Source organism: Hemiscyllium ocellatum, chromosome 4 (assembly GCF_020745735.1).
Source record: "Hemiscyllium ocellatum isolate sHemOce1 chromosome 4, sHemOce1.pat.X.cur, whole genome shotgun sequence".
Lineage (NCBI taxonomy): Eukaryota > Metazoa > Chordata > Chondrichthyes > Orectolobiformes > Hemiscylliidae > Hemiscyllium > Hemiscyllium ocellatum.
This window is the reverse complement of record NC_083404.1, coordinates 52,310,285-52,454,463: the sequence shown is the minus strand read 5'-3', so window position 1 is coordinate 52,454,463 and position 144,179 is coordinate 52,310,285. Positions and strand designations below refer to the sequence as shown.

The window sequence follows — 144,179 nt, the reverse complement described above, 5'->3', positions numbered from 1 at the left end:
TTGCAGGTACAGAAGGTAATTACCGTATATACTCGTGTATAAGTGGAGTTTTAAAGACCATTTTTAGGCTGAAATTAGGGGGTCGACTTTTACACGAGGTATTGTTTTCGAGGAGATGAAATTCATGCTTGGCATGAATCACAAAGTGGGCAAACAAGAGCCAGATCGCTATGTAAAATAATAAATAATGAAAGGAAAAAGAATCATGACCATTATTAAATATTTATCTACAAAATAACTGTCTCCATTCTGCCTGCTAAGGTAGAATGGTACTGTCATACCATATTCCATTTACCAGTGCTGTCAGTGCATGTAGGTTTACACATATGTACAAACGTTAACACGCACACCAGCAGGTGGCCAGGCCATCTACTGGGGGAATTAGTACAATACACAATTCATGAAGTAAGGACAGAGGAGCAGTAAAAACAAAAAAAAATAGCATTTTACTCAAAGACTGCATGAAATTGTTCATAATATGATAAATACTTTACATCAAAAAACTGATATTCACAGCTGAAACTCTTCTCACCTTATATCACAAATAATATGGGATAGTTGCTTAAAACAAAAGTTACCGGCACATGCAAAAGTCCATTGGAATCCTTCAAATTCACTGTCCTCATCAGTAGCACCACTGAATATTCATTCCAGTCATCTGAGTCAAGCACATTACTGTATGGATCATCTTCATCCGCACTCTGAAGGGGATCATCAAGTGATTTGTCCTTACTTCCATCTGACCATAAACAGTCATCCTCTATACCATCTAAAGCATTAGAAATTCCACATTTTTTGAAGGCTTTCACAATAGTTTCAGTTTTCATCTCCTTCCAGGACTCAACAATCCACTCACATACAGTTGCAAGTAATGGAGCATGCATCCTCGACAAACACCACTGCATTCCTCTCCAGACTTCTTCTGCATAGGCACATTCCAGAAGGAGGTGTGTGACAGTCTCATCCCCCCCGCAGCCACTTCGAGGGCAGCGTGCGGTGAGGCTGAGAGTCCGGGTGTGCATAAAGGATCTCACAGGCAGAGCCCTTCTCACCACCAGCCAAGCCATGTCTTGGTGCTTGTTGGAAAGTTCTGGCGATGAAGCATTCTGCCAAATGGCTTTGATAGTCTGCTCGGGAACCGGTCGATAAGATCCATCCTCTCCTTTTCCCAAAGGGTCTCAAGGACACTACGTGCTGACCACTTCCTGATGGACTTGTGGTCAAAGGTGTTTTTCTTCATAAACTTTTCCACGAAGGACAGATGATACGGAATGGTCCAACTACTCGGAGCGTTCCGCGGCAGTGAGGCCAGGCCCATACTTTGCAACACCGGGGACAGGTAGAACCTCAGTACATAGTGACACTTGGTGTTTGCGTACCGGGGATCCACACACAGCTTGATGCAGCACACACAAAGGTAGCCATCAGGGCGAGAGTGGCATTGGGTGTATTTTTTTCCCCTGTTGTCTAGATCTTCATACATCGAGTCCCTTCAGACCCGGTACATCTTTGACCTCCATATAAATTGGAAGATGGCCCGGGTGACTGCAGCGGCACAGGTTCTGGGAATAGGCCAGACCTGTGCCACGTATAACAGCAATGACAGTGCCTCACACCTCATGACCAGGTTCTCTCCCGTGATGGAGAGCTACCGTAGCTTCTATCTGCACAGTTTCTGCCTCACTTTGCTGATACGCTCCTCCCATGACTTGGCACACACCCCAGCACCCCGAACCAAATACCCAGCACCTTCAGGTGGTCGGTCCTGACGGTGAAGGGGATCGAGGATTGGTCGGCCCAGTTCCCGAAGAGCATGGCCTCGCTCTTGCCTCCGTTTACCTTGGCTGCCGATGCCCCTTCAAACTGGTCACATATGCACATGAGTCTGTGCACGGACAACAGATCCGAGAAGAAAACAGTGACATCATCCATGTATAGGGAGGCCTTAACCTGCAGGCCTCCACTGCCAGGAATAGTCAACCCTCTCTGGCTCGCATCCTTCCTGATGGACTTGGCAAATAGCTCTATGCAGCACACAAGCAAGGCAGGAGAGAGAGGGAAGCCCTGCCTGACTCCAGATCTGACTGGGAAGCTATCTGATTCCCTCCCATTGATTGAGACTGCACTGACGATGTTGGTGTAGAGCAGTCTGATCCAATTGCAGATTCCCTCCCCAAAGCCCATTTTGGAGAGAACATCTCTCACATACCTGTGTGATATCCTGTCAAAGGCTTTCTCCTGGTCCAGGCTGATCAGGCACGTAGGCGATCATATGCCTGAGGAGTACGAGATGCTCAGCGATCTTCCTGCCCGATACAGCACAGGTTTGGTCACGGTGAATCTCCGACCCCAGAGCATACCTGACCCAGTTGGCAATTACCTTTGACAGAATTTTCTAATCTGCATTCAACAGTGAGATTGGTCTCCAATTTCTGAGTTCCTCCTTCTCCCCCTTCTGCTTGTAGATGAGGGTGATGATACCTTTCCTCATGGATTCACTCATGGTACCGGCCCGAAGCATACTGACATACACCTCCAGCAGGTCCTGGCCAATCAAATCCCACAGAGCGGAATAGAGCTTGACCGGTAAGCCGTCACTTCCAGGAGCTTTATTCTTTTCGAAGGACTCGAGAGCCTTGGTCAGCTCGTCCAGAGATAGCGGCTGGTCCAGCCTCTCCTGTGTTCTGTCGTCTAAGATCTCCGTGACAGAGGACAGGAATGACTGGGAGGCTGTCCTGTCGGTTGGCTTCGCGTCATACAGACTGGCATAGAAGGATTTACTGATCCTCATGACATCAGCCTGAGATGACGTTATCAAGTCATCTTCCTCCTTCAGGCTGCTGAGCACGGAGCTCTCTTTGTGCACCTTCTGGAAGAAGAAACGTGAGCATGTCTCGTCCTGCTCCACCGAGTGGACCCTGGACTGGAAGATTATCTTGGAGGCCTCCGAGGCAAAGAACGAGGCTTGCTGGCCCTTCACCTCCTGGAGGTCCTCCGTGACATCAACCCCATTGTCTGCAGCAGGAGCAGGTTCTGCACACTTTCCTGGAGCTGGGACAGTTTTTCCCGTCTCTCTCTCGCCTCCTGAACACCTTTGAGGATGAAGAACTTCTTGATGTTCCCTTTTATTGTTTCCCACCAGTCCGCTGGAGACTCAAAGAGGGGCTTCATGGTTCTCCAACCTGCATAATCCCTCTTGAGCTCCTCAATGTTTCCCGGGGTCAACAGCTTGGTGTTCAGCTTCCACGTTCCCTTACTAGCCCGCTGCTCGTCCTGTAGGTGACAGTCAGCCAGCAGGAGGCAGTGGTCAGAGAAGAACACAGGCTTGACGTTGGTGGATATGACCGAGAGCGTTCGGGGCACAAACAGGTAACCTATCCTTGAGCAGATAGACCTGTCTGCCTGTGACCAGGTGTATCTACGCTGCGCTCCATCTGCAGGGGTGCTGAAGACGTCGTGCAGCTTGGCATCTTTTACCGAGTCCATCAGGGCTCTGGACGTGGCGTCCAGTTTTACTGCCCCCCCCCGCCGGATCGTCCATCTGCATCAACGATTTTGTTGAAGTCTCTGGCCAGAATGACCAGCCTGGAAGCTGCTGCAGGACCGCCAACCATTCACTCTTACCCACTGGGGTGTACACATTAATCAGTCACAGGGGAGCAAACATGACTTCGGTGACGAGGAGGCGCCCGCCCACTACCTCCTTAACCTCAGAAATGGTGAAGTTGCCTCCTCACAACAGGATACCCAGGCCGGAGACACGGCTATCGTTGCCCCTAGCCAAACTGACGGCCCATGGGCCCACAAGCTCGACCATCTCCTGTAGCTGCTAAGGTGCGGTATCCCACACTCCTGCAGAAACAGGACATCGGCTTTAACGTTGGCCAGGAAGGCCATTGTAGAAACACATCGCGTAGCCGATTTGATACTACGCATATTGATGCTGGCAATTCTTATCCCCATTGTAACAGTTTACGAGGTTACCAGGGTCCATTTGCTGCTGGTCTTGCCTCTCTGGGGTAGCTGTGTGCATCTCCGTGGTGACGGCAAACTGCTGGACCCTCCCAGGGCTGAATTAGCTGTCCGGCTCCACGCTGGGGCCATTTCCCCGTTCTGGTGTCTTCAGGTCGGGCCCAGCGTCCGCACCATCCAGTTCTCCATCTGACAGCGGGGCTGTCACAGGACTGCTGCTCCCAGATACCTGGAGCTGTGGGTCGGTGGGTACCACTTTGTTCTCACCGGGTGGGGGAGGCCTTTACCCATCCCCTCAGAGGGATCATCTTTTCCTGTTTGGGCTGTGCTGCCCTCCTTTTTCCACGCGGCGCTCTGTCTCTTCCTCTGGTGACGACCCTCCTTGCGCCCATCCTCACTGTCGGAAGAGCTGCCTGTATCCTCGTCGTGTAGTTGTCGCTTACCCCTTTGCTGGGTGGCTTTGGGGGCCTTGAGAGGTTTCCTCTTCCTGCTTTTGACAGTAATCCAATCCTCTGCCTCCTTTATTCCCTCCTCTTCCATTTCCTCCACCTGTTTTGAAGGAGCTTGGATCGGCTGCTGCATCTCCCCGCTGTCTGCTGTCTGCTCCGCTACAGCCTGCCCTTCCTCCTGGGTGTCTCCAGACACCGTTCCCGTGCTGTTTTGTGGTCTGATGCTGTCCACGGCTCGTGTTGCCACCTCCGGCCATCTGTGCATTGGTGGCGGCCCCTCGTCTTGTGCAGGCCTTGTACATGTGGCCCACCTCTCCACACAGATTAAAGTTCTTGGCCTCCTTGGTCGGGTGGCCTTCCAGCTTACAGTTTCGGCAGACGGTCACCTTACAATCCGCCGCCATGTGGCCTGAACTCCCGCAGGTTCGGCACACTTTCGGATGCCCTGCGTATGTCAGGTAACCTCTGCTTCCACCGATGGCAAAGCTGGAGGGTGGGTGGAGGATGTTCCCACTGGCATCGACTCTCAGTGTTACCCTTAGCTATCATTTGCTGGTCCAGATCCCGAGGGGATCGACCACATCGGTACTCTGTCCCTCAACCTAGACATACCTTCTCAGGAAGGTCAGGACACCTGCTGCTGGGACGTGAGGATTGTACATATGGATTGTTACAACCCGACTCCTCTGCGCAGGAAGCACACACAACGGGACTGCCGATAAGATGGAGAACAGAGGTTCCCCTTCCTTCTCCTTGAAGACCTTCAGGGGATGCTTGCAATTCTTCACGCTCCTGAAGGTCATGTCAAAATCCTGCAGGCTATACACATCCACTACTACAAACACACAGCACTCCAGCAAAATCTTCTTGACAAACCCTGTCCGATTGACTGGTGTGTGCTCCTCCACCTTCTTCATAGTCACCCTGACTGTGTTGCGAATGCCCTGGCCTGGGCTGCAAGCGGCTGCTGAGCCTATAGCTCTCGGGTTGTCTGGTACCTGAATTGGCATTAGGCCAAAGCCTGCATGAAGGTACACCAAGAGCAGGTCAGCACAACCAAACGAACCTCCAACGTCCAATCATGATCCAGCAATGGTCTCCATCAGGTCCGACGACTCACAACACGACCCCTGTGGTATCTCCCCTGCAGCACTCGAGCAGAATCTCTTCCTCTGGTCTTCAGGAACTACACATATTCCGAGCCAAAAGGCCGAGAAGAACAGAAACTACACATATTCTTATTGATGCGAAAATCTAGTGGCTGCACCATGCTTGTAAGACCTCCAGGAATCATTGCAATATCAGTATTGTTAGCTCACATTTCAGTGATAACACTTTTCATTCTGTGTGATCTGAACATATCCCAAACCGAAGTTAAAAATCACACAACACTAGGTTATAGTCCAACAGGTTTAGATTAGATTAGACTACTTACAGTGTGGAAACAGGCCCTTCGGCCCAACAAGTCCGCACCAACCCGCCAAAGCGCAACCCACCCATACCCCTACATTTACCCCTTACCCAACACTACAAGCAATTTAGCATGGCCAATTTACCTGACCCGCACATCTTTGGACTATGGGAGGAAACCGGAGCACCCGGAGGAAATCCACACAGACACGGGGAGAACGTGCAAACTCCACACAGACAGTCGCCTGAGTCGGGAATTGAAACCGGGTCTCAGGCGCTGTGAGACAGCAGTGCTAACCACTGTGCCACCGTGCCGCCCACAAATCGGAAGCACACTAGCTTTCGGAGTGCTGCTCCTTCATCAAGTGGTTGTCAACCACCTGATGAAGGAGCGTCGCTCCAAAAGCTAGTGTGCTTCCAATTAAACCTGTTGGACTATAACCTAGTGTTGTGTGATTTTTAACTTTGTACACCCCAGTCCAACACCGGCATCTCCAAATCGTATCCCAAACCAGTAAGCTTTTTTCCTTCCTGGTCACCATATTCCAGACCTCCCTAATCCAAGTCTTGCAGTCACCTTTATCCATCCACCCTTTCTCATGGACGAAGACAACAATGCCTTTTGGGAATTTCTGTTTGAGCAGAGTTTTCCACTTAGAAAATCACCAAAGTTCCATCTGCCATACAACCAATTAACACAGTGAATCAACTCCTTTCATGGCTAATAGTCTTAACTAAAACTGTTTTTACACAATCTAGTCCACGTTTCTGTTCCTTGGCATTTCAAAGTTCATTGGGGTTTCGTCCATATTGCCGATGCATGAGAGCCTGTACCTGTTTTTCTTCCAACTTCTGATTACAAAGCGATGGAACCCTATTAACTTGTCATTAAATTCTACTAGTAGACGTTGAGCAATCTTGATTTTCTATCTAAGCACTAAACCATATCTTTTCATAAATCTACTGCACCATCCAGCACTGGCTTTGAAATCATTAAATCCATCTTTTTTTGCTTTGTTTTTGGTGCTTATTTTGATAAATTGTCGAATCACTATGTTTCCGTACTGACGACACTGAATTACGCAGACAGCAAACTTTTCTTCTAGTTGTGGCCATTTGTTCAGCTTTCCTCGGTTTGCATACTTCTGTTCTGGCATACCCCTTAACTGTGTGGCTTTTCCCCCAATTTCGGTCAAGTTTTTGAGAAACACAGAACTCCTTTGCAGCTACACTATTGTTCTTCTCTGCAACTTCAACAATGTTTAGTTTAAACTGTGCTGTATACTTGCTTTCTCATGATGCTGTTTTGTCAGAAACATTTGGGTGTGTTTTACAATAAGTTCAGAGGACAACTGTATGCGACGTCTACTTCTAAGAAACTGAGGCAACAGCAGGAAAACAAAGTCGAGGGCTACCATAAGGTACTGTAGATATTTGCATGCACAAGTCAAATATATGCATGCAAACATCACATAAATAAATATATACAGCATACATATAGTTATCAACATTTAATTTAACAATTTGAAAATCATGTTGCGCAATATATACTGCTGTTCATAACATGTGATGACGCAGGTATTGAATCAAAAATATGTATTTGAATCAAAAATATGCAAATCGTGCCCTTTAAGGCTGCTTATATGGTCAGGAAGAGACCCTTGAAAACTAGGTATATGCGGTATTGCTGCAGCAATATAGGGTGCTGGTAAGACCACACCTGGAGTATTGTGTACAGTTTTAGTTTCTTTACTTGAGAAAGAATGTTTTGCACTAGTAGGGGTGCAGAGGAGGTTCATTAGGGTAATTTCAGAGTTTAGAGGATTGGTTTATGAGATGAGATTGAGTAGCATGGGATCTTACTCTTGAAATTTAGAACAATGAGAGGGGATTTTACAGGAACATATAAAACTATGAAGGGAATAGATAAGATAGAAGCAGGGAGGCTGATTCTACTGGCAGTCGAACATAGACCCAGGGGATACACTCAAAATCAGGAGGAACAGATTTAGGACTGAGTTGAGGAGGATATTCTTCACCCAAAGGGTTGTGAATCTGTGGAATTTCCTGCCCAGTGAAGCAGTTGAGGCTTCCTTATTGAATGTTTTAAGACAATGATAGATAGATTGTTGAATAATAAAGGCGTTAAGGGTTATAGTGAGTGGGAGCGTAAGTAGAGTTAAGTCCACGAAAAGATCAGCTATGATCTTACTGAATGGCAAAGCAGGCTCGAGGGGACAGATGGGCTACTCCTGCTTCTATTTCTTAAGCTCTTATGTTGAAATCTTCCAGAGCAGGCTTTGCATTGAAAATGTTATGACAGTTCCCTTTACAATCGGAGACATTCCTCCTAATTTTAGGAAATTGGTACACAGAAGAACTTGGCATATAGCGCACTTGACAACATAATTTAAAATCTGAGGCGGAAAGCAAGCCGCAGCTTGTAAATTAAAGTGAAAGTGGGAATGGTCGAGAAACTTAATTGTTTCAGAATGGACAGGGAAGAATGATGTTATGCTGATGAACACACCAAAGGAGATATCCTAATTGGGATAATCCGCAGTAATTGCAAAGGATCAGGTTTCCACACATGCAGACTCAGTCCAAATTCCTACTTCATTCTGGGTAATGAAGAAGTGTCTTAACAGAGAATCATAGAATTGCTGCAGTCCCAAAGAATGCCATTTAACCCATTCTGTCCATGAGCTACTTGATTCATCTCACTTCCTTGTCTTCCGTCTGCAATTTTATTTTCTATTTTTCCCTTTAGGTGTTTATCCAGTACCTTATGAAAATCCCAATTGTATCTGTGTTTACCATACACCCAGGCAATACATTCCTGATTGTTAGATAAAAATGATTTCCTTCACGTTGTTGTTGGCTCTTTTACTATTTGCCTTGGTTTCGAGGATTCCTGGGCAGGTTCACAACAGGACTGCCCATCCAGAAATTTCCAGTACAGAACAAATCCAATGGGAAGTGGGTAATGTTTAATCTGATTGGGGATTGAAATTGGGGGCTAAATCCTACGATATTTTGACTAAGTGTCAATTTTCTGAAGTTTCATGGAAGATTGATCACCATTAAGTAAGTGAGCCATCTTGCACTATTTTCCCAAGACATCTCAGTAACTTCCTAACCTGTATTCATACTGCCCATTACACCTGATACTAGCCTGATTTTACTACGTGGCCACACAAGGAAGAATTTGTCACTATTAGAATAGACTAACATCTCTGGTGCTCATGCCTTTAACAGGCTATTGTTCACGCAGTGAAGGGATGTCAGGCAGGGATGTTGTCCTGCACAGTGTGTCACATTTGTTCCATAAGTAGCAGATGAGGAGAAATTCATACCTCGCTCTGCGGACAGGCACCTGGAAGTTCTGGTGTACAGCGTATATCCTCTTTCTAAAAACTTCCCATGGAGGCCATACAATCAGACCCTACCAGCCGGTCCAAATTTGCCATCTGGATCTTTATAGTCTCAGGCATCTTGAGGAATGTCCAGCCATGTAGGAAGAAGGTCAATGACTTGGCCAGGAAATGTGCCATCCTTACACATGCTCTATCTCTACTATTGCACCCACCAAGGCACCCTCACTATTATATACAACATCTCTCAAAAACAACCCACTCCAAAACCCCTCCTAACCCTAAATGGCCTCTGTGCTGCCTCCTGAGTTGCCCGGGACACCCCAACACCTTTTCTTCTCACCAGCACCAGCATAGCAATAATGACTGCCCCTAACTGACCAACTAACCACACCCACTCCTTTGTGATAACAAAGTCTGATCTTGACTTCCTGTGCCAGTATCCCCTGGCTGAAAGCTTCCTGCTTTGACTTGACTGAGGTCTTCTAGTTTTTAACACAGAGACTGGTTCGTATGCAGAATGAACTGCTAGGGAAAGTGGTAGATGCAGTACAGATACAACATTTACAAGACATTTGTACAGATATATGAATAGGAAAGGTTAACGGAGATATTGGCCAAAGGCAGGCAAGTGGGACTAGTTTAGTTTTGGGAAACATTTTGGCATGGATGAGTTGGATGAAAGGGTCTGTTCCTGTGCTATAGGACTCTATGATTATGTATCCTCTAAATCGTGGCCTTCTGGCAGTGAGAGCAGTCTATCACGATCAAGTGTGTCCAGATCGAGTTTATCAAAACATCTCTCTGTTTTCCATTCTCAAAGAAGGACAACCCAAACTTCTCCAATCTACCTATGTAGGTGAAAGCTCTCATCCCTGGAGTAATTCTTGTAAACCATTTCTGCCTCAGATCTAAAACTTTCTCAAGTCATTTCTAAGGTATTGTCTGAAGATAGTGACTCAGTCTAAATTGGAATACTTTGCCCAATTCGGAAACATTATACTTTAGGAAACATGATTGGAAACGGTACCATAAAGTGTTATCGAGACATAATTTTCATAGCACAGAAAGAGGCCCTTCTGCCCACTGTGTCCATCCTGGTCTTCAAACATCTATCTATTCTAATTCCATTTTCTCATACTTGACCTTGTATGATGTAGTGTTTCAAGTCTTCATCAAAATAGTTCTTGATAGATCCTGCCTCTACTGCCCTATTAGGTAGTGAATTTCAGCAGCCACAACCCTCTGGGTGAAGAAACATTTCCTCAAATTCCCTCGAAACCCCCCTGTTACTTACTTAAAACTGTAATCCCTGGCTATTGATGTAAGGGGCAACATTATTCCCTATCTACCTTGTCCAAGTGCCTCAGAACCTTGTACACCTCTATCAGATCCTTCCTCAGCCTTATCTGCTCTAAGGAAAACAACCAATCTAGTCCACCTTTATGGCTGATTGCACCAGCCCAGGCAACACTCTAGCGAATCTCTTCTGATCCTCTCCAATACAATCACATCCTTTCTAAGTGTAGTGACAATAACTGCATTCAATACTGCATCTGTGGCCTAACTAAAGTTAAATACAGCTCTGCCATAACCTTCTTGCTCTTGTATTGAATGCCCTGATTAATTAGGGCAAGTATCTCATATGCCTCCTCATATATACAGTCCTGCTGCCTTCAAGGATATTTGGACACAGACACCAAGATCCCTCTGATCTTGTGTACTGCCTAGGGTTGTACCATTCAACATGTACTCTGTTGCCTTGTTAGCTCTCCCTCACAGTTGCATCACCTCACAGTTTGGTTTCCAGGAACAGATTCTTGGAGCTACACTCATGCAGGCAAAACGTATCCCATCACATACCTGACCTGTGTCTTTTAAATGATGGTCAGGTTGTGGAGTGTCAGGAGGTGAGTTAATTCATCTTTGATTTCTCAGTGGACTGGTACTGCAGCTATACTGTGTATATGGCTGGTCCAGGTCAGTTTCTGGTTGATTGTAACTGCAGAATGTCTAAGAATATTGCAGAATGCTGCTAAAAATGTAGAAACATCGAAAATAGGAGCAGGGATGCCATTTAGTCCTTTGAGCCTGCTCATGGCTGATCATCCAACTCAATAGCTTGTTCCCAACTTTCCCCCATATCCTTTGATCTCTTCAACACCAAGTGTTTTATCCAACTCCTTCTTGAAATCATACTGCTTTCTGGTTTAGTGAATTTCTCAGACTCACCATTCTCTGGGTGAAGAATTTTTTCCTTATCTCAATGCCAAATGATCTACCCTATATCCTTTCTCATGTAAGGAGACCCAAACTGCGCACAATATTCCAGGTTTCACCAAGGCCATGTACAATTCAGTATGACACCCTGCTCCTGTATTCAACTCGTCTTGTTATGAAAACCAACATATATTTATCTTCTTCACCTCCTGCTACACCGGAATGGCAGGGGTCCATACACTGACCACTGCAGTACTCCACTAGTCACTGTTTATGCCAACTCTTTGTTTCCTATCTGCCAACCAGTTTCCTGTCCATTTTGATACACTATCCTCCATTGTATGTTCTTTAATATTATATCTTAATCTCTTATGTGGGACTACGTTGGATTCCTTCTTAAAATCAAAATATGTCACTTCCACAGGGCGTCTCTCTACAACTCTATATGCCACATTCTCGAAGAAATCCAGTAGTTGTTTCAAACATGATTTCCCTTTCCATAAACACATCCTGATTCTGTCTGATCCTGCCATTGTTTTTTAAGAGCTCAGCTATTAAATCTTATATAATTGGCTATAGCATTTTCGCTACTTATCATAACATTCCTTCTGGTTTATTAATGTCCTTCAGGGATGGAAATCCTTAACTGGTCTGTCCTACATGTGGCTCCAGATCCACAACAATGAGGTTGATTCTCTAGTTGCCCTCAGAAATGACCTATCAAGACAATCGGCTCAAGGCTAATTTAGGATGGGCAATGATTGTTGGCTGTACCAACAATGTCCGCACTCCTATACAAGAATAAAGGGGAAAAATATTAAATTGCATTACTGGTTAAAGACCTGGGTCTTTTGTTTGAAAGAAAACACCTTTAACTGAGCAAGGACACTGTTTTAAAATGGCATCAATCAGCAGACAGGCCAAGTTTCCAATCAACCCTTTTATGTGGATCAACAGTAAACATGTCTAGGTGATTCCCCTGCAGAATTTCATAATTGTTGTTGATCAAATTATTTATAAAAAAGCATAAAAAAAACAATGAGCAACAGCCACGTTGTCTGCAGAAACAGCAAGAGACTAAAGGAAGTCTATTAAAACCCATTAGGTTTTGTTGCATGACCTCAATTTCTTTTTCCCTCACCAGGGATCAATTGGCATATTCTTTGTCTCTGAATTGTCAGGTTCTGAGTTCATATCTGCTGTACAGCCTAAGTGGAAAAATTAAGGCTTTGGAGTGCTGTATTGTTGCAGGTACTGTCACATGGCTGAGATATTCACATGAGATTCTATTTGCCTTCATGGGTTACGTTAGCAGGGAGTGGTACCTTTGATGTTATCAAGCTTATACTTATACTGTTTGCCACTTATTCTATAATGTTCTGAACATTATACAACTCCTTAAATGCTGAATAGCGAATGAACTAGACAACATTCAGATTTGGTTGAAAATGTGTTGCTGGTTAAAGCACAGCAGGTTAGGCAGCATCCTAGGAATAGGAAATTCGACGTTTCGGGTATAAGACCTTCATCAGGAATGAGGAGAGTGTGGCAAGCAGGCTAAGATAAAAGGTAGGGAGGAGGGACTTGGGGGAGGGGCGATGGAGATGTGATAGGTGGAAGGAGGTCAAGGTGAGGGTGATAGGCCGGAGTGGGGTGGGGGCGGAGAGGTCAGGAAGAAGATTGCAGGTTAGGAGGGCGGTGCTGAGTTGAGGGAACCGACTGAGACAAGGTGGGGGGAGGGGAAATGAGGAAACTGGAGAAATCTGAGTTCATTCCTTGTGGTTGGAGGGTTCCCAGGCGGAAGATGAGGCGCTCCTCCTCCAGCCGTCGTGTTGTTATGTTCTGCCGGTGGAGGAGTCCAAGGACCTGCATGTCCTCGGTGGAGTGGGAGGGAGAGTTAAAGTGTTGAGCCACGGAGTGGTTGGGTTGGTTGGTCCGGGCGTCCCTGAGGTGTTCTCTGAAGCGTTCTGCAAGTAAGCGGCCCGTCTCCCCAATATAGAGGAGGCCACATCGGGTGCAGCGGATGCAATAGATGATGTGTGTGGAGGTACAGGTGAACTTGTGGCGGATATGGAAGGATCCCCTGGGGCCTTGGAGGGAAGTGAGGGAGGAGGTGTGGGCGCAAGTTTTACATTTCCTGTGGTTGCAGGGGAAGGTGCTGGGAGCGGAACGCTGATAGGGGAGGGGAGGGAAATATATCCCTGGTGATGGGGTCCGTTTGGAGGTGGCGGAAATGACGGCGGATGATACGTTGTATACGGAGGTTGGTGGGGTGGTAGGTGAGAACCAGTGGGGTTCTGTCTTGGTGGCGGTTGGAGGAGCGGGGCTCAAGGGCGGAGGAGCGGGAAGTGGAGGAGATGCGGTGGAGGGCATCGTCGATCACGTCTGGGGGGAATCTGCGGACCTTGAAGAAGGAGGCCATCTGGGCTGTGCGGTGTTGGAACTGGTCCTACTGGGAGCAGATGCGGCGGAGACGAAGGAATTGGGAATATGGGATGGAGTTTTTACAGGGGCAGGGTGGGAGGAGGTGTAGCCCAGATAGCTGTGGGAGTCAGTCGGTTTATAGTAGATGTCTGTGTTGAGTCGGTCACCCGAGATAGAAATGGAAAGGTCTAGGAAGGGGAGGGAGGAGTCTGAGACAGTCCAGGTGAATTTGAGGTCGGGATGGAAGGTGTTAGTAAAGTTGATGAACTGTTCAACCTCCTCATGGGAGCACGAGGCAGCGCCGATACAGCCATCGATGTAGCGGAGGAAAAGGTGGGGGGTGGTGCCAGTGTAGTTGCGGAAGATGGACTGTTCCACATATCCTATGAAGAGACAGGCATAGCTGGGGCCCATGCGGGTGCCCATGGCAACTCCTTTAGTTTGGAGGAAGTGGGAGGATTGAAAAGAGAAGTTATTCAGGGTGAGGACCAGTTCAGTCAGTCGAAGGAGGGTGTCAGTGGAAGGGTACTGGTTGGTGCGGCGGGAAAGGAAGAAGCGGAGGGCTTTGAGTCCTTCGTGATGGGGGATGGAGGTGTACAGGGACTGGATGTCCATCGTGAAAATAAGGCGTTGGGGACCGGGGAAGCGAAAATCCTGGAGGAGGTGGAGGGCGTGGGTGGTGTCCCGAACGTAGGTGGGGAGTTCTTGGACTAAAGGGGACAGAACCGTGTCAAGGTATGCGGAGATGAGTTCGGTGGGGCAGGAGCAGGCTGAGACAATGGGTCGGCCGGGGCATTCAGGTTTGTGAATTTTGGGCAGGAGGTAGAAACGGGCGGTGTAGGGTTGTGGGACTATGAGGTTGGAGGCGGTGGATGGGAGATCCCCTGAGGTGATGAGGTTATGGATGGTCTGGGAGATGATGGTTTGGTGGTGGGAGGTGGGGTCGTGGTCGAGGGGGCGATAAGAGGAGGCGTCTGCGAGCTGGCGTTTGGCCTCAGCGGTATAAAGGTCAGTGCGCCAAACTACTACCGCGCCTCCCTTGTCTGCCGGTTTGATGGTGAGGTTGGGATTGGAGCGGAGGGAGTGGAGGGCTGCACGTTCTGAGGGTGAGAGGTTGGAGTGGGTGAGAGGGGTGGACAGGTTGAGTCGGTTAATGTCGCGGCGGCAGTTGGCTACAAATAGATCGAGGGCGGGTAAGAGGCTATAAATTTTTTACCCGAACATTCAGATTTGGGCTGATAAGTGGCAAAAAGTGTGTACCATTCAAGTGACAGGTAATGACCATCCCCAACAAGAGAGAATCTAACCATCTCTCCTTGACATCTAATTGTTGAATCGCCCACTACAGATTGGAGAGTAGCCAACGTAATCCCTCTATTAAAAAAGGGAGGTAAAGATAAAAGTAGGAATTATAGATTTCACCCACTATCTTATAGTATCCCTCGGTGCGGAGGGATGTGAGGACCGAGGGATTTTATCCTTGTTGGGGGTGGGGGTTGGGTTTTGAGGGCAGATGTGGGAAATGGAGGAGATGCAGTTGAGGGCAGGGAAGGGAAAATTGCAGTCCATAAGTAAGAGGATATCTGGGATGCCCTGGAGTGGAACTGCTCATCCTGAGAGCAGATACAGTGGAGGTGGAGGAATTGGGAGTGGTGGGTGGAAGGAGGTGTAGTAAAGGTAGCAATGTGAGTCAGTGGGTTTGTAGTAGATGTCGGGTGGCGGAGATGGAGACATCCAAGAAGGGGAGGAAGGTGCCCACATGGGTCCTCAGTAAGACTGCCTCTTTGTAAGATACATGAAACAGTCTCTCTTCCACAGCCACACCTCCACCTTTTCCTCCGCTGCCTCGTGCTCCCATGAGGAGCTTAAATAGTTCATTCACCAGACCAAGACCTTCCACCCTGACCCCAAATTCACCTGATACATCTCCAACACCTATGCCCCCCCCCTTCCTAGACCTCTCCATCTCCATTGACCAACTCCACACCAACATCTAATACAAATCCACTGACTCGCACAGCTACCTTGATTACACGTCCTCCCACCCCCACTCCTCCTGATCCCCACTCCCAATTCCTCTACCTCCACTATATCTGCTCTCAGGATGAGTGATTCCACTCGAGGACATCCCAGATATCCTTCTATTTAAGGACCACAATTGTCCTTTCCAAGTGATCAAGGGTGCCCTCAACCATGCCTCAAATCCCAACCTCCCAACCCCAACAAGAATAGAATGCCCCACTCCTGTCATTCCATCCCACCAATCTCCAAATCCAGAGCATCATCCTCCGTCACTTTCGCCACCTACAGTCAGACCCCACCACCAAAATATATTTCCCTCCCCAACCCTACCTGCATTCTGTAGGGACCATTCCCTCTGCCTCTCCCCACTCCACACCTGGCACTTTCCACTGCTGCTGTAAGAAATGCAAAACATGCACCCATACCTCCACTTCACCTCTGGCCAAGGCCCCCAAAGGATCATTCCAAATCTAGCAGAGATTTACTTATATATCCTCCAATCTCATTTATTGCATCCGGTGTTCTCGATGTGGTCTTCTCTACATCAGACAGACTGAGTACAAACTCGCAGAACAGTTCAGGGAACATCTCTGATCCGTACGCACCAACCAATCCCACCTTTCTGTGGTCATCCACTTCAACCCCCCTCCCACTCTCCTGAGGACATATCCATTCTGGGCCTCCTCCATTGCCTACACAAGGCCACCCACAAACTGGAGGAGGAACACCTCATCTTCCGCCTCAGGAGCCTACAACCGCACAGCATGAACACTGAATTCATCAGTTTCCATATTTCCCCTCCCCCACCCCATCCCAGATCCAGGCCTCTGACTCAGACCCGCCCTCTTGATCTGACTTACCTGCCCACCTACCTTCCCACCAATCCACTTCCCACTTCCGACCTTTGCCCACATTTCACCATCTCACTTAACTTTCCCCAAGCCCCACCTCCCATTTATCTCTCAGCCCCTTTCCCCCTCCCCATTTCTGAAGGGTCCTGCCCAAAGCATTGACTCTCTTGTTCCTTGGATGCAGCCTGACCTGCTGTACTTTTGCTAGCCCCTTGCCTTATCAACTCTGGCTCTCAGCATCCGCAGCCCTCATATCTCCTAGTAACTGGGTAGTGCCTTTTAGTGTGTGAGTATGTCAGCCGGTACTTAAAGGTTATCAGTACTGCCATAATGACATGCTCTTTTATAAAACACACAGGCAGGCTGTTTGTTACTAGTTTTCTGTCCAGTCAGGGAACATGTTTCTGTAAGGCATAATTAGATATCAATCATGTTGGAAGGACAGTTAGAGTGGGATTGTTGACATGTCAAATAAATGACAACTGCAATTTTCAGTCTTTCTGTGATACAGTAATTTCTGCTACTTTGTGACTGACAGAAATATTTGGTACAGAAACCTGTTGCAGAAATCTACCAGTTAGCACAATGTTAATACATTTATTCAGCTCTCCTATTTTCTTCCTCATCGTGTAGCCAGGTTTTCGGGGTGCTGTGGATAACAACTATTCTATCAGCTTCTTCCTCCAAGGAGATGTTTGACTTGCATGTCAAAGATGGTCTATCTTTGTGTCTCAATACATGCTTCAATATTTGAGGACCACAATCTCTAAATATACCTCTGTCCCTTCTGAATAAGAAAATGATAAATCTTTTAATATCCTTTCTTCAGTCCATATGAAATGGGCCAATAATTCAGATCCAAACACAAAAGAAAATGGACACTGGAAAGCAAAAATGAAAACAAAATGATTGAAAAACCCAACAGGTCAGACAGGAACTCTAGTTACAGAAACTAAGCTGATGTTTCACATCAATTGCTTTTCATCAAAGGATTAATGCAAAAAAGTCACAGATTTGACTTTGGGACATTTACTTTCATTTAATCAATTTATGAAGAACAATTTTAAATAAGACTTCTGCTTGCTAAGTTGCTGTTACATTTTCAACATACTGTGGTTGTTTAATAAGAAAACTCATTGTTGCTTCTCTGTGCAAAAAGCAAACAAGTAATTTAAACAAATTGGCAAGATATAAATTCTAATAAAATAATATCACATTTCACAATGCTTGTGACTCTATCTGCGGGTAGCACTGTGGCTCACTGGCTAGCACTGCTGCCTCACAATGCCAGGGACTCAGGTTTGATTGCCCCTTCAGGCGATTGTCTGTGTGGAGTTTACACATTCTCCCCATGTCTGCTTGGGTTTCCTCTGGGGGATCCGGTTTCCTCCCACAGTCAAAAGGTGTGCAGGTTAGGTGAATTGGCCATACCAAATTGCTCATAGTGTCCAGGCTAGGCGAATTAGACATGGGGAAATGCAGGGATAGGGTAGGGAGGTAGGTCTGTGTGGGATGCTCTTCAGAGGGTTGGTGAGAACTCAATGGGCCAAATGGCTCCTTCCATGCTGTAGGGATTCTGTGGTTTGAGGATAACACAGGCAAACTGCGCATGTCTTTTCTTCATTTGAGCACTATTTATCCAACAAATTATATTATATACAGTGTGGAAACAGGCCCTTTGGCCCAACAAGTCCACACCGACCTGTCGAAGCGCACCCACCCAGACCCTTCCCCTACATTTACCCCTGCACCTAATACTACAGGCAATTTAGCATGGCCAATTCACCTAACTTGGACTGTGGGAGAAAACCGGAGCACCCGGAGGAAATCCATGCAGACACAGGTAGAATGTACAAACTCCACACAGTCTGAGGCAGGAATTGAACCCAGGTCTCTGGCACTGTGAGGCAGCAGTGCTAACCACCGTGCCGCCCACAAATATGTCTGCGTTAAAAACAAAATACTCTGATGTTGGAGATCAGAAATAAAAACAGAAAGTGTTGGAGGAACTCAGCAGCCCTGATAGCATCTGTTTCTTGAAAGAAACAGAGTTAACATTTTGAGTCCAATGACTTCTTCATAACATCTGTGGCCATGTCTACAATTTGTACTTTTAAGTCATAATCTTATCTGTCAGTGCAATACAGATGGGATAGAAAGTTATTGAGCCTCTAGCTACGGTTGCAGATTACAATTGTTTGAGAAGTGTGGACTCCTGGAAAATATTACTCTGTATGAGTATCTACTAGGCATTATAAATTGAGGCCAAATTAAGTGCAGCAAACAGAATTTTTTTAAATTAATGAGTGGAATATCAGCTTGGTTCCATTACAGACATCTTCTGATTGTCCTGTTAATAAAGACTTTCAAGTAACTTAAATTGAGCACTTTTGAAGTGCAGTCATTAGGGTGAACTACCTCAATCAGATAATGCTACAGGTCTGAAAACCAGACAGGGAATTCTGTCCATCAAAACAACAAACTTTCCAGAAAAGAACGAAAACTAATTTGTTAGAGTAGCAGTGAAGTGATTGAAGAAGGACCAACAGCTCTTAGGTTTACATACAATAGTGTATATGTTTGATTCTTACAGTGGTTCATATGTTTGGTTCTGTAGTGAGATTTTACATTTGATTTACTATCAACACTTTGAAAGCTATACAGTGTTGGTAACAGTGTTGATAAATATTAAAGATAGATAGGGATACATGTTCTATTGAAAATGCAATGACTCCATAGCAAGAATTTCCATATAAGCAGGCCTGATTTTGATTGAAAGCCAGTATAGCAGTTCACTTGTTCATTTTTAAAACTTTCACCACATATAACTTTTTAAACTGTTTCATAGTTAGCAAACTTACCTTGCAATTTAAGTAATCATAATTGTTTACTGAGGTTATCTTTTTAAAATTGCATCTTGAATTGTTTAAGATGTGTATTTTAGAACTCAATCATTAACTTATAACTTGCATGTGCTTTTGCCTCCTTGAGTTTTTTTCCCCTGCTTTGTACTGTTCTCTATCTATTGCAAATCTGCTCCCACACATCTGGCAATGCATCTTGTTTCCTGGCACTTGGAAGCGCAAGAGAATGTCGGATAGCTGAAGCTTCAAACTCATTTCTGTCTCTGTCAGGTTTATTTTCTGTCCTTCTCAATGACAGATCAACTGATTTGGGGGTTAATGGATTAAAAACCCTTCATCCTACTGTCATCTCTACCACCGGGCTATTCAGATTGACTGCTGATTTTTCCATTTTGCCATCCCATTCTGTGTTTATCCCAGGATGTACTTCTTCAAGTGTTTAGCTAATAAGTGTGAAATTACCCATGTAACTTTAAAAAAATCTAAAGCAGTGACACTGGCTAGTTTCTGGGAAAATTGAGGTTGGCAATTGCGAATCATATTAATACTTGTGCTTATTCAGTTGAAAACCTGGAATTGAATTTAAGACACATGGTTTCAATGCATACCCATATATTTGTACATTATGAATGTGCAAAAACCTTTTTGCAGTCAATCACAGCATTAGTGCCATGATTGACTTGAGTAGATTGCATTTATATAATTCTGTAGAGAGCCATCACTGTGATGCTGAAGAGCAAAAGAGGCAATGTCGGGCACTCTTGTCTGTACTGATGCCCCAAGTCAAGGACATTTATGAGGGCAGCATATAGGCATTGCACATAGACAAATAAAATTAAATATCAGTTGGCAAGGATAACCCAGGATGAAGCCACGTAAATTCCTGGTGTGAAAATTCCTTCTCCTCTAGCCACTGGAGCATCCAAATCCTCACCACATTTTGCAATGTCACCAAAAATAATATTAAGGTATTACATAAAATAAGCACAGGATGAGTAACATTATTATGGAGATCAGTTGCATGTTTTAAAAAAAACTATCTGTATATACTTAAAATTCTACACCTGCAGACTTTCACCTCAAATATTCCCAACCTTTTGCCTGAATGGCATACTTGATTGACACCCCAACAACACCCCTGCATGTGCTATTTTGTAGAAGCTGATTCAGTGTAAATAAATCTAACAGTTTATTCAATGTAAATTGACATGATTCACCCTTTGATGGCTGGAATCTCACAAATTACTTCACTAGTCAAAGCTGCTCCTGCTTTGTCACCATAACTTTGTGTAAATGGTGTTTCTGCTCCATTTCTAGTGAAGTTATATGACAAATCAAAAGTAGCTCTTGCTTATTTCCTGATTATCCCTGATAGATGCCTTTATGATGAATTGTGTTGTATCTAGGGTATTATAACTTCTGATATCCTGTAATTATTTGGCCCTACAATGAGCCATTACTTCCAAACAGAAACAAATGCAGAGTGCGTGGGGAAAGAAAATCAATAATCTACAGACATATCCAGATTGGTTGTCTTTCCAACATAACTTATCTCCAAAATAGTCACTGATCCTACTCTCCAATAAAATGAAGTTGTTGTTTGGAAATGTTGATCAGATAATAAGGTCAATGTTCCAGTATCAGCATTTTTTTTTGCCAGTGGAGTTTGTTCTGTTGGAAGTGATACTGAGGTGTTAAAGGGTTAAGTTGCTCTGCTGACCTTAAAACAATTAGATGTCCTGGGGGTAGGATGGTATGTTTCTCTGCCTTGCAGGTAAAATGTTAAAAAATTTCCATTGCCATCTCTTGTTATTCAGAGTAAATTTACATAGTCATCTCCTGCCATTTAGAATCAATAAGAACATTGCAGTTAAAATTCTGACCACACTTTGCAGTTCACAAAATGATTTACAACAGGTCTTGCCATTAAGGAATGATCCACATCACATTGTTTCCAGAAATAATCAAATCACTACATTGTGTCTTGAGTGGCATGTGACTATGGGGGCGTGGCTAAGGGAAGAACTGGTCCCTCTGTTCAGGGAGGTCTCTTGACGTGGCTGCACAAGCATTGTGAAAAGTGTTAAGGGTTCCTCCAAAAGCTTGTACTTGCTTAATAAATTTTGGCTGTTCACTGAAGTTGGCATATTGCAGTTGCTTCAAGTGTGTAAGAATTTCAAGAAAAAGAACTTAAGAATATCTCGGTTTGGTCCAATGGAATAAGTACTTATTAGTAAGATCAGCTGGCATTAGAATGGCTGACCATACAGCTTATCTGCAGTGGGGTTAGGTTTGTCTGGAGTCTGCTTGAGAGTAAGTTTGGAAGTGGGATGAAGGTAAATGCAGAGAGGTGAGCATAGGGACCTGGGGATGTGGATTGATTTATAGCTGATGCAAATTCAAAAAGACATCCATTTGAGAAACTTAGTCTGCATGAATGAATTGGACTGAAGAGTCTGTTTCTGTGCTGTATGACTCAGGTTCTATTACTTGAATACTTGGGGAAAGTAAATCAATAAATGTAGAGCTGGATTTGTAACAGTACATTTTCTGTAATTTTTTTTAAACACAAACAGCTCAAATCAGAATGCACAATTCTGTTACTGAGTCATAGAGTTATCCAGCACAGAAAAAGGCCCTTTGGTCCAACTCATCCATGCCAACCAGATATCTTAAACTGATCTAGTCCCATTAGACAGGAATTGGCTCATATTCCCCTAAACCCTTCCTATTGATGCCCCATCCAGATGCCTTTTAAATTTCGTAATTGTACTTGCCTCCACCACTTCTAGTAACAGCCCATTCCACACACGCACTACCCTCTGCGTGTTAAGCTTGCCCCTCAGGTCCCCTTTAAATCTTTTCCCTCTCACCTTAAGCCTAGGTCCTCTAATTTTGGACTCCCCTACCCTGGGAGAAAGATTTTAGCTATTCACCCTATCCATAAACTTTTATAAGGTCACCCCTCAGCCTCTGACACTCCAGAGAAACAAGCCCCAGCCTATTCAATCTCTCCCTATAACCCAAATCCTCCAAACCTAGTAACATCCTTGTAAATCTTTCCTGAACCCTTTCAAGTTTAACAACATATTTTCTTTAGCAGGGAGACCACAATTCTAAAACAGGCCTTACCAAAATTCTATTCAGCCACAATATGACTGCCCAACTCTTATACTCAATGCACTGACCAATAAAGACAAGCATACCAAATGCCTTTTTCACCACTCTGTCTACCTACAATTCCACTTGCAAAGAATTATGCATTTGCAACCCTAGGTCTCTTTGTTCAACAACACTACCCAGGACCTTTGCATTAACTGTATAAGTCCTGCCCTGATGTGCCTTACCAAAATGCACACCACCTCTCATTTATCCATTTGCCACTCCTCAGCCCATTGGCCCATCTGATCAAAATAAATTTCTTCACTCTCTACCACACCATCAATTTTGGTGCCATCTACAAACCAACCATACCCCCTAGATTCACATCCAAATCATTTACATATATAAATGACAAAAAAAGCATAGTCCCAGCACTGATCTTTGAAGTCACAGGCCTCCAGTCAGATAAACAAACCCCTACCACCATCCTTTGACACCTACCTTCAAGCCATGTTTATATCCAATCAGCTAGTTCCCCCTGGATTCTATGTGACCTAACTTTGCTCACCATGCGGAACCTTGTTGAATGCCTTGCTGAAGTTCATTTAGATAACATCTGCTTCTCTGCTTTCATCAATCTTTATCGTACAGAACTTATTCAAAACTCCTGTATCAATCTGAGCTCAGGAAAGAGTTGTGCTGAATCTTGATCAGAATATTTCTTCATGCACCAGGTAAATTGCTTTTGTTTCACTTTTCTTGGCTAGGATTTTCGTGCCATGCTAGTTGATGAAAAAAATTAAGGTTAGAGAGGAGGTTTGGTCTCATGAGAACAGAAAACCATGAAAGTGGAAGGAAAACAATTAGAAAGGAGACAAATGCAGACGCTTGAACATTTAACCATTAAAAATTTAAGAAACTAAATAGAATCAAGTGTTATATTCATGATGGGGATCAGGCCAAGTACACGAAATGTTATTGATTAGATTAGATTACCTACAGTGCGGAAACAGGCCCTACAGCCCGAACCGACCCTTTGAAGAGTAACCCACCCAGACTTGCTTCCTCTGACTAATGTGCATATCGCTATAGGCAGTTTAACATGGCCAATTCACCTAAGCGGCACATCTTTGGACTGTGGGAGGAAACTGGAGCAAACCCACGCAGACATAGGGAGATTGTGCAAACTCCACACACAGATAGTCACCTGAGGCTGGAACGAACCTGGGACCCTAGTGCTGTGAGGCTGAACCACCATGCCACCCCCAATTATAAAGGCACTTTTTTCTTTGTGCTCAATGTCCATAATTGCATTTTCATGCCCCTTCTCATAGGTCACCCATCATCATGCTTTGTTTCACAGCCATTTTGTTTGGGTTTTTTCACTCAGCTAAGCTGCTCTGTTAGGGTCTATAGCTCATATGAACATTGCTCATAATGGTCGACTGAAAACACAGGTCCAGAAATGCTCAAAAGAAGCATGACCTATGTTAACACAGGAGGTTCAGCTGAGACAGGACTGGAACTAGCAGATGGATGATGGGCAGACACTGCAGTCTTGATGGGGTGGTTTCCCTCCTGTGCTCCATTGGAGTTCTTGGTGTTTGCCCAAGCAGCAAATGCCAATCCTGCTGGAAGATCACCTGACAACCCTCCGCAATGATCCTTTCCCTGAACTCACCACAGCCTACCTTTGGTAAGCTTGCCTCTGTTTTGGGACCTCCATTTTAGCCTCTTGTAATTCTAGCAGGGGCCACCAGTCCTGCTCCTAACCAAATGCAACATAGTCCATCTGCTCATACCATGCATATAGGAAAAGTTGCAGTGGACCCCAATGGAAATTGACTGATGATCAAGCTGTAGTGGGGAGTATAAGCAATTATATTTGGTTTTGGAGATGATTAGCTGCATAAATACCCTCTGACATAGCACTGTGGGTCCCTTTTCTTCAGATTCACATAAATGATCTAGATTTATCATGCAATGTAACTGGATCCAATGTGCTGATGACATTAAACTGGAGGTTAGGAAAGAATAAAAGAATCTGCATTACAACTGATGAATTTCAGAAGATCCCCATCAATATTGGCAAATGGGCATTATTTCAACTTAAATCATAACTTCATGTGAAGAGGACATCACTCAAATTTGTAAATGATGAGTTCAGGACCGATGCCCAGTGTATTTTTTGCGTAATTGATGGAAGTAAAACTTTCAAGATTTGTTCTGAATATTATATTATTTGTCCTATAGAAAGATGAGATGAATGAGTTGAATATGTGCCTTCACCTGTTCTTCCCTTTGCTATCTCTGTGAATTTGACAAGACAACAAAAACAAAACAGCTTCAGGGGTTTCATTTCCTTTTAATGAAAACTATATTATACCATAGATAGATAAAATGCTTTGTTTCAGATATTCCTAGCCATAAAACATATAATGTCAAGATTATAGTTGATGAGCAAACATTTTGAACTGCTCACAGCAAAATTAATGTTGGGAATCAATGACCCCTGAATGAACAAGGAAATTTAAGAAGTCACATAAACATGGTTAAAGTTACCTTCTCTTTGACATGAGGGAGTTCTCCTAAATATGTACTTGTCTCACTTGGGATCTCCAGTAACAGAGCTGTGGGAATAGGTTTTCACATCTGGGTGCTCTGTACAGTTCTGGATTAGATTCTAAGCAAGTCAGTAGGATGCTGTCTTAATTATTGCTCAATAACAATCAGACTGTTTGGCCTCAGACACCACTGAGAAGGAATATGGCTTCTAATATGACAGGAAGGAAGACTTGACAAAAACTGAACTATCTCCATGTGTCTTAGAACCAGAGCTTTTTGCCATAGGCCCTGTTTTATTACTTATCTGACCAAAGGATCTGGAAATCGACATTATAAGATACGCATATGCATGTAGGTTGTCCAACATTAGGGCTGATATCAGGATTTAGCCTTCCCTACAAAAAGCATATTTTTATAACATTCCTATCCATGTTATGGTTTAAATTCAACAAGGTGAATCCTTGCAAAATATTGCCCTGCTGTTATCGTTAATCCCTACAGAGTTTTCCTTTCCAACATCAAATCTCCAGGAGAGCACCAAAGTAACTGCACTTAGAGGCAACAAGGCACCTTTTGAAAGCTTAAGCCATGGAAAGACAGCAGTTGGGAAGTTGATTATACAGGATCCAACCTCATATTATAGGCAGATTCCTCAAACCCGGGGTCTGTGTTGACACATGTCTTTGTTGTATAAGGCCACCAAAAGGGTTAACTTGGAAGCTTTGGAAAACTCCATCCACTAGTACACAAATGTCTGATTCTGAGAATATATTCTGTTATTCTAGCTTGGTGTTCGTTAATAAGAGTAGACCCTGTAAACTAATATTACAAGAAAAGTTGGTTTCTGCAAATCTACTCAAAGAAGATCCTAGTAAAACAAAATCCAGCTGCAGACATCTCTCACAAAAACCTTCTTATTTTCATCATAAATCCAGTCAATTGACCCAGCCTCCATTTTTGCTACCCATTATTAGGGATGGACATAGGACAGAGGAGTTGAGCAGAGGCCAATGGTCAGAGAGGACCACGATGCAAGGTCAATCTCCCTGCTTCTCTCTGATGCTTCAGTTGAGCTGCTGTTGGAGGCAGTGACAGAGTGGAGAAATTTTCTGTTCCTTGCCAGTACTGCTTAAGAGCCTGTAAGGCGAAACAAGGAGGTGTGGCTAGAGATAGCTCTTAAGTATAGCAACAGAGAAATAGTCCAGTTAGGAACAATGTCAAGACCTGCTTCAGTCTGGCTAACTGAGTTCAATCATAGACTCAGATGACTGGCCTTATGGTCAGCAGTCAGCATATTGCAAAAAGAAGGGTCAGCCTGAGGGTATATAGCGTCTTCTTAACTAGAGCAAAGAGCTGGGCATAACATTCTTGATGAACCATAGCAAGATTAATTACCTGATCAAGGAAGTCTGCAATATCTTATCTGAATTTGAATAGTGAAGGTGAGAAACATTGTCTTAAGAGCATCTTTCTTCACTTCACTGAACAAATGGGAGAATAATACTGGGTGGAATAAGAGGGAAACTTTAGGTGTTGGGAATTCCCACACATCTCACTGATATACTTTGAGGAGCTGGCCTTTGATCTAGTCACAGTGGTGCGCACTGAAGATAAGGAAATGAGAATCCACTGTTGACTGGGTGATGAAATCTCAACACGCTCGTTTTCAGGACACGCATGTCACATGCATGTCAATACCTCTGTGCAAAGAGTTGTCATCTCATTACCTTAACCAGCTGAAGTACCTGTTGAATTTGCCAAATTTTGTGATTGTTTTCTTATGTCTCCCATGAGGCTAGCTCCAGAACATGGCTCTGGCTGAGTCAGAGAAGCCTGGAACATTAAGCCCATCCCAGAGCCATGTTTCTATAATTGCTATGATATCCCAGTCCCATATTCCTAACCATACCCTAAGTTCATCTGCCTTCCCTGTTAGGCCCCTTGCATTGAAATAAATGCAGTTTAATTTATTAGTCCTACCTTGTCCGTGCCTGCCCTGAATGTTTGACTCACTTCTGCTCTCAACTGTACCAGTCTCAGATTGATCTCTTTCCTCACTATCTCCCTGGGTTCCACCACCACACTGTTTTTTGAGGTAGTAACAAAGAGGATTGATGAGGGCAGAGCGGTAGATGTGATCTATCTGGACTTCAGTAAGGCATTCGACAAGGTTCCCCTTGGGAGATTGATTAGCAAGGTTAGATGTCACAGAATACAGGGTGAACTTACCATTTGGTTACAGAACTGGCTCAAAGGTAGAAGACAGAGGGTGGTGGTGGAGGTTGTTTTTCAGACTGGAGGCCTGTGACCAGTGGAGTGCCGCAAGGATCGGTGCTGGGCCCTCTACCTTTTGTCATTTACATAAATGATTTGGATGCGAGCATAAGAGGTACAATTAATAAATTTGCAGATGACACCAAAATTCAAGGTGTAGTGGACAGCGAAGAGGGTTACCTCAGATTACAACAGGATCTTGACCAAATGGGCCAATGGGCTGAGAAATGGCAGATGAGTTTAATTCAGATAAATGCGAGGTGGTTTCAGTGAAAGCAAATCTTAGCAGGACTTATACACTTAATGGTAAGGTCCTAGGGAGTGTTGTTGAACAAAGAGACCTTGGAGTGCAGGTTCATAGCTCCTTGAAAGTGGAGTCGCAGTAGATAGGATAGTGAAGAAGGCATTTTGTATGCTTTCCTTTATTGGTATGAGCATTGAGTACAGGAGTTGGGAGGTCATATTGTGGCTGTACAGGATATTGGTTAGGCCACTGTTGGAATAATGGACTCCTTCCTATCGGAAAGATGTTGTGAAACTTGAAAGGGTTCAGAAAAGATTTACAAGGATGTTGCCAGGGTTGGAGGATTTGAGCTATAGGGAGAGGCTGAACAGGCTGAGGCTGTTTTCTCTGGAATGTCGGAGGCTGAGGGGTGACCTTATAGAGGTTTACAAAATGATGAGGGGCATGGATAGGGTAAATAGGCTGTGTTTTTCCTGGTGTCAGGGAGTCCAGAACTAGAGGGCATAGGTTTAGGGTGAGATGGGAAAGATATAAAAGAGACCTAAGGGGCAACGTTTTAACACAGAAAGTGGTACGTGTATGGAATGAGCTGCCAGAGGAAGTGGTGGAGTGTGGTACAATTGCAACATTTAAGAGGCATTTGGATGGGTATATGAATAGGAAGGGATTGGAGGGATACGGACCAGGTGCTGGTAGGTGGGACTAGATTGGGTTGGGATTTCTGGTTGGCATGGACGGGTTGGACCGAAGGGTCTGTTTCCATGCTGTACATCCCTATGACTCTATGACATGATGACAACTTGGAATTTACACCATCACATCCCTCATGTGTTACTTCCAGCAGAGCAGACAGCTGAACCTTGGCCAGTCCTCAGGCCTTACTTAACGTATGGCACAGGTGAACCATGAAGCACATCAGAGTGTGAGGGAAGGCAGGTTTGGCTTTTTTGTGATTTTCTGTCAGAGGTTGACCCAATGTGTTTCACAGTGTGTAACCCAACTCTACTTGGAGAATCAACATGCAATGTGTATCTGTGTCAATGGTTCTCTGCACAATTGTATAAGATGGGAGTGGAGGAGTCCATTGACCCAATGTGTTCCACAGTGTTTCAGTGTTTTCAGCGCATGTGTTCCTACAATGAGAGAGTGGCCAACCTCATGGTGAACACTACGTGACATCTCTCAGAGTGGTTTCTGAAAGAGTGCACCAATATGTACAGAATGCATGCTGTAGTCAGAAGAACTGACCATTCAGAGGTATAAATGGCACATCCAAGCATGAAGTGAACCCCAGGCTGGTGGTTTTTGTCAGCAGTCAAGAACACCATGAAAAGGCTGAAGTGCCTAACCCCTCGTGTATCCTCTGGAGAACCATGCATCCCAAGAATTACCTCCATGATACATATTGCCCTTGCAGTGACACTGTGCAGTCTTTCCAGCCTCCATGGCAAGGTTGGGCATTGTGGACATCTCAATCCCAGGTAGACACGAGCAAATACACTCCCTCCATTCATCCTCAGCCAACAGCAGAGAATAGCTATGAACACATGAAATCATGTCAATAATGACATTTTGTGGGTCATTTTGGTGTTTCTATTGGAGATGATATCAAACAATTCTACAACATTAGGCCTGTTGTTGAATTAAGACAGGCATATGTGTTACCATGAAAAAAAAATCAGAAGAATGGAAAATAAAGGTTGGCAAATGAGTTTGTTGGGGAAGAATGTGTCAGGTGATGACTCTGGAGCTTTGCAGTGTTTGTGCCATTGAAGGCTGTTGCCTTTTGTTGTTAACTAAAGCCTGCTTTGATTTCGAAGTCGTGAAGACAGAGTGTGGCTCACATGAGAAATATTTGGGTCTGAGTTGCTTTGGTGTATTTGCTCATTCTTATGAGCTGCTGCCTGTTGAGGTTACCCTGACAACATTGCTACAAAACCAGGGGGATCATTTCCGGTTCCCCTTCAATCCACTTGGTCCTCATCTTCATCTGTTTCTTTCTCACTCATTTACAAAGAGCTGTGTCTCTCCTGTGCTTCACCCTCTTCAAAGTTCATCCTGGAAGGTCAGAGTGCAGTACACTACAATGTACCCTGGAGGGAATGTACTGGTGTCACCTAAATGAAAGTATTCCTAATCCTATTCTCTCATTAGAAAGAGACGACTGGTGGTGGTTTAACCTGAGAGTCACCACACCTTAGGCAAGGGAAGTGGTTGAAAAGAACAGTCCTTTATGGTAACATCAGACAGTAAAGTAACTGTATCTTCAATGAACTAACAGCAAGACTAATAGAGCTTTAACTGAATATTTAATTATTTCAGGTGAGTTGTCTTTTCTGGCTGTCATATGAATTTTGAATGTTTCAGTCTTTTTTTATCTGGAGACTGGCATGCTCAGTGAACAGACAGGTTTAAGTAACCTCTAACCCAGTGAACTCCCTCTCATCTAAATAAATATCCTGCCTACAGGTTCCTAGCTTCTTGGGCTCTACTTCAGGGGTTCTCCAATGCTCTACTGACTCTCTTTTTTTAGCCCAGCTCTTAAACAGATCTATTTCCCCAAGTTGTCATGAATGCTTCAATTAAATACCCACATTTATTTTTATGGAGTTCGGGGAAGCTCTAATTCCACAAAAATATTGAAAAGTTCACACTGTTAGGATCTATTTAGCTCCACCTCCTATAGAACTGATTGAAATATGTACTTGATGCACATAATTAGATGGTTTCTACTGCTTGGGATAGTTGGGCATTGTGGGCAACAATGCAGCATGTCCTTTTCAAATTGTCAAATCCGAGCTATTGATTTTAACTTGTTGGTGAAGCTCCTGACCCAGTTTTGAAGTCAGAGTTTATGAAGTGCTATGGCGCTGAAGGAGGCCATTTTGTCCATCTTTAAATGAGCATCATTACCTGGTGCCAATCTTTTGCATTTCCTCATAGCTTGAACATTATTTTTAGCTAAGTAATCATCCAATTCACCTCTGAAATGCCTCATTGATCCTACCCACACCCCACAGTAACTGTTAATGATTTAATGAAATTGGATCCAAATAGCTTAAAATTGGGGTTTGGTGACATAGAGGAAAAGCCAGTAAAATTTGCAAAGGGTGCACACTGGTCGAACTTCTTTTGTGTATCTCAGAACAATGCTCCAGTATGACAATCGCATTCAATTCTGAGTCTGACTTTATTTTCCATGTCTGAATTTTCTTTGGCCTTCCCCAAAACTCTTGTTCCAATTTGGCATCTACTCCAGTGGCTGTTTTTTTTAAATGGCAACAGAGGCAACACTGTAAATGCAGCCAGGTAGAAAAATCACTATTTGAGAAAGGCATCTCAGTTGTCAAGATCCTCCCACCTCCAGGTAATACACAAGGCTGAGATCATGTAAAACAGTTATACTGCCTGTCTTGATTGATATGTCACACTGAGGGGAATTTCCCAGGTATCAGTAGCCACAGCAGTGACAGTGAAAGGATGCCTCCTGATGGGAGATCAGGAGTGGGGTGGGGGTGTGGGGGAGTAGGGCTTGGTTTTCTCCCTCTGTGTTAATGGTCTGGTAGCTGTGGCCTTTTTTTTATTTTCAAAACTTGTGAAAGTGTTGAGGGCACCTCCCCCTTGAGCACATTCTCTTTACTTGGTCTACATTGGCAAGTGACCACTCTCACTGCTGGAGGGCTCATGAAAGTCAGAAGCCGAACTGTTATTTTCAACTGGGGGCTGAGCATGCTTTTTTGTGTAGCATTCAACACAAGATCTTTATTGAAGAAAACTTAAAGTCTGCCTACTCTTTGTGTGAGTGTGTATCTCATGGTGGAGACCACACACAACTATAGCACACTTAGGAGGACATTTGAAATATGAAATCTGGTCATTCCTTGAAAAATCATGTCCAGAGCCCATATCTGAAACAGTGAAGGGTTGGGAACTATGTTTGATCCCATTGTGTGGATCCTGACCTAAATGCTAAAATCTTACCTCCCAACTCATGACAATGTGATTGAGGATCAACCATCCGTGAAAAAATGTTTCATTTTGTGTTAAACAGCTCTGGGAAGGTGATTTGTTTTATGGACAAGTTACTAGGATGCTACCTTGTTATAGGCGGGTATCTTGTGTGTGTGAAAAACTGTAAGAACAAGCTGAAGAATTACTCAGCATCAAACTTGAAAAAAAGTTAAAATTTAAGGAAATGAAATCTTCAGTTTATTTTAATAAAAGAGATTCTTCATCTAAAATTAGGCTTAACATTCTAACACATTAATAATTATTCCTTTACAATTATTGTTAATGAAGTTCTTCCCACAATCTTTGCTGGTGCATTTTTAAAACATTGACATTGGCTCTGGACACAGTGAAGTCTCAAGACACCAGGTCAAACATGGGAAAGGAAACCTCCTCTTATCACTATGTATAATCCTCCCTCTGTTAATGAATTAGCACTCCGCCATCTTGAGGATTCACCGAGGTTGGCAAGCGCACAGAAGGTATTCTGGGTTAGGGATTTCAATATCCTTCACCGAGAGTGGCTCAGCAGCAACATTACTGATCGAGCTGGTCGAGACCTATAGAACATTAATGCGAGACTCAGTCTGTGGAGAAACAAAGTGGTGAAGGAACAAGTCAGAAATAGATACTTGATCACATCCTCACTAATCTGCTTACCACGGATGAATCTATCAATGACAGTATCAATAGTCCTTGTAGAGACAAAGCCTTGTCTTTATATTAATACCTTACATTGTATGGTGTGGCACTGTCACTGTGTTGAATGAGACAGACTTTGAACATATCTTGCAACTCAAGACTGGACACCTGTGAAGTATTGGAGGCCTTCAAGAGCAGAAGTGTATTCCAGCACAATTTGCAATTTCAAGGCCTGGCATATCTCCCACTCTACCACCACTATCAAACCAAGGGGTCAACTCTAATTCAAAGAAAAATGCAGCATCAGCTATGCTGGAGTCAACCTGGCGAGGCAACAAAAGTAGGCTATCTGCAAAACAAAGAGCAAAAGCATCAAGCAATAGACAGAGCTAAGCAATTCCATGACCAACAGATCAGATTTAAGCTCTGCTGTCTTGCCACATCAAGTTGGGAATAACTTTGGACAGTTAAACACTCACTAGAGGAGGAGGCTCCACAAATATCCCCGTCCTCAATGATGGGAGAACCCAGCACACCAGTGCAAAAGTAAGTCTGAAGGACTTAAAACTACCTTCAACTGAAGTGCTGAGTGGATGAGTTTATCGTGGCTTCCTTCAGAGGTTCCCAGCATCATAGATGTCAGTTTTCAAACTTGGTCCACTCCCTGCGGTATCAAGGCATACATCGAGGTAAAGACTATGGACCACGACAACATTCCGGCATTATAACTGAAGACTTGAGCTCACCCCAATAAGCTCAAACACCAAGGAGATCTAGCAAAATTGGAATCAATGAGTGACAAGGGGTAAACTCTCCATTGGCTGGAATCGTACGTGGTGTGAAGGAAAGTCGGTATGGTTGGTGAAGGTCAGTCGTCTAGCTCCAGGACATTTATGCAGGAATTCCTCAGGACAGTGTCCTAGGCCCAACCATCTTCAACTATTTCAACAATAATCTTCCCTCCTTTCATAATGTCAGAGGTGGCGAGGTTTGCCAATGATTGCACAATGTTCAGCACCACTCACAACTCTTCAGATACTGAAGCACTCTATACTCAAATACAATAAGACCTGGCTAAGATCCAAGCTTGGGCTGAAAAATGACCATTAACAGTTGTGCAACGCAAATACCAGGAATTGACCATTTCCAAAAAGAGATAATCTAACCACTGCCCCTTGACATTCACTGATATTACCAACACAGAACTCCCCCATTATCAACATCCTGGGGTCTACTGTTTGCCAGAAACTGAACTGGACTAGCCATATAAATACATTGCCCACAAAAGGTCAGAGGCTATGAATCAGACTCACCTCCTGACTCTCTAAAACCTTTCTACTATTTACAAGGCTCAAATCGGCTCTGTGACAGAATACTTTCCTTTTGCCTGGATTGCTCGATCAACACTCAAGAAGTTTGACACCACCCAGAACAAAGCAACTTGCTCAACTGGCATCAATTTCACATACACCCACTCCTTCTACCACCAACATTCAGTAGCAATTGTGTATACTATCTACAAGATGCACTGCAGAAACCCACTGAAGGTCCTTAGGCAGCACATTCCAAACCCACAACTACTATAATCTGGAAGGACAAGGACAGCAGATATATGGAAATACTACCATCTGCAAGTTCTCCTTTAAGCCACTCACCATCCTGAATTGAACTGTACCTCTGTTCCTCAGTATCACTGGGTCAAAATCATGGAATTCCCTCCCTAAGGGCATTGTGAGTCCACCTATAGCACGTGGACTGCAGCAGTTCAAGAAGGCAGGTTACCACCTCCCTCCTCTCAGGCAACTAGGGATGGGCCAGCCAATGATGCCAATGTCCCATGACTGAAATAACCAGCTTTTCCATGCTCATTTGAAGATATTCAACCATTTCAACCTAAAATTATATCTTAAAAATCAATATTTCAAAATAAATTCAAGGCTGTGGTTACGATTTTCAATAATTTTGACAAAGTTCAGTTTTCAAAGCTCGAAACCTTTGCAATAAACATCTGTGAATAAGTGAATTGATTGTACAATTCTTACGAACCTAACTTTGGGGTTGAGGAGGAAGTTAAATCTCACTGTTTCTAAAGCAACTGGTACATTTAAGGTAAACGCATCCTTCCAGGGGCGGGAACATGAATGTGGCAAATAAGCTTGGTAACAGCTGGAGTAACAGTCAGTGCTCATTCCGCATCTGGCATCACCAAACTGCAGGTGGGTGGTTTTTCTTCAGACTTTTAAGCTGTGTAGTCTCTGGTACAGCTATCAAAATATTGAGAATGTAATCTGTTATATGTGCATGCTCGAGTACAGTAATAATGACATTATTTTAACAAGCTATATCCCTTGTAGGTATGATATTTTATTATCCCTTACTTGATTGAGGCAATTCTTTTTCTAACTTGATGATTTGCAATGCTTTATATTTGTCGCTCAATTTGAATGACTTGCTTGGAAAGTGTGCAGAATTATTTAGTTGAAAGAAAGATTCCCCAGATTTTAGATGCCTCCGATACACTCGTTTTGATTATGCTATTTCCCTATTTCAGTGAGAAGTGTGTAATGTCACTGAAGGGTCCAAACCAAGTCAAGCCACTAACGATTGAAAATGTATCCGCAATTTCCAACCAACCACAGGTAGTTTTTTATTTACTATTTTGTCTAAAGCTCCTTTATCTCCTTTTACATCTTGTACATTCCTGGGCTCATTGTCAAGCATAGTACCCTGACTGAGATTACCATCCTGTTCCTTAATTGTATCATAAAGTTCGGGATTGTGATGCCTGCAGCAACAGCAGTTTCCTCAGTATTACGCAGCTTGGGAGATCATTGAAGGAAAAGGTTTAGCACTGGTTGGGCCCTTCTGTTTCATCTAGTCTGCTAATTGCAGATGGTGTCCTAATCTGGGCAAGTCTGATCATGAAATATTTCTTTTGTTATTTACAAGTACTGTAGCATAATATTATTGATGTACCAAAAATACATTATACATATATACATAACAAACACCTACAGCCACGCATACATACACACAAACACCAGCAAGGAAGTAGCACGCTATTCTACAGAATAGAAGGAGGCCATTCAGCCCAGCGTGCTTCTGTTGGGTCTTGGAAAGAAATATCCAATTAATCCCTCTTTCATACTTATTCCTCATGGCCTGCATTATTTTCCCTTTTTATGTAATTTTCCAATTCACTTCTGGGTGTTATGCTTGAATTTAATTCCATGATTCTTTTTAGGCAATACCTTCCAAATCACAACAGCATATCACTAAGTTAAAGAAATTTATACTTCTTCCCTTTTCGACTTTGTCTGTAACCTTTGGGTATCAAGTCTCCTGTCAGGAGAAACCACTTCATTTTGTTCTCTTAATACCAGTCATAATCTTGAACACTGCTATCAAATTCCCCCTTAACCTTCTTGGTACCAAAGTTAACCATCCCAGCCATTTGAGTCTGTCTTACACAACTGAAGTAATCCACTCCTGAAGAAATTTAACAGATAAATTTCCTCCTACTTAATTACATTGCACCCATAAGTCATTCTTCACAATGAAAACGTGGCCAATATTAACCTTCACATGTCTGTATTTTTCACTGCTATGTAACAGTATTTTTCAGGTTCTTGTTTCTGCCATGAAAGGGATACCTAATATTTATTTATTTAGTCATGAGATGTAGTATAGCTGGCTAGGCCAACATTTATTGTCCATTCTTAATTGCCCTGAGAGCAGTTAATACTCAGCCACATTGCTGTAGATCTGGAGTCACGTTTGCCAGACCAGTTGGGAATGGCAGCTTTCCTTTCCTAAAGGACATTGGTGAGTGAGAAGGGAATTTACAATAGTCAACAGTAGTTACCAGTCTGCCTTTAGGCCAACAATTTTTATTGCAGATATTTATTGAATTCAAATTGCACCATCCACATTCCCATAACATTAGCCTGGATTTCTGGATTATTAATCAGTGACATTACCACTGTTCCTCCTGTGATAAAGCATATGATTCCATTAGCCACTTTAATCACTTGCTGCACCTGCATATTAAACTTATTGTGGGTCATTCATTTTGAATTCTGCAGTTGCTCATGATGAGAATCATGCTCTGCATTTTTATTCTTCTTGTCAAAGTGAACAACTTCACATTTTCTCACATTACACTCTTTATTTTTAACCAAGTGGGGAAGGATTCCCACAATATGCCTTTGGTCGAACAGAAGCTTGATCTGTTCAACAAAATACATTTATCATAGTGCTCAACAGTTATTTATGTTACAACTTAGTTACTTGCTGTGAAAAATAAAATTTCTTTTTCTCTTACTTCAGGCTACTTCAGGTGTCTTTGGGTTGCTGACCCCTCCCTTTGTGGGAAGTTTCTCCTTCTTTCCTCTCTCAGAACCCTTAACTTTTTTTGAACACCTCTGAATAAGTATTCCTGAATCCTTTCCATTTTGAGTTGAACAACCCTAATTTCTCTGGTCTCTGGTCTTTCATGCCCCTTGTAAATTTTCACTGCAACTTCTTAAAGATATCAATATTTGAACTAAGAGCAAGAGCAGGCCATTCAGCCCCTTGAGCATGTTCCACCATTTAATAAGATCATGTCTTACCTGCGTATGACCTCATACACATGTTTGTCCTGTATAAAACATGCCTACTTTATACTCCATTCCAGTGCAATAAATGACAACACCTTATTTGCTGTACTTGCATACTAATGTCTTGTGATTCATGTGCTAAGATATCTACATCCTTCTGTAATGCAGGGTTGTGCAAAATCCTGCCACTTTAATAATGCACTGTTTTCTACTGACATCCTTCCTAAAGTATGGTGTATTGAACTGAACACAGAATCCAACTATGATCATATAATTCATATGAGATTTATAAGTTAAGATCTCTTAACTTCATCTTTCTATAGATAGAATCATGGATTTTTTAAAATATTCACTTATGGGACATTGTCATCACTGGCTGGCCAGCATTTATTACTTTTCCCTAGATGGCCTCGAGAAGGTGGTCATGAGCTGCCTTCTGCAACTGCTGCAGTCCATATGGTAAAGATAAAGTCACTGTGCTGTTAAGGAGGGAATTTTAGGATTTTGATCCAGCTACGCTACAGGAATTGAAATATATTTCCAAGACAGATTGGTAACTGACTTGGAGGGGAACTTGCAGGTAGTGTGATGTTCCCATATATCTGTTGCCCTTATCTTTCTAGATGGAATTGGTTGTGAATGTAGAATGCACTGTTTAAGGATCTTTGGTGAGTTTCTGCAGTGCATCTTGTAAATGATGCACATTGCTGCTGTTGAGTGCCTGCAGTGCAGTGACTGAATGTTTGTGGATGTGGTGCCAATTAGAATATGGTCTCTTAAAAGCTTTCTCAACTTTTTCTGCTATCTTTAAAGATTTTTCGATGTTCACATTCCCCAAATCTCTTTCTTCAATCCATTTAGACTTTTCCAATTTGATTTATATTGTCTCTTTCTATTCTTCTTATTAAATGCATCACTTAACACTTCTTTGCATTTAACTGCATTTGCCAGATGTCTGCCCATGTACTCTTCCATGTTTTACTGAGAATCTTCTTTTCAGTGGTTTGTACATTGAAGAGTTCAGTCTCATTTGCAAATCTATTCTCTGTACATTCAATTTTAGGTCATTCATATTTATTGAAAGGAAAATTGAAATCAGGCTATTTTTAAAAGGGCCAACTGATATGCAAAGCAGCTTTCATGCAAGTCAAAATTTAACCCCAGGTCAGTAAAAAACCTGTTTTCACTTCCTTGGTACTCATAGCTAAAACAAAATAGCCCTGTAAACATTTATTTGAACATTTCAAGTATAGAGGGTGTAAGGGGCCACTTTCTCCATGATGTTAACGAAAACTTCCTTAAGTTCTTTCTCCGTCTCTGGTTCAAAATCCTGAATCTCCCTTCCTGACTGCAATGCGGGGCAGCTAAACCTTGAAAAATACAGCAGTTCAAGAAGGCAGCTCATTACTACCTTCTGAAGGGTAATTAGAGATGGGAAATAAATGTTTGCCTAGCCAGTGATGTCCACAGGTACAAACAATGACTGCAGATGCTAGAAACAAGATTCTGGATTAGTGGTGCTGGAAGAGCACAGCAGTTCAGGCAGCAACCAAAGTGCAGCGAAATCGACATTTCAGGCAAAAGCCCTTTATCAGGAATAGATGAAGGGCTTTTGCCCGAAACGTCGATTTCGCTGCACTTTGGACGCTGCCTGAATTGCTGTGCTCTTCCAGCACCACTAATCCAGTGATGTCCACATCCTATTAACGAATTAATGAAAAGTCAACTGACATTATAAATTTTTCCAGTTGAGGATAGCAATTCCTTTTCAATATTGGCAGCATGGTGGCACAGTGGTTAGCACTGCTGTCTCAAAGCACCAGAGACCCAGGTTCAATTCCCACCTCAGGCGACTCTCTGTGTAGAGTTTGCACATTCTCCCCGTGTCTGCTTGGGTTTCCTCCGGGTGCTCTGGTTTCCTCCCACAGTCCAAAAATGTACAGGTTAGGTGAATTGGCCAGGCTAAATTGCCCATAGTGTTAGGTGAAGGGGTAAATGTAGGGGAATGGGTTTGGGGAGTTGCAGGTCGGTGTGGACTTGTTGGGCTGAAGGGTCTGTTTCCACACTGTAAGTAATCTAATCTAAATGTACGATAGAATTTAAAAAGAGATGCAAATCATGCCACTTAACATCATGGCATGCAAATGGAAAGTCTGCGTAATCATGAATTTAAATGTCTACTCCCAAATAGTGACAGTATTACTCTGAAATTGAAATGTCTTAACCAGTTATCACAAGTGTACATTTCCCCTTCCATTAGCTTTTCCTTCAGTGTTTGAACTCTTTCCCATGAGCACAGCATAATGTCACAGCATTAAACTAAATTACATCCCGTTAATGAATCAGCATTGTCAAGGACATGGAACATCTGGATTTCTCTGTAATTATTTTGAAATTGAAATGTCATTTGAAGTATCATTGAGTAGATAAAGAAAGGATTCACATTTGTTACTCATAGGTTTAAGGAATATACTTGTCCGCTACTGGAAAGTTTGCAGTGGGCATTGAGTGTGTAATTATCTGAGTGTGCAGAACAAGTGGCTTGATGCATATCTGGCAAATGCAATTATGTAACTACTTATGAACTTATTTATGTAGAAAGTGTCAGATACAAGCCATTTATGAATTGAACAAAGAAGCTTCTGCATAATATGCCATTTCTATAATTTAGATATGCCAACTTGATGCAATTTCATTCGAACTTTAAGATAAACCTATCTTAGTAAGTTTAGGCACAATATTGTGGTCTGGATTGGTGCTTTCATTTCTCAATCAACAAAGAATAGAAATACTAAACATTGAGCTCTTGGAACCACGAGCTGTCTGAGGTTGCAAAAGATTACTTGTGGTTTTAGGTTCATCTGATAAAGTTCTATTATCTGTTAAATGTTGTCATGGTGGGTTGTGAATGACTGAGGATGTTATTTTAATATACAAAAATATGGATAAATTCAATAGTATTTTGCCTTTCACTGAACCATTATGGTAACTCTTCTCAAGTTATTGAAGTAAATTTTTATCACAACTTACTATACAGATTGAAATAATATTCTGGGTAGAAAAACTCCAATATGCACTGTATGTTACCAAATCACAAACCTGTTTATAAAGAGCTTGTTTATGTTTTCCTGCATATGGACACAAGGGATCAACCTATAGGGCAGGAGACCAGATATATCAGGAAACATTGGTAAAGCAATGACAATTTTGGATTTTGACACCTAGTCCTATCCTTATTGGTCCATGGTCCAACAAGAGAACGAGTTTGAAATTTAAACTATTATTTCCAAATCCCCCTGAACCTGTGCTTTCCTATCTTTGCAAACTCCTACAGTGCTACAATTTTGCACTCCTCCCATTCTGGCTTCCTATGCATTCCTATCTCTACTCAATTGCAATTGTGCCTTCAGTTGTTTAAAGTCTAGAAATCACTCCTTAAATCCCTTTGCTTTTCTGTCTCTTTCTCTCATCTTAAGGCATTGCTCAAAATTTACCTCTTTGGCTAACCTGTTCTAAAGCTTTCTCATGTGGCTTGGTATCATGATTTTGCCATATATTGTAAAGTTTTATTCATGAAAGTTTTGCCACTCATGAAGATATTATTTTCCTACAGCACTCTGTTCTTATTAAACAGCCAGCTAACTGAATGGGAACCTTATAACTATTTAAGCCTGGGGTTTGTCTCAATAAGTACTCTGATGGGCCTAGCTGTAACTTAGCAAACACCTGCCTTTTCCTGCAAGTCCGACTGTAAATATTCAAATGGCGATCATGTAGAGTGTGTAAGACTCCAATCACAATATCTAGACTCAGGTTGGCAAAGAGTGCTATATGGACCAGGCATTGAGTAGCACATGAATAGACAAACTAAAAACAGTTACTTTTGTAGGGTCAGGAAGAGCAGGTGAGGTCAGGTGCCTTTTTGCCATCTAGAGGGTATTTTGTCACCGTGTTTTAGTGAGTAGTACAGTCTATCTGTTGATCCATGTCCACTTTGAGCGGTAGTTGAAACTTTGCCCCATCCCCAAGTCCTCACCACTCTCTCCTGAAGTTTTGCTCCAGATCAGAATTGCACAGTCAGAACAATTTCACAAACCTGACCAGGGAGAAACTGCTCCAAATGTGGGAATTTTGGTTCCATTTGCTGCATAGGTGCGTGTGATTTTGGTGAGGTAGTCCCAAAATGCGTTCGGACACAGCTAGATATGCCGACAGACCGGGTCTAAGGCCTGCCTGGTGCACTGGCATTTTGATCAAGATATGAAAAATAGACTAAAATCAGCCTTCCAACCCTTACCCCCTCGCACCCCATCTTTTGCCTACATGGGTTCAATGTACCATCCATGCCAATCCATGTCCCCTCATGTCCCTCAGCCAACCCCACTCATGCCCTTTTGTCTTCTCCATGCCAACTTATGTCCCTCTGCCCACTGTCATGTCCCTTCATGGCACTCATGCAAACTTAGTTCCCAATCAAAACATGCCTCACCCACCACCCATTGCTCTTGCCCCAATCATGCCAACTCATTCAATATCCACTATTGGTAGATTTCAGGAGACAAGCTGAGATGAAATAATATACATTTCTAAGTGTTAATTACAGACGTTATTTTGAGAAGTTCTTATTTATTGAAACTCATTCACTACACTCACATTCCTTCAATGCATACTCCATTACTGGAATTCACATTTCATTCAAGTGTATGATCTCTTATAAAAAAGACATAAACATTCTAATTGATAGATCCACATTACAGTCTCTACTTTGTTGAAGATGCCAAGCAACATTATGCCACGCATGTGTCTTGCATTGACCATCTCTAATAAGGGAGAATCTAACCATCCTCCCTTGACATTTGATGCTTGTACAGTATCTAGTGCTTGCAATCATTTCCTGACATCGTATGGAGTGAATCAAATTGGCTGAAGATTGGTATCTGTAATGCTGGGGAAGACTGGAGGAGACCAAGATGGATCATCCACTTGGCATTCTGGCTGAAGATTGCTGCGAATACTTCAGCCTTATTCTTTTCACTGATGTGCTGGAGTTGAAAATGTGTTGCTGGAAAAGCACAGCAGGTCAGGCAGCATCCAAGGAACAGGAAATTCGACGTTTCGGGCATAAGCCCTTCATCAGGAATTGCTTATGCCCAAAACGTCGAATTTCCTGTTCCTTAGATGCTGCCTGACCTGCTGTGCTTTTCCAGCAACACATTTTCAGCTCTGATCTCCAGCATCTGTAGACCTCACTTTCTCCTCGACTGATATGCTGGACCCTTCCATCAGTGAGATTGGGGATATTAGTGAAGCATCCTCCTCCAGCGAGTTGTTTAATTGTCCACTACCATTCATGACTACTTGTGGCAAGACTACAGAACACAGATCTGTTGGTGTGGGATCACTTAGCTCTGGGTTAACCACTTGCAGTTTTTGCTTTTTAGCATGCAAGTAGTCCTGTTTTGGTAGCTTCACCATGTTAACACCTCATTTTTAGGTATGCCTAATGCAGCTCCTGGCATGACCTCCTGCACTGTCCATTGGACATAGCATTATCATCATTGAATGCCGTACTATCAACATCAAGGGGGTAGTAGTATTTACCAGAAATTGAACTGGACCAGCCATAAAAATGCTACAGTTATAATAACAATTCAGAGGTTAGGAAGCTCAGCACTGTCCCCATGACCTGTCCTCCCTGCCTATCTTCTTTTCCCCCAACCACTCCACCCTCCCCCCCGACCTATCACCTTCATCCCCTCCCCCACTCACCTATTGTACTCTATGCTACTTTCTCCCCACCCCCACCCTCCTCTCATTTATCTCTCCACCCTTCAGGCTCTCTGCCTACATTCCTGGTGAAGGGCTTTTGCCCAAAACGTCGATTTTACTGCTCCTCGGATGCTGCCTGAAGTGCTGTGCTTTTCCAGCACCACTCTAATCTAGACTCTGGTTTCCAGCATCTGTAGTCATTGTTTTTACCTACTTTCTGACTTCCCAAAGCCTGTTCACCATCTACAAGGCACAACTCAGAAAGGTGATGGAATACTCTGAATGCCTGAATGAGTCCAGCTCAGCAATCAAGAAGGTTGACATATCCAGGAGAAGGCAGCCCACTTGATTGACACCACATCCACAAGCATTCACTCTTCCAATACAAACATTCAAGCGTGTATTAGCAAGATGCACTGCAGAAATTCACCAAAGCTCCTTAGAAAGCATCTTACAATCCCACAACTACAATTGTTTAGAAGGATAAGGGCAGCAGATACATAGAAACACAAACATCAGCAGCTATTCCCCTCCAAGCCATTCACATTCCTACCTTGGAAATGTTTTGTCATTTATAGAGTCATACTCCTAGAGTCATAGAGTCATACAGCACGAAAACAGACCCTTCGGTCCAACTAGGCATGCTGAACATAATCCCAAACTAAACTTGTCCCACCTGCCTGCTCCTGGCCCATATCCCTCAAAACCATTCCTATTCAAGTATCTATCCAAATGTCTGACAAAAACATTATAATTGTGCCCGCATCCACTGATTCCTCAGGAAGTTCATTCCACAGGCGAAGTACTCTATGTTTGCTTCTATGTCTTATTTAAATCTCTCTCCTTTCACCTTTACATGATGTCCCCTCGCCCTGAAATCCCTCATCCTAGGGAAAAGACAACCGCTATTAACTCGATCTATACCTCTCATTATTTTATAAACTTCTATCAGGTTGTCTCTCAACCTCCTACACTCCAGCCTATCCAATCTTTTCTGATAACTCAAACCTTCCATATCCGCTAACATCCTGGAAAATCTCTTCTGAACCATCTCAAGCTTGATAATATCCTTCCTATAACTGGACAAACAGCACTGAACACAGGAAGCTAGAGAAGTGGTTGCTGGGCCTCTTGCTGAGGTATTTGTTTCATTGATAGTCACAGGTGAGGTGCCGGAAGGCTGGAGGTTGGCTAACGTGGTGTCACTGTTTGAGAAGAGTGTAAGGATGAGCTAGGGAACTATAGACCAGTGAGCCTGACATCAGTGGTTGGCAAGTTGTTGGAGGGAATCCTGAGGGACAGGATGTACAAGTATTCGGAGAGGCATGGAGTGATTAGGGATAGTCAACATGTCTTTGTGCATGGGGAATCATATCTCACAAATTTGATTGAGTTTTTTGAAGAACTAACAAAGAGGTTGGTTAAGGGCAGAGTGATGGACATGATCTATATGGCTTTTAATAAGTCTTTTGACAAGGTTCCCCATGGGAGATTGGTTAGCAAGGTGAGATTTCATGGAATACAGAGAGAACTAGCCATTTGGATACAGAATTGGCTCGAAGGTAGAAGATAGACGGTGGTGGTGGAGGTTGTTTTTCAGACTGAGGCCTGTGACCAGTGGAGTGCCACAAGTATCAGTGCTGGGTCCATTACTTTCCGTCATTTATATAAATGATTTGGATGTGGATGCAAGAGGTATAGTTAGTAAGTTTGCAGATGACACCAAAATTGGAGGCGTAGTGGACAGTGAAGAAGGTTAACTCAGATTACAATGGGATCTTGATCAGATAGGCCAATGGGCTGAGAACGGTAGATGGAGTTTAATTTAGATAAATGCAAGGTGCTGCATTTTGGGAAAGCAAATCTTACCAGAACTTATACACTTAATGGTAAGGTCCTAGGGAGTGTTACTGAACAAAGAGACCTTGGAGTGCAGGTTCATAGCTCCTTGAAAGTGGAATTGCAGGTAGATAGGATAGTGAAGAAGGCATTTGGTATGCTTTCATTTTTTGGTCAGAGTTTTGAATACAGGAGTTGGGAGTTCATGTTGCAGCTGTACAGGACATTGGTGAACAAAATGGAGTGTGTTCAAGGGCTTTGTAGGTTTTAAGGAGAGTTTTAAAAAGCAAAATAGAAAACAACACTAAGTTACTGGACCATTGGGATCAGCCATTTGAGAGAATTTAAATCTATCCTACCACTGCTGGTGAACAAACAGGAAACGGATAGCAATTGCTGTCACAAGCAATGTGAAAAGGGTGCTACGTTCCTCATTTCAATCTATGTTTATCTTAAAGTTAAGATAGTCTCAATAGAGTTTAATCTACTCATTCCTCCATGTTGGTCATTCACATACATCAATGCCATTAGTCTCATTTGAAGATAGTAGACAAATGTATTGCAAATATGTGATATTGAAACGAATATTCTCCTTTTCATCCTGACCCTTCCAAACCACAGTTCCATTTCAATTCAGAAGCATATCTGGTTTGATTGACTGCTGCCATGTGCTCAACAGCAGAGGGTGCTTGAGATTGTACGTAACTACTATTGAATTTCCTCCCTTCATGAAAAAAAAACTGGCAGAGAACTAAACAAATTAATAAAGCAACTTGAGGAACATTTTCAAAATTAGTGATTGTTCCCCATACATCCTGGAGGTTAGTACATGATTGCAACCAAGGAAAATTTAAAAGCAGAATAAACATGACATCTATCAACCCTTCAGAAAACAAACAGGAAATGACATCACCACAAACCCCAGGAACCCCATCCAGGAGAAAGATATAAATAGAGAGCAGGAGACACCAGCTTCGCTTCACTTGGAGGTCGCCACTGATGATGTTACCTAGCCAGGTAATCAAACCTACAGCTCAGCGAGCAAATCTACGCCCTAAATAAACATGACAATTTTTGGCATTTAGAGAAATCTTTTATAAATTTATGAACTGCGTATAGAGTACATTCAAATGAGACATAACATATTCTTAATCAGGTTTAAATAAGTTGGTCAAACTTTATAGCACAGAAACAGATGATTCAATGCCAGTGTTGATGTTTTCTAATGTTGTCAACACACCTTTATTCTTCTTACCTTCATGTACACATTTAGGTTGCATTACATTTACCTTAGCTATTTGGCTCAGCCTTCTGTGAGATAACAAATCCAATAATCCAAAATGTTTTGAGAAAAGAAGTTTCTTCTCAATTTCTCATTAAATTTATTGGCATCTAATATTTTTACCTCTTCATTTTGGATTCACCCATACATAGAAGAGGTAAGAAAGCAAAGGTGAGGATTATTGAATCAGCCATGACCTCATTGAATGCAAAACAAAGATGATGGGCTGAATGGCCTACTTCTGCTCCTATGTCTTATGGTTTTATGAATATATCTTCTCATTTTGGAAAAGAAAATACGAAGAAAGGTGGTATAAATTCAAACTGTTGTAAGGAAAATTTAGGAGTGTACACAAAAGGATTGAGTATGACTTTTGTTTGACTGGCAGCATGCACTCATTGGATACCTTTTCCGATGGTGAAGAAAGCTCTGTCCTATACTCTACGCTAATATTGTACCCGCATAGTCAGATACTTCTTAGTATCTGGTATCTACACACACACATTTGTTGCTCTGGACTTCTTGTCTCTTTACCAGGCTTTATGCCTGCTTTTTTAAAGTCGCAATGCATTTGTTGTGTTGGTTATTACTGTGGGATAGACTCCACTGCTGATATAAGAATTAAATTTTCCTATTCTGCTTGATCCACTGCTTCCCTACCAGCCTTGCCTGCAAGGTAAGACTAAGTCCAAATTGGGGAAGATGGCACTGCAATTCTCTGACAGGGATCTGGACAGCCTGGTTTGAGAGGGTTAAAGAAGAAAGGCAAGTTCTCTTTCCAGAAGGTCAGACCCTAGCATGCTGGTCCAAGGTTGCCGTGTGGATCAGTGTTCTATTCATGGCCTGGTAGAAGGACTAGCAATGCCATAAGAAAGGCAATAACCTTCTCCACTTTACCCCCTTCCCATTAATGCCACTTACAGTATAACTTGCTCTCATCCTGCCCATTCCCCTCCACACACACACATATACACAACCTCAGAACTCTTCACCACCTTTTGCTGACCTGCACCAACAGGAAAAACTATGCCCTCCACTTCCATCTCAATCAATCTCTCTCCTTCTCTCATTACAGGAAATGAAAGCCCATATCTGGCAGAGCATAGCCCTAGGGGTAGAGCAGTGCCTTTCATTAGGCCCCTCACACCATACAATGAGAATCCTGGCCCTCACATAAGATTTTATTACTTTTAATTCCTTGAACTTTTTTCCTTGCCTCAGGATTTCCATTTTTTGGAAATTTCTTTTTGTCTGACATTTTTTGAGGTGCTGCTGCATAAAGAGTCATAGCACTCTTCTTCCTATTAGGCATTCATTGTTCTTGTAGGTTTGTTGACCCAAATCTGTAAACCAGTAATTTGTTCTGGTGAAGACTCACTGGACTCAAAACATTACCTCTGCTTTCTCCCCACAGATGCATCACAACCTGCTGAGTTTAGCCAGCAGTTTCTGTTTTTGTTTCAGATTTCCAGCATCTGCTCTTCTTTGTTTGAATGTTTGTTGAATTCCCACTCTTTTAGTTTCTTGGCTGGTTTTCAGGATGCTTAATATGCCATCTTCAGGCATTCCGAAATATAAGAAGAGTCTGCAGCATTTCCTTGCAGGACTGATGAATTTTGGCGCCTGACCTCTGCCTGCATGTGCATTGGATTGCCTGTTGCAATGTAAAGTCTTTCTTGGATTTAAGTAAGCCTGAGAACTTTCCATCCTTCGCACTAACTATGAAGCAGTCCCAAATGAATTCAGCCTTTAAAGGTAAAGTCACCACAGTCCCAGAGGACTGCTCTCATTCAACTTGAGAATCACCACATCTCAGGCAAGGAGAGAGTTTGAAAAGGTTGGACCTTCCTGGTAACCTCAGCTGGTACCCACACTGTTGGCATCACTCTACATTGCAAACCAGCCCTCCAGGCAACTGAGCTACCCAATTTCCTAGTAGCTATAATTAGCTTGCCCTCTAATTTTCTTACTGGCTGCATGGGCCTCTGAGACCTGTGCACAGCAGCAATTTCTGGAATAGAAAGTTAATGCCAGGGTTGGCATGCCAACAGAACATCAGAGCAGCTACCCAGCTTCAGGGAATGTTGCCCATAACATCCTGCAAGAAATTATAAATCTGTTTAAAATATTCAACTGATTCTCTCAGCCACTGAAATCACTTTTTCAATAATAATCTTTTATATAAAAGACAAAAACTGCAATTTTTTATTGCAGTTCTGATAAAGGGCCACTCGACCCAAAACGTTAACACTGATTTCTCTCCACAGGTGTTACCAGATCTACTGAGCTTTTTCAGCAGTTTCTGTTTTTGTTTCTGATTTACAGCATCTGCCATTCTTCCAGCTTTTATTCTTGCTTCAGAATCTTTAAAATTTCTTTTCCAACCTTTGAGCATTTCCGCGCTGTTGCCCCATATTTAAAGACTTCCAAGGTTCTTCCTGGTCATCAGGCTTCTGCTTTTCCAGCTTTCTATTCAAAGTCTTCCAATGATCTGTCCTGGCTTCGGAATCTTCCTGCTTTTCTAGCTGTGCTTTAAAGTGTTCCAAGGTTCTTCCCTGCTGTCAAGGTCTGCCCTTTCTCAGTTGTGAACTGTGACGTAAATTTAGATCCTGAATCTGGAGTTTGCCTTCGCTGTCACCATACTTTATTTTGTGATTTAGGCTAATGCTTCTATTGGTGAAGTTAGATACTTCTCTGAGCTGTAGGTTTCTATGCATACACTGAAAATTAGATTTTGGCTCTATGTTCTTGAGCAAAGCCCTCATATTCCTGATGTCTCGCAACTGTTTTCAATTTATATTTCTAGATGACAGGTTACAAATACAGCTCTCTGGTGTAATGTCTAGCACCTCCCTCTTTACATGCTTCTTCTAGTTTGATGTCTTCTCTCAATCTTTCTCATCAATGTCTGAGTCACATCATTATTTGCAAATTACATTATACAACATCTCCACCAAATTTCATGTCCTATTACATGATATTGCAAAGAGGATCTCATAGTTTTTAGCCTCAATTACATCTAAATTATATCGACATTTTACAGGTAAACTATGCTGTGTCCAACAATGTAATTTGCTAGATTGAGGTTTTAAATACAATTTGGGGTGACTACCCACCAGGTAAATTGCAGAGGATGATTGGACGACCACAACTAGATTATTTTTATGATTTGAAAATTACCTTCGATAGGCATCATTGCTTCCATCATTTATTGACATGTACAGGCTCTGCAAAGTTCCAACCAGAAATCACTTATGAGATCCTGATTTTCTTATTTTTTTTATATATAGGTATTTTTATTGAAAAAGAAAACAATTTTAAAGATTATTTTGACAAAATTACAAAAATAATACAAACTACTGTATTCTACTTTACAATATGTTAACAACACCAATGTAAAATTAAATGAATAAAAAATAAAAAAGTGGAAAAAAACAACTGCTAATCTATTCTACAAACAAACAACTATAACATAAAATAGGATATCATGCATTACTAACCGTAAACAACAAAGTAATTAAATAACTAGATACATGCTCAAAATAAATTTACAGTAAGTCATAATAGAATCTGTATTTATACGGGAATTCCTCCTCCCGGGGGCCCCCGAACCAGCCAGAACCACTACCACAGCTAAACAAAAGCCCTAAACAATATGGCCGAGATGTCTGTGTCGATGTAGTTCAAAAAGGGCTGCCATGTTTTATAAAATAATTCTGTTTTTTGGTGCACCATATTTGTGAGGAAGTCAAGGGGGATATATTCTATGACTATCCTGTGCCAGTTTGAAAGTCCTGGGGGGCCTTCGGATACCTAATTCACTGAGATATTTTTCCTCACACAGAAGGAGAGGATTGAAAATAATTTCCTCCCGTGCACGTCCAGGGAGGGAAAATTTGAAGAGCCCAAAAGTAGGGACGTTGGATCCAATCCAATCTCTGTACCCAAAATCTCTGGGAAGGCACTCACAATTCTATCCCAATACCTACTGATCTTGTGACATGTCCAAAGGCAATGTGTGAGAGTGCCATCTTCTATTTTACATTTAGGACACATTGGAGATGCTCCTTGCCTTGAACTTTGCGAGTCGTTCAGGTACCATGTGAGCCCTGTGAAGAATCTTTACTTGAGTAACCTGAGTTCTATTACAAATAGGGATCTTCCTGGCATTTTCCCAGACATCCTCCCACATTTCTGAAGAGATTTCCAACCCTAATTCTTGATTTCTAGTTTTATATAACTGCTCCCTGTCCTTCAAATTCTTATTGCATAATGAATGATAAAGAGTATTGACCAAGGGTGATCCCATAACCATAGCACTCTCCTTTCCCTATCCAATTTGGAAGGATTGACTATCAGTGTGGTCTTCTTTTGTATAAAGTCTTGTATTTGAAAATACCGAAAGAGGTCCTTGTTAGGCAGTCCAAATGTCTGGCGCAGCTGCTCAAAGGACATCATAACCTTCCCATTAAACAGGTCTCCCAACCAGGAGATACCTCTGGACTCCCAAACTTTAGATTGATAAGGGGACATTTTGCTTGGGAGGTCTCAATATTTAGCCAGATTGATTGTGGGTCACAAGAGACCCAATCAGCTATATAAGATAATAGGAAACTCACTGATACCTCCTGAAATCTGGAAAGTTCAGTCCTCCCTTTGCTTGTGGGAGCTGCAGCTTTTCTAATTTGATAAGGGGCCGTCTATGATTCCAAAGAAAGGAGCTGAGCCAGCCGTAAAGCTTACACAACACCTGTTTTGGCAGCGTCAAGGGGAGCATTCTCATAGGATATGAGACGAGGTAGACTATTCATTTTACCTAAGGCTACTCTGCCTAGCCAGGATATTGGGAGACTCCCCAGTGTAAAAGATCCTACCTTATATTCTCCAGTAAGTGTACATAATTAGCTTTATATAGCTGACCAAATACTGGAGTAATAAAAATACCTAAGTACTGAAAACCTTCTCGCAACCATTGAAAGGGAAAACAAAATCCTTCCGGTTGGATATACTGGCAAGGCCTCCCAACAGCATGGCCTCCGATTTCATAAAATTGATTTTGTAACCTGAGAACATACTGAATAGATTAACCACTTGAATTAAGCGGGGCACGGGATGTCAAAGGATCACTTAAGGATTCCTGAAGAAGGGCTTATGCCCAAAACGTCGATTCTCCTGTTCCTTGGATGCTGCCTGACCTGCTGCGCCTTTCCAGCAACACATTTTCAGCTCTGATCTCCAGCATCTGCGGTCCTCACTTTGTCCTCAAAGGATCACTTAAGGAAAGGAGAGCATCATCATCATAGACAGTAATTCTGTGCTTGCCTGATCCAACCCTTGGAGCCATTATATTAGGGTCAGTTCGTATACCTTCCATGAGTGGTTCAATCACTAGTGTAAATAATAATGAGAGAGGACATCCCTGACTACATCCTCTACCAATGCTAAAACTATCCAAACTTAGACCATTGGTGATCACCGCTGCTTTGGGATCATTATATAATACTGAAGCCCATTTAGTAAAGACCTCTCCAACACCAAACTGTTCCACCATATAAAAAAGATATGGCCATTCTACACAATCAAATGCCTTCTCTGCATTTAGGGAGACAACTAAACCTGGTATTGTTCCCTGTTGACAGGCTTGTATCATATTTAAGACCCTTCTAATGTTATTAGTTGACCTGCGACCCTTTATGAACCCCTTTTGGTCCTCTTTTACAATGAATAGTAAAACCCTCTCCAATCGTAGTACCAATATTTTTGAAAGAATTTTAAAATCCACATTTAACAAGGATATGGATCTATATGAAGAGCAATGTTCTGGGGCCTTTCCCTTCTTAAGAATGAGAGAAATATTTGCTTCTCTCAACGAAGGCGGGAGACAGCCCTGATTATGTGAGTGATTGTACATATTTATGAGTGGCCCAGCTAGTTCCCCTATAAATTCTTTATAGAACTCAACCTGGAATCCATCTGGCCCAGGCGCTTTGCCACTCTGAAGCTGCCGAACTGTGTCCTGTACTTCCTGGGATGTCAAGGGGGCATTCAAAATCGACACCTGTTCCAAGGTTGGACCCGGAAGGACCAGATTTTTAAAAAAAGACTCCATCCTCCCAGTTCTATCCTCACAGTCCTGCAACTTATACAATTTGAAATAGAACTTTCTAAAGGCTATATTGATCTTTTTAAAATCACAAGTCAGGGACCAGCACTTTCTCTAATGGACGAAATGGCTTGGGGAGCCTTTTTCTTCTGGCAAGGTATGCTAGATACCTGCCAGGCTTGTCACCGTATTCAAATAATCTCTGCTTCGTGAATAATACTTCCCTTTGTGCTCTTTGAGTAAGTGCGGTGTTCAAGGCTGCTCTAAGGGCTGTGATCCTCTGTAGTTTAATAATGGACGGCCTATCAGCGTACGCAATTTCGGCTGCCTTCAGGTGAGCCTCAAACAGGCACTGTTACTCTCCCTTTTTTCTTTTCTGGTTCGCAGAATATGAGATGATCAAGCCTCTCGCATATGCCTGAGTGGTCTCCCACATCATTGTAGGGTTACTAGCTGTACCTGAATTGATATCCCAGAAGGTTTTTAATACCTGCGAGATATACTTTATAAATTTATTATCCTTCAAGAAGAAAGGATTCAAATGCCTATGTCGAGGGCCTATGCCATCATCCTTAATCTTAACTTCCGCATATACCGCGGCGTGATCAGAAATAGTTATATTACCTATTTTACAGGACAGTATCGAATTTAATAGGGTTGAGGGGGCAAAAAACATATCAATTCTGGTATGGCACCTGTGTGGGTTGGAATAGAGAGTAAAATCTCTACCCTGGGGATGGAGACACCTCCACACATCTACTAGTCCTAGCTTCTTGTTCAGATCCGCCAGTTGCCTAGATCTCAGAGATATACCTGCAGAGCTCCTGGTAATCCTATCCGTCTCTGGGTCAACAATACAATTAAAATCTCCCCCTATAATTGTATGGTAGACCCCGAAAGCCATTAACTTAGAGAACACTTCTGTTACAAATTTAAAAGGGTGTGCCGGGGGGCAATAAAGATTCAAAATCCTGTATTCCTCTCCGTATATTAGGGCTTTGATCAATATATACCGTCCAGCCTAGCATTTGGAAAGGAAGATTCTTCCACATAAGAATGGCCACTCCCCTACTTTTTGAGCTGAAAGATGAAAAGAACACCTGGTAAAACCCACCCTGTTGGAGCTTTGAGTGCTCCTTATCAAGCAGATGTGTCTCCTGTAGAAAAGCTACATCAACCCTTTCTTTTTTAAGACTTGATAATATCTTTTTTCTTTTGACTGGTGAATGGTTCCCCTTGACATTCCAGGTGCACCACCTCAGCGAATGGCTAGCCATGATCGTCCAGGCAGGCCCGAGACCCCCAGGAGGAAGAATCCCACCCAAAAGACATTGAATAAAGACCATAGAAAATTCACATATAAAAAAATAAACTCTTTAAAACAATTAAATCAACACAATTACAGACTATTCCTAAGTAAAAATAACACAAAACATATTTGAAAGGAGACTTTCCCCCCTGCTCCCAGTGGGCACTACTCCCTTCCAATAACCCCAGCATAACCTCTCCCAGCTGAGGCCCTGCCCTCAACCCAGGCATTGCAAAATAGAGTAAGTAAATTCAAGTGTCTTATAAAACAGGAGTTAAAAGTGAGTGACCCCCCTCCCCCAACACCATCACCTAAATACATTTAATAAAACAACATATCAAGTTACAAAAGTACAGTCCCAGCAAGTATTAGGCAACTTAAATAAGAAGAAAGAAAGAGAACCCCACTCAAAAAAACCCAAAAAAGACCCCCCTTCCTCACAAGTCAGATAAGCCACATGAGCTACAAAAAGGAGACCAAAGAATAGAGAACAAGCGCCCCCTCTGTTCCCCCCAGAGAAAGATGGGTAAGAGAAAGATGGAGAAAGAAAGAAGGGTAAACATGGGGGGAGGGGGATGCTGGGCGCAATATAAAGTCATTGTCCATACAGTTCAGGTCCCGCAGTCTATTGGAGAGCGTCCAGGAGTTCTTTTACTTTCTCTGGTGATCCAAAGTTATGTAAGGATCCTCCATGGCTGAAGCGCAGCGTTGCTGGATATTGCATGGAGTATTGAATATTTAAGTCTCTCGAGTGCTTCTTCACTTCATCAAACACCCTCCTCTTGTGGACCACAACTGGAGAGAAGTCCTGAAACAACATTATCTTGGAGTCCTTGTATATCATAACATGGGGATCCTTCTCCAGGACTCTGGAGGCCGCCAGGAGCATTTACTTTTCCTGACCTGGGCTGCATACAGGAACCCGGTGGGCCCGCTCCACCCACACCCAGCCCAGCTCTGACTCCAGCTTCAATAATTGTGGGAGTCATTGCTCCAAGAATTCCCAAGGCTGGCCTTCCTCCTCCCATTTGAGAAGGCCCAGCAACCTAATATTTTTACGATGACTTCCGACACGCTGCTCGAGTTTTTCGATCTCTCAGTCATGCTTCTGGACCGGGCCTCCTCGATGGACGTGTCGATCTTTTCCTGGAGTGTGATGATCTCAGAGATTAGGCTCGCCTCTGCAGGTAAGTTCCTGAGGCAGCCGTGAATGTCCCTGCTGCTGCTGGAGGAGGTGGGGGAGGGGTCCCCGCTTGTTGCGAGCTGTGGGAGTTTTTGCCCTTAGTCATTTTTAAAAAGGCATGAAACTATTAAAGTTTGATGCAAAATGACGAAGAGTGCTGGGCAAAAACTATCTTAAATGGTTTAAGAGGTGAGAAGGTGGGTGTCCCACTTTGCCTGGGTCCTAGGCAGATCACTATAGACTCCGACCTACTGGGTCGCCGCCATCTTGGATCTCCCTCCTGATTTTCTTATTAACAAGGAGCCGAGATCAGACAGGAGCTTTGGATACTTGGCAGTAGGCTCACATCAAAACAAAGCGGGCTGCATCATAGCCAAAAAAACTTACCCATCCCATTTTGAGGCTACATTTTACCCACTAATGTGAGGCAAAGGCCATCCAAACTTACTACTAAACAGATGATCCTCCTTGGTGGGAGAAAACACCTATAATTTGGAACTGCTGCTGCAATATCCTGGAACTATGCTAAATGGCACAGCCACCTTCCTTCTCAATGTCATCCTGGTGACCTTGTGTTTCTGTCCAACATTATGTCTGTGTACTGTGAACCTGAACACTTCCTGGAAACTTGTAGTGCATTTTCCACTGCACACCTCAAGAGGCTTGACGTAACAGCCAGATGAGCCTCATATGCTTATAGTAATGCAGGTAGCACAGGATCAGACCAGTACAATTAGGGCAAATCTAATCACCCAATGAATTGAGTAGGCGTCATAAATATGTTTATGTTCTAACATTATTGTTAAGTGTAATAGCTTTTGCATTTTCAATTAAGACTATTGTTGATAAATATGGATTGATTACAAAGTAGGTTACACCTCTCCCTTGAAAATTGGCATGTACCATGGATAATTAATTCCAATGTTTAATGTAAATGTAGTAAAACACAAGCTTCATTCACAAGCTTCATGCATCTTGTATTTGGTGTCAGTGATTTTCCTAATTATCTTGTGGTTGAAATAACATTTCAATTGAAGTGGTTTTTCTACCTGTTGCTAATTATAGCTCAGATATGCTGCCAGAAATGAAATCCTCCACAAATTAATTGAAACCACACTGTAAGCCATTATGAATCAGCAGGATGATCTGCTCATATATTTGTCGGTAATTTTAACAAAGTATTTATCACCAAACAGTAGAATTTCAGCGCAAAATGATCACTGACTAAATTGCAGGTTTTCCGGTTTGATATTCCAGTGTGAGTTTGGAAAGGTGTACCATTTTTACTTCTACCGAGAGACTGAAAACAGGAAATAGTTTGATTACCAGCTGAGTAGAGATAATATGCTTTAGCCATTACTGCGTTTATTGTATAATTACATGATAAGCACAGACCCCATAAAAAAACTAGAGAGAACAGAATTCCCTCTGCTTTTCATCTTCTGATCTGCACACACATTGCCGAAAGCTATGTTTGAAGAGTCAGGGTGATGTCAGAGAATTTCGGGGCAATAATCTTGTGACAGTAAAGGGACACTTAGATTAGGATGAAATTAGAAAAGCCTATAATATTCAGAAAGTCTCGAGATAAAGGTAGTCTTTAAATGTTGCTGCATATTCATTCTTAATAGAGGTCACAGGAGAAGGAAGTTCTGTGGACGTAACTTGGGTGAGTTGTTACCAAAGATTGTAAATACTTCAGTCGTAGTGCACTTGTTGCAAAGACTGAATACTAAATTCAGTGGTACTGGGAATTATAAAGCAATTTGTTCAGTTCTGAATGGTGTTGAGCTTCTCGAGGGTTGTTGCAGCTACACTCATCCTACAACAGGAATTTTAAAAATGCAATCTATATTGTGACTTTAAAGTAACAAAATATCCTAAAGATACAACGCACTAACATCATCAAAATGTGGCATCAGTCCACAGAAGACACGATTAGGGCAGATGATAAAATGGTTGGCCAAAGAAGTAGATTTTAAGGACCATCTTAAAGAAGCAAAGGAAGGAAGAAAGGCAGAGAGTTTTAGGAAGGGCATTGCAGAGCTAAGGGATGAGGCAGTGTAAAACATTCCCATCGCTGGCTCATAGACAAATAGACAAAATTTGGTCTCCATTTTTGAATATTAACCAATAACTTTTGTGTAAACAAATGAGAAGGAGAATATGTGCTCATGTATATCAGAGAGTGTGTGAGTATACATGTGGCTTTGTGTACGTGTTTGTGTGAGAATATGTCTGTAAGTGTGAATGTGTATATGTGTCTGTGAGAATATGCGTGGGTGTGTGTATATGTGAAAGAATGTGTGAGAAAAGGGGTGTGTGCATGTATGAGAATGTCTGAATGTGTTTCAGAAGTGTGTGTGAGAATGTGTGTGACTGTATGTGTATGTGTATGTGTATGTGTATGTGTATGTGTATGTGTATGTGTATGTGTATGTGTACGCGTACGCGTACGCAAGTGTGTTTGTGAGAGAGAGAGAGAAAGTACGTGTATATATCAGAGTCTGTGTATGTGTGTGAGTCTGTGTTTATGTGTGTATGAGTGCACATATGAGAAAGTGTGTGTATCAGAGTCTGTGCATGTGAGAGAGACAGTGTGTGTTATTCCAGTAACAGTGGATACTTGACTGAGGTAGTAAGTACAGCGGAAGGACAACTCAGAATAATTCAGTATTCCCAGGATAGGAGAAGAGAATACTGGTGAAAACGAGCAACAATGTGTGAGAAATGGTGCACTGTACTCTGATGTTTTCTACTGATAGATTCAAAGATATATTTGATAACTGCATGCTATCTCTTATATCAGTACTAGCAGAAGAATCCACATGATTTGCATTATGAAAATGTTCAATGCATCTTGAATATTTCTCTACAGGAAGTACAATCAAAGTCCACAATTGTGACCGTGCCAGGGAATGACGACGAAGTAGAAGACAAGTGGAAGGACTATGTGCGACAACGACGAGTTTTACATAAACATATACCATTTAAAACAGACGCTGAGCTAGGTAGTATAAACTTAAATTTACTGAGGTTATAGTCAAGTTATTCAACTATGGCAATCTGGGGAATAACAAACTGAAACCTGTGGTGCTCCCTATGAGCTATTAGAAAACAGAGAAGCAAACTTGGATGAAGTCCTCTTGAACCACAACTTAACATTCAGAATGCAAATGACACATAGACAATATACATTCATATCTATAATCCAATTATTGTTTTTAATGTTACAAAGAATTGTGGATAGGTTACTCATTTTAGCATAAAAGTAATAGTTGGAATAGAATATATGGAAGAGTGAAATTATTTATCTTAATAGGAAGAATTGTGGATAGGTTACTCATTTTAGCATAAAAGTAATAGTTGGAATAGAATATATGGAAGAGTGAAATTATTTATCTTAATAGGAAGAATTTCTAAAGTGAGAAACTAATAAATGCTTTGACTCAGAAGTTTGGATATTCTTGACATAAATCACAGAAAGTTACCATTCAGTCACTGAAAACAATTAGAATGGCAAATTGCTTTCTAAAACAGGAGGATAACTAGGGAGAGGGAAGGACCACTCAGGGATAAAGAAGGGTTCTTGTGCTTGGAGACAGAGGATATGGGTGAGATCCTAAAAAAGTTCTGAGGAATGGTCATTCAAACTAAAAAGTTAATTCTGATTTCTCTCCACAGATGCTTCTGGACCTGCTGAGTTTTTCCAGCAATCTGTATTTTTGTGCCTAAATGAGTATTTTGTGTTGGCATTCACTGAGGAGAAGGACATGGAGAATAGTGTGATTAGTGTGGGTTATGCTAATTTGCCTGGGCATTTTGAGGCCAAGAAAGAAGTGGTGCTAGGTGTCTTGAAGATTTTTAAGGTGGGTAAGTCCCCAGGGCCAATGAGAAGTATCCCAGGTTATTGAAAGAGGCAAGAAAGGTGATTGTTAGGGCCTTAACCAAGACCTTTATCTCTTCTCTAGCCACTAGTAGCTAATGTTGTAACTCTGTTCAAGAAGGGAAATAGGGATAAGGCAGGAAATTATAGCTGGTGAATCTCACGTGGGTGATTGGGAAGCTATTGGAGAGGATTCTCAGGGATAGGATCTACACACATTTGGAAAAGCCTGGCCTAATTAGGCACATTCCACATGGCATTGTGCAGGGAAGGTCATGTCTGATTTACTCAATTGATTTTTTTTTGAGATGACGAGGATAATCAAAGAGGGTAGAGCAGTGGATATTGTTTATTTGGATTTTAGTAAGGTTTTCAACAAGGTCCCTCCTGGTAGGCTCATTGAGAAGCTTCAGATGCAAGGGATCCATATGACTTGGCCAATTGGATTCAGAATTGGCTTGCCCATAGAAGACAAAAGGTAGTGATGGAAGGGTGCTTTTCTGGCTGGAGGTCCATGACTAGTGATGTTCCACAGGGATCTGTAGTGGGACCTCTGCTGTTTATGATTTATATTAATGACTTGGAAGAAAATTTTGATGGCTGGGTTAGTAAGTTTGCAGAAGACACAAAGTTTGGGGAAGTTGTGGTAAGTGTAGAAGGTTGTCAAAGGATACATTGGACTATAGATCAGTTGCAGATATGGGCAGAGAAATGGCAGATGGAGTTTATTCTGAGCAAGTGAGATGTTTTGCACTTTGGCAGATGAAATGATAAGGGAATGTATACAGTTAGTGGCAGGACCCTTAACAGCATTGATGTACAGAGAGGTCTAGTCCATAGCTCCTTGAAAGTGGCCATACAAATAGCTAGGCTTTTATTGGTTAGGGCACTGAATACAAGAGACAGGAAGTGATATTGCAGCTGTATAAAAGTTTAGTTAGGCCACCCTTGGACTATTGCGTTCAATTCTGGTCACAACACTATAGGAAGGAGGTTGAGGCTTTGGAGAGGGTGCAGAAGAGACTTACCAAGATGCTGCCTGGATTAGTGGGTATGAGCTATTAGGAGAGGCTGGAAAACTAGAGTTGTTTTCTCTGGAGTGATGGAGGCTGAGGGCAGACCTGATAGAAGTTTTTAAAATTATGAGAGACATAGATAGGGTTCACAATCAGAATTTTTTTTCCCAGAGTTGAAATATCTAATACGATGGGGGCATGCATTTTAAGGTAAGAGAGGGAATGTTCAAAGGAGATGTGAGGGACAAGTTTTTTACATAGAGCATGGTAGGTGCCTGGAACACGCTGCCAGGGGTAGAGATGGAGGCAGATATGATAGGGGCATTTAAGTGGCTTTTAGATAAGCACATGAATATGCAAAGAATAAAGGGAATGGGAGCATTGGCAGGCAGAAGGGATTACTTTAACTTGGCATCATGATTGGCACAGCATCATGGGCTGAATGGCCTGTTCCTCTGTTAGACTGTTCTAAGGTTTATGTTCTAACTCTTCTGCAAAAGGGTTGAAATAGAAGAGCAACAAAGCCCCTCAGCCTTTGACGCTTTGGAGAAAACAATCCAAGTTTGTCCAACCTCTTATAAACAATGCACTCCAATGCAGGCAACATCCTGGTAAACCTCTTTTGCACCCTCTCCAAAGCCTTCACATTTTTCATATAGTGTGCTGACCAGAACTGCACACAATACTCCAAATTAAGGTTTTATGCTTGACTTTGCCAACTTTTGAAAGCAAGCATTCTACATGCCTTTTTTAAACCACTTTATCCGCTTTCAGAGAGCTATGTACTTACACTACAAGATCCCTCTGTATAGACTCCTCTTGCATCTGACCTCACACTTGTCAGGACTAACTCTATTTGCCATTTCTCTGCCCAACTTTCAAACTGATCTATCTTCGGCTGTATCCTTTGGTAACCTTCCTCACTATCCAAAGTTCCACCAATTTCTGTGTCATCTGCAAACTTACTAATCAGACCACCTACATTTTCATCCAAATCATTTATATAATTACAAATCAGTCCCCCTACTGATCCTTGCAGAACATCACCGGTCACAGACCTCCAGTCAGAAAACACCCCTCCGCAACAACCCTGTATCTTCTACAACCAAAGCAAACATGATTCTGACATAGAGATCCAGTTGAGTGAGCACAGACTTAGAGGCCAACAGCACATTCAAAGACATTGCAGAGAAAAGGGAGTTTGGAGAAGAAGTACTAAATCTGGGGGACCCTGGAGTCAATCATTCTTTTTTTTCCCAGGAGAGAGCCATTGATGGCACAGTTGAAGGCAAACCAAACATTCAAGAAGAAACAGATCTGTTAACATGATTACAAAATGTGTTGACCTTGAGAAGACACATTTTGGGGCGGCACGGTGGCACAGTGGTTAGCACTGCTGCCTCACAGCGCCAGGGACCTGGGTTCGATTCCCGCCTCAGGCGACTGACTGTGTGGAGTTTGCACGTTCTCCCCGTGTCTGTGTGGGTTTCCTCCGGGTGCTCCGGTTTCCTCCCACAGTCCAAAGATGTGCGGGTCAGGTGAATTGGCCATGCTAAATTGCCCGTAGTGTTAGGTAAGGGGTATATGTAGGGGTATGGATGGGTTGCGCTTCGGCGGGTCGGTGTGGACTTGTTGGGCCGAAGGGCCTGTTTCCACACTGTAAGTAATCTAATCTAATCTAAGACATTGGGTGGTCAGCAGATTAATGGGACTGGGAACAACAGAACAGGAAGTGGGTCTACAGACAAAATGAGCTCAGAATGGGGATGAGAGGAGATAGTAAAGAAACAAAAGTAAGATCCATACTCAGGGTAGGGTGGGGCAAGAGGATACTTTAGATGAAGAGATTTAGCCACCCAGTGATTGGGTGGGAAGCAACCAAGCCAACTAATTGGTTGATCTTGATCTCAGTGACAAAGATGTCTACTCTACTCCTGCACGTATTGTGGAGCTGAAGGTGGAGGAAACAGGTTTAAGAAGGTGGCACACAGAAGAAAAGAACAGGGCTTTTTTTTTAATTCCAGAAGGATCCTGGAACAGTGACTGATTTTAACAGACAAGAGCAGGACCAATGTTGCTTTATATGATCAAAATACTTCTGGCAGCACATAGCTAAATCAATCCTCCACTATATCATTTAAAGATTGATTGACCAGTTGACTATGCAGGGGGAGGAATGGTGATATGTCACCAGGCTAATAGCTCAAAGGTACAGGCTAAAGCCTTATATCAGTTACAACTCCAACAGTGGTAGCTGATGGAGTTTACATTTGATGAATCAATAAAAATTGGGAATTGAATGCTAGCCTCAGTAATAGTGACCATGAAACAACTATTAATTAGACCATAAGACATAGGAATGGAATTAGACCATTTGGTCCATTGAATCTGCTCCACCATTCAATCATGGCTGCTGTTTCTCAACTCCATTCTCGTGCCTTCTCCCCATAACATTTGATGCCCTTACTAATCAAAAACCTTGCCCTCTCTGTCTTGAAGATATTCAATGACTTGACCTCTACACCCCTCTGCACAATATGTTCCACAGATTCACCATCTTTTAGCTGAAAAAAAATCCTCCTCATCACAATCTAAAGGGTCACTCTGAGCCTGTGCCCTGGGGTGCTATCTTACTAGGGGAAATGTCTTCTCCATGTCCACTCTATCCAGGCCTCTCAGTATTCTGTAAGTTTCAATGAGATCCACCACCCTCATCCTTCTAAACTCAATCGAATACAGAGACAAAGTCCCGGGATCGTTCTTCTGAATCTCTTCTCGACCCTCCTCCAAGACCAGCATTTTTCCTTAGATATGGGACCCAAAGCTGCCTACAATATTCCAAGTATGGTCTGATTAAAGCCTTATACAGACTCAGCAGTGTATCCCTGATCTTGTAATCTAGCCCTCTTGAAATGAATGCATCCATGAATCCTGAGGGAGAGGATTTACATGCATCTGGAAAGACAAGGACTGATTAGGGATAGTCAACATGGCTTTGTGCATGGGAAATCATGTCTCACAAATTTGTTTGAATTTTTTGAAAAAGTAACAAAGAGGATTGATTAGGGCAGAGCAGTGAACGTGATCTACATGGACTTTAGTAAGATGTTCGAAAAGGTTCCCCATGAGAGACTGGTTAGCAAGGTGAGATCTCATGGAATACAGAGAGAACTAGCTATTTGGATACCGAACTGGCTCGATGGTAGAAGATAGAGGGTAGTGGTGGAGGGTTGCTTTTCAGACTGAAGGTCTTTGACCAATGGAGTACCACAAAGATCGGTGCTAAGTCCACTACTTTTCACCATTTGTGTAAATGATTTGGATATGAACATAGGAGGTATAATTAGTAAGTTTGTAGATGTCACCAAAATTGGTGGACGGTGAAGAAAGTTATCTCAGATTATAACGGGATCTTGCAAATAGGTCAATGGTTTGAGGAGTGGCAGATGGAGTTTAATTTAGATAAATGTAAGGCGCAGCATTTTGGGAAAGCAAATCTTAGCAGGACTTATACACTTAATGACAAGGTCCTAGAAAGTGTTGCTGAACTGAGACCTTGGAATGCAGGTTCATAGATCCTTGAAAGTGGCGTCACAGATAGATAGGAAAAATATAAAAGGGACCTAAGGGGCAACATTTGCACGCAGAGGATGTTGCATGTATGGAATGAGCTGCCAGAGGAAGTAATGGAGGCTGGTACAATTGCAACATTTAAAAGGCGTCTGGATGGGTATATGAATAGGAAGGGTTTAGAGGGATATGGGCCAGGTGCTGGCAAATGGGACTAGATTAGGTTGGGATATTTGTTCGGCATGATGAGTTGAACCAAAAGGTCTGTTTCTGTGCTGTACATCTTCCTGACTCATGTGTCTAGAGATCCAAGCAATGCAGTTGACTCCTGCCTGCCTCTGAAATTGCTGAGCAATTCAGTTCAAGGCAATTAGGGATAGCTAACATATGCTGGTTTTGAGAGCAATGCAGATATTACGTGAAGAGAATTTCTAAAATTCTGAGATGAGGAGAGATTAAATTGAATTTACTTGCATCCTCCAGTGAGTGACAATGCAGCCAAACAAGTTGATGACTGAACTGTTCCAAAGGCCCAGTGGCAAGCAGTTACAGCATCAAAGTTTCCTAATCAGCCACACGATGGAAAGAACATTGGAAACTCGACCATCATTGTCAGATCTCGAAACTGTAAAATGTATTTGCATATTGCCATAGCAACACAGACATCTCAAGCGAACTATAACACACAACCACTACATTCTCTAAAGTTTAGAAGAAAGAGAAAAGTGAATGAATTGAAATGTATTGAATTCTTGGAGTGCTTGACAGGCTAAATTCCAAGATACTGTTTCCCTTGGCTGGAGTGAGTGGGGCTTGGGATAATAGCCTTAATGAGGAAGTATTTCACTCAAAATTGTGAATTGTAGGAATTTTCCAACCCTGAGGGCTGTGGATGCTAAATTATTAGGTGTATCCCACACTAAAATTGACAGTTTTTTTGGCACTCAGGAAGTCAAGTGATATTAGGTTAGAGCAAGAAAGTAAAGTTCAGCCATGGGCTTTTTTATATTCTTACTGCAAGGTGCCACATAAAAGATATTGGAAAAGACTAAGGTGCATGAATTGAGCAGGTTGGGCTAACATATAATTAGAATAGAGGAATTAGATATTGTTTCACAGAGTGATTGCACATGGATATAAGTGTCCATCTGATGTTCTTGGTTGGTTTCATTCACTGTTTATATCAATGATTGGCAAAAGTGATATCCAAATTTACAGACAATTCGATACATGAAGTATAGTAGGTCATTCCAGGAACCAAAGGAAACTGTTAGCAGAAGTTGATAAGAATGAACAAAGAGAAGCAAAGAAAATTAAATATGAAAAAATTTGATGTAATATCTTTCAGTTTTTTAAAAATGTAAATTTTGAACAGCAGAAGGGTATGTAATTAACTAATGTAGAGATTGGAGATATTGGTATATGCTGACAAGACCTGAAAAGTATCACCTTGAGTCAGTGTAAATTTAGAAATGCAAATGATATTTTAAGTGATACAGTTTGAGGTGTAATAGTGGATCTATATTCAATATTAGGACTGCAATTGGTATTCAATTTGCAATGTCACACATGTCACAATAGGAAAGATGTTGTGACAATAGGGCTGAAACAGTATACTAAGTATACAACATATTCATTAAGACACTGCTTCATTTTAAAAAATGGAGATGAGAAACAATTGCTTGAAACATTGGGCTTGCCTCTCAAATTCTCCATGTCTACTTCTCCTCCTCACTTGTCTCTTGACAAATGTTATAGATTTGAAGATCTCTGGGGGTAGGGAGGAGTTCTCTATTCTGTGATTGGTCAATAAGAACTCACAATCAGCCTGGTTCTTTAACACTTCATTCTTTATTTCTTCATACAACTAGATATAAAGCATTCGGAGACACATAGTACATTCAAACAATCACCAATTAATACACGATATGTTTTATTTGGCAATTACTTGTCCAATGATATTTCCTGGGAACCAGTTCTGTTTTCCAACATTCAGGTCACCTTTATCTCACTTACACCTGCACCTGAAGGTCAGTTAGGATGGTCAATAGGATGGTCCATTGCACCTGCACCTGAAGGTCAGTTAGGATGGTCAATAGTGTTTTATCTAGTCTAGTTATTTCTATGCTGTAAAGGGAATATTGTCTGCTAATGTCTATTGAAGCAGACTGTGGTTAGTCAATTAAGCAGCTACAGCAGAATTAGCACTTAGTAACTTAAAACCCATTTTATGCAGCTTTAGCAGAATTATCAGTTTGCAGCCTAGAAGCCATTTTATCATGTTATTTGCATCGAGAAGACATTTTATTGCTGCCTAAATTATTAAGAGCACCTGTTAAGTGGTTGTTCCCGCCAACAATTACTTACCTCAGCCTGTATTCAGATTTCAGATCCTCAGAGTCATTCAGCATGAAAACAGACCCTTCAGTCCAATTCATCCATGCCAACCAGGTTCCTAAACTGAACTAGTCCCATTTGTCAGCATTTGGCCCATATCCCTTTTAAACCTCTCCTATTCAGGTCCCTTCCTTGTAATTGTACTCACCTTGACCACTTCCTCTGGCAGCTCATTCAATATATATGCACCACTTTCTGTGTGAAAACGCTCCCCCCCCCACCTTTGAAATCTTTCCCGTCTTCATCTTAAACCTATGCCTTCTAGGTTTGGACTCCCCTAACCTGGGGAAAAGACCTCGACTAATCAAGTTACCTATGCCCCTCATGATTCTGTAAACCTCTAAATGTCAACCCTCAGCCTCCTACGCTGCAGGGAAATAAGTCCCAATCCATTCAGCCTCTCCTTATAACTCAAACCTTCTAATCTGAGTAACATCCTTGTTAATCTTTTTGCACCCTCTCCAACATAACAACATCCTTCTTATAACAGGGCAACCTGTATATTGTATGCAATATTCCATACATGACCTTACCATTGTCTTGTACAGTGGTAACAATACCATCCCAATTCCTGTACTCAATGCTCTGACGAATGAAGGCAAGCGTGCCAAATGCTTTCTTCACCATGCTGTCTACCTGTGACACCACTTTAAAGGAATTATGCACCACCTCCCTATGTCTCTTTGTTCGACAACATTTCCCAAGGTCCTCCCAATAACTGTGTAATGTCCTGCCTTGGTTTGCTTATGAAGGCAACACCTTGCATTTATCTAAATTAAACTCCATTTGCTATCTCTTGGCCCACTGGCCCAGCTGATCAAAATCCCATTATACTCTTAGATTACCTTCTTCATTGTCCACTATACCACCAATTTTGGTATCATTTGCAAATTTATTAACTGTGCCTCCTATGTTACCATCCAAATTATTTATGTAAATGACAAACAACAGTGGACCCAGCACCAGTCCTTGTGGTACACCGCTGGTCACAGGCCTCCAGTCTGAACATCTTCCTACCATCACCCGTCTCCTACTGTCAAGCCAATTTTGTATCCAATTTGCGAGCTCCCCGGATCCTATTCGATCTAACCTTATTAACCAGTCTATCATGCAGAACCTTTTCAAAGGCCTTGCTAATGTCAATGCAGACAACGTCTACTGCTCTGCCTTCTTTTGGTTTTTGAGAATGTAACTAGCAGGTTAAGGTAGTAGTGGTAAATTAGCTAACAGATGTAATGCACTGAAATTTCCAAGAAGTAATTGATTAGGTATCATAAAAAAGGCTTATATGCAAGACAAAAAGCTCTTGGTGTTGGGCTAATGTATCAGCATGAATGGAGGACGGGTTTACAAGTGGGAGCAGAAAGTAGGGATATATGGAAATGTTCAAATTGGTAGGCTGTAAGCAGTGCTGTAAATATTGAAGCCTCAGTTGTTTACAATTTATATTAATGACTTTGTTGAAAATGTTGAGAGTAATGTATCCAATTTTTTTGATGATATAAAACTAGGTGGGAATATAAACTGCGAGGAAGACAAAAGACAGGTTGAAAGAGTAAACAATCAAGATGACAAATTAAATATAATGCAGGAAGTGTGAGTTTACTTGTTTTGGCACTAAGATTATAAAAATAGGATATTCTTTAAAAGGTATGAAACTTCAAATTATTGAAGTTTATACAGTGCACTTGGGGTATACTTGTACATAGAACACCACAAGTTGACAAAGTTGAGGGTAGCAACAAGTATGAGAAAGGCAAGTATCGGACTTTATTTGCAAGGGAAATAAGAGTACAATAATAAAAGTCTTTGTTACCATTGTTTAGGACTTAGTGAATACACACCTGGAATATTACGTATAGTTTCAGTCTTCTTATCTCATGATGGATATACTTGCCTTAGAGCCTGTACAACATATACAGTCACTAGGTTGGTTCCAGAATGAAAAGGTTATCCTATGACAAGCGACTGAGCAAACTGGAGCTACACTTTATGATGTTCAGAAGACTTTGGCGTTAGTTCATTGAAACATAACACCTCTGAAGGGTCATATTACAGTATAGAGGTTGTTTCTCTCGGGTGGGGAACTTAGAACATGGGGGCTTCGTCTCATGCTGAGGTCTATTGCTTAGAACCAAGATGAAAAGAATTGTCTTCATTCAGAGGGATGTGAATCTTGAAAATTCTCCACTCCAGAACATTGCATATGCTGCATTGTTTAAATATGAAAATCACACAACACCAGGTTATAGTCCAGCAGATTTAGGGTGGTATATGTATGGAATGAGCTACCAGAGGAAGTGGTGGAGGCTAGTACAATTGCAACATTTAAAAGGCATCTGGATGGTATATGAATAGGAAAGGTTTGGAGAGATAAGGGCCAGGTTCTGGCAGGTGGGACTAGATTGGGTTGCGATATCTGGTCAGCATAGATGAGTTGGACCGAAGGGTCTGTTTCTGTGCTGTACATTTCTATGACTCCACAAGCTTTTAGAGCACTGCTCCTTTGTCAGGTAGCTAGTGGGACAGGATACGTAGGACACAGAATGTATAACAACTTTGTATAACACTTTGATCTTTTACTTATAAATTCTGTGTCCTATGCATCCTGTTCCTCTAGCTACCTGATGAAGGATTCGTGTCCCAAAAGCTGGTGCTTTCAAATAAACCTGTTAGACTCTACCTTGGTGTTGTGAGATTTTCAACTTTTCACCCCAGTCCAACACCAGCACCTCCACATCTTGTTTAAATATATTAAGGCAGAAATAGAAAATCAAGGGATATAAAAAGTGAACAGGAAAGTGAAGTTTAGGCAATAGATCAACCATGATCACACTGAGTGACCGAGCAAACTTGAGAGACCATATGGTGTACCCCTATTTGTTATTTCTTAATAGTCTCTCTCAGCCACTTCAGCATTCTTCTGCTTCACTTCTCACTTTCCAGAATCACTTCTTTCATTCTTGTTTAACTTCAATCTTAATTGTAACTGGTTCAGAAGGTCAGGCGATCAAGCTCTCCAGGAAGGTATTCGGACATTAAGTGTACATATTGGGTCTGACCATTGCATTTTTGAGCTTTCCATTCACTTTCCAATTGAAGGGGCTCTTCCTCTTTTTTTGGTTGTAACTTAACAGCTGGACCTTCTGATCCTCTCCTTAATTATGATGCTGAGTTCAGTTTGAGCCTTTGGGGAATTCCCAGGCTCTGGAATGGTTTGGGCTGGTTTTTGATTTGTCACTGCAACCTTAAAAATAGTAGATAAAAATAAAACAAAAAAGGCTTAAAGTTGCTACTTTTAAATAAACAATAAAAAAAATTCTGCTTAAGAAATGACTAGTAGAAACAGACTAGTAGTAACTCGCATTTGGAACAGATCTTATTCTAGGTAGAGCATAATTCCTTTACATAATAGCAGGATAATATTCTCCTTCACTTTGGTATCAGGTGCTGTTCCTGCATTTGTGAAGCTTGTAAAACACTAGCCAGGGTCCCCTCTTTTTACAGACAGGATTCTAACTATATCTCATGCAGGCTGGATTTGTTGTTTGAGTTTTTAGTAGTGGCAGGGAGCTTTGTCCATCCTCCTTAAATTAAAAATGAAGTCTTTAGTGGACAGGACATCATAAGGTATGTACATTTATAATATGTACTGTTGGTGAATATTTGATGTGAGTGTTAAAATAACTTTTTATATCTTCAGTAGCATAGGCATATTTCCTTCTGTACATGTATAGATGATATACTTCCCTCAACTTACAGTAGATATATTCATGTAAATGCATTGCCATTATTTGTGACGGTTCGTATAACATGTCATTACAATTACAATATTACAAGGATGCTCCATCTATATAAGAACTGTAGCGCAGTGGATTCCATTTTGTTCTGCAGTAGAAACTATAATGCACATCATTTAGAGGGGAGTTGGAAACATTAAGCACACAAGGGTTAGTTGAATATTAACAGATATTAAAGATATTTACTTAGTTACTCATTTATGTTTGATCGCATTCAAAAAGGCAGAGCTAAATATTAAGTAAGCACAGCTGTTACAGTGCAATCATAGTTAAAAGTCACATAACACCAGGTTATAGTCCAATAGGTTTATTTGCAAGCACCAACTTTCAGAGCGCTGCTCCTTCGTCAGGTGAATGACCACCGCTTCGAAAGCTAGTGCTTCCAAATAACTCTGTTGGACGATAACCTGGTGTTGTGTGATTTCTAAATTTGTCCACCCCAGTCCAACATTAGCTCCTCCACATCATGTCCAAACATAGCTTGTCACAACAGGCCACATGAAATGATTAAAATTGACAGTATGCTAATAGAGAATAGGTATTGCTTTTCGGGTTGGATGTGACTTTGTTCTGTTCTAAGTGGTAGGAACTCTATATTTTTTGCTCACATCTCCTCCTCAACATCTGAATCAAAATAACCTGTTGTGAAACTTGATCCCAGTCTTTGTGAAGATTTGATAAACTTAGCATTTTCAGACCTTCTATAATATTCCCACCAATCTTGCTATTTACAAAACTTATTTGGTCTTTGAAATGGTGCCCAGCATCCACCTAGTTTAAACATACCTATTGCTGCCATCTGTAATCTTCTTGACATTTTTCACCTAACCTTTGTCAGACTTTCTGTTTCTTCTTTCTTTTGTTATGTTTTCCCTTCTTTTCAGATATTATTTTTCCCCGTCTTTTAAAATGTCCTTGAAAGTTCATTTTCTCAAATATTGTTTTGTAGCTTAGCTGCTCTGAAATCAGCTGGATGCAAACATTACCACTCATCAATGACTGGTAGTAACCTGCTAATCTCATCATTCTGTTGACAGAGACCACAGATTCTGCCACATACATTGGCCTGAAAAGGCTGACAGATGCAGGACAACAAATAGTGATACCAAATCAACCTCCAGGGACAAGCAGTCAGGACCAAAGCAGTGGTGTTTCCCCCACAACAGCTTTCCTTCAGTATTTTATCATAGCATCAAAGAGAGGCAATGAAAGCAAGGTAATTTTTTTCCTTTACTTTGACTAAACTAAAGTAAAAATAATTTTAAAATTGTATTCAAATTCCTTCCCTATCCCTGACTCTTCCTTTTCCACATTGTATTATGCACTAAAATATAACTGTGAAAATGTATATTTTTACTTGCTGGCCTCTATCCTCCAAGGCTAGCAAAAAATAACCAAGCAGAGCATGCTTAAGTAAAACCAAACAAGAAGTGGTGCTCTGTTTATGGATTAGGCAACATGAACAGAGTGGGTACTGCAGATGCTGGCAATCAGAGTCTAGATTAGAGTGGTACTGGAAAAACACAGCAGGTCAGGCAGCATCCGAGGAGCAGGAAAATCGATGTTTCGGGCAAAAGCCCTTTATCAGCCCCGATGAAGGGCTTTTGCCTGAAACGTCAATTTTCCTTCTCCTCAAATGCTGCCTGATCTGCTGTGTTTTTCCAGCACCACTCTAATCTTGACTCTGATTTCCAGCATCTGCAGTACCCACTTCTGCCTAGTTGATTTTAACCTTACTGTGAATCCTCTTGCAAGGATGCCTACCTTGAAGAAGTTCTCCTCCTCTCTCTACACATTCCTGATGAAGGGCTTTTGCCTGAAATGTCGATTTTCCTGTTCCTCAGATGTTGCCTGACTTCCTGTGCTTTTCCAACATCACTCTCATCTAGACACCATAAACACAGGCTCTACTTCCCATGTGAGTCTGCTGACATTAACAGATTATGGGTACTGACTGGAAATCCCATTAGAGCTTCAGGAGAAAATTCTGACAGACCTGGCATCTGAGGTGCTTCTAGTTTTTGTCCCATACGCTGGCTAAGGGTTTTCATGCAAGTGATGCTAGCACTTTCCAGATGCTCGGTGCACCCAAAGATAAATCATATAATGGCATTATATCGTCCTCCAGCTGCTGTTAACATGAGATATCTGATTCTCAGTGTTAGCTGCAACTCAGAGTCAGCCCTCTTGTTGATGATTGAGTCAGATATTTTCATCTCAGGTTCCACACCATAGATTAGAAGCTTCCAAATATAGGGGAGCCATGTGAACCTGAATGACCATGAACAAAATAAAGTTGAGTTGGGTTGGGAGTGAAACAGCTGTGAACCAACTCCATCACACTCCCATGGCCCGAAGCTTCCCCACCAGCACTGATTCTAAAAATACTTGTTCTCTTGTTTCCTTGGTAGCTTAGGTGATAAAGCGTTATGTAGTATGATCCAAGACTTCTAATTCACAAGGAAATTAAAAATCTAATTTACTTCATTACAAGAACAGAAATAATATAATCCTTTTCAACTAGGATTTATCTCAGTTTATATTTTCACTGAAATAACCATTTCCAATTTCCTACTGTGTGTTTATAATGTGGGTATGTAAATATATACACCTATATATGTGAAGCATCGTTATTTTTCATGTAATAATGCAGCATTTAGAAGAATATATCAAATATTATTGTTGTCAAACAAATTGGCTTGGAAGGACTTCATTTGCTACCTTGGAAACCATGTGAATCTGTTCCCTTTGTTTAATATTGGTAATATTAATTTGAAGAAAGAAAAAAATTTGTACTCTTTAATTTTTAGATTAATTTGGAACGTTTGAACACCATGCTGGAACGTGGAGCCGATATCAATGCGACTGACAGATATGGACAGGGCGTTTTGCACGGGGTAACGTGAATCTGATGGAATGATTCATTTCAGGGAAAACATTATAGCCATTAGTCATTTTTGTTGAAAATGTGTTGCTGGTTAAAGCACAGCACGTTTGGCAGCATCCAAGGAACAGGAAATTCAACGTTTTGGGCCAGAGCCCTTCATCAGGAATGAGGAGAGGGTGCCAGGCAGGCTAAGATAAAAGGTAGGGAGGAGGGACTTGGGGGAGGGGCGATGGAGATGTGATAGGTGGAAGGAGGTCAAGGTGAGGGTGATAGGCCGGAGTGGGGTGGGGGCGGAGAGGTCAGGAAGAGGATTGCAGGTTAGGAGGGCGGTGCTGAGTTCAAGGGAATCGACTGAGACAAGGTGGGGGGAGGGGAAATGAGGAAACTGGAGAAATCTGAGTTCATCCCTTGTGGCTGGAGGGTTCCCAGGCGGAAGATGAGATGCTCTTCCTCCAACCGTCGTGTTGTTATGTTCTGGCGATTGAGGAGTCCAAGGACCTGCATGTCTTCGGTGAAGTGGGAGGGAGAGTTAAAGTGTTGAGCCACGGGGTGGTTGGGTTGGTTGGTTCGGGCATCCCAGAGGTGTTCCCTGAAGCGTTCTGCAAGTAGGCGGCCTGTCTCCCCAATATAGAGGAGGTCACATCAGGTGCAGTGGATGCAATAGATGATGTGTGTGGAGGTGCAGGTGAATTTGTGGCGGATATGGAAGGATCCCTTGGGGCCTTGGAGAGAAGTAAGGGAGGAGGTGTGGGCGCAAGTTTTGCATTTCCTGCGGTTGCAGGGGAAGGTGCCGGGAGTAGAGGTTGGGTTGGTGGGGGGTGTGGACCTGACGAGGGAGTCACGAACGGAGTGGTCTTTGCGGAACGCTGATAGGGGAGGGGAGGGAAATATATCCCTGGTGGTGGGGTCCGTTTGGAGTTGGCGGAGATGACGGCAGATGATACGCTGTATATGGAGGTTGGTGGGGTGGTAGGTGAGAACCAGTGGGGTTCTGTCTTGGTGGCGGTTGGAGGGGCAGGGCTCAAGGGCGGAGGAGCGGGAAGTGGAGGAGATGCGGTGGAGGGCATCGTCGATCACGTCTGGGGGGAATCTGCGGTCCTTGAAGAAGGAGGCCTCTGCAAAGACCACTCCCTTCGTGACTCCCTCGTCAGGTCCACACCCCCCACCAACCCAACCTCCACTCCCGGCACCTTCCCCTGCAACCGCAGGAAATGCAAAACTTGCGCCCACACCTCCTCCCTTACTTCTCTCCAAGGCCCCAAGGGATCCTTCCATATCCGCCACAAATTCACCTGCACCTCCACACACATCATCTATTGCATCCGCTGCACCCGATGTGGCCTCCTCTATATTGGGGAGACAGGCCGCCTACTTGCAGAACGCTTCAGGGAACACCTCTGGGACGCCCGAACCAACCAACCCAACCACCCCATGGCTCAACACTTTAACTCTCCCTCCCACTCCACCGAAGACATGCAGGTCCTTGGACTCCTCAATCGCCAGAACATAACAACACAATGGTTGGAGGAAGAGCACCTCATCTTCCACCTGGGAACCCTCCAGCCACAAGGGATGAACTCAGATTTCTCCAGTTTCCTCATTTCCCCTCCCCCACCTTGTCTCAGTCGATTCCCTTGAACTCAGCACCGCCCTCCTAACCTGCAATCCTCTTCCTGACCTCTCCGCCCCCACCCCACTCCAGCCTATCACCCTCACCTTGACCTCCTTCCACCTATCACATCTCCATCGCCCCTCCCCCAAGTCCCTCCTCCCTACCTTTTATCTTAGCCTGCCTGGCACCCTCTCCTCATTCCTGATGAAGGGCTCTGGCCCAAAACGTTGAATTTCCTGTTCCTTGGATGCTGCCTAACCTGCTGTGCTTTAACCAGCAACACATTTTCAGCTCTGATCTCCAGCATCTGCAGACCTCACTTTTTACTCGAAGATTATTCATTTTTGTGTTCAGTCATTATGATTAATGCATTTTTAAAAAATTGTAGCACCAAGTCCTGCATTATGATTTTAATAGAATTGAATTCTGCTCAGGAGAAATGACGTCAGTATTTCCTCATTGATATCTAATATCAATTAAAAATATTCCTCATATATATAGTGCCTTTAATGCAGTAAAGAGTTCCAAAGCTGATAAATAGAAATCTGAATCCTCTATATCATCACTGAATGTATTTAGCAACAAGAGTGGACAGTGGCCTTCTACAAGTATTTTGGAAAACGTATTCTTGCCTAATACATATATCTATTATGCATATATAATAATATTTTCCCCTTCTTTATCATTAATGTAAGCACATTATATAAACTTCTAAAGTCATAAAATGAAGTTTAAGTGAAACATTTTAAAATGTGTAACTTCGTATACTAGATCTGCCTTCACTTTACTTTAAAATGTAATCTTGAAAACATGGTACTGAATTTCATAGGGTGGGGAGACTTATTCACCATCCACCCAATACTCATTGTAAGAATCGACCAGCAGCTTATAGACCTAAAGAAGCCCATCCCACAGCAATAACAAATTGTCAGTGAGTTAAACAGGTAGAGACTTGCTCAATGGGAGGAAATCCCATCCTCGGAATTTGACTGTGTGCCCATTTTAGCAGCCCCAGCAGCTCCAGATAGAATAGTGTGTGTTGCTGGCACTGCAAGCAAACCCAGGAAGGTCAGGAGATGAATGTTAGAGACTGGTGAATATGTTTTTTTTGGACATGATGGGATCATGCAGCCTGGGGCGGTGGGATGGGAGTGTTTGGGAGATGAGCATGGTGGGTGTCAGGTTCTGGAGGCCAGATGGAAAAGAGCAAATGGAGAATAACATTTTGGGATGGGTTACTGCCTCTGCAAAAATGGCATGCCCAAAATGCTGTGTCCCTACCACCGTCCATCTTTCCCTCCTTCGCAAAAATATTCGTCAAAAACAGGTTCACTCGTCTGCATGGTGACACTAACCATTTTATAGATTGGGCAATGTGAAACGTGCATTAATTGCTAATTATTTATTTCAAAACGGCAAGCAAACTGCCTATTTTGGCACCCATGCATGCACCAAATTACGGAAACTGGCTTGAGGGTGAGCAGGAGACTGATGGGTTTATCACCCTTCGTATTTTTCAAGACCACTGCTAAAAAACACGTCAGATAGGGGGCTTTAAAATCCTGTGGCCAACATTCACTATCATTGACATGCAGCTGTGTGTTGAATAAAATAAATCATGGTTTCAACTCATGTTATTTCAAACAAACCTGCCCTTCAAGAACTGTCAAGCTAAATCTGTCACAGACAAAGACCCAATGATATATCAACATTATAAACTGATTTTAGGTTGTCATTTGAGTCTCCGCGTTCAGAGTTACTAAAGTGGCCTTTGCTCAAAAGTCTGACTGCATTTCATATCTGTCTCAATAGGCAGCCAGAACATGGCATCCTGATGTTGCCAAGTTTCTGATCGAGAGAAACGCTGACGTGAACAAGGCTGATAACTATGGTGTAACCCCACTGCACGTGGCTGCGGCAGTAAATTATCCTGAAATGGTTGACTATCTTCTGGAATGTGATGGTAAGATAAATTACAGGAATAATTTGCAGGAGTAGGTGAGCTGTGAAGGCAGTGCTGCATGAGAATATTAAAGAAAGAAGGGCTGGATTAATGTAACATTTGATGACCATTAGGCATCCAAAAGTGCATTACAGTCAATGAGGTAATCACTGTTGGAATGTACAAAAATATGGCAGCGGTCCTGATCCAGTCTGATGTTAACACCTGACAAGTCAGATTCAAGGGTGAAACCTGGCTTGACAAAATCTAGTTTTGCTTTTTTCTAAACAGTGAAGATCAGTCACATCCCAAAGGTCTGCCATTTCACTCTTCACACAAATAACAAAATGTTTAAAAAATAAAAATAACTATATTATCCTTAACAAAATTACTGGAAATATTTCATTACAAGCACCAGAAAAGGGTTCAAAGTCAAAATATTCCTTTTATCCCTGCAATATCCCTACAAAGTCCAAACTCCACCCCCCAAAAATTACTATTTTCACACCAAGGTGTCCTGCACAGACTAGTACAGCCATCTAATAAATTTCTGTCCATTTACTAAGTCCTTTATTTATTTCATATGATATCCCTCCCTGAGATATGGAAAACAAACTTCAAATTAAAATCAGTATTGATTTACCTTTAGGGCAAACATGAGCTCCCGAAACTATGTTTTCTGGCAGGATTTCATACCAGGGAGTTAAATGCTCCTGGTATTACTCTCTGACGCGCACAGTCTGCCTGATTCACTCACTCCTGAATTTTTCTGTGCCCGTGCATGTCACTGGATCCCTGTTGCTAGGCAACAGCACCATTTAATTTGTACTTACTTTAAATGCGCGAAAATACTAACCTCATCTCCTCACTTCTTAGGTTGCAAATCTCATTAAATATGTCTCCAAACAAACAGACCTCCGCATTTTTTGTCACCAAGCTTACAAATATAACCCCAAAAATATAACCCTGGATTTCTATTCTGACAGTTCTTTCGTTGGGCACAACCGTCAGACTCCCATTTCACAGAACTCACCTGCTGGGTGCTGCCAAACAATAAGCGAATAAGGGTGATGTTAGGATGCTGGGATGATAGGGTGCCGGGTAAATAAAGTGTCAGGTGTTTAGAGTACCAGGGTGCAAGGTAAGAGGAGGGTCAGCTGGGTAGGCATAGGATGCCAAGGGTAAGGTCCCAGATGGTTGTGGGGGTACAACGTCAGGCAAATAAAGTGCAAGGAGGTCAGGATGCAAGGTAAATATGATGTCAGCTGGGAATGGTGAAGGGTGCCAGGTGAGAGAATGCTAGATGTCTTGGGAATAGAGTGCAAAGTAAATAAGGTGCTAGTTAGGTAGAATGCCACAAAAGCAGACTGCCAATTTGGTAAGGTGCAGCTGGAGAGGGGATTAGTTTGCCAGGGTAGAATACCAGACAAGTAGGGTGTAAGGTGCAAAGTAAGTTGAATGTCAGATATGTAGGTTGCCAAGGGGGAAGGGGCAAGGTAATAAATGGGTAGAATGCCAGAGTTCAAGTTATCAAGGGGACCAAGTAAGTGACAGTGTTTACAGATCAGGGTGAATATGAGAAATTAGTTACAGTGGGGTGATGGGCGGTAGTTGAGGGGAAGATGGCACAAGATCTGGGAGTTTCAGGTGCTCATCAGGGGCTGAGACAGTGGCAGGGGAAGTTTGACGTAGATTGAAGCAGGCTTCTGGGTGCCAGGGAAAGTGCCAGTTCTGTGGGCGGGGTGGTTGTTGGATCAGGATTTTGGAGGTTTTAATGATCTGGTTGAGGGTAAGTAGTTACTAAGGAGTTAGACCACATTTTTAAAAGACTCACCTTTCCTGAGTAGCTACTTACTTAGTTTCATTGAAATCCTCCACATTTTCTGATTTAAATGCAAACTTTCAGAGGGTCCAAACACAGACATGTTGCCCAGTAGAACCTTCAATTTCCTTGGAAATACCTTCAGAGCCTGCACAATGAAGATTCCGTAGGGTTTCCATGTGCAACTCACATTTACATTTGTATATCTCCCATCTGGCCATCAGAAAATCCATCCATTGTCATAAACACCAATGAGAGGATAATCTGTTTTGGTGGGGTTGATTGAGGGATAGATATCAGCCAAGGTACCCATTGTAAGTGTTATTGGTTCTGAGATATAAGTCAGATACTTAACGTATTTGTATTTTCAAGTGTTAGTTTGCCACAATGAGGGTCTTCAGTTGCCCTTGATCTAAAAAGATATATGAATTATGTTGAAGCAAGATTTTATGTGTACATAACAAAAAGTAGTAAAGACAATATGAACGTTTTAATCCTTCAAGACCAATGATTACTTGAATGTTGTCACCACAGGTGATGCCTTTTTTTCTGTCTCTGACATGATGTTATGTTGACTCAGAAAATTACAGAACAGAAACATGGTGGCACAGTGGTTAGCACTACTGCCTCACAGCACCAGAGACATGGGTTCAATTCCTGCCTCAGGCAACTATCTGTGTGGAGTTTGCACATTGCCTATGTGGATTTCCTCCAGGTGCTCTGGTTTCCTCCCACAGTCCAAAAATGTACAGGTTAGGTGAATTGGCCATGCTAAATTGCCCATAGTGTTAGGTGAAGGGGTAAATATGGGGGAATGGGTCCGGGTGGGTTGCTCTTCAGAGGGTCGTTGTGGACTTGTTGGGCCAAAGGGCCTGTTTCCACACTGGAAGTAATCTTTAAAAAAATGGTAAAATTGTGCCAGCAAAGACCCCAAGTTTACAATTTTTATCCCTAATTCTAAGAGTTGCTTATCCCTTATCAGAAGAATTTGCATTGGCTTAAAGTGATCTAGTGTCACCCTGCCTCTAACTAGAATCATGCAGGCTAAACAAGTACCTGTCTCCATTTTCTTAGGCTCAGAAGTTACATTCCATTGTGTACATATATCACACATCCACTTTAGATACAAATGCCCACATGCAACTATGTTTAAATGAAAAATATTATCAATAATCCACCTAAACATTCCCAAAGTACCGAGACAGTTAAAAACAAATGTCCCTAGCAGAATATTAGGATGTCCTTTCGAAATACAAATATTCTATTACACAAGTATAGCTGATACAAGACAGTAAAAACTATTTAAAATACTTGGTATTGCTTAAGATAGTCCAAACTGCAACATTCAAACATTTTGCTCTTTTCTTTAAAGCTGGCAAACAAGTCTGTACTTGCACATTCTGTAATTAAAATTGACAGCTTGAATGCAGAAATTTCAGCACCTTCAGGTTTTCAAGGTCAGTTTTAATGCAAAAGTGTTCGTCGTCTCACTCGCAAAACTCAAACTAAACTGTTTCAAAAGATTATCAAGGAAAATCCTAAAATTTCACTTCAAACCAAAAACATAATTGTGTTATCAAGGTCTTGCACAGGGATAGCCTCATTATTCTTTTCCAAAATAGTTCTATGAGATCTGTTGTACTCACCTGAAACGACAGACAAGCCCATAACTTAACATCTCGCTTGAAAGTCAACACCTGCAACAGTGCAGCATTCCCTCAGTGTTCCTGTGGGCCTGCAGTCACATGTAGGCCAACACCCCCAACAGTGCAGCACTCCCTCAGTGTTACTGTGGGCCTGCAGTCACATGTAGGCCAACACCCCCAACAGTGCAGCACTCCCTCAGTGTTACTGTGGGCCTGCAGTCACATGTAGGCCAACACCCCCAACAGTGCAGCACTCCCTCAGTGTTACTGTGGGCCTGCAGTCACATGTAGGCCAACACCCTCAACAATGCAGCACTCCTTCAGTGTTATTGTGGGCCTGGAGTCACATGTAGGCCAACACCCCCAACAATGCAGCACTCCCTCAGTGTTACTGTGGGCCTGGAGTAACATGTAGGCCAACAACTCCAACAATGCAGCACTCCCTCAGTGTTACTGTGGGCCTGAAGTCACATGTAGGTCAACACCCCCAACAATGCAGCACTCCATCAGTGTTGCACTGCAATATGAGCCAAGAGTTTTGATTTGAAACCATTGTCTGAGGCTATGAAACCACAACCTTCTGACTCAAAAGCAAGAATGCTACTAACTGAATGTTAGCTGACACTGCAGAAAGGAGCAAATCTTGCATATTTGTTGTCAATTTACTTTAATCAATCAGGCATGCCATCATAAATATATAAATGTGTTGAACCATGTTGATCCAGCAGTTTCAATAGTTGTTGCATTACAGTATTACAACTTGCTTTAAACAGGTAAAGAAGGATGAATTGGATCATTTTTTAACCTCCTCAGTTGGTGCAATAAAGATTTATGTTCTCATAAGGTTTTACTGAATGAAAGAAAAAACAATTTTACTATTTTCAAGCCTTCATAAAAATAATGACACAACATCAAAAATACAGAAACATATATACAACGTTAAAAAGGAATAGTGTCTAGTATAAAAGGGAAATAAAAGGGTTAAACTGTTTAAAGTTCTTAGAGTATCTTTGAGGCATAAATATTTTAAGATGGTATCATGGTTGTTTCATTGAAGTATTGCATCCTCAGCAGTAGCAAATCACAGAATCTTTTGACTTCTCAATGTTCAGATGTTTCTCTCCAAATTATATTGTCACTGGATGTTCTGCTCTTTGGCAGAGAGAAAGAGAACAAGTATTCTCCTGTTCTGCAGTCACAAATCTATCCTCCTGCTCTTCCAAAAGCAATCCTCCAAAAAACAAAGTGTTTAATTCAATGCCTGAGCTCATTATTTCCAAACTTGATAAAATATGGTGATATCTTTCATCTCTGAAACCTGAAACCTATTGTACAGTTGTAAATCAAAAATATATGAGGGATTATTCATGCCAGATTAATTCAACTAGATTCGGTTTTAAAATAAAAAAGTTCAATTCAATCTTGACAATTTTGTTGAGTCCACTTATTTCCTGAAGCTTGGCTAACCTGTGTGATCAGCTGACTTATAGAATTTGAACATTGCTAGTCCATATACTTTGCAGAATCTGAAAATTGGCTGCTAAGCTGCCATTGTCAATGCTACCAATGCCATCCAGCAATGATCACAATATCATCTTAGAGTGTTAAAAATCACACAACACCAGGTTATAGTCCAACAGGCTTAACTGGAAGCACACTAGCTTTCGGAGCGACGCTCCTTCATCCGGTGATTGTGATCAGCTAGTGTGCTTCCAATTAAACCTGTTGGACTATAACCTAGTGTTGTGTGATTTTTAACTTTGCACACCCCAGTCCAACACCGGCATCTCCAAATCATGCTTATCTTAGAGTCATAGAGTCGTAGAGATGTATAGCACTAAAACAGACCCTTTGGTCTAAATAATCCATTTTTGACAAACAATTAGAGTCATAGAGATGTGCAGCATGGAAACAGACCCTTTGGTCCAACCCGTCCATGCCAACCAGATATCCCAACCCAATCTAGTCCCATCAAATCCCTCCAAACCCTTCCTATTCATATACTCATCCAAATGCTTCTTAAATGTTGCAATTGTACCAGCCTCCAACACATCCTCTGGCAGCTCATTCCATTTACGTACTACCGTCTGCATGAAACATTTGTTCCTTAGGTCTCTTTTACATCTTTCCCCTCTTACCCTAAACCTATGCCCTCTAGTTCTGGACTCCCCAACCCTGGGAAAAGACTTTGTCTATTTATTCTATCCATGCCCCTCATAATTTTGTAAACCTCTATAAGGTCACCCCTCAGCCTCCGATGCTCCAGGGAAAACAGCCCCAGCCTATTCAGCCTCTGCTTCTAGCTCAGATCCTCCAGTGCTGGAGACTGATTTTCTTTTAACTTTTATCTTTTTGGATTACTGTCTTATTTCTACTCAGTGTGTATGTGTGTTGAATTACTATCGAGAGAGTGAGGACTGCAGATGTTGGAGATCAGAGTCGAGAGTGTGGTGCTGGAAAAACACAGCAGGTCAGGAAATATCTGAGGAGCAGGGGAATTGACATTTCAGGCATAAATCCTTCCTCATGCATTTATTAATAAGCTCACTTTTTTTAATTCATGAAAGCTGGTTAAATTGGTTCCTTTAAAACGTAAGTTCATTGGCATCTGTCAGAAAGGTATCCACAACGGAAGAGATCCTCTTAAAATTAAACTTGTAGTGATAACACAGAGAGTGAGTGAATAACCAAAGGTAGCAAGTTCACCCTTCCTCATCCAGGACTTTATTGATTTGTGGTATGTGGTGTAGAATTGCAACAAATTCAGGAACCTCACCCAATGTCTGGTTGTAATACTTGATATGATACACTTTGTTGCAGAGATAATGAGGAGGTTTTGATTGTAAGCATTTACTCCTCCAAGATTCTAAATTGTTCATCCCAGACATACATATGACATCACGATAGTGGATGATGCTTATGGCACTCCTCAGGATTAACCTTTTCAGACTATTGTAAATACAGGAAATAGTTCATCCAGCCACTTAAAATGTGGATTAGACAGATGTCTAGGATTAAGATGCTAAGTGGGTTGGACTTTGTCTTCCAAATAGCACAAGATATGCTCAAAGTAAGTCAGAAGCCCTTTGAACATTCTGTCCAATTTTTATTTTCATCAACTGGCAAATACTTATACCGCATACTGTCTTCTCTGGGGAATGCTTTGGATCCAAAGAGACCAATACAAGATTACACCATAGAAAATCTAAGGTGAAAACAGTATTCATTGAGTTATCTCCTAGTGGATAATTAACTTCATCAGAAATTTAAGTCAACAGCCTTTTTTTTCATTTTCATTGCTGTTTTTAGGCCTTCACCTTAACGTCTGGGCCCTAGCCCTTATTGGATGCAAGATCTGATTAACTTTTAGTGGCAATTTGTGATCTCCTCTTTGCCTGTTTGCCTCTTATCTTCTTGTCTAGTGGCGATGATGAATTACGAACTTAGCTGCGAAAATCCTTGCTAAGTAGGACAGATAGAAATATAACAAATAGGTACAAATTGACCACAATTAATTGACTATAATTAGTTGAGTGATATTGAATTTTAAATGTACAGTATAAACCACAAACCTTTTAAAAATGGCATATTATTTATATGGTTAATTGAGACGATATAGCTTAATTGAGTGTGGTTTTTGCTGTGAAAGCACAAATTTCAATTTGCTTTCCTGAAAGCTTTCGACATTGTATGAAGGTAGTAGGGTATGAACTCTGCCACAAATTGCATCACAGATTTTTGGTTGCCACATTATAGGATGTTACCTGGATTGAAATGTATTAGCTATAAGGAGAGGTTGGACAAACTTGTATTGTTTTTGCTAAAGCATCAGAGGCTGAGCCAGTACTGATAAATCTGTAAAATTATGAGAGGTTTGGATCAGATGGATAGTCAGTCTTTTTTTTTCCAGGAGCATGGGTTTCAGGTGAGGGGGGAGCATTTAAAGAAGATGTGCAAGGCAAGTTTTTTTACAAAGAAGGTAGTAGATGCCTGGAATGGACTGCTGTGGGATGTGGTGAAATTTCTTACAATAGCAATATTTAAGATGCGTTTAGACAGACACATAAAAAGGGCAAGAAATAGAGGATACAGACCACATGCAGGCAGATGGAATTAGTTTAGAATGGCATCATGGTTGGAACAGTCATGGTGAGCTGCAAATGTGTTGCTGGTCAAAGCACAGCAGGTTAGGCAGCATCTCAGGAATAGAGAATTCGACGTTTCGAGCATAAGCCGTTCATCAGGAAGATGAAGGGCTTATGCTCGAAACGTCGAATTCTCTATTCCTGAGATGCTGCCTAACCTGCTGTGCTTTGACCAGCAACACATTTGCAGCTGTGATCTCCAGCATCTGCAGACCTCATTTTTTACTCACAGTCATGGTGAGCCAAAGGGCCTATTCCTATGTTCTATAAGCATCTCCACAAGCAGGCAAAATCAATCAATCGTCCATTATACATTTTGTTCAATATTCAGGTCCACTGATAAGTTCTTATGCTTCGGATGTGGAATGCAACTTTTTCATGGTTTTGAAAACATGAAGTTCAGGGGCACTAAGGGTGGAGTTAAGAACTGATGAAATCCATAAAACAGGGTGATCTTGACTCGTTGCCAGTTAGCAGAAAAAGAATCAAATATCTTTCAGCTGGCGCATCAATATGCAGGATTCTCTACCATGTATAATCTAGGTTCAGTGCCAAAATGTCATGATATGCAGAGTGGGAACAAACATAGGCACAGTACAGTAACTTGAATGTCACAAAATTATCGATAAATTCTGTGTATCTATTGTAATTGTGTATAGCATCTTCCTTTTTTAGCGGACATTGAAGCAAAAACATCTGGAATGATGCAGACACCAGTTCACTATGCAGCTAAGTATGATGCTGCTAATGCCCTGCACTGTCTGTTGAAACATGATGCGAACATGAAAGCGCGAGACTACAAACAGCGAACCCCTTTGCAGCTAGCAACAGAGCTTGGTAAGATTCATAATTTATTTTTATTAAGTTGATACTTTGGGTGTGAGCAGGCAGCACTGGATGGCCTGTGAGTTCTGTTGGCCATAAGTGCATAACAGATAAAATATTTATTTTCTCATCAATTTTGTTAGATCTGTGACTATGTATCTTCACTTTTACCTGAGGATCCAGGTCTTCCCATTTTACAGGGGGTCTTATTTGACCTGAAGATTTGTTGGTTCACACTTCACAGGAGTTCTGATTTCACCAAGAAAAGTTTCAATCATACCAACACTCTGTTTTATGCCATCTAATCAATCTTCTATCTATATCAATATGTTACCACTGACATTATGAGATTTATTTTCCATAACAACATTTGATATGGAACCTTATCAAAAAACTTCCAGATATCCAAATACAGTCCATCTATTATCTCCCCTTCCTCCACAGCATGTTACTTCCTCAAAAAAGTCCAGTGAATTAGTTGAACATGATTTCCCTTTCACAAAACCATGTTTACTCCACCTGACTATCTTTAAAATTTCCAATTGCCCTGCTATAACATCTTTAATAATAACTTTGAACATCTTCCCTATGACAGATGTTAAGCTAACTGGCCTGTTGTCTCTTGCTTACTTTATCCCTGCCTTTCTGAATAAAGGAGTTACATTCGCTATTTTAAATTCTGATGGGCCTTCCTTAAATCCAAGGAATTCTGTAAATTAAAACCAATATATTAATTAGTCCATCAGGTCATGTCAACATAAATGAGAATTTATTTTTTAAAATTATTCTCTTTTTGGGAATTGGCAACTCTGGCAAGGCCAGCAATTGTTGCCCATCATAATAGCCTTGGAACTGAGTGGTTTGTTAGGGTATTTTAGAGGGCAGTTAAAAATCTTTCACATTACTGTGGATTTGGAGTCATGTGTAGGCCTGACAGGTAAGGATGGTAGATGCATTTTCATATGAGTCAATTGTTGCTTCATTGTTACTGTGATCGAGATCAGTTTTCAGTTCCAGATTTTATTAATTGAAGTTAAATTCTACCTATTGGAATAGTGAGGTTTAAATCCATGTCCCTCTATTAGCCTGGGCCTCTGAATTACTGGTCTATTCATATTAACACAATGATAATATCTCCACTGTGGACTACTTATTATAACACAATTATTTATGGAAACAGCATTTCAGAAAAATAAATTGAAATGAGTTACTGAAAAATATGCAAACTCAGGTATCGTAAGATATAAATGGAAATTGCAAGAAATGACCATTATATGTGACCAGAGAAATAGAGTCAACGATAGTCAGAGACTTATCATCACAATCTGATTTCTGGCATCCACGTTACTTTCTACAGGTATTCTGAAGTCTGGGATGGATTAAATTAGAAGTAAACTGCAGCATTCTCTATCTGTACCGAACAATTCTGCAATCACTAAATTATTCTCTTTTATGATGTTCCCTCTCAGATCGATCTGAGTCAGCTCGATTGCTATTGCAGTGCCACGCAGATGCAGGAGTTCATGATAATACAGGACAATTATGTCTTACATTGATGGCAGCAAATATGCCTCAACTTGTGAGTAGATTGAAATATTCATTTTGATGTCCAGTTATATATCAAAACGTAAGGTTCTGGTCAAATCCAGCTGAACAATTTTCTACAACTGCATGTCTGCCATGCACCTTTCACAGTGAACTCAGCTGTCTGTTAGTTATATTCCTTTCACACCACTGCCTTATGTGGTTCTTTAAAAATCCACACTATTCTTTGGTAGAATTCTCTCACAAAATATTTGTTCTATCATTACCCGCTTTTCTCCAAATATCTCCTAAAGATCCTTCACTTGGGGTGCACTTTTATACTCCTCCATTAAATTACCCACCGCTTCTTTCACAATTGCCATCATTCCTTTTGATTACATGAGGAGTATTAAATTAATGGAAGTTGCTGTTGATGCATGATTCCACTTTTTGATGTGGCACTGAGTTAAGCAGGCAGCAGGATTGGTCCTGAGTTGAGTTTGGGGAGCACGTGAAGCACATCAGTTTAACCAAGGTAGAGAAAGGGGGAAGGCAGCCAAGATTGACACTTCTTCTTGTCTAGTGACTCAATACAAGTGAAATTGTCAATTAAAGGCAGCTATCTGTGTGCAGAGAAGGAACATTACTTTGGTTAATATAACCAAAGGATTGCTGGCCACATGGAATTTTACTTGCAAATGTGTCACTACCCTCTTGTAGGGAAATGAAAAGGAAAAAGGGTTGGAAGGATTTTTAGATAACCTCAGAATGTATGATGAATAAAGTATCTCCTTTGCCTGTACCCCATAGGCATATACGGCTTTGGATCAATTCATCTTTAAGGACAGAGCTAACCGAAAACAGTACTTCATGCTGAATCTTCTAATACCCCAACCTTCTGGTAAGGTGACACACCAATTAAATGGATGTGTTGTTTTAAAGTTTGATTCACATAAACAGGCTGAGTCTCAGCTGAATACAGAAGACCCATGTGCAACTATTTTGGATCTACGATTTACACAATTATCAGGGGATATCAATTTGTTGAACAATTTTAGATTAATAACGTAGTGATATAACATGGCTCTAGTCACATGGAGCCCATGCCCCACCTGCGTACTTATCTCATAAATTCTTTTTGAAGTGAGTGAGACCAATGTAGACTGATTAAACCACTTGGTTAAAACACACAAGGAGCAGATCATTCATGATTTGCTAGAGTGAACGGCACAGTCTATGTCCTATTCTCCTGCTCAGAAGCACCTTTATTGCTTTCCTTCAAACCCTCATTAATGGATCAATAACTTTTTCTAAGAAAATATACATGATATTGCACTTGAATCTCCAGAGTGACTTCAGTCGAGATTGTATAGTTTTGAAAAACTTGTGCTAACTGAGATTGATGCATCAGTCAATGTTTGCTTGAGCTACAAACAAGGTGACTTCCAGTGAAACATTCAATTGCTCTAATTTTCTTTCTAATTTTACTGATGATCCTTTGTGCTACTACTTGTGATGTGTGAATTTTCTTTTTGATCTATGCTCTCTTCACCAATGATGACATGGTTTGTTGTTTCATGGTTTGATTTGCTTCAAAATCAGTTTGGATACGGCACAGATTATTGTTGTGCTGCTGCTTTAATAAGTGGTCTGTAAATGCAACCTGGTCAAGAGAGACTTGTCTGACTCTATACTTGACCAACTTACTTCAAAGTGGGATCTTTCAATTGTGTTCCCTTCCAAGGCTAGTGGGTCTTGCATAGAATCAAGATCTTAAAGTTTTTATTTATTTTATCACATTTTTATTTAAGTATCAATATTTGTGGCCTACCCAACTCACAAAATGTAGGGGGATACATTTGATTGTGTTCCATTGTGTCTATCCTAGAATGACCCCTGTTTTTCAGAAGCCCAGCTACCAATTAAGGCAATTCTGTTTGCCTTCTGTGATCAGAGCTGAAAATGTGTTGCTGGAAAAGCGCAGCAGGTCAGGCAGCATCCAAGGAACAGGAAATTCGACGTTTCGGGCATAAGCCCTTCACCAACATAATGTTTGTATGGTGTTTTCATATCTTTTAATTTAGTTATTTGAGGCTTTTTTGTGAAAATAGCTGTCTTGTTTGTGAAAAATCGTCAATTTTGTTGGGCTTGCCAATTAAAAGGGGATGCTTTGTGCACTCATTTATGTGAAACATTTTCCAAATTCATGGTCCTATTGGTTTATCTGAAAAGGACCTGTTCACTTCCCTTTCTTTCTGTGCACCTAACCACAATTCCACGTCTATGAGGTGAGGTGTACAACCTTCTCTTATGCTTCAGAAAACAGATGCCTCTGTGTCACTTCTAATTCACTTCCCATTACAATACTGGAAATGATTCTGGAGCTTTGGCAGCAAAAATAATTCGAGCTAGCAGGAAACAGAAATGTGGGGTACATAAATGATAACATAACTGACATTTGTTATTGGCTGTGGCCATAATGAAGATGACGTTGGTAATGTTTCTATTACAACTTAATATGAATCAGCAACACATATTATATTAGCTCTGAAATTCAACTATTCCAGCAGATTCTTATTAGAATTTCAATATGTCACTGTCCAGCTAAACTAACTTTGTAATGGCATGAAATTTAAAAAAAAAACTGCCAATGCTGGAATCCAAAGTAGCCAGGCAGGAGGCTGGAAGAACATAGGACTGAAGAAGGGTTACATCTGAAACATTGAATTCTCCACCTCCTGATGCTGCCTGGCTTGCTGTGTTCTTCCAGTCTCCTGCCTGTCTACCATCAAATAAACATAGCAGTGTTGAGCCTGGATTATCTTTGAAGTCATTTGCAATGTCCTGGCAGGGAAACACGGAGTTGAGGAATATAACAAAGTGACAATATTGGAATTCACATTTGTTTTAAGTTACCTGAAACGCTTGTTTAGCAAGGCTGTATATAATAGAGATGAGGAATGATGGACCTACATTACAGTAACTTGTACAGATCAAGAAAATTACATTTGATATTTATTAAAGCTCTGATTTTTCCAAAATCTGCTTTGAAACAGAAACAGCTAATAGCCGTGCCAAGTCGTTGGTAAGTACTACTTCCGTTTTGATAAATAGAATGTTCTGTTAAGGTTCCAGGAAAAGTCTCTGTTTCACTGAAATGAATTGAATAGAGATCAATTGTTACATGAGGCTTTTCAAGTCCAGTGATAATCATCAGTTGTAACCAGGAACTAAAGATAGCCAGGATTTTAACTGGATGTATTCCTATGTTCCTTTTAATCCAACAATAGTTGCCCAACCCTAACTGGCCTTGAGCTGGGATCATTGGCAAACACCATGTTTAAATGGAAGTGTCTCTATTGAATAGGATTCAGAGGTTAAGTATAATCTGGATCATTAAAACGTAAAGTGGTCAATGGATGGTAAACAGAAAAATGTGCTCAATAATGCTGCTATCAATGCCACCATCAAATTTCAGTTTTACTATATTAACTACAGGTCATTCTGCAATAACACATGTTTCATTAATATGAATTTGCTATAACACGGTTAACCAGCTGGGGACATTGTTTCTAATGTACGAACTTTTAAAATGTATGTTGGTTGGAACGTGATTCCAGAGTAAACACTTTAAGCATTGTTTCTAAATCATGATTTTTCTATAACGTGGGCTTGCACAAGACCGGAACCATTGCATTATCGAGGATCTGATTTCATTTTCAATTTTATAATTTAATTACCTAATGGAATTAAGTTATCTTAAGAGACTTGTTTTATCAAACTCTTGAAGTACAAATGACACCAAGCTGATGACATCTTACCTTTAGACCATCCTACTTGAGACAAGTTATGGTTAGAAAATATTATTGAGGGTTTTCTCAACCAGTTGACTAACTTGTGTAAACAAACTGTTCAGTGAAATTTTTGGAACTGCAATAAAAGGAATTTCCTATGAAAGCAAAATACCATGGATACTGGAAATCTGAAAAAAAACCCACAAAAATGCTGGAGAAACTCAGCAGGTCTGGCAGCATCTGTGGAGAGAGAAACAGAGCCAATATTTCAAGTCTGGTATGACTTTTCCGCAAAAGACGTTCTGAAGAAGAGGCATACTGAACTCAGAACATTAATTCTGGTTTTCTCTCCACAGATACTGCCAGACCTGCTGAGTTTCTCCAGCATTTCCTGTGTCTGAAAAATAATTTTCCGCCTACAACAGATACCCTTTCAGCATTCAAGATTGGAACTGACTTTTCAAATGTGTTAATGTGTTCTGGTACTCACTACCACAGGTTTTTGAGGCAGGTAGCCGAAATTATTTCAAAAGAAAACTGCTGTGGAATCAGATAAGGTCCTGAACAGCATGGGCTATGGCAAGAAATATGACAGAATAATACTGGTGAAGACTATCACAATATCAGTAATAATGTATCATTTCATTTAGTCCATCGAGCCTCCCCTGCCTTTCAATATGATCATTTCTGATCAAGCACCATGTTATACACCCATTCCATAATTCTGAATGCCGTAGGTAATCAAAAATCTATTGCTCTCTACCTTAAACATACTCAAAGACTCAGCTTCCACAGTCCTCTGTGGTAAAGAATTCAAAAGGTTGACCAACTTTTGAATAAAAAATAAATTCTCCTCATCTTGGATCTATGTGACGTCCCATTATTTTAAAATAGTGACCCCAATTCTAACTGTCCAGTCAGGGGAAACATCTTACCTTCATTTACCCTGTATAACCCTTTAAATATTTTCTAAGTTTTAATAAGATGACTTCTCATTATTCAACACTTCAGCATATACAGGCCCAATTTGCCCCAATCTCTCCTATTTAAACATTCCTGCCAACCCAGGAACAAGTCTTTGTTGCACTCATTCAATGGCAATCATGTATTTCCTGAGATAAGGAGACTAAAGCTTCACACAGTCCTCCAGGTGTGGTCCAACCAAGTTCCTATACAATTGAAACCAGATGTCACAACTCTTGCAATAAAGGCTAACTTTCCATTAGCCTTCCTAATAGCCTGCTGCACCTGCATTTTAGCCTTCCAACCACTTCCAATTTATGAAATACCCTACACATCTGTTTATCCAAACAAAGTGGGTAAACTCACATTCTTCCTCATCATATTCCATCTGCTATCCTCTTGCTCTCTCCAAAGCCTCTTCAAATCCTCCTGAAACCACTTTGCACTTTCTTCACAACATATATTCCTGTTTAACAGTGCATCATGCACAAATTTGGAAATAATATATTTGATCCCCACTTCCAAATCATTGAATCATTGATATGTATTGTGAACAGCAGGGCTCAGGTATTGATCCTTATAGTAACCCTCATTTGTCACAGCCTGCCAATTCAAGAATTACTCATATTTTCCTATTCACTGTTGTCTGTTTGTTAGCCAATCATTAATTCATGACAATATGTTATTTCTGATCCCATGTGCTTTAACTTTCCTAACCAGCCTCCTGTGGGGGCTTTATCAAAAACTCTCTGAAAATGTAAGTATACTACATACGTTGGCTCTCCTTTATCAAGTTTCACAGAGTCACAGAAGTTTTATGGTGTAGAAGAAAGCATTTCGACCACTCATGCCTGCACTAACTCTTCAAATAAGCATCAATACTTTGTGCTAATTTCCTGTTTTATCCTTGTACCCTTGTATATATTTTTAAAAATCTAAGTAACCAATGCCCTTTCGAATGTCTCCACCACACTTCCAGGTCGAGTATTCAAGATCCTAACGGAGATAAAATGTTTTTATCATATCATTTGTTTACTTTTGCAAATCACTTTAAACCTATGCTGTCTCATTCTTGTTCCCTTCTCAAATAGGAACAGTTTCTTCTTATCTACTACTATATCCAGCCCACTCATGATTTTGAAAACCTCTACCAGAACTCCTCCAAGTCTTCTTCTCTCCAACAAAAACAGTCACAACTTCTTCAATCAATTCTCATAACTGAAGTTTCTCTTCCCTGGAATCATTCTTGTAAATTTCTTTTGCACTCTCTCCAATGATTTCACATCGTTCCTATCATGTGGCACCAATAAATGTATACAATACTTCAACTGAGATCTGAAATGTGTCTTACATAAGTTCAATGTCACCTCCTTACTCTTGTACTCTATCTCCCTGTTAATAAAGCCAAGGGTACTGTATATTTTACTTAATTCCCTTCAATAACCTGTGCACGTATACAGCTAGGTTTCTTTGCTCCTGCAACCCCCTTAAAATTATACCTGCTATTTAGATTACATTTCAACGTCCTTCCAACTAAAATGCATCACCTCACCTTTCTCTGCATTGAAATTAATGTGCCATTTATACACTCACTCCACTAACTTGTCAATGTTCTTGAGGAGTTATACTTTATCCTCTTCACAATTTTAACTCTTCCAAGTTTTGTATCATCTACAAGTTTTGAAATTGTGCCCCTGTACACCAAGCTCTAGGACATCAATATACACCAGAAAAAGTACCTGTCCCAGTACCAACTCTGGAGGGGTGAGATAGATCACTATTACAAACCTTTACAGAACAGTGTGCTGTCACCCATGGCACCAAAGTATCCTCAAAAGTTTTTTTCTAACATTACTCCCCCCACCCCCACCATCATTGCTGTTACATCTTTGTGTTGTCATACTTTCTGCAGATAGGACTGAGAGAGCCTGTTGGGCATTGGAGATTCCGTTGGGTGCTCCCAAGGGATGCTTGTTTGTGTTTGGCCCAGATATACCAAAGACACGTGGACATTCCTCAGCCTGAACTTTCAAGTTCTGAGGAAGCAGGCACAGTGGAGGTAGAGGGCCTCGACACCTCTGGAGTGTCCTGTTAGGTTATGTCTGAGGGGTCTTGTGTGTGCTTTTACCTCCGGCTGATTGCTTCCTGGCAGCGGCCTATCTCTTTGAGAGGAAAGGGCACTGGAGTGAGTGCCAGGTTCTCCATGTTGCTACGCCTTCAATCATAACTGGGGCGATGGAGTGCAGGTATCCATCAGGAAACAAATTTGCTGGACATGGCTGTCCATGGAATCATAGAATTCCCGACAGTGTGGAATCAGGCCCTTCAGCTCAACAAGTCCACACCGACCCTCTGAACAGTAACCCACCCAAACCCATTCCCTTACCCTATATTTATCATGACCAGTACACCTACTTACACATCCCTGAGCACTATGGGCAATTTAGCATGACCAATTTGCCTAAACTGCACATCTTTGGATTGGGAGGAAAGTGGAACACCCAGAGGAAACCCACACAGACAGTTGCCCGAGAATGTGCAACCTCCACACAGACAGTTGCCCGAGGTGGGAATTGAATCTGGGTCCCTGGCGCTGTGAGGCAGCAGTGCTAACCACTGAGCCACTGTGCTGCCTCTGCCAACTTGTCAATGGAGGGAGCCAGACAGCCATATGATTGAGACCCCCAGAGTGTAGGTGCATTCCTGTGCCTCAAGGCAATGAGCCATTGCCTCCTAGATAACTGTCTGTCACTTTTGTTCCTCATTGTGCATGTGCTAGATGTTTATTAGCTGAACACTTTTTTAAAAATCGATATGTTCCATAATCATTTTCTGAATAGGAACTCTATGCTTCAAGTAGACTATGATCAACTTTGAAACAGGTGTTTCAGAAACCAAGTGAAGGAAGCTGAGATGTTATCTTTCAGCTGGTCATGTTGTTGTATGATTACTTCCTCCATGCTGAGAAGTGTAGTCACAACCATGTGGGGTTTTTATAAATGTTGGTAAAATGTTTATTTCTCTCTGTACATTGTTCGTGTTCAAACATAGACATAGTTCTGCATTGAATTAAGACTTTACACTTTTCATGTCCCAGCTTTCAGGTAATACATTTCTCTTCGGATATTTCTTTATTGTAAAAAAGTAATACCATTCTCACATATTTTTAAAAGCAGTGGTGCCGTGCTCACTAGTAATCCAGAACTTCAGGATTTTATGTGTTCATGTGTTTAAAAGCCTTATTAGCAGATGGTGACGTTTTTAAGGTAGTTTTAGAAAAAGGACATGAGGGGCAACTTTTTGACAGAGATTCATGTATGGAATGAACTGCCAGAGGAAGTGATGGATGCGGTACAGTAACAATGTTTAAAAGACATTTGGATAAGGACATAAATAGGAAAGGTTTGGAGAGTCATGTGCCGAATACAGGCAAGTGGGTCTAGTTTGGTTTGGGAACATGGTTAGCATGGACTAGTTTAACCAAAGGGTCTGTTTGCATGCTGTATGACTCTATGATTCTATGTGGACAAAATCCCTGATTGCCAACACCACAGGGTCCTTTCCTTTTTGGGGCTGAGCAGGAACTTGGACTTCAGCAGCCCCTCAATGGTCTGGGCATTTCCTCTTTTGACCAGCTGCAGCATTGCCACAGTGAGGAGCTCATCAGCTTGAGCTCCCAAACTCTTAAATGTGACATTCCTGCAAGACATTCTCATCTTGTCTGGCAAGCGTAAGGAGACAGCCTTGGCAATGTTTCCGTTGAGGACACTGAACTGTCTTCCTCAGAAGTCATGGTGAGGGCAGAACAGTGGATGTGATCTATATGGACTTCAGTAAGGCGTTTGACAAGGTTTCCCGTGGGAAATGACTAAGTAAGGTTAGACCTCATGGAATACAGGGAGCACTCGCCATTTGGATACCGAACTGGCTCAAAGATAGAAGACTGAGGGTGGTGGTGGAGATTGTTTTCAGACTGGAGGCCTGTGACCAGTGGAGTGCCACAAGGATCGGTGCTGAGTCCACTACTTTTCATCATTTATATAAATGATTTTGATGTAAGCATAAGAGGTATTGTTAGTAAGTTTGCAGATGACATCAAAATTGGAGGTGTAATGGACAGCGAAGGTTACCTCACATTACAACATGATCTTGATCAGATGGGCCAATGGACTGAGAAATGGCAGATGAAGTTTAATTTAGATAATTTAGTCCTGCAAGATACAAGAGAGAGATGGCCAATGGTCAGAAGTGGAATGCAATGAATGACACTAACACGGGGTTCATGCAAGGTGTTGCATTTTGGAAAGCAAATCTTAGCAGGACTTATACACGTAATGGTAAGGTCCAAGGGGGTGTTGCTGAACAAAAAGACCTTGGAGTGCAGGTTCATAGCTCCTTGAATAGGAGTCACAAGTAGATAGGATAGTGAAGGCGACATTTGGTATGCTTTCCTTTATTGGTCAGAGTATTGAATACAGGAGTTGGGAGATCATGTTGCGGCTGTACAGGACATCGGTTAGGCCACAATTGGAATATTGCATGCAGTTCTGGTCTCCTTCCTATCAGAAAGATGCTTGAAACTTGAAAGGGTCCAGAAAATATTTTCAATGATGTTACCAGGGTTGGAGGATTTGAGATATAGGGAGAGGTTGAGTAGACTGGGGCTGTTTTCTCTGGAGCATCGGAGGCTGAGGGGTGACCGTAGAGAGGTTTACAAAATCGTGAGGGACATGGATAGGATAAATAGACAAAGTCTCTTCCCTGGAATAGGGGAGTGCAGAACTAGAGGCATAGCTTTAGGGTGAGAGGGAAAAGATATAAAAGAGATCTAAGGAGCAACTTTTCCATGCGGAGGGTGGTACGTATATGGAATGAGCTGCCAGAGGAAATGATGGAGGCTAGTACAATTGCAGCATTTAAAATGCATCTGGATGGGTATATGAATAGGAAGGGTTTGGAGAGATATGGGCTGGGTGCTGGCAGGTGGGACTAGATTGGGTTGGGATATCTGGTCAGCGTGGACAAGTTGGACCGAAGGGTTGTACATCTCTATGACTCTAAGTCGGAGGTACTAACCCTAATCATAACCCTTCTGGCGGAGCAGCCCATTTCTTCACAGGGGCTGTGGACATCCCAATGGTGCCTGCAAGATACAAGGGAGAGATGGCCAATGGTCAGAAGTGGAATGCAATGAATGACACTGACAGCGGGGTTCATGCAAGGTTTGCAGTGGAATGAAATGAAACGTATTTGGTTTGCAGGACAGAAGTCTTAACATGTTCCTAGGAGCAAGTCCAGTCCTCTCAGATGAGGAGCAGTCCCAGGAATTTCTCCTTGTGCCTCTTACTTATTTTTAATAAAGAGACAATGAGAACTGCATCCAGTATTCTGGATCCCGGACTCTCTGAAATGAATTAATTGAAACAGACCTGCTCTACTCTAGTCTCCACTGCACATTCTGGGTTCTAGACTGTGGGGATGCTTGCATGGAATTTAAGTAGAGACAGCTGACTATGTAAATGACCAGCCCATGTCCATCAACCACGGATGTATGAACGCCTTTTGCCTAATTTGCCTTCTTGATGATCATAAATGATCCATTTGGGGACAGAATTTAGGTTTTTGGGGATTTCTGTTGACTTCACCATGATGTAGTGGCTTTTTGTAGCAAGGTAATTCCAGGTCTTTGGGCAGAACTCTCCCAACACCTGAACACTGTGGGCAATGGACTGTCAGTTGGAAAAATACAGCAAGATCCGAAAAATAAGATTTGCGATGTACAGAAAACAAATCTGGTTTTCCACCCAAGGTATGAACGGCAAGATGAGAATCTTGCTAGTGAGCAACAAGATGTTTATTTGCACAAATTTACATCTCATTAACACCCAAATTCATCTAATTTATCTGCAGTATGCTATTCTCCATATGATGACAACAATTCATCATGTGAACATCTGAGCAGTTACCTAGTGACTCCAGATCAAGCATGCCCCTTTGAGCCTTCATCTTGGTCAGCATTCACCAACATCTCAGGTTTTGCTCCACCCATGATTGCCTGTATTCTTTGCCCGCAGAGTTTGGCATTGAAATGTACCAGCTCCACCACATCATCATGACACATTTCTGACTAACTTAGAATACCACTTTGATATTGCGCTTTGGAGGGAAATGATAATATAATGCTGCTGATATGCCACTTTTTACACAGGAAAAAGCATCCAACTCATGGATTGGAACAGTGTGCACCTCAGAGCTTCTCGCTTGGTCTCCTAGTGTTCACATGAGATATATCTACAGATATGCTCACAACATCGCAGCTATGCTTTGCCTTGTCTTTTTCCATTTGCCATTTCTGCAAAGCTTAAAGCCTTTCAATACTTTTGGCTTGCTTCGTGTTTCAGTGCCCATATACATTCAGACAGCTTGTGATTACTCAGCAGCTCTTCATGTTGCTGAACATGTTGTGCTACATCAATGTCACACATACCAGCATGTACCAGCAGCCAATGCAGCAATAGCACTGAACTTGGTTCAACCAAAAGGCCACCTTTAAAAGTTTGCTCCGACTTATATTAGTTCACAATCAACTGATCAGGCTTGTGAAGTATTCACAGAATCCTGCCAGAAGCAATGGAGATTGAGGTGATGATGCTTCTGATTACACTTGACCCGAATCTTCCTTCTGTCTGCTATCAGAAATAACCCCCACTGTCAAATCCGACTTTCTGCTCTACAAGGCAGATCTGTCCTTTCAGATTGCTTTGAATCCTGAAGTTGACTAGGAGGCACTGCTAGTTCTGAAGCAGAGGTTTGCTGGGATGTTGTCAGAACTTCTGACCTTTGCTGTACTCAGTGCCTTCAGCACTCGAATTGTCTGAAGACTGGCACCGGGGACCTCAAAGGATTTGGAGATGCATCATCCATTCTGCATTCCTAGCTAAGGATATTTGTAAATCCTCCACACTTGTCTTTTACACAGATAGCTTCCTCATCATTCTGGGTGGGAATATTTGTAGAGTCTCTTTTGGTTGATTCAAAACTTTGAAACATTATAAGCTGTGAGGAGGACAGTGTAGAACCTCATAAAACACTGACAAGTAATGGAATAGGAGGATAGGTGGCAGATGATGTTCAATGCAGAAAAGTGTGAGGTGAGGCATTTTGGAGGAAGGAAAATAGACAGACAATACAACTTCAGGGGTACAATTATAAAAGGCTGCAGGAGCAGAGGTGGGTGCACAGTATATGGGCACAGATCAGGGAATCTGGCAGGAGAGGAGGAGAGAGCCATTAATAAACCATAGGCTTCATGAACCAAAGTATAGTATATAAGAGCAAGGAAGTGCTGCTGAACCTGTGCAAGACACTTAGCCTTCAGCTAGAGTATTATGTTCTGTTCTGGGTATCAGATTGTAGGAAGGATGAGAATGCATTGGAGAGAGTACAGAGGAGCTTTAGAAGAATAGTTCCAGGTATGAGAAACTTCAGTTATGGAAATAGTTTGAAAGGATTGGGACTGTTCTCCTTGGAGAGAAGAAGGCTAACAGGACATAAGATAAACATTTTCAAACTTATGTGGGGCTGAACAGAGTAATGAGGGAGCAATGTCATGCTCATAAAACAAGAAAGAACAGGAGGATGCAGAATTTGAATTGATTGCAAATGTGGCAAATAAAGAATGAGAAAAGTGTGTTCACACAATGAGTGGTTTAGGTCTGGAATCCATTTCCATATTCATTCTTGTAGCTGTAGCTAAAATGAAATTAATTCACATAGTTGATAATAAAAAACAAATGCACATTGAAAAATGTGATATTATATTTACCTGAGCCAACTATGTGCCCTTAGAGGATTTTCTTTTAGCTTTCTGTTTCACTGTGTTTAGGTATGGACGTGCCAGTGTTGGACTGGGATGGACAAAGTTAAAAATCACACAACACCAGGTTATAGTCCAACAGGTTTATTTGGAAGCACGAGAGTTTTGGAGGATTGCTCCTTCACCTGATGAAGGAGCAGCGCACTGAAAGCTAATGCTCCCAAATAAACCTGTTGGATTGTGACCCAGTGTTGTGTTTATTTTAACTATGTTTAGGTGCAGTTGGGGTGAAGTGAGCCTTCCCCCATAGTGCAGCCTGTTGGCCTTGGAGCTTTGGATGGGTGATCTCAGGCATCATTGTGACTAGAGGGCCCAGATATGCCTCTAGATACTACCTAGAGACAGGTCCCCCCATCTCAATTTCAACTTCCACAGGACTAGGAATTATAGGAAATATTAAGGTGGAAGGCCTGGCCACCACTGGAAGGCTCTGAGAGGAGAAATCTGAGGGAACTCGGAGAGTCTTTTGCGGTCCTTCCTCGGCTGGGTGCTTCTTGACACCACTCTGTCTCCTTGTTGGGAAGGGCATCTAAAGTGAGTTCCAGCTCCCTCATCCCTCTGACACCTTGCTGTTGATGCTGATCATCAATGGCTGGAGCGATGGAGTGCAACTCTCTGCACATATCCTGCAGACAAGGAGTGTGCTGAACTTGGATCTCCTGCGTGGCAGCTGCCAACCCATCCATAGAGAAGCCAGAAGCTCACATGCAGCAGGCAGTAAGGTGCAGATGTTGTTGGTGCACCTCTCCAACCTGCAAGGCAATTTCTCAGGCATGGAGAAAGTGAGGACTGCAAATGCTGAAGATCAGAGTCAAAAAGTGTGGCACTGGAAAAGCACAGCAGGTCAGGCAGCATCTGAGAAGCAGGAGAGTCGATGTTTCGGGCATATGCCTATTGGCCATCTCTAGGCCAATTTTTTTCCACACTGCAAACATGAAGGGAAGTTCATGGCTTTTAGTAATTAACCTCGTGCAAGTTGAGGTATGAATCTGGTACCAACGGTAGAAATTCCAGAAGATCCTGGCGGTGATGACTTCTTCTGCCACTGGCTTGAACAAGGGGGTGCCACTGAGGCATGAAATAGTCATAATGAGGTGAGCAGCATAAAATTGTGTGAGAAAACTCACTAGAGCTCATAGAGAGAGCCCTCCATGGAGCTCCTCGAAATTGACACCTTTGATTTTTAGCAAAATTCTGACCATTGTCTTTCTTGTGTTTGTATATCATAAGTTGAACTAAGTGACGTGAAATATAAATTGCTATAAAAATATGTTGTGAATACTTCTATTAACAATTGAAATCTTTGAAAGTATTGTTTCCAGTTAGCAATGAGAAACTAAGTAAGTCTGAAATTATGGCTTTCTTTGATCACTGAACCGCTTCTCTCTGTTTGCCTGCAAACATGATTCAGCTTGAAGTGATTGCTGAATATCGACAGCTGGACCTCATCATGCATCCTGTTGTGCAGAAATTAATTCAAATTAAATGGAAACGCTTTGGGAGGTAAGGTTAATTTCCTTCAATTAAATATTGGACGATTGAAGCAGTTGCCTTCAGCCTTCACCACAAAATCCAATGCCTTGCAATTGATTCCATCCCCTTCTATGACCTTTGTCTCAGACTATCAGTTTGACAATTTTATTTGACCCTGAGCTAAGACTCTAACCACATATCATCAATTATCTCATGTCCGCCTTTGTACCATTCTGCCCTTACCTTAATTCATCTGTTGCTGAAATTCCCATCAACATTTTTGTTACCTCTAGACTCAACCATTCCAATACTCTCCTGGATAGTTCTCCATATTTCATTCTTTCAAAAGCTCTTCTGTTTACCGTTTAACGAATATCATATTCCATTTGTCTTTCAGCTCTGTGCTCTATGACTTACATTGACTGGTGATACCCAAATGTTTTGAATTCTCACCCATATTTTGAAGCCTTTCCATGGTGTCAACCCTGTCCTCTGTCTTTAACCTTCTTCAAGCCTAAAAATACCTCTGAGATATCTGTTTTTCTCCCATTCTGGTCTCTTTTCTAATACTGCTTCCTTTACCCAATGAAGGTCTTAGACTTCATACATTTAACTATGGGCCATAAGCATTGGCACTCAGTCCTTAAACTTCTCCTCCCCCTCTTCCTTTAAGACTGTTCTAGCTGATGCCATTATTGTATTGATGTCAGTTTGTGTCTGACTCATCTCATGGAAAGTGCTTTGTAACAGTTGACAGTGGATTTTGAATGCAAATTGTTGCTGAGAATATTTTTGTTGGCTTCACTCTATGATTAAACCTTTCATTCCTGGATATAGCAGTAAGCTCACAATTTGTTTGGCTTTCTAGGAGAGGAGTCTCAATCATGTTGGGGCTAAATATCCTCTTCATTTTGTCTTGGACTATTCTTGGACTTACTTCCTCTCTGTCATATACTGAAGAATTGAAGTATGTTCTACCTCGTGTAAGTACTTGAAATCAGAAGGTATCAATTCAGAATCAAATTTTTACATGTGAAACAAATTTGGAGTTGATTTAGTTTCAGGTGGGTAGTGCCTAGAGCACTGGACTATACTGCCTAAAGATCTTGCTTAGTGTCATTTTGAAGGTGTAGCTTAATTTCAATATTGCTGGTAAGCTGCAAATACTGTTCTGAAACTCAAGGTAACTTGCCAATTGGGAGGTAGTGGGCCCATCAATGTGGAAATGTTATTCTTGGAGGAGAGAGCAATGTAATCCCAATGATGGGGCAGTGCAGATGAATGTGGAGGGTTAGAGGCTACCCTACATAATGTTTTAGGAGGCTAGTGAAAGCATTCATATACTTCACATTGCACAAAAATCTATCAGATTAATTTCAGTGGCCTTTTGTGGGCAATTCGTTAGGCCATTCAAAGCCTAATATCAGAAGAGGCCCATGTGCAGTTCATGCCCACCTAATAGTTCTTCAAAGTTGCATTTAGGACCCTGATGTGAGAACCCTCACTCAAATATTGATGGTATAAATAGGTGTTGAGTGTGGCTTTAACTTTAGTTCAAATGTTGCTGCCCTACCATTCCATTCTATCAGGCAGGAGGAGTTAAAATCATTAAGTCTTTTTCTTGGATGACACCATGGATTAGTAGATTAAAACATCTGCCTTGTAAACAGAAGATCCTATGTTTGAATCTTAACAGTATATTTCTCATCAGTTGTTGTGGTATAGTGATAATGACCCTACCTCTGAAACAGGAGTCCTGAATTTATGTCTCACCAGCTGCGTACGTGTAATAGCATCTCTGACCAGCTGCAATAGGAAATATCAAAGTCCTCTTCTTCATTTTGTCCAAAAAATTGTTATCAGGGTTCTGTTCTCTACCCCAGTCTATTTCTTCTCCTAAGGTATAGGATTCTTCATTCATTATCTTACCCTGTTCACTTATTTGCTCAGTAATTCACTGCACAATCACTAACATTTTGCGGAGTGTATGCGATTAGTGTACACTTTCATTCTTCTTGTAGTACACTAGTTGAATCACTACTTCAATCAGTTATGTCCTTTAATAACATAATGGAAACCTTGTCTTTTTCTATTCTTCAAAGAGGCAATTCTTTTATCTTTTACAAGTCCACCCAACAAACACTATGTCTTTCATAGTCCCACACTTGCGTTGTCTTTCTCACTGGTATTCTGTACTTCATCAAATTCTCTCACTACAAATAGAATTTCAACATTTCCACTTATGCTGAAACAGAATAGTTTTGCTCTTTACAACAAAACATGCCTTTTGGAGACTTATATTAGTCTCATAACTGGTTAGATCTACAAACATTCATTTTGTTTACCAGAACAAAATGCAAGAGAAAGTTTCTCTTTCTAACCAAATCAATGTGCTTTGCAATACATTAGGACTGATACTGCTTAATTAAATTTTCATATTCTATTCTAATCACTATGTACGGTGCCTTCTGTATCTTCCAAATATGTGGATTCTTTAGGGACCTATATTATCTAGTTTATCTGTGAGGGTAGTCAGCATCTAGTCTAGTGAAGAAGTCTTAAAATGAACAAGTTATAGTTTGTTTCCCTGCAACCATTAACCAGTTATAAATATAGGGTTTATGTTATGATAGAGTGATGGGAGGACCAAACCATGGGTGACACAACTTTACTCTTCCAAGATATCTGCCTGACAATGGATGGTGCTTATTAGAAATCTTAATTCTATTAGATGCTTCCAGATCCATACCTCACAAGGAAATCAGGACTCCAGGTTTTAGAAGCCAGAGGGAGATTTGAAAGTAAGGGTAGAACCTTGAGAATGGAGGGGACTGTTACTCCACTGGCTATAAGGGACCCCAAAGGGGATGATCGTCTTCTACTTTTTTCCAGACAGTAGCCCATGTACACAGCTGCAAGGCCACTCCTTGTCCTGGGCCTTCCTGCACCATGGGTAAAATAGTGGCAGAGAGGAAATAAGGACATTTTGATGGCCTGTCATTGGCCACTAAAAAGTCTAAACATGTCCAATGGTGAATGATACACCTGATGTTTACTGTCACTTTGTCAAATGGGAGATGGGTGGGAAGATGGTGGGCGGATAGGCCACATGCTACACCGTTAAAGTATGCTGGAAGGGAAAAGTAAAATCTAGGAAATGAAGTCCATACCCTTCACAAGTTTTTGTTCCTTTGACAAGAATCAGACTTTAATTTTAGCAGTTTTTTTTTGAAATTGTCTTTGCCAAGTGAGTAACACTGACAAGATTATATTTACTGCAAGTTCTGAATTTCCATAAAGTGGTATTGCTGGTACTTGCCATGAATATTTTCAACTGGGAGGCTTACTAAACCTTTCAGAAGATCTTCAAAACCTTTAAAGTCATGCACCGAGGATGAAAGTGATTTTCCATGCACCCCGAGCGAGGTAGAACTGACAGATTCCTTTTTCTGAAGAACATTCATGAACCAGTTGAGCTTTAAGGAAATAACTGGTAGTTTTCACAATTGTGTCTCATGCAGGCTATAAATTACCAGATTCTTATGGATTCAAGTCTTTTTTTATCATTTAGACTCATAGATCTGTACAGCATGGAAACAGACCCTTTTGTCCAATTCATCCATGCCAATCAAATATCCTAAATTCATCTAATCCCATTTGCCAGAATTTGGCCCTTATCCCTCTAAACCCTTCCTATTAAGGTCATCCTTCAGCCCCTGACTCTCCAGGGAAAATAGTTAAAGCCTATTCAGCCTCTCCCTATAGCTCAAACACTCCAATCCTGGCATGTCCTTGTAAATATTTTCTGAACACTTTCAAGTTTCACAACATCCTCCCTTAGCTAGGAGACCAGAACTGAACACAGTATTCGAATATTGGCCAAATCAATGTCTTGTGCAATTGCAACATGACCTCCCAACTCCTACACTCAATGCATTGACCGATATCGGCAAGCATAATAAATGCTTTCTTTACTAACCTGTGACTCCACTATGAATCTACACTCCAAGATCTCCTTGCTCAGCAACACTCCCCAGGGCCTTAAGTCCTGCCCTGATTTGCCTTTCTAAAATACAGCATCTCACATTTATCTAAATTAAACTCCATCTGCCACTCCTCAGCCCATTGGCCCATTTGATGAAGGGCCCATTGTATCTGAGGTATCATTCTTGGCTGTTCACTTTACTTCATTTTTGTTTTGCTTTTCAAACCTATCATTGTGATCTGACCTGTGGATCTTGGCTCTTGACTATGATTGTTCACCCAAAAAGTCTAAAATTTAAAGTATTAAATAATACTTTTTAAAATCAGGCATAGATATTAAATTCTGATTGACATTTCTTTTCTACCTACAACCCATTCTCATTTAATTTTGAAATATTATTTTTAACCTCAGTGTTAATTGGGAGGAATTGGCTGGGAGAATTATTGAGCCAAATAGTAGAACTGCCCGTGCTGAAAATGTCATTTCAAAAAGTGTACGTTAATTCAGCCCCTTCAAATGGTCAGACTCAGTTATTCTACAACCATTCAAGAATTTGCTCACAGCATTCAAAGAAGATTAGCTGGATCAATGGAGATTAATGAACATCAATGAAGATTAGCTAAGACATAAGATGGAGAATGATGGATATGAAAATTTATCATCGAGAAATAGACTTTGTTGGAGTGCACGTACTTAATCACACTCCCCGAGAGTGTGGAGGCTCTCGGGGCACCGTAGTAGTGTTCCTACTTCTGGGCTAAGAAGCCTGGCTTTAATTCATACCATCTCCAGAGGTCTATCTGAACAGCTTGAATTAAAATAAAATCTATAAGAGTGTTAATGATATAGAACAGTACCAGCATCGTACTTAACATGTGGATGCCCATAAATGTGGATTTATGGGCAGCAAGGTGGCACAGTGGTTAGCACTGCTGCCTCACAGCGCCAGAGACTCGGGTTCAATTCCAGCCTCAGGCTACTCTCTGTGTGGAGTTTGCACCATTCTCCCCATGTCTGCGTGGGTTTCCTCCGGGTGCTCCGGTTTCCTCCCGCAGGTTAGGTGGATTGGCCATGCTAAATTGCCCATTGAGTTAGGTGAAGGGGTAAATGTAGGGGAATGGGTCTGGGTGGGTTGCTCTTCGGAGGGTCGGTGTGGACTTGTTGGGCCGAAGGGCCTGTTTCCATACTGTAAGTAATCTAACCTAGGTAGATGATTAAGAAATCATAAAAATATGGGGTAGAAAGTCCTAGCTGAAGAATATGAAATGCTAAATTCTTAGTCTTTTGTACCTTTTGAAGTTATCTTCTTTCTCTTACGTTATATGAATACAGGATTGGTGGAAAATTCTTCTTGCTGTCATAGCAATTGGACTTACTGGCTATCAGCTTGTAGAAGAATTTATTGAAATCCATTCTTCAAACGTGAAGTTTAGTTTCTGGAAAGATTGGAAAAGCAAGGAAATAATGAAGGACCTCAACCTGTGTCACCCAAGATGGCCAGAGGTAGATAAAATGACTGCATACGTTTTGTATGGAGATACAGCATCTTGAACAGTAAATATAAATTGTAATTTTCTCTCAATTTTTTTGCTATGGGAAAATTCAGTTATTGTTAAGTATTTTTTTTAAACTTGCAACACCATTGACAAGTTTTATATAATGAAGTGCTTTTCTAAGCTCCAAAGGTAGCAATCCCTTCACCTTGACAGCTGATAATATAAATCTTAACTTGTGGTGTCTTGATTAGGTTTAAAACATTTATTCTACAGCAAAGCAGTTGAATGGTGCTACTGTACCAAAAGATTAGAACAAGTTATCAATGTACAACAGGCTAACTAAATTTATTGAAAAGCACTTTTGTTTTAGTAGAATCATGATGCCTAGCATATCAATAGATATGTTCTTTTGCCTTTGTTTTCATGGATATATTGTTTTGCTACTCCAAACTTAATTCATAATTGAAATATCATCGATTAACAATTCCATTCTTTCTGTTCGAACTAGATGCATCAGTTTACAAATACTGATTATCCTGTATATTTTTTTTCTTGGCTGATAGGAGGAGTCATATCTAAAGAAACAGCTGGCTGGACTGGATGACTTGCACCCCCACTATTTTAGAGATTTTTGGTAATGCTGTTGATTAAAACTTTGTGAATTTCACAATTCGCATGTGTTGGTTATTAATGTGATTCCCAATTCCCAGTCAATTCCAGAGTATTTGAATGATAATAGGGCCCAGGTGTAAATGGGACAGCAGCAGCTGAAAATAGCATAGAGTGACATACTACCCTATTTATATTTGTGCTGAAGCTGTCATCATTTTGAGCGGTGTCCTGAGTTAAGTGATCGAAACATAAGCTTATTTCAAATGGGAAGCCATGTGATTTGAGTACGTCAGTCCTTGATTTCAATTCTGAGGGGCAAATGATTGCAATTTGTACTACAAACACTCTGAAATAGCACTCCAATTTGCACAAATTTATGAAGATTCCATCATCTTTAGGGTCGCACCTCATCAATTTGCAGGTCCTTGTTGGTTGTCATTGGAAATGCCAAACACTGAGCAGGGATACAACCTGTATGTGTTTAACAGCCTTCCTACCCATTTTTCGCTAAGTGTGTCAGGTTAAAATGACCCCTGATATGTAGACACGTTTTCTTCTGACACAGATACATTAATTAATTATTTGTGCTTTCAGGTTAGTTAAGCTGAAGAATTTTACAGCATAGTCACAAGTATTGATGTGTTGTGGGGTTGAAACAATCTGAATTGTAGGAGTTTAACTGATCACATACAAAACAGATGTCATTGTCCTAGTGACTGTTCCAGCTACTTTCCAGACCATACTCTCTCCACTTTAATTAAAAATGTTCAAAAAGTATCAGCAGAAATCGACTTAAATATTATAGTTAGTTATCTAACTGTTGTAACTAATTTCATTTAAGAACAACACTAATCGGGAAGCTGCAGCAATTTGGACTCTCAAATCAATTAGCATCTTCTCTCCGCATCTTTTTTTCATTCTTTCATAGCTTGTGCACATCCCTGTCAAAGTATTTGTTGTCCATCCCTAATTACCCTTGAACTGAATTTTGGAGGGCAGTTAAGAGGTAATCATGTGGCATTTGCATCAAGGTCAGAACAGGTATGAATGACAGATTTCCATCCTTTGAAAGGCATTAGTGAACCAGAGGGATTTTTACAACAATCCCATGACAATTATATGATCATTATTACTTTTCATTCCACATTTTATTAATGGAATTTAAATCCCAAGTCCAGTGATAATATGAATACTCCATCTTGCCTTGATGTTTCTCCTAAAGGGAGAATGTTTGCTAGTTTTGGTCCAATTACCTGGAGGAGGAAAGAAGAGTGAGCAGGGATCTCTTTAGTTATTACTTAAACAATGAAGTAAAAGGGAATTGTCCCTGATAGTCTGTGCAGATGAGTGGGGCTTGGAAAGATTCATCGTCCTGCTTGAGCTGGAGATTTGGAATATGGGGTATTACTTGACAGGCATACAGAAAAGGGAAAGATTGACAATTGTTAAATTTAATATGGTTACATTTTCATTTGCAAATCAGAGAAGCACATGTGATCTGTATCAACATCCTGGTAAGCATGGCTGTAAGTTAGCTCGCTAAGCTGAAAGGTTTGTTTTCAGACGTTTTGTCACTATGACTAGGTAATAGAAAATATCATCAGTGAGACTCTTCAGTGGAGCGCTGGTGGTGTGTCCCACCTCTCTATTTATGAGGTTTTTTAAGGTGGGTGATATTTACAAAATATCATGCAAGAACTGTAAATAAATACTACATTGAACAAACAAGCAGGAAGCTTGCCACCAGGATACATGAACACAAACTAGCCACCAAAAGACATGGCCCACTATCACTAGTTTCCATACATATAGACAAAAAAGGACACCACTTTGACTGGGCCGATACACACATCCTAGGACAAACAAAACAAAGACTTGTACGAGAATTCCTCGAGGCCTGGCATTCTAACTGAAACACCATAGAGTCATAGTCATAGAGATGTACAGCATGGAAACAGACCCTTCGGTCCAACTTGTCTATGCCAACTAGTCCCATCTGCCAGCACGCGGCCCATATCCCTCAAAACCCTTCCTATTCGTATACCCATCCAAATGCCTTTTAAATGTTGCAATTGTACCAGCCTCCACCACTTCCTCTGGCAGCTCATTCCATACACGTGCCATTCTCTGTGTGAAAAAGTTGCCTCTTAGGTCTCTTTTGTAACTTTCCCCTCTCACCCTCAACCTATGCCCTCTAGATCTGGACTCCCACACCCTAGGGAAAAGAACTTGTCTATTTATCCTATTCATGCACCTCGTGATTTTGTAAACCTCTATAAGGTCACCTCTCAGCCTCTGATGCTCCAGGGAAAACAGCCCCGGCCTGGTCAGCCTCTCTGCATAGCTCAAATCCTCCAACACTGGCAACATCTTTGTAAATCTTTTCTGATCTCTTTCAAGTTTCACAGCATCCTTCCTATAACAGGGAGACCAGAACTGCACGCAATATTCCAGCAGTGGCCTAACCAATGTCCTGTACAGCTGCAACATGACCTTTCAACTCCTGTACTCAATACTCTGGCTAATAAAGGAAAGCATACCAAATGCCTTCTTCACTAACCTATCTACCTGCAACTCCACTTTCAAGAAGCTATGAACCTGCACTCCAAGTTATCTTTGTCCAGCAAACCTCCCTAGGACCTTATCATTTAGTGTATAATTCCTGCTCTGATTTGCTTTTCCAAAATGCAGCACCTCGCATTTATCTAATTTAAACTCCCTCTGACACTCCTCGGCCCATTGACCCATCTTGATCAAGATCCCGTTGTACTCCGAGGTAACCTTCTTCACTGTCCACTACATCTGACGTCCACAAGCTTACTAACACAGCAATTTAAACCCCATCTACCTTCCATGGAAATGACATCACTTACTTTAAGGAACTAAGACCTATAAATAGAGAGGTGGGACATACCACCGGAGGCTCTCACTAATGGTCATGGTGATGAAACCTCTGAAGTTCCAGGTCAGCGAACTAACTTACATCCATATCATCAACCTGAGCTACAAATCTTCTCAAAAATCACTAATCTTGGGAACATTTATCTCTTAAATAACACAACTAAAAGAGACATTTTGATTATTTATTTCATTGCTGTTTGTGGGAGCTCACTGTGTGCATTGGCTACTGAGCTCTCTTTATTACTACTGTGGCTATATTTAAAAGTACTTAGAATCATAGAGGTATGCAGCATGGTTCAGCTCAACCATGCCGATCAGATATCCTAAAAAATCTATTCCTATTTGTCAGCATTGGACCCATATCCTTCTAAACCCTTCCTATTCAGATAACCATCGAGATGCCTTTTAAATGTAGTTATACCAGCCTCCACCACTTCATCTGGCAGCTCATTCCTGACATGCACCACCCTCTGTGTGAAAAGATTGCCCCTTAAGTTCCTTTTAAACCTTTCCCCTCTCACCTTAAACCTACTTCCTGGGGTTGTACTCCCCCACCCCAGGGAAAATACTTTGTCTCTCCATTCTATCCATGCCGCTCATGATTTTATAAACTTCTGAGGTCACCTCTCAGCTTCTGACACTTCAGAGAAAACAGCCCTAGCCTATTCAGCCTATCCCTTTAGTTCAAACCTTTCAACTCTGGCAACATCCTTGTAAGTCTTTCTGAACCCTTTCAAGTTTCACAGCATTCTTCCTATAGCAGGGAGACCAGAATGGCATGCAATATTCCAAAAGTGTCCTAACCAACATCCTGTACATCTGCAACATGACCTCCCAACTCCTATACTCAATGCACTGACCAATAAAGGCAATTATACTAAATGCCTTTTTCACTATCCTATCTACCTGTGACTCCACAAGGAACAATGAACCTGCACTTCAAGGTACTTTTGTTGAGAAACACTCCCCAGCATCAAGTGTATAAATCCTGCCCTGATCTGCCTTTCCAAAATGCAGCATCTCACACTTATCTAAATTAAACACCATCTGCCACTCCTCATCCCACTGTACTCTGAGGTAACTTTCTTCGCTGACCACTAAACATTGAATTTTGATGTCACCTGCAAACTTACTAGCCATGTTCACATCCAAAACATTTATATAAATGACAAAAAGCAGTGCAACAGTACTGATTCTTGTGGCACACAGCTGGTCACAGGCCTATAGTCTGAAAAGCAACTCTCCACCACCACCCTCTGTCTTCTACCTTCGAGTCGGTTCTGTATCCAAACATCTAGTTCTCCCTGTATTCCATGTGATCTAACCTTGCTAACCAGTCTATCATGAGGAACCTGATTGAATGCCTGACTGAAGGCCACAGAGATCATGTCCACTGCTCTGCCCTCATCAATCCTCTTGGTTACTTCTTGAAAAACTCAATTCAGTTCGTGAGATATGATTTCCCATGCATAAAGCCATGTTGACTATCCGTAATCAGTCCTTGCCTTTCCACATCCTCAGGATTCCCTCCAACAACTTACCCACCACTGATGTCAGGCTCACTGGTCTGTAGTTCCCTAGCTTTTTCTTACTGCCTTTCTTAAACAGTGGCACCAAATTAGCCAACGTCCAGTTTTCCAGCAACTCACCTGTGGCTATTGATGATACGAATGTCTCAGCAAAGGGCCCAGCAATCTCTTCTCAAACCTCCCACAGAGTTCTAGGGTACTTCTGATCGGATCCTGGGGATTTATCCACCTTTATGCATTTTAAGACATCCAGCACCTTCTCCTCTGTAATATGGACATTTTTCAAGATGTCACTATTTATTTCCCCACATTCTCTACTTCATTGCTTGTAAAGTGTCTTGGGGCAAGCTGAAATAGTGAAAGGCACTGTATAAATGCAACTTCTTTATTTGATATGTTCAATGGTTTAGTAATCATATATCATAGCATCCAGGAACAAGGATTGGCCATTTGGCCCTTTAAGTCTAGGTCACCCATTTAATATGATCATGGCTGATCATCCAACCCAGTGCCCTGTTCCCACTTCATCCAGACTCTTTTGATTAGATTAGATTAGATTACATACAGTGTGGAAACAGGCCCTTCGGCCCAACAAGTCCACACCGACCCACCAAAGTGCAACCCACCCATACATTTACCCCTTATCTAACAATATGGGCAATTTAGCATGGCCAATTCACCTGACCCACACATCTTTGCAACTGTCGGAGGAAACTGGAGCACCCGGAGGAAACCCATGCAGACACGGGGAGAACGTGCAAACTCCACACAGTCAGTCGCCTGAGGTGGGAATTGAACCCGGGTCTCTGGTGTTGTGAGGCAGCAGTGCTAACCACTGTGCCACCGTGCCGCCCACTCTCTTTGAGACCTTTAGACCTCGGAACTACATTTAACTCCTTTTTGAAAATGTTCAATGTTTTGGCCTCAATTATTTTCTGCGTCAGAAAGTTCCTCAGATTCACCACTCCCTAAGTGAAGAAATTTCTCCTCATCTTAGTCTTAAATGCCAATACCCATATCCTTCTGCTGTGATCCCTGGCTCTGGACTCCCCAGTCATCAAGAATATCCTTCCTGTATTTACCCTGCCTAGTCCTGCTAGAATTTTGAATATTTCTATGAGATACTGCCTCATTTTTCTGAACTCCAATGAACATAGCCCCAATTAATCCAATCCCACTTTCTACATCAATCCTGCCAATCTAGGAATCAGTTTGGTAAACCTTTGCTGCACTGATCCCATAGCCAGAATATCATTCCTTGGATAGAGAGACCAAAACTGCACACAATACTCCTCCTCCCCGGTCTGAGTGAATTTATGCAACAAGGAATGGGTGCAGTGTATAATGTGCCAATGTCTTCTATAACTGGCTCATGAGGACTGGAGATACTGTCCCAAGTATTATTGTCTCCAATTTTTCTCTCTCTAATGGAGAGATCGCTGCCTCGGGCAGTTAGTATGACTTGGATTAAAATTAGAGAGAATAGGGCTGAAACTGTCTCTGCTGTAAAGCATTGTTAGTGCACAGATGTTGAGTACTATCTGAATTTGCTCATACTTATTGGTATTGACATGTGTTGCTATTGTTTTTCCAGGAATTTGTTTGACTGGATGGTATATCTGCTGCTGTTTGCTCTAATAGCAACTCATGTTGTCGATCTGGTAACACAAAACGAGTTCATTCATGTTGCACATATTCGACTATTTGCTGTGACTATTATATTCCTTTGGCTTCGGCTCATGAAGCATGTCCGAGCTATCAGGTATGCACCACTTTTTTTTGTCCCTCAGATAAAAGATTTTTCCAGATTATAATGTTTCTTGCCTACTTCCTGTACTATGATACACATTCCATAAAACGTAAGCTAATATTAGTGAATTTTATGCATTCCAGTTTAGGTTAGATTAAATCAGATTCCCTACAGTGTGGAAACAGGCCTTTCAGCCCAACAAGTCCACACCGACCCTCCGAAGAGTAACCCACCTAAACCCCTTTCCCTCTGACTAATTCACCTAACCCTATGGGCAACTTAGCATAGCCAATTCACCATACCTGCACATTTTTGGATTATTAAGAAAAAAATCAAAAGTCCAACATGTGCCCTACTGTTCAAATTCAGATTTGAAATTTGCTGCAGTAATTCTGCGATTGACATTGGGCTGAATGTTCTGCGCTCCTGCTGACGTTTGAAGACATGAGGGCTATCAGAGTCCAATGGGTGGCCTGCCTGCCATCTGCAAGTCCAGCCCTTACATATCTGATGTTTTACAGGGGGAAGCAGAGGGACCTATTCCTTGTTCCCAACTGAGATCTTTAGATGGCCAATTAGATTAGATCACTTACAGTATGGAAACAGACCCTTCGGCCCAACAAGTCCGCACTGACCCTCTGAAAAATAACCCATCCAGGCCCATTCCCCATATTTACCTCTGATTAATGCACCTTACATGGATAATTTTACATGGCAATTCTTGCACATCTTTTGTGGAGGAAACCGAAGCACCTGGAGGAAACCCACACAGACATAGGGAGAACGTGCATACTCCATACAGTCACCAAAGGTTGGAATCGAACCCAGGTCCCTGGCACTGTGAGGCAGCAGTGCTAACCACGCACCACCCCTCAGGACATTGGTCTTGAACAATCACCTCAGGACCTTGTCCCATTCCTGATTCAATTTTCCCTCCAAGCTGCCTCAGTGGTTTGTGCACACTGATTAAGATGCTAATGCAATCACTTCGGACTTCTTCAGCTGCTGCTGCCCATGCCACTGCAGGTTAATTCAGGCTGCTACTTTAGACCATGCTGCCACTTTAACAATGGCAGGGAGAGGTCCTCAAATAACCACTTCAGCTGCTAAAGTTGGTTTTGGGCTGGGGAACAGATCTCCTTTGGGCCAAATTGTCAACACACCAGCCTCTTCCCTCCCCCACTACCCTATAGTTTCTACTCCCACCTCCCCATGCCTCACAAAAATACTGTCATTGGATAACTGGCAACCTCTCCAGGTGAACATGCCACTTTGAGACACTTCTGCACTTTAAAGCTGCAATGGAACCTCTCATTGAAAGGCTGTAGCAACAACATTGAACTCTCATATTGGACTAGGCTGCATTTTGGAACTACTTGTTGACTGTCTCACCTTAACTTTACCTGGAAACATTGAAACATCTCTGCCTTGCCTTCTCACACCTTTGATCCCCACCTTACCAGCCTGAAATACTAGGCTCATATCACATTTGTCTTGCCTTGCTGTTTATCACAGACCCAACCCAAGAAGCTTTTCATGGTTGTCAACAGTTCAGTCATATCATGGGAAACAGTATAGAGTCAAGAGATCCCAGTACAGTAACCCTGGATAGCTTCAGTACCAATCCAATGTTGTCATTATCTGAGCTGTTGGTTTGTTGTAAGAACCAGCCTTTGAGTATTCCATGAGGCCAAGTCCTGAGAGGGTACAATGGAGTTGGCTATATCTCTGTCAAGGTTGTGGACTTTCTGCTCGTATTGAAGGCATTGTAGACAATGGTTAGAAGTGAATTGCAATGAATGACCCTGATGATGCGGTTACTGTGAAATTTGCGCTGGAATGAAAAGTGGTTCTTAGTCAGTGAGTGGAATGGGTGTAGTGGAACACTGTGATTGTGAGGAGGCAGAGAAGGAGTGTGGCATTTGTCCTGGTGCAGTGGAGAAGGTCATTGGTCTTCTTGTGGTGCTGTTGGCTGTTTGTCTGAATAGTGGAGACTGCACAAATCCAGTGGTGACCTTGGATGCGGCAGCCAGGGTCTGGAGTAATTGCCTCCTTTGCCAGTCCTCTAGGGAGAGAAAAGGATGTTCCTCCTATGCACCACTTCCTAGGCCATAACCTCCATGACCTTGTCAGAGCATTGTGGCACCATCTTCTCCTGCTCTGACAATTTCACATGGTTTGTCCATCGCTAGGCAGGACAAATTCAGAATGCCAATGCTCATCTGGGTGCACAATGTTCTTTTAGACATGATGTGGATGCCAACAATGCCGGTCTTTTGGCAGAATGGAGAGCTGAATGGTGAGCTGTTTCAGGAATGACATGTGGTAAGATGGTGACAGATTCAGACAAGGGTGATGACATGGGGTGCTTCAGTGTAAAATCTCACTTGGCCTTGCAGCAAAAAAATCCTCAAGTTGACAGAATTAGAACTTAGAGAGCTCTTATAAATATTTTCTAACTACTCTGTTCAGAAATGTTATTGCCCATCTCTTGAGCCTGATGAAGGGCTTTTGCCTGAAACATCAATTTTTCTGCTCCTTGGATGCTGCCTGACCTGCTGTACTTTTCCAGCACCACTCTAATCTAGACTCTGGTTTCCAGCATCTGCAGTCCTCACTTTTGCCGAGAATTAGAACTTAGCCCCAAAAAAAGTCAGGCTCAGCAAAATTGAATCTGAAACAAATATCTTTCTCAAATCAAGTAACTTATTGAACAAGATTTAATTCTTCAAGTTTTGATAGAAAGAGAGATGAAATGATGGTCTGAAAAGAAGCAAGATCCCATCTGTTGCTATATGAGTGCATTGAACATAAAGAGATGAATTGATAGCCCAAGATGGCTACTGTGCAAATGAAATAAAGTCATTATCCTGAACTAATTGAGAGCAGAAATGCTAAAGTGTATCAGTGCAAGCCACCAACAGATTGAGTCAAGCCTGAGGGAAGCAAAAAATGTGCTCTACCAGCCAAACATGAGCGACAAAATCAAGGCTTGCATCAGCCAGTGCAGTGCTTGTAATGAATAACAAGCTAAGCAAGCTAGAGAGCTATTGGTGACACAGCAGTAGATCTCTTCATTCTCATGGGAACTCATTACCCTGTCACTGTAGACTGTTATTCTGACTGCTGGGAGATGACCTAGTTGACCTCAACAATTACAGCTGTTATTACTGAATGTCTGAAAATACATTTCAGCTGTTATGGCATTCACATAATTTTGATTATGACAATGGCCCTTCAGTTCATAAGTGAAGTATCCATCCCTCATAAAGGATTGGGAAATTCAACACTGCACGTTCTGTCCACACTAGTCCCAATCAAATGGAAAAGCTAATAGCACAGTGAAAATTACTGAAGGAAAAATTTAAAAAATCAAACAAATTGAATACAGAGGCAATCCTCAGGTAAAGAAAACATACCTACTGAAGGCATGAAGTATAGTCCATTATGGAGAGCTATGTCACACTGCCACAAAACTTTCTTTTAATAACAAAAATGCTACTGAGGCCCGAAGTATTTTGACAAATGAAAGTCAAGACACAAACTTTCAACAATGTCAACAAGAATCAGCCCAAGTAGAAACTTGAGACCTGTATAAAGCAACTGTCACCTCAATCAAACACAAACAACCAGATATGCTGTCACACCCCATCATAGGCACATATACACAACAGGAGAAGTTGTTCCTCAACTGCACATGATCCATCAGCAAGGTGTTCACTCAGTACCTGCACAGTTCACAGATTCCACCATCCCCGCCACCCCGCACCACCCCCACGCCTCCCTCCTCCCCCCCCCAACTCCGCCCTCAACCCCTCCACTTCAAAAGTAGAAATTGTATAACAGGTACTGCAGCAAGAACAAATAATGTGGGAATGACATTCCCTGGGGAGGAACATCATGCAACTGACACATACAATCATAATGTGCACATATATGACTAAGAGGTCAACACAATTTAAAAACTATGTACATAATGCGTGTATGGGGACTAATGAGAATAGTGAGCTGTCAATTTGTAAATACAATCACGTATATTAGGTAACTCAAAATGAACATGGTAATGGATGCAATTTATTTCTATTTTCATGGTATGGGGATAAAAATGGAATTGTATCAATTTGCCTTCTGATTTGCTGTTATGTGACCTGAGCTGAAAATGTGTTGTTGGAAAAGTGCAGCAGATCAGGCAGCACCCAAGGAGCAGGAGAATCGACGTTTCAGGCATGAGCCCTTCTTCAGGGATCTTCAATGTTTTGGGCATGAGCCCTTCTCCAGCATCTACAGTCCTCGCTTTCTCCTGTTATGTGACCTGTGCTGGCTAAGAATTGCAATATTTCAATAAAGTCACAGTACAGGTCAGATTATTGCCTTGAGAACTCAAAACAACTATAAGCTATTCCATAGCCAGCATTACTGGCTGGAGCAAAGATAATTTACATTGCAAGATGTACAATTCTCTACAAGGTCAATTGTTTCTTATTTTCGTCAGCTGTGTTATTGAGCTAAGACGTAATGAGTATGCAAGGTGATTCATGCTTGGATAGCTTTGTTTTACTGAAAGGAAGTACCTTCATCACATCTGATCATGAAAATTTAATTTGCACCAAATGTATAAGTTATGTGCATGCTGAAATCTTTAGCAAGTAAAGAGATCTGGCATAGGAACTCTATTCCATCAATGTCTTAACACAGATTGCGTGGGTGAATAGCTGACTCTTCCTTTCTTCCTCTCTCTCGTTCTGCAAATGTTGCAAGATCTTCTTGTGACATTTTCTGATTTTAGTTCAAATTTCCTGCATACAAATTTATAATCTTCTGAGGCATTGCTGATGTTTGGTACTGGGGAAGAAAATATATTTACAGCCTCTATGAAATGCACAAAATTTGACACCAGAATCTGCTGGGACTGATCAGGACCAAACTGCACTGGATGCCATTGTGACTTCAGCAGCTAATGGTTGTCCAGGTGCCTGTCAATACATATTAGGCTCCTTTAAATATGCAGTTGGAGTTTTGTTCCTTTTGCCCTGAGACCTGAGTGTGAAGTTCATGTAGTAATGGTTGGAGCTTGTGTTATACATGCTTCATCCAGTTGCAGCAGACTCTAAGAATTATGGGATGTTCAAATGGATCGCATGAAGTTGCTCCAAAACATTGAGTGTTTCTCTGTTGCCCATAGAAATACTCTATCTCTGTGCCAAGGCCCCATTCCTCTCCAATTGCCTTCCATGCACCCAAATCCAACCCAAATTTCGTGGATGCTTGAAATCTAAAACATATGCAAGTTAGGCTGCATTTATGGAGGGTGAAACAGATTTAAAATTTTGGGTTAAGGGCCTTTCATCCATAATAAATGTGAATATAAAACTACTATCCACTTCTGTAAATGTGAGCGTATGTTAGAAATGTGGTACATTGTTGCCAGTAGCAACTAAATATAAAAAGTTATTAAAACTTGAGAATATTTCCCATTAAAGCGTGAAAACTGTTTGAATTCCTAACCCCCCCCCCCGACAAAAGATAACTTGCAGCCAGGTCTCTTCCTAACCTTTGACATTCACCTTTTTATCTAATACTTTTTTTTCTCAGATACTGTTCGAAACAATAAACTGCTTTATATCAAGAATTCATTATTTTTAAAGTTACTTTTTCAATATACAGATTTCCATTGAATCAACCTTTTAAAAAGGGCAAAGTCTCCATAGTCCTATTGGACCATCGGGATGCTGTCTCAATGTAGAGAGATGGCTGGTGCTGGTTTAATCTGAGGGTTATCACGTCTCAGGCAAGGAGAGAGATTGAGAAGGAGAGTCCTTCATGGTAACCTTAGCTGGTGAGGGAATTGAAGCCACGCTGTTACTCTACGTTTTCAAACAGCCATCCAGCCAATGCCAGAGTTTATCTTCCACATCTGTCCCAGGACTTCTCTTCATCTTATCAGCACCAACATGCCCTTCTCCCCCTTTCTCCTTTTTGTGCTTTCCAACTACTCTTTAAATGCATCTACAGTAGAATCTCAATTATCCGAATGAGATGGGTGGGGAGTGTTTTAGTGAGGTAACTAATCATTCGGATAATCAATCTGATTGTAAACAAATGGCAAGTTATGCATGATGGTTATCCAAATATTTCTCATTGTCTGGCAATGCACGCAATAATGACGTTTAACTGATTTGCTAAGTTGCCTAATGTCATTTTTACGGGACCTTGAGATCTTGTTCGTATAATCCGAAAGGCGATTAATTGATGTTCAGATAATCAAAGTTGTGCTGTGTACTATTTTCCTTTGTTCTAGCATGTTCCACATTCTTGGAAATCTATTGGTAAAGAAGTTTCTCCTGGTTTTCTGATTATTAGTTGATATTTTTGGAGCTTGTGTTAGGAGCCCTTCAATGTGGAGGCATCTCAACATCTGTCTTATGAATCTCCTTCATAATTTGGGCTATTAGGTTACAACTCAGCTTTTGCTTTTGTAGAGAAAAGAGTCCCATATCATGCAGCCTTTGCACATAAATACATCCTCTCACTTAGAGCCATAGATTTATACAGCACAGAAACAGACCTTTCAGACCAACTTGCCCATGCCAGCCAGATATCTTAAATTGGTCTAGTACTTTTTGCCAGCATTTTGCCTTTATCCCTCTAAACCCTTCCTATTCATACACCCATCCAGATGCCTTTTAATGCAGTACTCATCTCCATCAGTTCCTCTCGCAACTTGTTCCATACACACACCACCCTCTGCATGATAAAGTTGCCTCTCAGGTCCTTTTAAATTTTTCCCCTCTTACCTTAAATCAATGCTCTTTAGTTTTGGACTCCCCAGTCCTGAGTAAAGAACTTGGCTTTTCACCCTATTCATGCCCCTCATAATTTTATAAACCTCTATAAGGTCATCCCTCAGCCTCCGATGCTCCAGGGCAAAAACCCCCAGCCTATTTAGCCTCTCCCTATAGTTCAAAGCCTCTAATCTCGGCAACATCTTTAAAAATCTTTCCTGAAGCCTTCCAAGTTTCACAACATATTTCCTATAGCAGGGAGACGAGAATTGAAGGCAGTATTCTAAAAGTAGCCTTACCAATGTCCTTCTGTTATCATTTTTGTGAATTCTTGCCCCATGGTCCTTCATTACAGTATGGAAACTAGAACTATATAAATAATCTGAAGGTGGTCTAATCAATGCTAAAATGAATGTAAAATTTAACATACTTTCATACATCTGTTCTATTTTTTAATACCATATTTCTAAAAATGAACCTACTCATTGTTTTTTCTTATTATTACTTGGTTATTATAGCCTGCATTACAATTGTTGATATTTTATGTATGGGTATCTCTGGATTCTCTGTCACTATTTTAGACACTCATTACCCAAGCTGTATGTGGCAACCTTATTCATCCCAACGAACTGTAACATCCCATATTCTTGTTTTGATTTTGCATAATGTTGCTAATTTTCTTGTTTAGAGCTCTGGGACCTTTCATTGTAATGCTTGGGAAAATTATCGTTGACCTCTTGAAGTTCCTCTTCCTCTACGGAGAGTTTTACATTCCTTTTGCTTGTGCATTTTGGATAATATTTGGTGGTAAGTCTTGTTTTTACTTGCAGACCATTGGTTGGAAAATGCATTCTATCTTTTTGTTGGGACTGGAGGATCACATTTCTTTTCTGGACAAAAGACCAGCAAATGCCCATATTCTCAATAATTAACTATTAATGAGATTGCAGAAGGGCGGGGTCCATAAAGAAGCAATTTCTGCCAATATTCTCATTAGTGGGCCATTAACAGGCGCTCTCCCATTTCTCATTAAAAGGGGAATTTCAACCCTGTGATCAGAACATTGAAAGCTACTGATATAAGGATTACAGAATCATGTCTCACCCAGAAGGTAGGAATTATTTTAAAATTAAGGGTAATAAAGATAGCAAAAAGACTAGAAGTGATAGGAGTAAATGTATATCTCAGGAGAGTTTGGAAATTGAGAGTGATTCATTTGATATTCTTGAGGTAGAAATAAAAATGAAATAATCTTGTTTGAGCCATCAAGAAGGTGGAGGAGAACACAAAAAATCTAAACATACCACAAACACCATAAGAAGAATAGTGATGGTAGATTTTAGAATGCTCTAAGAAGAATTGATGATATCAATAACATCAGTCATCAGTACACAGTGTATTTAAGCTCATGACTCATATGCTTTCTAAAGTAAACATTTTAATCATATTCTCTGTGGATAATTATAAATTCGATAATGTTTGCGTAGATTGCAAAAGGTGGGAAGTCTATTTCTGGGCCCATTTGCATCAAAAGGGCACAGTTCAGAGAGATTTTCAAAAGAACCAATGCTTGCTCAGAATAAGTGTGAGTTCAATTATGTGCATGGTAGATAATTCAAACCGATGGAAGAAGATTGGCAGTTGTTCTATTCCTACAAGCCCACTTCAGTGGTCTCCAAGTTGGATCACTTTGGATCCTACTCTACCACAGTTCTGTCAGTGGGCCCTTCAGAACTTAGAAAATTCTGAGAAAGGACAATCTCAGAAGATGCAAATATGAACCTACATTTCCTGTTTTTGTTTTCTAAATACAGTCAATTTACAGTGTAACAATGGGGAAATGATTTGGAGATGTCAGTGTTGGATTGGGGTTAAAAATTACACAACACCAGGTTATAGTCCAACAGGTAAATTTGGAAGCACTAGCTTTCAGAGTACTGGTCATTCACAACCACTTTATGAAGGAGCATAAAGTGCTCCTTCATCCAAACCCACCAGATATCCTAAATAAGTCTAATCCCATTTGCCAACACTTGGCCTATATCCCTCCAAACCCTTTCTATTCATATACCCATCCAGATGCTTGTTAAATGTTGCAATTGTACCAGCTTCCACCACTTGCTCTGGCAGCTCATTCCATACATGCACCACTCTCTATGTGAAAAAGTTGCCCATTGGGTCCCTTTTAAATTTTCCCTTCTCAGCCTAAACCTGTGCCCTCTAGTGCTGGACTCTCCTACTCTGGGGAAAATAACTTGTCTATTTACCCTCTCCATGCCCACTATGATCTTATAAACCTCTATAATGTCATCCCTCAGCATCTGAGGCTCCAGGGAAAACAGCCCCAGCCTGTTCAGCCTCTACCTAAAGCTCAAATCCTCCAACCCTGGTAATATCCTTGCAAATCTTTTCTGAACCCTTTTGGGTTTCACAACATTCTTCCGATAGGAGGGAGACCAGAATTGTACACAATATTCCAAAAGTGGCCGAACCAATGTTTGTCTCATATGAAAATGGTTTACAACTCAGTGGTGAATTCTGTGTTCAGGAAACTAGTATCACTGAGATTTTAATCTGAGGAAATAGAGAACTTTTACATGTAACTTTTAACTATATCACTATTAGTTCATTGTTGCTGGGTCAAAATCCTGGAACTCCCTCCAAACAGCACTGTGAATGTCCTTACACCCCAAGAGATCAGAGCTCTGTAGGATGGGCAATAAATGTTGATCCAGCCAGCAACACCTACATCACATGAACATTTTTTTAAAATTTGAGGCTGAGTATGTAGAGGGTTCAGAGGTGAAGTGAAAAAAAACTTAAGCGAAGAAACTGGCAACTAATGTAAAAGAGAATCCAAATGTCTTCATATAGCTGTGTGAGTAATTAATAATGGGAAAAGAAGTAATGCAGCAGATTTGTGATCTTAAAAGAAATTTAGGGGTCGAGGCAAAGATGCATGACAGAGTTACTAAGTTAGTTTTTTACATTTGTCTTCAACAAGACAGAAGATGCTGCCAAAGTCAAAGGAATATAAGAGTTAGGAACAAAGACGTTTGGCTTTTGAGCCTTGTCCATCATTTATTAAGATCATGACTGTTCTGGTTATAGTGTCAGCTCTATTTTCTTGTCTGCATCCCATAACTTGTGTAACCAGGTTCCATTTTTGACTTGGTACAAGGGTTTTATTCCGTGAATTGGGAATTTTGAATCTTTAAAGAAGGTTCAGCTCTGGAGAACTGAAAAACTGTCCGAATATTTAAGTGATAAGCCCTTTTAAAAATCAAAAATAAACTACCTGGCTTTGTCCGGGTGAACTGATCTAGACGTTTCAATACTTGTTCATTGAATAACGTTAAAAGCTGCCATTAGTTTATTATTTAATGTTTGGCTGACTTCAATAATTTTATTTTTTATTGTGGCAGCATAATAAGTAAACAATTTTAAAGTTTTCATGACAGTCCCAAGAATTACTAAATAACTCCCTTGTTTGTGGTCATTAATACAAAATGTTTCTTTTGAAAGGAATTAATTACATTCAGGAATTTAAATATATTTCAAGGGTTTTCATGGATTTTGAAAAAAACATTAATGTCTGCTTTTTAGAAAGTTATTTTATTACAGCATGTCTCCTGAAGTCTGCCAATGGAGTATATAAGGGCAAAGGGTGACGATGACGACATGGGTTGGCGTGGATTGGCACCTTGTTGGCAAAGGGCTATAAGAGACAATGGATATGCGTGGGTTGTTATGAGTTTACATTAAGTGGTGTAACTGCTGTAAAAAAACATGGGGATGAGTAAGTGTATGAGTTATAAACGGTCCAAAAGACACAATGGGAATGAATTGATGGCATAAGGGGAGCAAGGGCTGAGGGCTAGAGAACCTAACATTTAAAAAAATAACTGAGATGAAGTCTCAGAGAATAGAGAGAGGTTTATAAACAATATATTTCAGCACTTGGCAGTCCCCGTGGCCATCTCTGAGTTGCAGCCAGTGACAACAGGCCAGCTTGCTTTCTGTACCTTTATCCCCAGGAGAAAAATAATACCATAAAAGGCATTTTTACCAATGGCAGTTGTACCAAGCCAGGAAATTTTCCAACCTAAGGTGCTGGCCTCAGTTGGGAAAATCCAGAACTATTCCGTCACTGTTGCTGAATCAAAATCTCGATCCCCACCCCCAACATTATTGTGTGTCTACATACACCAAATAGCCTCGAGCAATTGAAGAAGAGAACTCACCACCACCTTCTCAAAGGTATTTAGGGATGGGGAAAAAAAAACGCTTGGCTTGCCGATGACATACACATCCCATCAAAGCATACATAAAATCAAAAATTATCCAAAACCATTGTGGGAAGTAAAGGTGCATATCGCAGAGGCACTGGTTAGCAACTTCTACTGCACTTTCAAAAGAAATGTAGTGCATTGGAGAACTGAAAATATTAAACTGTTGTTGATGAAAGGGTGAAAGGATAAACTGACAGATCAGTCAGTTTAATAGCATTGGTGTGAAAGATTTCATAAACAATAATTCATTCATTCGGAAAAATGTATATTAATTTTGTTATTCATTGATGGGATTTGGCATCATTAGCTGGGTGAGCATTTTTTACCCATCCCTGGTTGCCCATAAGAAATTGGTGATGAGCTGTCTTCTTGATGTTGTGAAACTTGAAAGGATTCAGAAAAGATTTACAGGAATGTTGCCAGGGTTGTAGGATTTGAACTATAGAGAGAAGCTGAATAGGCTGGGGCGGTTTTCCCTGGAGCGTCGGAACCTTATAGAACTTTATAAAATCATGAGGAGCATGGTAGGATAAATAGACAAAGTCTTTTCCCTGGGGTGGGGGAGTCCAGAACTAGAGGGCATAGGTTCAGGTTGAGAGGGGAAAGATATAAAAGAGACCTAAGGGGCAACTTTTTCACGCAGAGGGTAGGATATGTATGGAATGAGCTGCCAGAGGAAGTGGTGGAGACTATACAATTGCAACATTTAAAAGGCATCTGGATGGGTGGATGAATAGAAAGGGTTTGGAGGGATATGGGCCAAGTGCTGGTGAGTGGGACGAGATTAGGTTGGGATATCTGGTCAGCATGGATGAGTGGAACCGAAGGGTCTGTTTCCATGCTGTACAACTTTATGACTCTATGACTCTAATCATTGCAGTCCATGTAGTGTAGCTAGACCCACAATGCCCTTTGGGAGGGTTTTCCAGGAATTTGGCCCAATGGCGCTGAAGGGACGGCAGTGATATATTTCCAAGTCGGGATGGTTTATGACTTGGAGGAGAACTTGCAGATAGTGGTATTCCCATCTTTCTGCTGCCCCTCTCTTTCTAGATGGTAGTGGTTAAGGAATCAAGACATCAAGTTAATTTAGGAAAGCCAACACAGATTTGTTAAGGAAGAGTTGTGTTTAACTAAGGTTTGTTTGATTTTTTTGTGGTAACAGTATCAATGAGGGTTGTGTGGTTAGTATAATGTGCATGTACTTTCAAAAGTCAGTTGATAAAGTGCCACATAATAAGCTTGTCAGAAATGTGTGGACCCATAGGAATAAAAGGGGCAGTAGCAGCTTGGATACAAAACTGGTTTTGTGACATGCCATCAGAGAATAGTGGTAATTCTGGACTGGAGGAAAGAATGGAGTAGGATTTCCCAGGGGATAGTTTTAGACACGATGCTTTTCATGATTTATAATAATGACTTAGACTTGGATGTTCAAGCACAATTGCAAACATTTGTGGGTGACATAAAACTTTGGAAGTATTGTGAACTGTGTGGGGGCTAGTGATAAATGTCAAAATTACTTGAACAGATTGATGTAATGAGTAGACAGCAATAGACAAACTTTGAGGCACACAGGTGTGAAGTGATTCATTTTGGCAGCAAAAAAGAGAACAAAGAATTTAAAGTACAAGGTACAATTCTAAAAGAGGTGCAGATGCAAAATGATTTGAGTACATGTAGGCAAATATTACAGAGGACAGGATGGCCGAGAAAATGCTTCATAGAGCATACATGATCCTGGGATTTATAAATAGGGCCATAAGTTAACTAACTTGTATAACACATTAATTTGCTTCAAACTGAGTATTATGTTCAGTTATTGGCATTAGGCAATCATAAGGTTGTGAAGGCATGAGAAACAGTGCAGCCAAAATTCATGAGAATAGCTCCATGTATAAGGAATTTCAGTTACATGGATAGACCTGAACACCCGAGTCTAGTTTCCTGAGAGTAGAAAAGATTCAGAAGAGATTTCCTAGAAATGCTCAAAATTCATGAGTGGTTTGGACAGAGTGATGGAGAGAACCTGCTCCAGTCAGTGGATGAATCAAGAACCAGAAAACCCAGACTTAAGCTGATTGGTAATATCAGCACAATGACATGGAAATTTGTTTTATGAAATGAATGGTCTAGAATGCACTGTCAGTGGCTGTCAAAGACAACTGGTCAATTATCTGGTGATAAATGGCCTCCTTCTGTGTTTTAACTTTTTTATGATTTGTTATTTTCCATCATTTCTATGCTTGTAGGGCTAGTATCAAACATGACAACTTTGCCCCAGATGATGTTTACTGTCTTTCGTATTACATTGGTTGATGATTATCGGTTTGATGATATGTATGTCCAGGATCCAGTCATGGCATATTTTCTCTGTGGAATGTTTCTTGGGGTCTCAAGTATTCTCTGCATCAATCTTCTAATTGCACTGCTATCTGACACGTTCCAAAGGTAAGTCTTTATGAAAGATATTTAAGTTGTAAGGGAGTCACATGTCATGTTACAAGGTCATTGGGTAAATGCAATGATTTTTGCTGAGTGGCACAAGCCTTGGGTGACAGTGCTGGTAGTATGATAGATCTCAGAATCTGTGGATTAGAAGTACAAAAGGCTTCAGCTTCTTGATCCTGACCATGTTTATGCGCATTCAGTGACTAACAAGAGAGAATACAATCAGTTTTGGCTGTAATGACCCCCTCATAGAATGGCTTATAATAGTGAGTTTTCCAAGTACTTCCACTAATATCAGAAGAATGATCAATATCTTGAGTTCAAGAAGTAAGTTTGCGAAAAATGTGGCAAATGAGTCACAATTCACAAATGAAAGTGCTAGAAAAGAAATAAGAAAGCTAAATAACAAAGTATAAACCCATTACATAGATATAGGTATAGATGGAAGATTTGCTTGTTTCCATTGTTTGTCATGCTCCTTGATTGTACTGTTAGATAACGTGCAATAGTGAAGGTCCAACCCTGTTTTGACTTCCTGGAAGGACATTTTCAAAACTACAGAATGTCATAGAATGAGTGACATTTCCATGACAATATACAAAGCAGCGCATACGCAGAGAGGAAGGAAATACCAAAAATGCTTTAATTAATGGCTAAAATATAGTCATAGAGTCATACAGCATGGAAACAGATCTTTCGGTCCAACCAGTCCAACCATGTTCTCAGGATTCAGAAGAAAATTAGAAAGTTAACTCTCCAGCACTTGAAGCAATGTAAAAACTTACACTGGAATGTCTTTTCAGTAGAGTCAAGAAAATTGCAGAGGAAAATATCCATGATGGTTTAAATTGCTAAAGCATAAATAATGGAGATGTAAGATAGGTATTTAAATTGGACCATGAGTTCAGAATTGTAGGAAGCAGATTCACAGCTATTGCCAATATTACAACAAAAAAGAATATTTTCCAGTGATTGCATTCTGCATTACAAAATCATACTCCTTGCAATAGCAATTTAATCTGTCAGTCAGCTTTGCCAAAAAATCTAAATAGATATTTATAAATGGGTTTCAGGATTACATTCAATGTATGAATTAAGATTGTAAATACTCTGTGGGATATGAGGAAGTGTGTATTCTTGAAAGATAGGAGTACCTGTGTACCTTGGTGATATTTTACTACATTAAAGACAAAGTATAAATGCAAGTTGTTGACTGAAAATTATAGGGGCTACTCAATATTTGAGACCCAATGTTTTCTTACCATTAAGGTTTAGGGTACTAATACACTTTGGAAGATCTTGAGAGCCAATTGTGATATTGAAAAATATTGATAGGGTCATATGACAGCAGAATTGGGCATTGCTGTGAGAGCGGCCGTGTGTAAGTAGTGAAATTTGTTATGAAAATGGGAGTGGAGGCAAATTGAGAGCTCAAATTGGGTGAAGGTTATGAGAGTGGAGAGGAGTTGTGAGAGAGGAACAATGGTTTTCTCCACAATCAGTTGGCAGATTCTGATTTAGGCAGTAATGGACTTCAGAGTTCTATTCCTTTGGCCACACCATTTAACCCAGTACCAGGGCTGACCTACTGGAGTTACCATTTTAATATGAACACTGTTGCCTTCCATGAAGAGGAACTCATGATCCCAATTATTGGTGCGATCATTATCCAGAGTTTTGGAAAACTTGATTTAAGCAATACATTCATTGTCAATATGGTACAGGAACACCCATCAGAGTAGTAAGGGTCAAAGGAAAGACATGTGCAGGTTGCATCATATATGCCAATGATTTGGTTATATTTATGCAGAACTTTCCCTCAAGTGAGGAGCAGTGTAGAGGGGTTGGGGAGAGGTTGATGGAGCAGCAGTAGAATCAATGATGTGGTGGTCTGTTCTGTGCAATGAGGGAAAATTCTTACCCAGGCTTTCTTACATTTTTGTACTTGTAATTGATTTACTTGACGTGCTTTTGTTAATTGTTGAAGCTCCTTATTTCAGGGTGTACGACAATGCAAATGCAAATGCAGCCATGCAACAGGCTAGCATGGTACTGTACGTTGAAGATCATCTCAGTCAGAAAAGAAAGAACACTTTCAAAGAATATATTCATAACTCATGTGCACCTTTAGAAATATTTTTTGATGATGACCTGACAATAGATCAAGAAGATGATCTCAAAAAAGTAACCATTCAAATAAAGGTAGTGTAAATCTTTGAATGAAATCATGCTTGCTCAAACTGAATGCATCAATGTTTGAAAAACTGTGGTTTACATCTGAAAATTAGACTAATGGGGAGTTTAATATTGCAGTGGATTAACATGCTTACCCTTAAGGGAATAATTTCATATTCAGTCGAAACCAACAAGCTATAGAAGTGAAAATTTACTTGAAGGCCTCCAGGCATTTCGCATCAATCTGAAATTTGATTCAATTTTTAACGTTTTTAAATTCAAAATTGGTGGTGGTAAAAGTGGCCTTAAAGCTGATGGCTTCCTTATTCAAAAAATGTGGCACTGGAACAGCACAGTGGAGCAGGAAGAGGGAGAATCGACATTTCAGGCATAAGCCCTCCATCATGAATGTGGGGGTGTGGAGTGGGGGGGGGGAAGGGGGTGTGGGAGGTGAGGTAGCTGGGAAGGTGATAGGTAGATGCAGGTGGGAGATAATGGTGAATAGGTCGGAGGTGAGGGAGGAGCACAGATGTTGGAAGGAAGATGGACAGATGGGACAGTTCAAGAGGGTGGTGCCAAGCTGGAGGGTTGGAGCTGGGATGAGGAGTGGGGAGGGGAGATGAGGAAACTGGTGAAGTCGACACTGATGTTGTGTGGTTGGAGGGTCACACAGTGGGCGCTGAGGCATTTTCCCTCCAGGTCTTGAGTGTCCTGGATCTGGCAGTGGTACCTGCCCACTTGCAAGTCCTTGGGGGAGTGGGAGTGGGTGTTGAAGTGGTCGACCATACAGTGGTAGGATTGTTTGGTGATTGTGTTCCAGAGATGCTCCCTCAAAGTGGGAGAAGAGTTATGAGAATGGAGAGGGGTTGTGAGAGAGGAGCAATGGTTTTCTCCACAATCAATTGGCAGATTCTGATGTTGGCAGTAATGGACTTCAGAGTTCTATTCCTTCGTCCACACCATTTAACCCAATTCCAGGACTGACCTACTGGAGTTACCATTTCAATATCAGCACTGCTACCTCAGGTGAAGAGGAACTCATGACTCCAATTATTGGTGTGATCATTACCCAGAGTTTTGGGAAACTTGTTTTAAGCAATACATTCATTGTCAATATGGTACAGGAATACCCATCAGAGTAGTAAGGGTCAAAGGAAAGATGTGCAGGTTGCATCATATATACCAAAGATTTGGTTATATTTATGCAGAACTTTCCTTCAAGTGATTAATGGAGGAGCAGTGTAGAGGGGTTGGTGAGAGGTTGGCGGAGCAGTAGTAGAATCAATGATGTGGTAATCTGTTCTGTGCAGTGAGGGAGATCTCTTACCTAGGCTTTCTTACATTTTTGTATTTGTAATTGATTTGCTTGACCTGCTTTTGTTAATTGTTGAAGCTCCTTATCTCAGGGTGTGTGACAATGCAACTGCAAATGCAGCCATACAACAGGCTAGCATGTACTGTACGTTGAAGATCATTGTTTTGAAACATCGGAATGTTTCGCAATTTGGCGCCCTGGTCTCCCTGATGTAGAAGGGACCACATCGAAAGCAATAAGCACAGTAGATGAGGTGTTTGGATGTGCACGAAAATGTCTGCTAGATGTGGAAGGATCCTTTGCGGCCTTGGATGAAAGTTGGGGGGAGAGATGGCACAGTTTTTATAGCTTTTGTAGTGGCAAGGGATGGTGCTGGGTGTGGGTTGGTAGGGGGCGTGGACCTAACGATGCAGAATACTGATAGGAATGGGTATGGAAATATATCTTTGGTGGTGGGGTCTGATAGCAGGTGACAGAAATGGAGGAGGATAATGCGCTGTATCCAGAGATTAGTGGAGTGGAAGGTGAGGACCAGGGCGGGGTGTTCTACCCTTGTTGGAGTTGGAGGGGTGGGGTTCAAAAGTGGAGGTGTGGGAAGTGGAGGACCTCTGCTGGAGGGCTTTGGAGCCAAACTGAGCCCACACCTCCCCCCTCACCTCCTTCCACTGCCCCAAAGGATCCTTCCACATTTAGCAGATATTTTCCTGCACATCCAAATACCTCATCTGTTGCTCTCGATGTGGTCTTCTCTAAATTGGGCAGACAGGATGCCAACTTATGGAACATTTCAGGGAATATCTCTGGGACACGTGCACCAAATAATCTCACTGCCCTGTGGCCGACCACTTCAACTCCCCCTTCCACTTGGCCAAGGACATGCAAGTCCTGGGCCTCCTCCACCGCCAAATCCAAGCCATCTTCCACGTTGGGGCCCTCCAACCACACAGCATCAATGTCGATTGATTTTGCCAGTTTCCTCATCTCGCCTCCCCCCATTTCATCCCAGATCCAACCCTCCAACTCAGCCCTGCCCTCTTGAGCTGACCTACCTGTGAATCTTCCATCCCACCTATCCACTCCACCCTTCCTTGACCTATCACCATCACCCCCACCTGCATCTAACTATTGCCTTCCCAGCTACGTCACCCCATTCCCACCCACACCCCCTGATTTATCCCTCAGCCTGTCCCCACCCCACATTCCTGATGAAGGGCTTATGCCCAAAATGTCAATTCTCCTGTTCCTTGGATGCTGCCTAACCAGCTATGCTTTTCCAGTGCCACGCCTTTTAACTCTGATCTCAGCATCTGCAGTCCTTACTGTCTCCTGCTTCCTTTTTTGGTATGTTCTCTATGTGAGTGCTATTCCATGCCAATATGGCAGACATTTAACTGTTTATTCAGTTGTGCAAAGCCACCACATGTTGTGGTTCGAACAAGAGATCCACTAACAGCGTCTCAAACTCATATGATGAGGAGGCAGTGGTGTTGCACTATTGTCACTGGACTAGTAATGCAGAAAGAAGGGCTCATGCCCAAAACATCAATTCTCCTGCTCCTTGGATGCTGCCTGACCTGCTGCGCCTTTCCAGCAACACATTTTCAGCTCTGATCTCCAGCATCTGCAGTCCTCACTTTCTCCTAGTAATGCAGAAACACAGGCTAATATCCTGATGTCATAGGTTCAATCTCACCATGATATAGATGGTGAAATTTGAATTCAGTTCAAAATTTGATCCAATGATACCCACTGCAAAATTTTGATTGTTTTGAACAAAATTTCTTTGTTCACTTGGGGAAGGAAATCAGCCATTCTTGCCTGGTCTGGCTCCAGTGATTCGTAAGTGCCCAAAATTAGGGATGGGCAGTAAATGATGGTCTATGAGTGAAATCTGGATTCCATGAAAAAAAAGTTTTTCCCATGATTCCCGTGATCCCCAAATATTTTATTTGGGGATCACGGATATTGGAGAGAGACTAAATTCAGAGATATGATGAGATGGCAAGCATGTCAGCTTGAGATCAGTGATAAAGACAGATTTGTTGGAACTTGCCTTATTCTCTGAACAATTTTTATATTTTTATTTCTAACCTAGTTTGTTGTGAACATGGGTCCAGATCACAAGACTGTCACAATTCTATATTAATTTGACAACCTTGCTAATAAGCTAAAAGGATAGCTGGTAAGGGAAATTAAAAACTGTTTCAGTTTATTTGGAGAATTCTTATTAGGTTGGGCACAATGTATATTGTTGGGACCGAACAGAGTAAATGTAGATCTGGCCGGACAATATCGAATCAGCAGCAATCAATGCTAAGTTATTTTTCCAATGACAAGCAATATAATACATTTTCCTTGAATTCTGCTGTATTGACTTCAAGAGATTGGAAAATCAGATGACATGTAAAGCACTCTATCAGTTCACTATTGATTCTTTTGCATTTTCATCAGTATTGAATTCCACTCACTTTCTATTCATCAAGTCAAGGTATGCTGGTACCCACAGAATTAAATGCTTTCTAATTTGTTCACCAGTATTATTACTGAGCACTCACACAGTGATTCCATAACGAAATGCAGGATTTATCTGCCCCAGTAACATTCTTCAATCTCAATCTCATTTTTTAAACTACTTAACCAGCCTTTATTCTGGATTTGAGATTGAAGGCTTAATCCACTGCACAGTCCAATTTCCTCAACATTTTCTTTCTAGGTAAAACAAAACTGACCTGATATAAAGGATCTAGTTTTATTATTGTTTCAAATACCTTTCATTTCAACCTCAATCTCTGATATCCCTGTTCAGGAAGATATAGATAATCTCACAAAGTTATTACAAATGGAAGAATGGGAGAAAGCTGAATATGACCAGAGTCCTAGAAGCAGACGTTCTAGAAGGTTTTGGGGCACCAGCCAAAGCCAAAGTCAAGATGAAGATTCAGAAGAGTAAGTAACTGGCCATAATTTTCAATTTCTCTTGATTTTGTTCATGCACAGTTGTATTAAGTCCATGTTTACATGTTTTCAATTTTGCATCAAGTGTGATTGTTTAACATTCTTCAGATGGTAGTAGTTCTGTACAAGTTCTCAAATAATAACTGCATAATTAGGAATCATTTAAATATTTGATTTAATTTAAACATAGTCACAATAGCCTTTTTTTGTTGTGGTTCTTAGGGCATTTCATTCTATTCTATGGTTGCTATATTGGAAGATATTTGTCACCCTGCAATGATACAGCTAAATTGTTGCAGGATCCGCATGGGAACATAACAGTGATAGATGAGGAGACAGTATACAGAATTAAATATTTAAATTTGTCTTTTAGTCAAGTATTTCTTTCTGATATCTGATGGCTGTAAACTAATATGTGTCTTCATTTAGAGTCTGTTGCACGTTGAATTCAATCTCTCAACATTTGATGATCTGTGCCTACAGTTACTGAAAAAACATGCCTTGAAATTCCCTCCTTATACCTGTCCACTTCTCTATTTCTCTTTTCATCTTTTAAGATGCTCTTTAAAACCTTGCTTTGATCAAGCTTTTGGTCTCCAAGTGAAATATTCCATGATATGACTCAGTGTAAATTTTCAAATTTTTTTTAGATTACTTACAGTGTGGAAACAGGCCCTTTGGCCCAACAAGTCCCCACCGACGCACAACCCACCCATACTCCTACACCTACACCTAACACTCGGGCAATTTTAGCATGGCTAATTCACCTAACCTGCACATCTTTGTACTGTGGGGGGAAACCAGAGCACACCCACGCAGACACGGGGAAAATGTGCAAACTCCACACAGTCAGTCGCCTGAGGCAGGAATTGAACTTGGGTCTCTGGCACTGTGAGGCAACAGTGCTAACCACTGTGCCACCATGCCGCCCAGTTCAATAAGATTCCTGTGAAGTACATAGATATTTATCGATATTAAAGTTGCCATATAAAAGCAAATAATTATTCCTGTCTGTAGAGTTGAATTTAATTTATTACTTTCTACATATTACCATTTTTTTTTCTGGGACTTAATTCTCTACTCAAGCTGGGAAGAGGAGCAATTATCTCAATCAGCACAAGAAACAAAAAGGTCATGATTGGCAGGGAAAGGTTGGAGATGCCCTGGAGTGACTGGCCCACAAGGAGTGCTGTAAAATAGACAATCTGATCTTTTCCATAGATGGCTGTCGTTGCCTCCTTTTTCATTGAGTTTCCAGGGAAACCCACATGAGAGTAGTGAATTTTAATTTGGACTTCTAATTACGTTTTCCATGTCAAGATGCTTGAACACTCCAACTGGCCACCATTTCCAGCATTTACAATGTCTTGTATAATCTTGGTTGGGTTTTAATTGTTATTGTTCACACTAAGAGGGAATTTCAAGGCACCTATAATAGTGATCTGAATTACAAAATAATATTGGTTAGAAACCATGCTCGTGCACTATGTATTTATGCTGGTTGTAATACAGTACGTGAGTGGCATTTCTACAGTATTGCTCCAAGTGGGTGTGTTGGTATTTGTAGCAAATTGGGGCACTTTCCCTGTATTCAAGTCCTTAACAACTAGTTTTGTGCATTAATTGCCCACCTTTGCGCTCTTGTGTATCTTGGGTAGAATTAATGTTGAGGCGATGATTTCAGATGCCTGGGAAGATGTGCGCACATCAGTGATTGGAAAGCAGTGACAATAGGAAGCATATATCAAGCCTATAACCAGTAGCCCCAGCATTCAGAAAATCGTGAGGGAGCACAAGTAAATGTTAATAAGAATAAGAATATTATAGCAGTTTCTTATAGATCCAAAATATGGCATAGCTTCATTTATGTTACACTGCATCATTAACACTAGGATGCCTCATTTACATGAGGTTGCCCCATTAAAAATATACTGCTCCATTACCATTACACAACTAATTTATATTGCACTAGTCTATTAAAAAATGTTGTGCCTCATCTAAATTGCAACACTTTACATTTTGTCTTGATTTAGAATTCCACCATCTCATTTACTTTCCACTAATTCAATTACTTTTGCACAATTTTATTTACTTTACACCACCTCATTAGCTTCCAATTATCTCATTGTGATACAATGCCTCATTTATTTTGTAGAGCATTTATGAAAGACAGAGCTGCTTTTGACTGAAATGTTATAATTTGTTCTCTTTCTTTTTCAGTGGCATGACATTAAATATAGCAATGCATGAAGAGATTTCAAACTTGCAGTTGAAAGTTTCAGCCCTTTATCAACAACAGGAAAATGCTACTGAAAAATTCACCAGTGAAATACAGAGAACACAAGATTTGCTTAATGAAATTCTAAAGCACATTGGAGCTGGTAATAAATTAACACAGTTATAGAAAATCATCTGCAAGGAAGATGGTGTTCATTTATTGAAAATAATTACTTGGAACACTAACTGTGTAGAGTTCAAATGATTTTGTGGTGAATGATGAAAATGATGGGGCCTCTATAGGGGTTATAAGACATAGATTTTCCTGGATGCATTCAGTAATTCTGGTACAACCTCGGAGAGAGACCCATAGTTAACTTTCCAGGGTGATCAGTCTATTGACCCTGTTTCTTTCTTCATAGATGCTGCTGGACCTGATGAGTATTGTCATTATTTTGTGATTCCACTTAGATTTCCGCATTTACAATATCTTGTATAATCTGAGTTGGGTTTTAGTTAATATTGTTCAGACTAAGAGGGAACTTCAAGGTACCCATAATAGTGATCTGAATTACAAAATAATATTGGTTAGAAACCATGCTCATGCACTATGTATTCATGTTGGTTGTAATACAGTACATGAGTGGCATTTCTGCAGTATTGCTCCAAGTGGGTGCGTTGGTTAGCTTGAGAAGTACCAACAAAAATCATCATAAATAAAACCATTTGAAGGTTTCCCTTCATCCATATCAGAATTATCTCCATCTCTTTTACAACTTCTCAGCTTCCTTTCCCAAATCCTTTCATAATGTTGTCTCTTTTGCGTTGATTTTCTCTTTCTCTTTCTACTCTTCACTTGACTCTTCCTCACTCTTCCATTATCTGAATCATTCCATTACTCCATTGGACCTTCTGTACATCTGTCACTTTCAGTCTCTGTCTCTGTCTCTCTCTCTCTCTCTACTTGCGACTATCGCTCTGCCTGTCTCTGACTGGTGATATTGGTAAACGAGAAATAATTAAGATCTAGAATCTGATTGCTTCCTTCAGATCTGCATTTTGGGGCCACTGCAGCTATTTGGAGAAAGAGCTCAAACCATATTACAGCTCCTGATTGTTTTTTCAAAGATGCATTTGTCCACAGCTCAATTTGGAGCATTTTCCATGTTTTTAATGTTTGTGAGATAATTATTTTTAGAGACTACAGTGGACAGGTGAGGAACAATCATGGTAGCTATTAATAACTAAGTTGTTTTTGCTAGAATATTTCAAAATTGTTTTTGATGAATTTTGACTGGGAGAGACTTAAAGTCAGGCAGGTTTTCCATGTTATGATTGATGAGTGTTAAAAAACAAATATATAAGGAGAAAAATCTAGGGAATTTGACGAGAAAGTCAAAAGACAAACACAATTGCCAAAGCGTGGATGATAGAATACACATGAGAAATGTTGTTACAAAAACACTCCAGGATAGTAAGAAGTAATTTATTGTTGGCACGAGTTTGCCTCCATCAGGCTGTTTTACCTGATGCAGCAATGTTTATGTTATTTCCATAACAACATAAACTGTAAATTATGGTATTGAAGAATTTAACATATTACAACTATTATGTAAGAACATTGCATTCCTTAGACATATGTCAACATATGTGTAAATGGAGGAACATGTAGGGTGCCTGCTTCAGGTGATCTGATGTATGAAAGAGTTCCATGACTATTATACCCTCAAATTACATGCTATGACATAGTGATGATAATGTAAGCATGTCTCTAAAAGCATATGACATACTGACCATGAGACTGAGCATAGCAGGAACCATGGTGAATTTTTGCATCTAGATTCCAATTGGTAGTGAATAATGAAATAGTACAAATTCAAGACACAAAGAGAGAAAAGATGGGATGGATATTGGAGAACTTGTTTCCACTAATTAAGGAATATAGGTCTTGAGCCATAGTGAAAAAAAAGCTGGAGCTTCAGGACTGAAGTTGAAATAAGTTTTCTCACAAAGGGTTGCAGAAGTTTGGAACCCTTTGTTAGCAAATGATATCAGGTCATTTGTCAATTTTAAAACAGTTGCTGATAGTCAAAGGTAAGGATTTGGGGCAATGGGACATAGATGGGGTACTCATTTTGTCCATAAAGGGTAGATACTCAATTGGTGATGGAAGGTTTAAAATTTATAAACATGACAGTCAATGCTTTAGGTACTGTATGAGGAATTAAGATGAACTAAGTCCACAGGTGAAGGAGTTTAAAGGCTGATGGGAAGTAATATCTGAACCAGCTGTGCAAACATACGTTAATCCCTATTTTAAGGTCATCTTTACTGTCTTTATTTTAATCCACTTATCACAAATTAATTTGTCAATATTCTTAGTGAAAAAGCTTTTGTATCCTGTAACCAACTCTTTTGCCAGCGAGACATTTCTGTAACTCTGCTGAAAGGGGAAATGTAACCACAGTGTGATGATTTTATCTAGCTTGTTATGATTGTAAGAATGGCCATAGCAAAGCTCAACAGAAATAGAAGACAAAATGGGTTGGGGTGGAGAGATGTGGACTTAATCATGATCCTTATCAAAATCAAGATGTTTTACAGCAAAATGGGCCAGTGAGATCTTCTGTCAGTTTGCCACCTGTTTTAGATCTCTGGGCAGCAGGAGTTAGAACACACAGCTCCTTTCCTATCGGCTGTGTACATATGATTGGAGTAGGTAAGGAGGGACTATCCAAACTTGGAGTTATTTTCAGTCTTTCTTTTCTGCCTGCATCAGATTTCCTCATACCACAATGGAAGAAGTTGTGAAAAACTGTGGTGATGGCACTGGCATTAAAATCCCTCATGGGGAAAGAGGATCCTGTTGTGGGTACAGGAAATGCCTTAATGTCTTTCCATTAATTGATCTGGTGTTCTGTTCAGCAATGAGAACCAATAATGATATCCAGGACATTCTCTGATATTGTCCTTGTTTTGCTCAGTCAGTGACAGCCCATACTTAGAATGCTGCTTTTGCTATTTAATAGTAGCTGCCATTGCAGAGATTGTTACCTTTCCAGTCAGAAACATCTTCTATTTTGCACATTGCTCTGGCATTATTGACTAATTGCTCTCATTTCTATTGTTTCCTCACTGTCTGACAATACATTAACAAATTTATTAGCCTGAATATTTTTTCAGTTTCCCCTTAATTTTCATTTGTAATGTTTGCAGGAGATGGAATGCATCCCGAAAAGAGTAGCATAAATAGCAAGAAAAGTCTATTTAATAATTTTCCTGAGAATCTATCTGTTTCTCGCAACATTACACTAGGACATTGGGTTTAGTTGCAAAGATTTTCAGGATATTTATTGCTGGAAGCACACCAGCACAGACATTAAAAGCTGTACCCCTTGGAAGGATGTCCAGCCAACCTCCTCAAGTTTGAAAAGATCAAGGGGAGTTGGAATTGTCAGGTTGCGAGGGTTGGGGACATGTCTGCTGAAAGCCAATTCCTGCCTCAAACACCCTTCCACCCTTTCCTGCAACCCCACCCTGAAATCTCCAACCTGCTATCACTCACCTTTCTTCCAGGGTTCCGTGATGATCCTGAACTTCTGGTGGGTGCATTGCAACCGGCCACCATTACTCCTACTGACCAATTGGCTAGCAGCTAATGGCAGGCTGGATACCTGCTGCAGCCACGGACTTCAATCACACAGATCTCTGGACAATGGCCACTTAAGTGCCTGAAGGACACTTGATTCAGTCCGGTAATCCCCGATACTGTAGAAGGTTCCTTACTTGTTTCCCAACTAGTAAGCGAGATCATCATTAGTCCAACAGAATCCCAGCCTGAGTTTCACACAGACTATTTTTTGGGGTTTTCCCTATCTTCCACAGTACCACATTTCCAGGCACAAAATCAATACAAATAGCTGAACTCACCATTTTTGCAGGTTGCCGTTAGTTTCTTACAGATTTGGATGAGCTGTCATGCCAATTCAGGCATGTTATATTATACACTTTGAGTCATTGCTTTAAATAATGGACACACAGAAGCTGTTAAGATGGCTGCTGCAAATCATGGGGCTTTTACTATTTGGACTATCGAAGCCTGATATCGAAGCCTGTATCGAGCAAATACCTAACTGAATGACAACAGTGATAGTATCTCACAGCTATCGATGGAATTCATAAAATGGGCTAATATAAAAAGAATACAGAGTTCCATCCTTACTTCAATGTATTATTTAGGGTAAAAAGAAAAATAAAAACTCAGATGGATGTGAAAGACCACTCACAACTACCTGTTTTAGCATGATGACCTCCCACATCAGAACTGTAAACTCACAGCGCAGGGAAAAGGAATGAACATTAACACAACACCTTATTTGAAAAAGACCTTGACGTTACTAACAGTGATATGGTGAGATAACCATTCCTGCTTTAAAAAGAAAGCTCAAGTTCAGAGCTGGTAGCAGGAAGAACCAACAGAGCCATCAGTCATCAGTGAGTCTGTGAGGTATACTCAGAAACTAGCTGCAAAACATAATTCAACCAACTTGTTCCTGATCTGAAGTTCACCTGTGAACCAATATCCTAGATATTTGATGACAAAAACCCTTGCTGAGAATCCTCTGCTTTACAAGACCTTCACTCCAATTTGTGGGTGATCGTAGATAGAGCCTAAGGGCTGAATTTTCCAATTTCTGGTAAAATATTTTGTCAAATTAGGCTAACATTGCAATGGCTCTTAACAGCTTTCTCCTGAAATTGTCTACTCTCCACCTCATTAATTTTGTAACTGGCAGGGGAATTACACTGCCAGAGAGGCAGAAGTGGACAGTGAAAAGGGTTACCTCAGATTACAACAGGATCTGGACCAGATGGGCCAATGGGCTGAGAAGTGGCAGATGGAGTTTAATTCAGCTAAATGCGAGGTGTTGCATTTTGGGAAGGCAAATCTTAACAGGGCTTATACACTTAATGGTAAGGTCCAAGGGAGTGTTGCTGAACAAAGAGATCTTGGAGTGCAGGTTCATAGCTCCTTGAAAGTGGAGTCGCAGGTAGATAGGATAGTGAAGAAGGTGTTTGGTATGCTTTCCTTTATTGGTCAGAGTATTGAGTACAGGAGTTGGGAGGTCATGTTGTGGATGTACAGGACATTGGTTAGGCCACTGTTGGAATAATGCGTGCAATTCTGGTCTCCTTCCTATCGGAAAGAAGTCGTGAAACTTGAAAGGGTTCAGAAAATATTTACAAGGATGTTGCCAGGGTTGGAGGATCTGAGCTACAAGGAGAGGCTAAACAGGCTGGGGCTGTTTTCCATGGAGCGTCAGAGGCTGAGGGGTGACCTTATAGAGGTTTACAAAATTATGAGGGCATGGATAGAATAAATAGGCAAAGTCTTTTCCCTGGGGTTGGGGAGTCCAGAACTAGAGGGCATAGGTTTAGGGTGAGAGGGGAAAGATATAAAAGAGACCTAAGGGGCAACCTTTTCACACAGAGGGTGGTGCGTGTATGGAATGAGCTGCCAGAGGATGTGGTGGTACAACTGCAACATTTAAGAGGCATTTGGATGGGTATATGAATAGGAAGGGTTTGGAGGGATATGGGCTGGGTGATGGCAGGGGGGACTAGATTGGGTTGGGATATCCAGTCGGCATGGACAAGTTAGACCGAAGGGTCTGTTTCCATGCTATACATCTCTATGACTCTATGACTCTATTCACTACTGCCAACATCTTCCAGCTCTCATGCCTCTGGTGGCATGTTTTGAAGCCCAGATGCATATCACATCAGACACTGCAAGACAGGAACTGGCCTTACACTGAGCTGCTCAAACCTCAACAATCAACACAGCTCAAGTAAAAGGGAAGATTGTATTCCACTTTGCGGACAGGGACCTGAGATGTTGGTGGACAGGGTGATAAACAGGAGGGCAGTCCTTTTGAAGACAACCGCCATACACCTCATAACGTCACCTGCTTGTACATCACCACTAGCCACATCATACTAGATTCTTTCCTTTGTTTCACGACAGTAAAAACTGTTCCACCCTCCTGGACTGGTTTCAACAGCTCCTTGACTGACCTAACAGTAATTCCTAGACTGTTTGCACTTGAGCTGCAAGACTGAACATATCCACAATCACTACACTGCAAAGATATGGATCCTTAGTCTCTGGTAGCACCAAGAATCTGACTGACAATGACGAACCCCCTGGACCAGAATAAGATGGTCCCCTTGGCTGACTGTGGTGCTGCTGCTTGACTGTAGCCGCTTCATTGTCTAAGGACTAGAGTCATAGAGATGTACAGCATGGAAACAGAGCCTTCAGTCCAACTTGTCAATGCCAACTAGATATCCAAACCTAATCTAGTCCTATTTGCCAATCCCTCCAAACCCCTTCTATTCATATACTCATCCAAATGCCTTTTAAATGTTGGTATTGTACCAGCCTCCCACTTCTTCTGGTACACACCGCACATGTACCACCCTCTGTGTAAAAAAGGTTGCCCCTTAGATCCCTTTTAAATTTTTCCCCTCTCATTCTGAACTTATGGGCTCTACTTCTGGACTCCCCCACCCCAGGGAAAAAGGCTTGTCAATTTACCCTATTCATGTCCCTCATGATTTTAGAAACCTCTAAAGGTCACCCCTCAGCCTCCAATGCTCCAGGGAAAATAGTCCCAATCTATTCAGCTTCTCCCCAATCCTCAAACCCTGGCAACATCCTTGTAAATCTTTTCTGAAACCAATATCCTGTACAGCCACAACATGACCTTCCAACTCCTATACTTCATGCTCTGTCCAATAAAGGAAAGCATACCAAACACCACCTTCACTGTCCTGTCTACCTGCAACTCTACTTTCAAGGAGCTTTGAGCCTGCACTCCAAGGTCTCTTTGTTCAGTGACACTTCCCAGGACCCTACCATTAAATATATAAGTCCTGCTCTGATTTGCCTTTCCAAAATGCAACACTGCACATTTATTTAAATTAAAGTCCATCTGCCATTCCTCAGCCCATTGGCCCATCTGATCAAGATCTCATTGTACTCTGAGATACGTTTCTTTGCTGTCCATTAAACCTCCAATTTTAGTGTCATTTGTAAACTTACTAACTCTACCTCCTATGTTTACATTCAAATTATTTATACAAATGATGGAAAGCAGTGGACCCAGCACTGATCCTGGTGGCACACCACTGGTCACAGACCTCCAGTCTGAAAAGGAATCCTTTTCCACCACCCTCTGTCTTCTACCTTCAAGCCAGTTCTGTATCCAAATGGCTAGTTCTCCCTCTATTCCATGAGATCTAACCTTGCTAACCAGTCTCCCATGAGGAACCTTATTGAACACCCTACTGAAGTCCATATAGATCATGTCCACTGCTCTGTCCTCATCAATCCTCTTTGTTACCTCACTTTCCTTTGATTTCACACACAGCCATTTGCTTGAAGCACATAGAACATTTTTGGCTCAAACTGCAGAACAAGATGAATTGCAGAAATTCATCAAGATACTTTGCAGAAATTCATCAGGATGCTATGCAGTTCATTATTCAATTTGAAACAATTTGCTATAGTGATGATGGGTGATTTAAACAATATTGAGTATTTCATATTTCTGAGAATAACATTCAACACTATTTGTAATGTACCACAAATCGGTTGCTGATCTTCAACAATAAACATTCATTTTTATTGTAATGCTTTCTTTCTTCTAAATTATCTTTCAGGAACCAGTGGCACTCATTCATCTCATAAAACACAAGGAGATATCCAGGGTCGCAGTCACAAATGGTAAATGTATTTACTGCTTTTGTGTTTATGCTGTGTAGAGTTGTGGTTTCATTAACTCGTTACTTCTGCCGCATGCAATGGAATTCTCCTGCATGATCACATGGTATACAATAAATAGGGCCCAGTTTACTTAGGTGCACAACAGTGCTTAAGAGATGCTGTGTGTTATTCACAGAAATTTGAAGGAATTGTTTCAAATGCATGTATGCCAAAATTTGCAACTAATGCATGACTATCAGATTACATTCTGCTCTAGTAGAAAATAGATCTCTTAAATCTTAGAAATCTTGTAATACTTAGGATCCTACTTTAAGACCAGTAGATTTTTGATTGGCAAGGGAGTTGAGTGTTATGGGCAAGAAAGTGGAATTGATGGCACAATTCGATCAGCCGTGATCATATTACATGTTGGAGAAGCACAAAAGTCAAATGGCCACCTCTGGCTCTTAACTTTTGTGTTCAGTGAGATAAGATAAGCTTGCAGTGTCTCCATTAATTCTAGCCATCTATGACAGCTGAATGTTGGGGAGAATGCGACTGAACAGATGCCAATGCACCCAATCTGATCATATTTCCTCCTTCATCTTTTCTGGAAAGAAGTCTAGAAACCTCTTCTTGGTCTCAACCATTTTCCTGAATCCACTCCAGGTCTACATGGCCTTCTCCTGATGAAAGGATACCCCTCAGACCATTATCTTGCCTTATTCCTCCCTTTAGTGGCAACAGAATATATCCACTTACATGTGCAACATGATGCAACAGGACACCCACATAACAAGTACAAGAACAAAACAACTGTTGGATATTTGCTAGTTGAAATTTTTAATACACAGGCTGCAAGTGAAATGAGGGAAACAATAGTCAGTGTGAGTTCCATTTCTGCAAACCACCCTACCTTTCAAACCACACAGAAGAGAGGACTCAACATTTCATTTACTAACGAGAAGTCTACCTCCTATCCTGTGTAGCTCCACAATTCCCAAAGCTCACCCCAATCAATATGTAGACAATCCTTTAGTTCATCACCCTTATAGTCTAAACTTCCTACACCAAGGAAAACATTCTAAACATGTTGACATATTGCCAACAGCTGCACTGAACTCTTGTATGTTGGGGTTGAAAGAAGTATTGTGTTGAACATTGTTACTGCAGATAAAGCAGATATATTCATATATTTAACTGGCATTGTTGACTTTATGACTTAGCATGCTGCAGGATGTTAAAACTGTACTTCAAGAGAGAAAAAAAAACTTGAATCTGTCATGGATCCTCTCTAAGTTAGTCAAGTCATAATTTGGCCTGATCTTATTTATTGCTTGCTTACTTCTATAAACAAGTCACTGTATCTCAATATATCACTCAAAGTAGTATTCCATTTTTGTGTGATTGCATCTTTTTCTTTTTCCAAAAGATTCCTTGGCAAGTAAGCAATTACTTCATCGTGGTGTTGAGAACTGAGAGGTTCTATTTGAAAAGGAATCTGATCAAGAAGTCTGTTATAAAAAATGCTGCTAAAGGAACATCAACACAAATCATTCTGTAGAAACATCTGATTGTGCAAGATAGATGCAAACTGTGTACTTAAGAATAAAAGATTAATACTTTAAAGATTTACTAATTACAGCATCACATGTTATTGCACTAAGCTCTCATCATTACCCTTTCAATTTTAGAAACATCTTTTGATTTAAGATGCAATGCTTTGATTTGGTTTAAGCTATGGAACTTTACTAACACATTACACCAAAATTCTTAGTAAAGCATTCTTGCAAGGCAGTTGCAAATACAGTTTCCAAAGAGATTGGAGATAATGTTTGGTTTGGTGTGATAATATAAAATAGATAATAGCAAATGTCCAGCCCACTTTACATCTCTCCCAATTTTTATTCCCAATGACTTCAAGATATGAGATATTTGGAGTTTCTTGCAAAAACTACAATTCTAATGTGTATTTTCAAAGATACTAAGACACCAATGCATCTTTAATAAGGAAATGCTGAATCCAAAAGATTTAAATGTAAATAAATGTTAAATGCAGTGCTTTCAAATCAAAGGAGATTCCAATCTATTCTCTACTCAATCCCCACTCAACTATATTCTCAATTAAAAGGTTCATGTTCTGCTGTTACCAATGATTTCTGGCCATTGAGTGTAGTGGGCTATTTTTTGGTAAGAGTCAAATAAATTTGATTAGCTGAGTTTTGTTGAACTTGAGAATTATTACTCAGAGACCTATGCATTT

General features: G+C 41.2%; 1 protein-coding gene across 1 annotated transcript; it reads left to right on the top strand.

The window, feature by feature from the left end:
- Window positions 1-54,384: 54,384 nt before the first annotated feature.
- Window positions 54,385-143,485, top strand: LOC132815201 (transient receptor potential channel pyrexia-like). Its single transcript, XM_060824016.1, has 22 exons — window positions 54,385-54,511; window positions 56,139-56,176; window positions 57,386-57,518; window positions 70,214-70,392; window positions 71,987-72,073; window positions 75,488-75,638; window positions 83,906-84,067; window positions 85,525-85,634; window positions 86,390-86,480; window positions 88,636-88,664; window positions 99,624-99,715; window positions 100,554-100,668; window positions 105,003-105,173; window positions 105,730-105,800; window positions 111,803-111,970; window positions 119,429-119,547; window positions 125,285-125,483; window positions 127,484-127,685; window positions 131,780-131,919; window positions 134,149-134,309; window positions 141,874-141,937; window positions 143,349-143,485. Coding segments are annotated over exons 1-22 (2,610 nt in total). The 3' UTR covers window positions 143,350-143,485.
- Window positions 143,486-144,179: the final 694 nt, after the last annotated feature.

What these genes read in the sequence shown, in the direction of transcription:
- LOC132815201 (XM_060824016.1), top strand. Translation starts at nt 54,385, where the DNA reads ATGACTTCCGACACGCTGCTCGAGTTTTTCGATCTCTCAGTCATGCTT. An exon ending in CAGCAAATATGCCTCAACTT is followed by an intron (nt 85,635 to 86,389) that starts GTGAGTAGATTG and finishes TGTACCCCATAG; the next exon opens with GCATATACGGCTTTGGATCA. An exon ending in ATAGCCGTGCCAAGTCGTTG is followed by an intron (nt 88,665 to 99,623) that starts GTAAGTACTACT and finishes AACATGATTCAG; the next exon opens with CTTGAAGTGATTGCTGAATA.